The sequence below is a fragment of the Xenopus laevis genome, chromosome 3L (genome assembly GCF_017654675.1).
Source record: "Xenopus laevis strain J_2021 chromosome 3L, Xenopus_laevis_v10.1, whole genome shotgun sequence".
Lineage (NCBI taxonomy): Eukaryota > Metazoa > Chordata > Amphibia > Anura > Pipidae > Xenopus > Xenopus laevis.
The window spans coordinates 152,488,638-152,629,830 of NC_054375.1; the positions used below are offsets into that span (position 1 = coordinate 152,488,638).

Sequence of the window (141,193 nt, forward strand, 5' to 3'; positions counted from 1 at the left end):
CACGGAAACTGCCCTGACTCGACTAACTAATGACCTTTTAACCGCTAAATCCAACAATCATTTCTCACTACTAATACTGCTTGATCTCTCAGCTGCATTTGACACTGTAGATCACCCTCTCCAACTCCAGTCCCTCCATTCGCTTAGCCTTTGTGACACAGCCCTGTCCTGGTTCTCTTCTTACATCTCCAATCGTTCCTTCAGTGTCTCCTACAACGGAGTAGCATCTTCTCCCCTACCTCTTTCTGTTGGGGTTCCTCAAGGCTCTGTCCTGGGACCATTACTATTCTCCCTCTATACTTCCTCCCTCGGCAAATTAATCAACTCGTATGGTTTCCACTACCACCTCTATGCTGACGATACTCAGATCTATCTCTCATCTCCTGATCTCAACCCAGAACTCCTAACTCGCGTCTCCTCCTGTCTGTCCGCTATCTCTACCTGGATGTCCCAACGCTACCTTAAATTAAACCTCTCTAAAACTGAAATGGTTCTCTTTCCTCCAACTAACACCAGTAACATCCCGGAAGTATCCATCATAGTTAACAATTCCACTATCACCCCCTCTCCCCAGGCCCGGTGCCTTGGGGTTATCCTAGATTCTGCCCTGTCATTCACTCCTCATATCCAGTCACTTATTAAATCATGTCACTTCCACCATTACCTTTCAGAATCAAATTCAAATTAATGACACTGACTTTCAAATCACTTCATAACTCTGCCCCACCCTACATCTCTGAACTCATCTCTATATACTCACCCAACCGCTTACTACGCTCCTCTACTGACCTGCTACTCAACTCTTCTCTCATTACCTCCTCACATGCTCGCATTCAAGACTTTGCAAGGGCTGCACCCCTCCTCTGGAACTCTCTCCCATAGTCTGTCCGACTTTCTCCCAACCTTTCTGCTTTCAAGAAATCTCTTAAAACGCACTTCTTTCGAGAAGCCTCCCCTCACTCTGTTTAACTACCAAACGCAACACCACATACAATACCACATTTCTCACCCACTTAATTACTTGTGTAATACTCCCTTCCCTTTAGAGTGTATGCTCTTTTGCACATCAACATTATTCGTACGCCCATTCACTTTAACACCGGCATAAAAAGTCTTCGCCATTTTGCGAATTTTGCAGGAGATTCGACAAATTTCCGGCAAGCAAAAAAGGGATAAATTCGCCCATCACTACCCACCACTAGGATGAACTGTTACAAGAGGTTTTACACTGACTAACTATCCCTTTATCATGGGGCTCTTCTACTCAACTTAGAGTGAGTTGACAGTTCTTCAGTCTTTGGCTCTGCCAGTGTGAACCATGGCCAGAGTGGATCAGGTTTGTGGTCTCTTAGATTTAAATCCGATGTTGGGAGATATGTCTACAGACTAGATCCAAAAGAGGCATAAAGGAGAAGGCTAACATTATGTAAGCTTTACACTTCTCAACAGCTGCTCAGAGCCCACTGAGCATGTGAGTGTCACAGACACTTTCCAAGATGGTGACCCCTTGTGACAAGTGTGAAGTCCTGGATCATTGCTGCTATTGACAAGCTGAAACTTTAGCCTCGTGCAATAAGTTCACTATATAAAATAGGGCATTTTTAGCCACAGGGTTTAGTTCTCTTTTAACACCTTCCCTTTCCCCTTTTATACTTCAGCAGAAAGCCCCAACCTTCCTAAAGGGATCTACCTTCTCCAAAACTGTCCCTGCCCTGGATGAGGTTCTACGTCCGTGCATGCTATGTCCCACTCAAATGCACACTTATAGACCTTAAGGGCATGTAAAGGCAAAATAATAAAATCCCATTTTTAATTTATTTAATAAAAAAAGAAACCTATCTCCAATATACTTTAATTAAAAAAATGTGTAGAGTTTTTATAAGAAATCTGACTGTATGCAGTGAAATTCTCCCTTCATTTACTGCTGTGGATAGGAATTGTCAGACGGTCCCTAACTGCAGTGCAGGGAAACAATCATACTTATGAACAGCAGGGGGAGCCCCCGCCTTACTTCCCAGCCATTCAGAACTCAAGCAGCTTTGTTTGTTTCCCTGTAGAGCAGTCGGCGACTGTGTAGAGATTTGTATTGGATTTTATTTTTGCCTTTACATCCCCTTTACTGTTTCCAACTCCAGCTGCAGGGACAAAGATCATGGAGCCAGATTTAAACAGATAAACTGGGATTCTATTTGGAGGATTATTTTGCTGCAGCCACTGGTTCTGCAGAGTTGGAGAAAGTTTGTATTAAACAATACAAAAACTATAAAATCCACATTAGATTACATGACAACGCAGGAGCCAGTGCAGTCTGTATATTCTGATTATTAATCAGTCTTGTTGTATCGGCTTCTGGCAGATATTATTTGATCATTTATGATGATCCCTAAGCAGCCCAGACCACACTGAGCATGTGCACAGTAGTGATGTGCGGGTCGGGTTTTTCCGAACCCGCACCCGCCCACTATTCGCCTTCCCACCACCCGCGCCTGCCCGTGCCGGACTTCTGGTTTCCTTTGATAGACCTGCGCTGACAGTCCTCGCTGATGATTTCACAAAAGGGGCGGGGTGAGCAGACGCACGGCTATAAAACCAAAACCCAGAAGTCAGAAGCCACCAGTACCCGCCCGAACCTGACTGACCCCTGGGTCCTATGGATATCGGGCCGACCCGCACATCACTAGTGCACAGTCTTGGTCTTGCAATCATGTAAGTAACAAAATGAAGACCCCCTGAAACCAACTTTAAAAGCATAAATCATTTGTTTGATTAGGCTTGTGGTGCAGTAAGTTCATGTTTACGTTTAGTATACAAAATACAGCATTTCTAGCCTTATTCTGTTTAAGACTTTACTTCCCCTTTAAAGCCTTAGTTTTGTTTTTCAGTACTTTTCCACCTCTGCTAAGAAATGAAATGCAATATATCGGTCACCCATGATGCCATCTCCCATTTTGTCTTTCTTACTCACTAACAGATGTGCCTTGGAAGCTTGGAAGTCAAACTCATATCCTATCATTTGGAGCAATGGCAGAATACATGGCTCTTTATATGTACTATGTGCATGCAAAACACTCGCTGAACTTTCTTATCCCAGGAGCCCAGCTGACTTGTTTCATGGTGACCTCATTGCACATGTAACAATGTTTGCACCCCAGAATGTTCTTGATTGTACTTCATATGATAAATATATGCTTCTGCTTTACCCCTACCATACCACTATCTCACATGAGTATGTCATCTATGTGATGGAGAATCTGACCATTCTGACCACCAGTCTTAAAGGAGACTATTGTGTACAATATATGAGCATGAGATAATCTGCCAATACTTCCTTCACCTTAACAGGAGGCAGATGCTTCAGCTATGGAGATAATGTGGCACCTCCAAGAATCAAGGGTTGATTGGTCTTTTTGGGCTGAGTTCTGGAGCTTGAGCAGGAGGAAGGTTAGTGGAGCCAATCCAGTACTAGAGATGCCAAGCCTGCTAGGAGAAGTAGCTATTCATTTATCATGACCATTTTATCTATTCTACCAATGACCAGCCCACAGACTTTAGACGAGAAATCAATGTAAACAAGGGAGTAGGGTGGAGGCTACCAAAAAGGCAGAAGGCAAAAAGAATGCAGTTATGGAAGTCATTCACCCAAACCAATGGGCCCCTGGTCATCCAACATATGTACAAAATTCAAGACATATATCATACTTACCTGAGTGTAAGCTTGGCTCTAAGACAATGTTTTTAACCACTTTATTGCTAGTATATCAACCCAATACCCCATGAGCTACCGGGATGACTGTACGGGAAGTGTTCCTGCCCAAAAAGAAATGTGTTAAAGGTATGAGAACGCAGTATCATGTTAATTCATATAAAAAAGAGCAAGTCACGTATCTTTGGGGGTGTTACAATATGCATTTTAATATAAAATCAGCCTAGATTTTATTGTTAGTGTTCTTTGGGGCAGAAGAACATGAAGGTAAGACCCAGTGTGCTTTTGTATATTCTCCTTGATTCTCCTCAGCCTCCGTCTCGCCAAGGCTCCATACATTAGAGTGCAGTGAGTTTCTCTTGTCTTACCTAAGCTGCATGGAACACTATAGGATTACTGTTGTCGCTCGACAGGAACTCATTTTGCAACTGAATGAGATGAAATATATATACAGCTCTCTCTGGGCATGGTAAGGAACTTGTGGAAGCTCAGCTTGATGAACCCTACCTCTGATCAGGCAACACTGTCGCCCTTGAATGGATATATCAGCAAAGCACAGAGCAAAATACAAAAAAGGCCACCATATCGATCACAAAATATGCAAATATAGTTATTAGGTTATGGAACTTATACTATATATGTAACACTGTTGCAGTCTTCATAAATATGTGGTCTGAACATGAGTGCTTAAGCACAGAAAGTTGGAAAATAAGTGCCCATTGCCGTCCCTAATTTTTAGAAGCATCCGAATGGACAATGGCCTTGACACATGAAAAGATGAGTGAAACACTGAATAAAAACAATACTTCTATGGTGCTACAATGGTCACACAATAGCATATATTATAAAACACTGAGTATTGTTGCAGTCTTCATAAATGGTCTGAACATGATGATGGTCCCAATGCCGACCCTAATTTTTAGAAGTCTTGGAATGGACAATGGCCTTGACACATGAAAAGATGAATGAAACACTGAATAAAAACAATACTTCTATGGTGCCACAATGGTAACTCTGTAGTTTTTTATATTATGATTTTGGACCTATCAGCCGATAGGTATGGCAATAGGTTAATTATACATCTCAAATGTTCCTATCTTCAGCTGGGACATAAAATGTGCTTACGGTGGCCATAGACATAACTATTACAATCTTTCCTGGAAAAGATGTTTTCAGGAAAGATTGTTTGTTTCAATACACACGTGTAGAGATGAATCTTCAGATATACAGATAAAAACAATAGAATTCTACCTCTATCTGACGATTCAGCACTAACAATGGCCAATGTTCAGGTGCCTTCAAAGGTACCCAATCAAAAGTTTTCTGCTGATATCGGGTGACTCGACTTCCACCATACACGGACCGAATATTGTACGAGAATTTTTTCATACGATTTTATTGGTGCATCTATGGCCACCTTTAGTCTTACTGGAAAGTGGGTGGGTTTGGGACAGATGGGGGCATGGATAGGCATCTCCTCTTTGCATGGTCACGTGATACATCTGCAATGTGCAAACATATGTGTATGCCATAATAGTGTCCTCTTCAGGTTAATGGTAAAAAAAAATGTGAAAAAACAATATCTATGCTTTTTGTTACAGCAATTTTTTGATTGAACGCCTTCATAACCCTCTTAGTTAATTCCATCCAATGGAAATATGGTTGGGTTGTTTTTTTTAACTCAAATCAGTGAGGGCTCCTGACATCACTTCTAAATCTTCAAAAGGCCACAAGGCGCCAACATAGGTAATTAAAAAAGGGAGGGGGGAAAGAATTTCAGTCTTTGGGACTAGGGATGTAGCGAACGTCGGAAAAAAAGTTTGCGAACATATTCGCGAACTTGCGCAAAAACGCGAGCGGTTCGCGAACGGTTCGCGAACCCCATAGACTTCAATGGGAAGGCGAACTTTAACATCTAGAAAAGACATTTCTGGCCAGAAAAATGATTTTAAAGTTGTTTAAAGGGTGCAACGACCTGGACAGTGGCATGCCAGAGGGGGATCAAGGGCAAAAATGTATCTGAAAAATCTGCCTGTGTGTGCTTGGAAGAGATAGTGTAGGGGGAGAGCTGTTAGTGATTTCAGGGACAGATTATAGTAAGTTTGCTGGCTAGTAATCTGCTTGATACTGCTCTGTATTGGAGGGACAGAAGTCTGCAGGGATTTGAGGGACATTTTAGCTTAGGTAGCTTTGCTGGCTAGTAATCTACTGTTCTCTTTAAACAACTGCCATACGTTGACCTTGTAGACATTGTTTGCCCAGTTTTTTTGGACGCAGCCACTGAAGCACAGTTGCCAGAAAAATTATGCCATATAAATGCTGAAAATATAAATTTTTTTGGTTGCAGCCACTGAAGCACAGAGGCCAGAAAAATTATGCCATATAAATGCAGAAAATATGCATTTTTTTGGTCGCAGCCACTGAAGCACAGTTGACAGAAAAATTATGCCATATAAATGCTGAAAATATAAACTTTTTTGGTTGCAGCCACTGAAGCACAGAGGCCAGAAAAATTATGCCATATAAATGCAGAAAACATGCATTTTTTTGGTCGCAGCCACTGAAGCACAGTTGACAGAAAAATTATGCCATATAAATGCTGAAAATATAAATTTTTTTGGTTGCAGCCACTGAAGCACAGAGGCCAGAAAAATTATGCCATATAAATGCAGAAAATATGCATTTTTTTGGTCGCAGCCACTGAAGCACAGTTGCCAGAAAAAATATGCCATATAAATGCTGAAAATAGTCATTTTTTGCCATATACGTTGAGTCAACGTATGGCAAAAAATGACTATTTTCAGCATTTATATGGCATATTTTTTCTGGCCTCTGTGCTTCAGTGGCTGCGGCCAAAAAAACTGGGCAAACAATGCCTACAAGGTCAACGTCGTTGACCTTGTAGGCATTGTTTGCCCAGTTTTTTTGGCCGCAGCCACTGAAGCACAGAGGCCAGAAAAAATATGCCATATAAATGCTGAAAATAGTCATTTTTTTGGTCGCAGCCACTGAAGCACAGTTGCCAGAAAAATTATGCCATATAAATGCTGAAAATATAAATTTTTTTGGTTGCAGCCACTGAAGCACAGAGGCCAGAAAAATTATGCCATATAAATGCAGAAAATATGCATTTTTTTGGTTGCAGCCACTGAAGCACAGAGGCCAGAAAAATTATGCCATATAAATGCAGAAAATATGCATTTTTTTGGATGCAGCCACTGAAGCACAGTTGCCAGAAAAAATATGCCATATAAATGCTGAAAATAGTCATTTTTTGCCATACGTTGACCTTGTAGACATTGTTTGCCCAGTTTTTTTGGTTGCAGCCACTGAAGCACAGAGGCCAGAAAAAATTAAACCAGTAGGGTTTGCACCCTAGTTTGTAACGGTGGCGGAGGGAGGAGGAGGACGCTAAAGGACAGCTGTGTGTGGAGTCATGAGGCTTGAAGAGAAGGACAGCTGCATAGAAGTCAGAACAAGTCTTCCGGCGTGCAGTAACCCTCCGAGATCCACCCCTCATTCATTTTAATAAAGGTCAGGTAATCGACACTTTTGTGACCTAGGCGAGTTCTCTTCTCAGTTACAATCCCTCCTGCTGCACTGAAGGTCCTTTCTGAGAGCACACTTGAGGCTGGGCAAGACAAGAGGTTCATGGCAAATTGTGACAGCTCTGGCCACAGATCAAGCCTGCGCACCCAGTAGTCCAGGGGTTCATCGCTCCTCAGAGTGTTGATATCTGCAGTTAATGCCAGGTAGTCCGCTACCTGCCGGTCGAGGCGTTCTTTGAGGGTGGATCCAGAAGGGTTGTGGCGCTGCCTTGGACAGAAAAACATTTGCATGTCTGACGTTACAGACTGGCCAAAGGGCTTTGTCCTTGCAGGTGTGCTCGTGGCAGGATTACTGGCACCTCTGCCCCTGGAATGTTGATGAGTTCCTGAAGTGACATCACCCTTAAAAGCATTGTACAACATGTTTTGCAGGCTGGTTTGTAAATGCCGCATCTTTTCGGACTTGTGGTATGTTGGTAACATTTCTGACACTTTATGCTTGTACCGAGGGTCTAGTAGCGTTGCGACCCAGTACAGGTCCTTCTCCTTAAGCCTCTTGATACGGGGGTCCTTCAACAGGCATGACAGCATGAAAGACCCCATTCTCACAAGGTTGGATGCAGAGCTATCCATCTCCGCTTCCTCATTATCAAGGACTGCATCATCCACGGTCTCCTCCCCCAGCCACGTACAAGACCAGGGGTCCCCAAAAGGTCACCACTAGCCCCCTGGGAAGCCTGCTCCTGTTGGTCCTCCTCCTCCTCCTCCACAAAGCCACCTTCCTCCTCTGACTCCACTTCTGGCACCTCTCCCTGCGTTGCAGCAGGTGCCTGGGTTCGTTCTGGTGATTCCGACCAGAAATCGTGCGCTTCCAGCTCCTCGTCACGCTGGTCTACAGCTTCATCTGTCACTCGTCGCACGGCACGCTCCAGGAAGAAAGCGAAGGGTATTAGGTCGCTGATGGTGCCTTCGGTGCGACTGACCATATTTGTCACCTCTTCAAAAGGTCGCATGAGCCTGCAGGCATCGCGCATAAGCACCCAGTAACGGGGGAAAAAAATCCCCAGCTGTGCAGATCCAGTCCTACCACCCAGTTCAAAAAGGTACTCGTTGACGGCCCTTTGTTGTTGCAGCAGACGTTCCAACATAAGGAGCGTTGAATTCCAGCGAGTCTGGCTGTCAGAAATCAAACGCCTGACTGGCATGTTGTAGCGCTGCTGAATGTCAGCAAGGCGTGCCATGGCTGTGTAGGAACGTCTGAAATGGGCCGACACCTTTCTGGACTGGGTGAGAACGTCCTGGAATCCTGGGTACTTGGAGACAAAACGTTGGACTATTAAATTTAACACATGTGCCATGCAGGGCACATGTGTTAAATTGCCTAGTCTCAACGCTGCCAACAGATTGCTTCCATTGTCACACACCACTTTTCCGATCTGCAGTTGGTGTGGGGTCAGCCACCGATCGGCCTGTGACTGCAGAGATGACAGGAGTACAGATCCGGTATGGTTTTTGCTTTCCAGGCACGTCATCCCCAAGACAGCGTGACAACGGCGTACCTGGCACGTCGAATAGCCTAGGGGGAGCTGGGGGTGCACTGGTGTGGAGGAGGAGAAGGAGGACCCAGCAGCAGAGTAAGAAGAAGAAGAAGACGAGGTAGAGAGCGATGGAGGAGTAGAGGTGGTGGCAGAACCGCGTGCAATCCGTGGCGGTGACACCAACTCCACTGTTGTTGTTGAGCTACCCATTCCCTGCTTCCCAGCCATTACCAAGTTCACCCAGTGGGCAGTGTAGGTGACATACCTGCCCTGACCATGCTTGGAGGACCATGCGTCAGTAGTCATATGGACCTTTGGCCCAACACTAAGTGACAGAGATGCGGTAACTTGGCTCTGCACATGTTGGTACAGGTGTGGTATTCCCTTTTTAGAAAAAAAATTGCGGCTGGGTACCTTCCACTGCGGTGTCCCAATTGCTACAAATTTGCGGAAGGCCTCAGAGTCCACCAGCTGGTATGGTAAAAGCTGGCGGGCTAAGAGTGCAGACAAGCCAGCTGTCAGACGCCGGGCAAGGGGGTGACAGTCAGACATTGGCTTCTTACGCTCAAACATGGCCTTCACAGAAACTTGGCTGGTGGCAGATGACTGGGAATGGGAACAGGTGGTCAAGGTGGAAGGCGGAGTGGAGGGTGGTTCAGACGGGTCAAGGAGAGCAGAGGTAGAGCAGTAAGATGCTGGACCAGAAGGAGTGTGGCTTTTAGTTTGCCTGTTGCCTTTGAGGTGTTGCTCCCAAAGTGCTTTGTGCTTGCCGCTCATGTGCCTTCGCATAGAAGTTGTACCTATGTGGCTGTTGGGCTTACCAAGGCTCAGTTTCTGACTGCACTCATTGCAAATTACAATGCTTTTGTCAGAGGCACACACATTAAAAAAATCCCACACTGCTGACTTTTTGGAAGTGTGCGATCTGGCGGTAACAGTAGAAGTTGGCGGAGTTGGCGGTATTGGCGGCAATGGCGGGTGCGTTGGCCGGCTGAACACAGGTGCCGATACATGTTGTTGCCCTGCTGATCCCTGCGGGCTGTCCTCCCTGCTTCTTCTAAGTCTTATTCTCCTACTGCCTCTCTGACTCTCCGTCTCTCCATCTGAACTACCCTCCTCTTGCTCTCTTCTACTAGGCACCCACAAAACATCAATCTCCTCATCATCATTCTCCTCAGATGCATCAATTTCTTCTGACACATCACAGAAGGAAGCAGCAGCGGGGACCTCCTCCTCATCACTCATTATGTCCATCTCTATCGTGTTCTCTGCCAGAATTAAATCTGGTGTAAGGTCCTCATCTCCTTCATCTTCTTCTGGCAATAATGGTTGCGCATTACTCAGTTCAAGAAACTCATTGGAAAATAACTCCTCTGACCCCAGTGAAGAAGGGGCACCGGTGGTGGAGGAAGTGTTACGTGGGGTGGCCATAGCAGTGGAGGATGAGGAGGATGTTGTGGTAAAGTTAGAAACGGTAGAGGATGGGGTGTGCTGTGTAAGCCAGTCAACTACCTCTTCAGCATTTTGGGAGTTCAGGGTCATTGGCTTTTTAAAACTGGGCAATTTGCTAGGGCCACAGGATTGCATAGCAGCACGGCCCCTAGCACGGCCTCTGCGTGGCGGCCTGCCTTTGCCTGGCATTATTTTTAAAAAAACAACAACAACAACAAAAACTCAGTTGGTTTTTCTGGAAACGATAATACACACAGCTAGATGGCGGGTTGAAGAAAACACTGTGCAAATAATGCCTACAAGGCCAACGTATACACTACTACAGCGGTGGATACGGATTACGTAAAATATATGAATGCTGCTTGAAAAAAGTGACTCCGGTGTTTTTTCTGGAGACGGTAATATTATGGATATTTAGACAGAATGGGAACAAGGTCACACAGCTCGATGGCGGGTTGAAGAAAACAGTGTGCAAATAATGCCTACAAGGCCAACGTATACACTACTACAGCGGTGGATACGGATTACGTAAAATATATGAATGCTGCTTGAAAAAAGTGACTCCGGTGTTTTTTCTGGAGACGGTAATATTATGGATATTTAGACAGAATGGGAACAAGGTCACACAGCTCGATGGCGGGTTGAAGAAAACAGTGTGCAAATAATGCCTACAAGGTCAACGTATACACTACTACAGCGGTGGATACGGATTACGTAAAATATATGAATGCTGCTTGAAAAAAAGTAACTCAAGTGGTTTTTCTAGAGACGATAATATTATCAATATTTAGACAAAATGTGAACAAGCTCACACAGCTCGATGGCGGGTTGAAGAAAACACTGTGCAAATAATGCCTACAAGGCCAACGTATACACTACTACAGCGGTGGATACGGATTACGTAAAATATATGAATGCTGCTTGAAAAAAGTGACTCCGGTGTTTTTTCTGGAGACGGTAATATTATGGATATTTAGACAGAATGGGAACAAGGTCACACAGCTCGATGGCGGGTTGAAGAAAACAGTGTGCAAATAATGCCTACAAGGCCAACGTATACACTACTACAGCGGTGGATACGGATTACGTAAAATATATGAATGCTGCTTGAAAAAAGTGACTCCGGTGTTTTTTCTGGAGACGGTAATATTATGGATATTTAGACAGAATGGGAACAAGGTCACACAGCTCGATGGCGGGTTGAAGAAAACAGTGTGCAAATAATGCCTACAAGGTCAACGTATACACTACTACAGCGGTGGATACGGATTACGTAAAATATATGAATGCTGCTTGAAAAAAAGTAACTCAAGTGGTTTTTCTAGAGACGATAATATTATCAATATTTAGACAAAATGTGAACAAGGTCACACAGCTCGATGGCGGGTTGAAGAAAACAGTGTGCAAATAATGCCTACAAGGTCAACGTATACACTACTACAGCGGTGGATACGGATTACGTAAAATATATGAATGCTGCTTGAAAAAAAGTAACTCAAGTGGTTTTTCTAGAGACGATAATATTATCAATATTTAGACAAAATGTGAACAAGCTCACACAGCTCGATGGCGGGTTGAAGAAAACACTGTGCAAATAATGCCTACAAGGCCAACGTATACACTACTACAGCGGTGGATACGGATTACGTAAAATATATGAATGCTGCTTGAAAAAAGTGACTCCGGTGTTTTTTCTGGAGACGGTAATATTATGGATATTTAGACAGAATGGGAACAAGGTCACACAGCTCGATGGCGGGTTGAAGAAAACAGTGTGCAAATAATGCCTACAAGGCCAACGTATACACTACTACAGCGGTGGATACGGATTACGTAAAATATATTATGGCTGCTTGAAAAAAGTGACTCCGGTGTTTTTTCTGGAGACGGTAATATTATGGATATTTAGACAGAATGTGAACAAGGTCACACAGCTCGATGGCGGGTTGAAGAAAACAGTGTGCAAATAATGCCTACAGGGCAAATAATGCCTAAAAGGTCAACTTATACACTACTACAGCGGTAGTAAAATAAAAAAAAGTAAAATAAAAAAAAAATGAATATTAAAAAAAAAAATTAAAGTTGGTGCTGCTGAACTACTAGGAGCAGCAGATTAGCACACCAGTCCCACTCCCCAACACTGCTAGACTAATAGCACTGGGCTCTTATAGTAGTAGTAGTAGTAGTAGTAGTAGTAAAACAACAAAAAAATAAATAAAAGCAGTCCTTACAAGGACTACTGTTATTGCAGCAGTCAGCAGATGAGATCAGAAGCAGGACAGCTGCCCACTGCAGCTACATACAGAGCACTGCAGTAGAAGGTAGATTACTAGCCAGCAAAGCTACCTAAGCTTAAATGTCCCTCAAACCCCTGCAGACTTCTGTCCCTCCAATAACAGAGCAGTATCAAAACGATTACTAGCCAGCAAACTTTCAACTGTCCCTGAAATCACTAACAGGCAGCAGCTCTCTCCCTACACTATCTCTTCAGCACACACAGGCAGAGTGAAAAAACGCTGCAGGGCTTCGGTTTTTATAGGGAAGGGGAGTGGTCCAGGGGAGAGCTTCCTGATTGGCTGCCATGTACCTGCTGGTCTGGGGTGAGAGGGCAAAAAAAAGCGCCAACAATGGCGAACCCAAAATGGCGAACGTCGCGCGACGTTCGCGAACTTCCGGCGAGCGCGAACACCCGATGTTCGCGCGAACAAGTTCGCCGGCGAACAGTTCGCGACATCTCTATTTGGGACCACATTCATGATAGATCTTGAGAAGGTTAAGAGAAGTATGTGTTGCATGCCTCTGTTAAGTGCCTAAAAATATTACAAACTCATAAGACTGCTTTATGGTAACGATGCACAAGAGTTTGGGTTCTTTTATGGCAAATGCAATGTTTGTAAGAATTTCCTGGCTACTAACCAGGTCCTCCTTTGGGGAAGCAATAACACATTCAATGGCTGAAAATTAGCCCCAATGATGTATAAGCAGATGAGGCAGATCTTTTCCAGGGAATTTTTTCCGAGAATTTCATGAATTTCTTTTGCCAGAAAAATTAAATTCCAGGTCCCATGGGCCTTGTCAGGTATAACATTAGAAGCCCTGTGGAAAGGGTTATCTACCCTAGTGGTTTGGATGTGAATTCTCTATGGACATTTAAAGGGATACCGAAATCTTATGCAAAAAACAACTCAGAACCCAATTTCCTGGAAATGCCACTTTTTTGTTTCCAGTGGATGTATTTTGTACATGAATTCAGTGTCCCTTTAATTAGGCCCAGACTTTTACCATGAAAGAGTTGCTGTGGGGGACTTTTAGGTGCAGGTAATGCCCGCCGTTCACTGTGTATAAAGTAGGGTATATTCCATATGGGTCTCGGTGACGCCCTGAATTCACAGTATATAAAACAGTTAATCTATACTCAAAGTTTTCATGTTGACATGAGAAGTGCAAATTATTGCATATTAATACGTATCACATATATATATATATAGATACATATATATCGATATCTACTGAATATATATACTGGAAAATATGTGTGTATGTATATATACACAGTGCAATACTTTACTATCACCCGCCCTCCATAAAAAGTGCAATAAATATATAAATATATTATCACACACTCAGTTATCTCAGTGCAGAGTATAAAACCCCCAGCCCCCCATATTATTCTCCTTGTCGGCCCCCCTCTCTCTTATATAAATATATATATATACACACACACACACACTCTCTTACACACACACACAATCTTGTGTGTGTTTTAAAAACATAGACACGCACACACATACACTGTAGTGCAATGTAAGCGACGTTAGAAGAAGGGAACTCTTTCTCCTATAAGTGTACTGTGTGCACACATACACCCTATGTACAACGCAGCATTCTCTGTAGCAGAGATTACCAGCCTGCCTCTCTCCTGCTGCTACTTAACTACAACTCTCTCCCTCCACTGAGCTGCTGAGCCAGGAACAGATAGTTCAGCTTCAGCGGGAGAGACTCAGGTTGTCTGCCCCTACTCTACAGCATAGATGTAAGTGTAAGTGGTGAGTGCGGTAAATCCAGAAGAGAAAGGAAGAGAGAAAATTGTATGCTGATGATTATGCTTGGTCTGAAGGCTCAGATCTGTAGATTAAGATGTGGTTTCTAAAGGGAGGTCTCAGCTATCAGGAAAAGGTTATTAAGAGGATGAGGGCTAACTTGCCACTTGAGGTGCCCCTAATACTTGTTAGATATCAGCCTCCAGGAGATACTGCTCAGTGTATCCTTTCTCAAGGTGCAAGCCCAACACCATGGTGCAAAAATCAGCCATGGGCCTCCACAGGTTAGGAGGCAAGAAGAGCTGGCATCTCACATCCGCTGGAAGTTTGGGAACATGGGCATGAAGATGAGACAGCAGTTGCTCCTGAACGCTCTGCAGCTCAGACCCGAAGACATCAATGTTGAGGTAGAAGCAGAGCGGACCAGCAGGTACAGGGAATGGAGCTGTGCAGAGGGTCGCCACCTGCGGTTGAATCAGGTCATCTGACATCCAACGCAGCGATTTGCGTCGAAGCAGGTCTTGGTTGTCAGGCACGGCCTGAAATGGTTGCCAGTCCTGAATGATGGTTTGATTGGGCAGGAGATCCTTCAGAAGTCCCCCTCGTTCCAGGAAGACATCACGGACATCTTCAGGGGTCAGCAGAATGGGTGGAGGTGGACGAGTAGCCAGAGGAGGTAAAGGGATGGAGGAAAGACGTGAAGCAAGGTCTGGCGCATTGAAACTGACCAGGAGGATGCCCTGTTGGTGAGGAAAGGAGGACAAGGCAAGACAAAGGGGAGTTGGATGGACACAAAAGAACGACGGTCAAAGAGAGAAGAAGAGAAAAGTGTCAAAACATTTGTTTCAATGACATGCATGATCATAGAGGCATTTGGTTAACAGGATACAGTTAGAAAAAAAAGAGTTTACTTATACCTGAAGATAATGTCACATCATGTTAAAGGGGATGTAAGACCAAATCTTACATATATAAACTTATATATATATATTTGCTATACACCACCTGCTTGGCAATGACCCGGTATTTGGTTAGTTCCTTTGCACTCAGCTTGTCATCCCTCGTGAGCCTCATCACTTTCACACTTGGGTATCGATGCTTCACCAACTTGCAGCAGAATCTCTGGAGCACCCCAGCCACGCCTCTTCCACGCTCCCAAGGTGCCACACGAAGTCCTTCCAGAAGAGCCGTCTCACCACCATCCACCACAAACACAGAGAGCAGGCCAATCTATATGGTGGAAAACATACATTGTTATTCTAATAGATATTTAACATAAGCTAATGCCCTAGATTTTATAACAACAAATAACCACAAACAAATCCAATCACTTAATCCTGTAGGTATAATGTTATGAAGTAGCCCTCAGAACTGGGGTTTACCATTAAAATGGGTATATTAGCGCCTGATATTTTTTGCCCAATCGGAGGGTGGTTTCCCGAACTGGCCCAGGGATTTGTAATTGTAGTTTCTGTCCATATGTTATGTAAAGGGAGGGACCACATGGCTCTTTCTCATTGGACACCACCTGGGACCAGGGATGGAGAACCTGGAGCAGAAGTCCACATATCAATTATGTGCCCCAAGAGTCCTTAGTAAAGTAAGGGAACAGGGACCCAATCAACAAGGTAAATATAGAGGATTTCTGTTTTATCATATCAAACTCATAGAAGATATGAGTTTGAGAGGCTGAAAAGACATAGTAGGGAGTTAGTTCTCCAAGGCAACACACACATTAAAGTGTAAAGACCACAGTTTGGATTGGATTCAGGCTAACTCCTTGAAAAGCTTTCACTGGAGGGATTCAGTTCCATTGAGGAGCCCTTAAGTAGTGAGACCCTTTACATGTTCTAGCTAAGTAAGCTGAAGCTTGAAACTTTTTGTTTTTTATGGGTACAAGGCAGAGTATTAAGTAGCTGTCCATGTCGATGAAAGAAAAACTGCCTTTTAGTTCAATATATATTAAGGTTATTCCTAATTGATAACATCAGAATCAAAACAACTGGCAATTCATAGGCAGTCTACTTGTGGATGGGATCAACCAGATTTATGGGGAGCTTCTGCCATATTCATCATGTCATCTGTTGACTGCCCACCCACAGAATTGGTCTTCAACCAAGCAGTTTGGACATCTGGTTGGATCTAATGTTGTCCATTCAGAAGAAGATTTAGTAATTGTTCTAAAATGGCAGAAAAGATACAGTCTGTGGTGAACATTTGGCTCTTATCTTCCTTTCCTAGTAGTCAACATTTAGAATGTACAAAAAGACAAAGGCAAACCAAAAGATTAGTTTACAGCTAACCCATTAACAAGTTTTGGGAATAATAAAGATAGATGCATTCTATACTACAAGTATGGGATCCGTTATCCAGAAACCCCTTATCCGGAAAGCTCCAAATTATGGACCGGTCATCTCCCATAGACTCCATTTTATCCAAATAATCCACTTTTTTTGAATTATTTCCTTTTTCTCTGTAATAATAAAACAGTACCTTCTACATGATCCAAAAGAAGACATAATGAATCCTTATTGGAAGCAAAACCAGCCTATTGGGTTTATTTAAGGTTTACTTAAGAAAGATCCATTATCCAGAAAGCCTCAGGTCCCAAGCATTCTGGATAACAGGTCAGATACCTGTAGTATAAGACTGTACTTGAAAGAACAGAATAGAGGTCAAGAGCAAAGCTTTGTCATTAGTGAAATAGAAGACGTACAATCTATACTGAGTACTTACCACAGTGCCACTTTTCTTGGCCAAAACCACCATCCGGTCCTTCTCATTGATCCAGCTGTGATAACGACTTGGCAGATAATCTAGACCCCCATAGATTCCATGAGAGATGGAGATAATCTCTTCAAATTCTTTTTCTGTGGCTAGCACAAATTCAAATTCCCCATCTTGTGGGGCTCCAGGGACTGCCTCTATCTTCATGTGAGCACCTTGGAATCCGTAACACCTCTGAAGCTTAAAGACGTCCTTGAGAAAAGAGAGAGAGACAAGGTCCTGTTGGATACTGAGATGCCCCTGATGATCAAAGGAAACCAGTAATGAAATGTTCAGTTGCTGTTCATACACTAGAGGGCGGTCTTCACCAAGACCCAAGTGGTGTTGGAAATAAAGGCAGAGAGTAAACCTTTATCAAACCCTGGAGGGAGAGAACAAAGTATTAACGTTTCCTACTGTGTAAAGTTTAACCTATGCCCCGTGGGATGGATGGAGTCTCATTGGCTAAGGGGCAATAAGGATATTTCCTAATCTATGGGGATGGAGGCATCTGAAGATCCTGAGGCTGGAGGCCTCAATGAAGGATATTTATGAAGCCTAACATGTGGAGAACAATTTGTTGGGAATGGGGGGGATAGAGCTTGTAAATAAGAACTTGTAGTAAGTGGAAGGTTATTAGATGTTCCCCTGGGAGTGTGAGATAGACAGGGTCAGATAGTAAACAGTCCTATGCTCTAATGAGGAGAAGTGTAGAGTAGTTACCCAGGTGACTCCTGCCAGGCTGTAGGGACTGTAGTGGTTGGGATGTAGGGTAGTGTCTGAAATTCCTGAGATAGAGTCCTACGCGGAAGTAAATTTTTAAGACCAGGATCTGACCCGAACTAGCAGTCCGCGACCCGAACCGCAACCCGCATACTGTATTTACCCACTTTGATCTGCTACCCGACCCGGACCCGCAACTGCCTTATCTGCAAACCCGACTCGCAACCCGCCGACCACCATCAAACAGGAAGTGATGTTGCTGTAAAGTGACCATCAAAAGTGAGCGGGGACAGAAACTAGTTTTGTCAAACTTTAAAAGGAGTAAAATATAGACAATATTACATAAGATAAGAAATTTACACAAGACCCGCAACCCGATCCGGGACCGCAGACCCGCATCTATACCCGCACCTGAAAATCCTCCCCTCATTCCGCTTTTTTTTGCAGGTACCCGACCCGCTGCAGGACTCTACCCTGAGATATCCAGATCGGGGCATACATTGGATGGTTGAGAAATACCCATGTGAAACTGTGATGCTAAGTAATGATCTGCCATGAGTATCTACCATATTGCACCATATCAGGGTAATTCAAGGATGAACCTCAAGCCTTCTCCCACAATGCATTACACAAGTATAGAAGAGTGTATTTAGGGACTATGCAATGTACATGGAGTCCAACTGGATGTGAAATATGCTGCAGGGGCATTGCAAGGGCTTTACAGAGGCTTTCCAGTATTTTGCTTAGGAATCCGAGGCTGTGTGATGTACCTCAGGGGAGAGGGAATCTTGGGCAGTGCAGTGTCCTACAGGGACATTATAGATCATGTAACCTATTTCAGGCCCTTTGGGTATATACAGATGCAGCCACTTTAGTTTGTCTGTTTGACACAGAATAACTAAACACAGAAATCCCATTTATCTTATTTAACACAGAAAACTGTGTCACAACATCCCTTCTAATTAAAGCATTCACCATTGTGAACAATGGTGCTTTGGTATGCTAATGAAAAGGTTAAATGCATTAAATGAGTTAAGATGACTTTAAATAGCACAGGTTCTTCAATTAACCCTGAGTCATGACGCATTTAACTCACAAATGCAAGTGGCTTCATCTGTAACATACTGCACCACCGTGTGCAATAAACTGCAGGGCCACGTAATTCAGCTAAAGTGGGTGCTGTGTAATGTACTACAGGGACACTGGGACTTTATAACCAGGACACTCACATCAGCACGAGGAGCCATTTCAATGCATTTGCTAATCTTGTCCGCTATATATTTAGTGTCTCAGTCACTTCTCTGGTGCAGAGGTACATATGGTTACTCAGTTAGTGCGGCTGCACTGCTTCACGGGAGCAAAAATAGCTCGTCACGATCACAACCCAGTGAAAATCAGACCGGGAAGCCTATCCCCCCTCTCCCTTCCTTTCTGATCTTTTTTAAACACTGCCAGTGCATCACTCATCACTCCCTCCTCGGCCAGGCTGCTTTCATCCCTCGCATTATATTAATGGCACCCGAGGCACGACTGAGCCCAGATTACATTGTAGCCTTTAGGGATTAATATCAGTGCAAACATCACTGCCAATGCTTATGTAATAAAAACACCAGCCTTTCATGGATTCAAACCAATTGCCTTTAGCCTGATGTTATTAGAGGGGATGAACTGACACCGGCGCTGGGTGGGTGCTCTGGAGACCCATCTTTTTCTGGCCCTAAGGACAAAGACACACACAGAGATTTAAGGAGATTTAGTCACCCGGCGATAAATCACCTCTTTTTTGGGGCCCACTAATCTCCCCGAAAAGCCTTTCCATCGGCTAGAATCGAAATCACTGGCAGGATGTCACTGGGATCTCTTCGTTTTCCGAAGTCGCCCGAAGTTTCCTTGTGTGGCAACGTCGGGCGACTTCAGAAAACAAAGTACTCCGAGTGCCATCCCACCGACTAAATCTCCCCAAATCTTCGCGTGTGTCTCTGCCCTAAAGCCTGTTAAATTGAGGAATCTTTAAAGATCTTCTGCCTTTTTTAAAGGGAAGCGAAAATGAAAATATAATATAAGCTTCCTCATAATGAAATAAGAAATTTTCTAAATACAATCAATTAAAAATTCTGCATTGTTTCGGAAATTATCTTCACTATCCCTCTCTCAGCATCTGTTTCTCTTCATTCTGTCTTCATGCAGCAGTTGAGTGTCAGATATTCATTGACAGTTAGATCCAATATATCTTATAGCTCCTTTCCTAGCAGATGTATTAGAGCTCATTCAAATAACTGATTCCAGTACAAGCAAAATAACTGCCTTTTGCACAAATCCTGCATGTAGAGAGACATGATGTCTGGTGAGTTTAATAGAGTGATCTCTAATACATCTTCTAGGCAAAATGAGCCCCCCTATAAGATATATTGGATCTAACTGTCAGTGAATATCTGACACCCAACTGCTGCATGAAGACAGAATGAAGAGAAACAGATGCTGAGAGAGGGATAGTGAAGAAAACAGTACATCATTTTTAATTGATTGTATTTAGAAAGTTTATTTTATCGGTATGCTGAAGCTTATATTAAATTTTCATTTTTGTGATAGTTCCCCTTTAAATTAGGCTAAATAGTAAATTTTTCTATTTGGGGGAACAGCTGGTTCCTGACTAGCGACACTTTTACCATCTGATTCTGAGCGGGGGCTGGATGAAATAACAGTCTCACAGTCACAAGCAGCTCATGCAGGAAGAACAGCCAGTTCCCAATTCGTAAAACACTTACTGTATAGGTTTTTAGTGGGGGGGGGGTGAACTGACCTACTGAAAGTCATAGAGGGGTGATGAAGCATCTGGATCATAGCTCCTGTCTGTGCTTTAAAGCTTAGTCTGGTCCAAGGGTATTAACCCACTGCAACTTTATCAACCCCTAATACAAGGCAAAGATTTTCATTGGAGGTTGTCTCATAGAATACTAGGATCCTTTTTTCCCCAGTATATCTCAGGGTATTGGATTGAAGCTTCAGCTTAGGACTGCTGCAGACCAGAAGACAAGTAGTCCTCATTCAAGCAACTCTTAATGAACGGTGAGCACTTGTAGTTATGGTGGGATCCAGGCCAAAGAAGACTACTATTCCCGGTAGCCCCTGACAGCCTTCAACTAACAGCAAATGAAGCTTATGGAGAAATGGTAAGAAGAGTGATACTATTTTGTGTCCTAATCTTGCCTTGTTGTCTTAGTTTTGTCCTTCTTTCTCCATTTTGTCATACAGTCTCCATCTTGTCCTAATGACTCCTTGTCCTTCTATGTCCATCTGTCACCATGTGGTCCTACAAATTCCATTGTGTTATATTGCTTCTGTCTTGCCGTATAGTCTCTACCTTGCCCTACAGTCTCCATCTTGCCCTACATTCTCCATTTTGCCCTACAGTCTCCATCTTGCCCTACTGTTGGTATCTTGTCCTACAGTCCTACAATCTCCATTTGTCCTATTGTCTCCATCATACCCTACTTTTTCCATCTTGTGCTACTGTCCCCATTTTATCCTATGTCTCTATCTTGTTCTATTGTCACAATTTTGCCCTACTGTGCAATCTTATCCTGCACTGTTCATCTTGTTCACCTGTCTCCATCTATCTCCACCCTACTTTCTACATCTTACCCTTCTGTCTCCATCTTGCCAGCGCCGGATTTCTAAGACGGGTGCCCCTAGGCCGCGCGGTCTGACTAGGCGGCCGCGCGGTCCTAGCGCCCACCTCACCTCCCTTTCCCAGCGCGCCGGCGAAAAAACGCCGGCACAGCTGCTGTAATTGAATGGGGACGCACACATCCCCATAATGCGGCTGGGCGGCATGCCGCCCCTATTTTTTTGCTGCCCTAGGCCCGGGCCTATGCGGCCTTGCCGCAAATCGGGCCTGCATCTTGCCATACTGTCTTCATTTTATCTTACTGTCTCCATCCTGTCCTTCTGGTCCATCTTGTTCTATTGTTTTCATCTTGTCCTACTCTCACCACCTTGTTCTACTGTCTCCATGTAGTCTTGTTTTCTCCATTTATCCTCCTGTCTCCATCTTGTTATACTGTCTTCATCTTGCCTTTCTATCTCCATCCTAACATACAGTCTCAATCTTATCCTGCTAGCTCCATCTGTCACCATCTTGCTCTACTGTCACCATCTTGTCCTACTGTCTGCATCTAGTCTTGATGTCTCCATTTATCATATTGTCTCCATCTTGTTCTACTGTCTCCATCTACACTAGATGTCTCCATTTATCATATTGTCTCCATCTTGTCCTACTGTCTGCATCTAGTATTGATGTCTCCATTTATCATATTGTCTCCATCTTGTCCTACTGTCTGCATCCAGTCTTGATTTCTCCATTTATCATATTGTCTCCATCTTGTCCTTCTGTCTGCATCTAGTCTTGATGTCTCCATCTATCATATTGTCTCCATCTTGTCCTACTGTCTGCATCCAGTCTTGATTTCTCCATTTATCATATTGTCTCCATCTTGTCCTTCTGTCTGCATCTAGTCTTGATGTCTCCATTTATCATATTGTCTCCATCTTGTCCTTCTGTCTGCATCTAGTCTTGATGTCTCCATCTATCATATTGTCTCCATCTTGTCCTACTGTCTGCATCTAGTCTTGATGTCTCCATCTATCATATTGTCTCCATCTTGTCCTACTGTCTGCATCTAGTCTTGATGTCTCCATCTATCATATTGTCTCCATCTTGTCCTACTGTCACCACCTTGCCATTTTGCCCTATAATCATCTTGTACTACTGTACTTGTCTTGTTCTACCTCACCTGGCAACCCTAATATTACAGCTTTGGAGCAAAAAATTCAACAGCATGCAAAATTTCCGCTACTCTTGAGTTCATGATACTGCTCTGTATTCTCAGTCATGGAGGAGTTCATATTTGCATGGAAAGAATGTCCATCATTTTTGACAATACATATACATGTGCATTAAATATAAATAGTGTAGTAGATGGCCATTATTTAGCCTCTAGCTTTCTTGCTAATGTTGAAGTGGCCAAAATATCTTTGTTTTAACTGCAGTGATAATCATTGGCCACTAGGTGGAGGCTATGCTCACCAAAGTACCATCGTGTGCTACTGACTCGCTATGGGGGCTGATTTACAAAGAGAGATGATAAATTAAACCAGTGCAGTGGCTCATAGTGACCAATCAGAATTGGCTTTACCTCCTAAACTGTACAAGAGGGAATTGGTTGCTACTAGCAACTGTTAGTAAGTGAGCCCTATTACACGCAAGGCAGGGACATGCCCACGCTACCAGGTTTGGAAATGAGAGTGTTGCTGCCCAAGGAAAGCAAAGAAATGGCCCTTTTTCTAGTGTATGACCCGGAACAAGCCGGTGGGTGGTACATGTTCTGATGTTGCTAGACGAACTTTGGTGACCTCACGATATCTGGGACGTAGGGTGTCAGAAAGGTGCTTCTGAATTAAACGGACAATCCCACGGCCTCTCATCCAGGGGGCAACCCGCAGTTTTTGAACTACAGCTGCTTCACCACCATCTACCACCAAGAGCGACACAAATCCAACCTAAGAGGGAACACCTTTAGTTGGAAGTGTTTCTCTATATGAGAAGTTATTGATCTATGCCTAATCATGTTGCCCTCTTACAATAACTACAACAAGGTGACCCTTGCTTCATTTACCTTACTCACCACTTGTTTTTTAAACTTGGCCAGGAACATCCTCCTCTGAGGGTCTGCCAACCACTTATGGTATGAAACTGGTAGGTAATCCAGACCACAATAGATTCCACCAGAGATGGACATGACCTCATCATAGTCATGTGAAGTAGCAGGGACAATTTGAACATCCAGCAGGAAATCCTCAGACATGGCTTAATATATTTTATCTTCTATCTTAATCTTGTTCCTACAGCATGAAATGAGAAAATGGAAAAAAGTGAGTAATTTGTATTGACCTACTTATTCTCCACAACTGCAATGGAAACCTAAGACCTTCTTTGTGTGAATATAAGATTAGACCCCTAAAGTCTTATAACTCAAATGCATCATCAAGAAGCATCTATATGTCAAAATGAACAGGAAAGGGTATCTCAAAACCCCTCAAAAGTTCATTAGCCCATTTGTGTAGAACTATTATTTTTCATAGATTTGCAATTGCCTAAATAACTGAATAACTTTAATACTTTCTACATTCAGAAGTTTGTGTGCTGATTTTGTATGTGTGTGTAGATAAGGGGGAGACCCTTGATACAAGGTTATTTTATTATAGTAGATCGGCTTTTCAATTCTTTTTTTAATGAGATCTTTAGTGATTTGCCTTCGTGTTCTACGAACCTCCAACCTGAAATCTTGTATTTCTCCTCTCAATGTCACTAAATTCAATACGAAAAAGGTTTCATGTGAAAACGTATGGAAGAGATTCAATTTGAGATGCAATTCAGAAAAACATATCTCATTGTTTATCATGTAAAGACTTTATTGAAGTTTATGGGAAAAAACTGGAACTGAATTTGGAGAAAAGTTTTTTTTTCCTTGAATTGAATCTTGTCCATGACTTTTCACGTGATAAACCTTGAGATAACTTTTTCTCACTGAACTGAATCTGGCCCATGAGTTTCTTGATTCATACTTAGGGGCACATTTGCTAAAGTGTGAATTTTCTCCTCCTCTAATTTCATCAAACTTCACATTAATTCGCCAGGTGCATTTTCAGAACATACCTCATATTTATTGAAAATCAAAAGTACACTTTTTCAAGAGAAATGTCATGAATTTTCTCCTGATGTAAATTCTCTGTATATACAATTGTAGTGGGGAAAATTCTCTAGAGAATTATCGCCATGAGGAAATGACTTGGATGGGGTGGCTGCTCTATCTTTATAATGGTAGTTCACCAGCTTGTACCTGGACAAATATCTCTTGGTGACAATTTGTTCTTGTTCTCTTAGTAAATTGGAGAATATTCCCTGGACAAGAGAAGTAATTAATTCTCTAAATCTTGTTGCATTCTACTTTTAGTAAATTGGTGATGTCCAGGGTAACATTAATTTTTGCTGAAATTACAAATTTTCACTTTCACTCTTTAGTAAATGTACCTCTTAGACTCTCACAGACTAAGGGGCAAATTCACTAAGGCGCGAAGCGCCGAACGCTAGCGTTTGGCATTTTCGCTACTGCGCAAATTCACTAACAAACGCTGGCGTAGTTTCGCTAGTGTTACTTCGCAACCTTACGCCAGGCGAATCTTCGCTAGCGACGAAACTACGCAAATTCACTAACTTGCGCAGTGTAGTGAACGCTACCTTTTACTCTAGACTTCCTTCGCCACCTCAGACCTGGCGAAGCGCAATAGAGTAGATAGGGATTGTTTAAAAAAAAGTCAAAATTTTTTCTAAGTCCCAAAAAACGCTGGCGTGTTTTCTACATGATGGCTGATAGGCTGAAAAAGATCGAAATTTTTTTGGGGCTCCCCTTCCTCCCCCCTACATTTCCTGACTCATGGCAACTTACCTAGACAGTGGGCACATGTGTAGGGCAAAACAAAATTTTTATTTGCAGATTTGAAGGTTTTCTAGGCATTTGCAGTGCAGATACGTGTTCCTCCATTGAAATTTGAATTTCGCGCCGTATGCAAATTAGCCTTCGCTAGCGCAACTTCGATTTATATAGCGAAACAACGCTAGCGCAACTCCGCAACCTTACGCTACCCCTGTGCGCAACTTCGGATTTGAGTGAATTTGCGAAGCGCTGGCGAAACTACGCCTGGCGAAGTGTGGCGAAGTGCGGCGAAGTTGCGCCTGGCGCAACTTCGCATCTTAGTGAATTTGCCCCTAAGTGACCAATATATTTATATTTATGCAATTAATTCCACCAGTGTGTTAGGCACTGGATGAACATGGGCTCTATCATAGCTGAAGTTATGAGGTGACCTCAGACTCTTTGGTCTAAACTAGTTGTTTTGCTTTTGAGAGCCTGGACCTTCCTATGAACACCAGCTTGACTACTCTCTGGAACTCTAGTAATAGGCGCATATAAAAACCAACAAATGTTTTCTGAACACCATCCAAATGACTTACCTGTCCCTTCTTCAGGTTGAGCATTTTGGCAAATAATTCAGTGAAATTGGACTCCAGAACTTGATGTCTCCGTAGAATTTTTATATTAACGTTCAGAGCAAAAGTTTTAACTTCCTTTCTTTTTCATAACATCTGTGCACACAACATCTACAATTCTTTATCTCATTTTCAGATCAGACTTACAGGCACACTTTTCTTATCTCGGCTGCTCAGACACTCTTGGAACAGAGCCAGGCGCCATCATAATAGATCTGCAACTGCCAGTCACTTTCACTTCTCAAACATATAATCAAATATAATTTATATACATATAAAACTCAAAAGCCAGGAAGAGGCTGAAAATATCCTTTGAAATGGTTCTTTGTGATGTCACTGGTGTGACATGACTCATGCTGCTCATTTAGTGACAGGGGGGGAATTTGTGCAGTAACGAGTGACATTGAATTATTGCATTTGTTTATTCTTACTGCTGGTGGATGAAAATAACCTGATCACTGACTGGTTGCTGCGTGGAACTGCCCAGGTACAAATTTGCCCACTGATCAAATCCTTGAAGAATACAAGAAAAATATAACACAAGACACATTGGTATTTATTAACTAAAGCTGCTCAGTTTTACTCCAGCAACCAGTTTGTTAACCATAAAATATAAGGATTCAGATTTTAGTAGATCATACCTCAATTCTTTAATGGCTTCATTATTTGCATAGTAAAAACTTAATTTTATGATAGTTCAACTTTAAAGCACACTCTGTTAATGAAATGCTAGTTAGGTTTATTATTATAGCTATGATTAGCCGCAAAGCAAACTTAGGTGGCTGAAATGTGGGAGGCTGAAAAGTGTGATAGTTTCATTTCTGTACATCCTATAGATCCTCTCTAAACTCTAATTAAGAGTAAGCGATCTGGATTTGTCCTAGTCAGATGAGTTTTCTGTGGTCTTTTGTTGTGCTAGCTACACCTATGAGCCCATGAAGGTAAATTAGGATGAGATTTTGGGTAAATTTGTATTTGGTGTCCTAGATGTTCTTGGTAGCAGACTGAACAACCAATGTCTTTCTGTCAGGGGGCCTATCAGCTCCCAGCAGGAGAGTCAGGACCAAGGAGGAAGCCGGTGGAGAAGGGTGCACCGCCCGGGGCTCCGGGCCACGTTCCTGACGCTTTCAGCTCTATAACCCTGTTATTAGGTTAGAAGGCCACAAAGGTTGAAGCCCTCAGATGGGTTTGAACTGAAAAAGCCCAAAGTGGTGACACAATCATGAGATATGAGGTGAAAACTTTTGATGTCCTAGATAATTTTAGAATTATGTTAGAATAACCAATGTCTTTTAGATCTGCAACCCTGTTATTAGGTTGAGGGGTCTTGACCACAAAGGTTGAAGCTTTGAGATGGGTTTGAACTGGAAAAGCCCAAGAACCACTGGTCTATATTGTCTCTCTAGCAACTTTTGTAAAAGACCAAAAAAAGTGGTGATACAAATCCAGATGAAAAATAATTCTCGTTTTTTATTCACAATTCAATTACTTTAGTGAAATCAGTAATATGTGGGTTAGGCGAACAGTTTTAGTTGGAGCAAGGAATGCTTCCGTGCTGGTAAACTGAGACGGTAGTGTTTAGTGTCTTTTGAGATTCTGCTCTAGGACAATTTGCTCCTTCCATTGAGGAACTGGGGTTAGCCCTGGAGGAAGCAATTGCACTCCTTTTATCAGCTGCTGTAGGACATGAGTTTTTGCAGAGATAGGATCAGTTCCAAACAGATCAATGTCAAACCGGTACATACCATCTCCTAGAGGCACAGAGTAGGGTGGGGTGCCCAGGCTAAGGAACCCAGAGGAAGGGAAAATGGTACCACTGGTATCTCTGGATTTAGTGTTGCTCTCACAGTCACTTGTCTCTTCACAGTGTTCAGAATGGAACCAGACAACTCCCCTTTGTATCAATAACTCTAGGTTGGATTTGTGGGTAGAAAGAGGAAGCCAGCCTTGAATAAGAAGCCCCTTTGGAAGCAGCTCCTCTGCAGTATGGGAATTCTCAAACAAACTTAGAACCTCTTCAGGGGTAAGGGCATCAAGAGGTTTCCTTCCATATGCACTCTGCATGTGATGCTTCAGCAACTTGATTGCATGTTCTAGTTGGTCATGGGGCAGGATCACAGAGACCACCACCTTAAAGAATGTAAGTTAAAGAAGTAATCAAATACAAAAATATGAAAGAAGGCCAGCCAACAAAAAATTATTTATTTTGTTTCTACAGCAAAGTATCAGTACACACATGGACATGTATGTGAACAAAGCCTAAAGGGCTCCCTATCTATGATGAAGGCAAGCTCTTGTACCATGCTTATTCAATCAGTTATGGCAGTGATCTGCAAAAAGAGAACTTATTGCTAAAGGTGGCCATACACGGGCCGATAAAAGCTGCCGACAGACCAAGTCGGCAGCTTATTGGCCCGTGTATGGGGGCCCCCGACGGGCTTCCCCGATCGAGATCTGGCCGAAAGTCGGCCAGATCTCGATCGGATGGGGTTAAAAATCCCGTCGGATCGCGGCCGCATCTGTTCGTTGATGCGGTCCCGCGATCCGACCGCCCGTTTGGCGAACGCTAGGATCCGATCGTTGGGCCCTAGGGCCCACGATCGGATCAGCCCGATATTGCCCACCTCAAGGTGGGCATATCGGAGGGAGATCCGCTCGTTTGGCGACATCGCCAAACGAGCGGATCTATCCGTGTATGGCCACCTTAAGTCCTTCGGGCGAGGGATGGTTATGAGACAGGACAAAGCAAGGAAGTGCTGAATGGAAATTGAAAGTAATTGACTGCCCCACCTCTATGCCCACTTCTATGCATGGACGGGGCAGGTAATATTTGATTGACAGCTCAGTATTTAATTAAACACCTTTATAACAGGTATGGATGTTTTAATGAAGAAAATAATTTGTGTTTCATGTTTAATTTGCAAAGGACTTTCATTATGCAGCTTTTTATGTGTAGGTGACAGGTCCACTTTAAGGAGAACAATCAGAAACACAGAGGTTGATTCCTAACAGAACCTTACATTCTATTTGTTCAGATTTGTGTTGTTGTACCTTGCAGAACATCTCTGTTCTAATTTAATAGAAGACTAATGTTCACTCACCCCTGGCTGGAGTGTTGTCTTATGCTGAAAATTGACATGAAGAATTTGTATCATCCAGGCACAAGTTTCATATTGGGTTATATATGCGCATAACAGGAGATTATACACAAGGTCTCATACATTGAACATCAAACATGGCATGGCACCATCCTGGATTAGTGCTTCCCAAAACTGAATTAAAGGGGAAATTTACTCCCACACCACAGACCATGGCCCTAAATGGGAACCCCAGCATTGTAGGGCTTACAGATTAAGGGGGAGAATTTACTAATAAAGTAACAAAATAGTGATGTTCAAAAGAGAAACATAAGATCCCAATCATCAAGCTCCATCCCAATCTAAAGACATATTAGCACACTGCTTTCAGTTAAATATATTAATGATATATTAAATGGTTGTGCTTCCACAAATGTGTGGTTCCAAAAGTTCCAAATCGGTTCATCTTTGTCAAATGATAAAATGGAATCCACGAAGATAAAGCAGAACTGAGATCATGGAAAAGCTCATATACACATTGCTAACTATTAACTGCCATAGACTATGTAGACCAGGGATCCCCAACCTTTTTCACCCGTGAGCCACATTCAAATGTAAGAAGGGTTGGGGAGCAACACAAGCATGAAAATACTTCCTGAGGATGCCAATGAAGGGCTATGATTGACTATTTGGTAGACCCTATGGGGACGGGCAGCCTACAGAAAGCTCTATTTGGCAATACAACTGGTTTTTATGCAACCAAAAGGTTCCTACAAGTCTGGAATTCAAAAATAGACACCTGCTTTGAAACCACTGGGAGCAACATCCAAGGGGTTGGGGAGCAACATGTTGCTCACGAGCTACTGGTTGGGGATCACTGATGTAGACTCTCACCAGAAGCTTACACACTCCAACCAGATGTTCATGTCATGTTATGAAGTTACTAATGAAGAAAAGAGTTTGCCACCAGTGTATGTCACCCAACTTTTATATAATCATTTTGTACTTCTTGCCTGTGCTTCATCCTTATTCCACCTAGAGTATGTACAGTACAGAGTAAGACATTTGGTCACAAGAAGAACATTATGAGGGGTCTTCAAGTAAATACCTTAAAATTGATATTATTAAACACATGACCAAACTTTTTAAGACCCATCGACTAAATCATCAAGGGCCAATTGGACGCGGACAGCCTCGACACACCCATCATGTGGGATGGAGGTGTATAGACTCTCCACTTCGAGGGTCATTAAGATGGCATCATCAGGAACAATACCTATTTCACATATTTTCTACAAAAAAACTCTCCTGTATCTTTTATATAAAACCTGTTTTTTTCCCATTATTTTATCCACAAAAATAGAAAAATATTGAAGTATAGAATACACACAAGAAACGATGAGATGCCCTGGAGGGTGTTTAAACCTCTTATCTTAGGCAATATATAAAATATTGATTAATTGGGTTCTCTTTTTCCAAAAAACTAGCCAAGGCCCCATCAATAATTTCCTGAACTTACAGAGTCTTTCAACAGCAGAGATATTTGTCTCTTTATTTTTGGGAGAGGACTTGTGGCTATCCATGATATGCTAAATGTACAATATTATCCTTCAATAAATCTTGTAAAACAATCTGCTTCTTAAAGGATAAGCATGCAGGGCTGGACTTGTCTGAATGAAACCTGATTTGCTTTGAGATTTTAAAAAATTAACATCTTATTGGTTCCACTTTTTATGACCATTTCTCATTTATTTTTTAAGCAAGTTGATAAATCACGACAGGCGTACAATTGGAGGAAAACATTTCTAGATAGATAACTTGCTTGAATGCACTTTCACTTTACTTTTATCTGTGTCTCAGTGGGTTTTTGGTGGCACTATTTACATTTTTTTTTATTTTTTTTCTAATAATAAATTGAGCAAAATTGTGGTAAAAATGGCTGATTATTGATATTTCACAAAGGCAAAAAGACAAATTTATTCACTCAATTGATAGGAAAGCCATTGAAATTCTTTTTTTTTTTTATTAATATAGAATAATGAATAAGGAAAAGTTGGAAACCTAATTGACACCAGAACAAAGTCAGCAGTTCTCTAATCCCAATTCAGCATCAAAATATAAATTGCATCTTATCTTTGTGTTTTATTCTCTTTATTCCTCTTCTCTTTTGAGTTCCTTATTGAAAAAAACAGCCATTTGTTGGCAACAGGGCAACACTCAATTCCACTTGTCACCACTTGTGTCTGCTGTCGGCAATGTTTCCTATTCTTTTTCATGGGTGATGAAGGGCATTATGACTGATGCAGTTTTCCCTAACAGCACCAAGTGCTATGGGTGGCATGGGTCAATCCATTTTGTTAGGGTGTGGACTATTTCTAGATGTCAAGCATTGTTGGGTTACCTAATTGCTAGGGGCCTAAATGAGGCACACAACATGCTTTAACATGCTTTTGTTTGGGTTTTTTCTTTTGCAATGTCTCTTTTTCTCCATCCTTCTGACCCTTACCCATCTCCTAGCTTGCTTATCATTTAGATTTGTTATCTAGCATGAGGTGCAGAATTCAGTCATTCACCAAGGAGAAGCCCTCTGTGTATGAACACTTTATCTTCTGGTGACCCAAATTTAGTTTGGGAGTCAGCTCAAGAAATGGTTTAGAATCAATAATAACGCACCTCATATGAATTACAGAACAGTTTATCTGCAATCATGGAGACCCAATCACAACAGCTAGAAGCCTTTAACAAAAGTTCTCCACATTGTTCACAGTACCCCTAATATACAATATGTCATCAGCAATGGCACCAAAAAGACATGCCTAGTTTTACTGTGCATTTCTGTCATAGATTGAGGGCCCATACCTCTGAGGAAAAAAATAGGTATTTGATTGTGTTCTACTGGGGCTCTCCAGCTCATTGGTAGACATGTAAAAAGACAATGGGGAAAAAAGAGCAAAAAATATATAGTGGGGTATTGAAACACTAATGCAGACACCTGTGATCACACTGAGCTAAATGAAGGATTTTAAAGGATAGAAATCAATACAAAGGCTGACAGCAACCAACCACGCACAGTTGTAAAGTAATCAGATAATTAGACAGCAGATAATCCCTTAGAATGCAACAGCTGAGACTTGCTCAACAAAGAGGGTGGAAGGTTTTCGTCTACTGTTTCACATATGTTGGTGACCTCAGGGTGATCAGTGTGCAGGGTGTCAAAACAAAACTTCAGGATTCTCCTTGCAAACCCACGGCCCCTCATCCACGGGGCAACACGAAGACCTTGCAACACAACTGTAACACCCCCATCCGCCAACAAGAAGGAAGCGAAGTGACCTATGGAAGCAGAGAGAATATGCATTATTAGCACTGGGATTCTGAATATGATGCTGGCATAAAAATCATTGTCATACTCACCCAAGAGGCAATGCTTCAGGAAAAATGTTTATTCAAATAAGTGCCAAATTTAAAAGCTCAGCCTCAATTTTAGGTCCAGATTCATCTAAGCCCGCAACAGTCCTGGATGGTCCCTATAAAGATATTATTATTATTATTATTATTATTATTATTATTATTATTATTATTATTATTATTATTATTATTATTATTATTATTATTATAATAATAATAATAATAATGAGAAACAAATTAATGCAGACTAATATAAATCAGGGCAGCACCAGCCTTTAGCAAAGTCTAAACTGTCTACCTGGAGTGCCTAAAACCACAACTTGAAAATATTTGTGCAAAATGGTAAAACACACTTAAATCTACTATTTCTACACTGAGTAATTCTGTTGCTTCCATTCTTACTCTGCTATGGTTGCTTGAGATTCCTGAGTTCCCCAACTCACCACTGGCTACAAACATCCTCCGCTGAGGCTCTGCCAACAACTCATGGTACCTGAATGGCAGATAATCCACTCCATCATGTGTTCCACCTAAAATAGACATAATCTCATTGTAGTCACTGGCAGTGGCAGGGAGAAACTGTAAATCCAGAAGATAGAAGTCACACATGGTCATAACACTGTGTCCACTAATTCAAATGAAGAGATACTCATCATTTATCCTGCATAAAAGGAACATAGCCAGCAATAAATCTGTCACTTCCTAGTTACACAATTCCCAAGGCAAACAAAGTACAAGCAAAATCAAATACAGGCAGTGGTGGAGTTACAAACATCAAACATACAATTTGTACTTACAAATGGAGGCTATTACAGTAATATACTGTGGTTTGCTTGGCATTTATTAGCATTTACCCTACTGTGGAGCTCCCTAACCCTCTCTTGCTGCCATGTATCTTCACTCAAAATGCATAGAAAGGTAAAATAAATACAAGTCTCACTGACCAGGTAGGGACTAAGATGAAAGTTGACAGATTAAGCAAAAGTTCAACTTAATAATAAGGGGAAAACTGTAACATAGTCACAGTTCAGGCAAAGGTTGGGGCAGTCCCAAACAGGAGTCATTAAACTCAAATTCGAGACAATAAAAGTGCACCCCGGAACTGTTTAAGAAATATAGTCCAGGTTTTAAACTGGGTCTTACAGGTGTCAACTTTTCATTCCAATCATAGTGCACACTTACAGTAATTCCTTTCCAAGGGGTTGGAGGAGAGGACAGCAAGGTCTCTGTGGAACTCTTCTACCAAATAAAGGGCATGGACATCATCAATGCCTTGTCAATGCCTTGTCCCTCCAGTCGCTTAGCCTTCGTGAAAAAGCCCTGTCCTGGTTCTCTTCTTACATCACCAATCATTCCTTCAGTGTCTCCTACAATGGAGTATCATCTTCTCCCCTACCTCTTTCTGTTGGAGTTCCTCAAGGCTCTGTCCTGGGACCATTACTATTCTCCCTCTATACTTCCTCCCTCGGCAAATTAATAAATTTGTATGGTTTCCACTACCACCTCTATGCTGACGATACTCAGATCTATCTCTCATCTCCTGATCTCAACCCAGAACTCCTAACTCGCGTCTCCTCCTGCCTGTCCGCTATCTCTACCTGGATGTCCCAACGCTACCTTATATTAAACCTCTCTAAAACTGAAATGGTTCTCTTTCCTCCAACTAACACCAGTAACATCCCAGAAGTATCCATCATAGTTAACAATTCCACTATCACCCCCTCTCCCCAGGCCCGGTGCCTTGGGGTTATCCCAGATTCTGCCCTGTCATTCACTCCTCATATCCAGTCACTTATTAAATCATGTCACTTCCACCTAAGGAACATATCCAAAATACGATCATTTATCACCCAAGACGCTGCCAAAATTCTTATTCACTCTCTCATCATATCACATCTAGACTACTGTAACTCTCTTTTAATTGGCCTCCCCCTCCAGAGACTGTCACCTCTCCAGTCCATAATGAACACTGCTGCGAGGCTCATACACCTCAGCAACCGCTCCCCCTCTGCCTCGCCATTCGGTCAATCTCTGCACTGGCTTCCGTTACCTTTCAGAATCAAATTCAAATTAATGACACTGACTTTCAAAGCACTTCATAACTCTGCCCCACCCTACATCTCTGAACTCATCTCTATATACTCACGCAACCGCTTACTATGCTCCTCTACTGACCTGCTCCTCAACTCTTCCCTCATTACCTCCTCACATGCTCGCATTCAAGACTTTGCAAGGGCTGCACCCCTCCTCTGGAACTCCCACGGTCTGTCCGACTTTCTCCCAACCTTTCTGCTTTCAAGAAATCTCTGAAAACGCACTTCTTTCGAGAAGCCTACCCTCACTCTGCTTAACTACCAAACGCAACACTACATACAGTACCACATTTCTCACCCACTTACTTCGATCTTGCCCACTCCCACACCTTGTGTATTACTCCCTTCCCTTTAGAGTGTATGCCTATGCATAGGGCCTTCCTCACCTTTTTGTACCTGTATTGATTGTGATGTTTGTTACTCCATATGTTCTATGTATATAATTCATGTGATTTAGTTGTATAATCACATTTACTTTACAGTGCTACGCAATATGTTGGCGCTATAAAAATACATGTTAATAATAAATAATAATAATAATAGTATTTTACCAGGAGTCTTCTTCAGGACAAACCCCTTCCAGTTGATGAGACACTACAAAGAAAATCTGTAAAAGTCTTGAAGCAACCATCCTCTCATGATAGGGTGGGTGGTTGCTGCTCAGAGAAGTTATGGTTAGCTATCATTGGACTGAAAACAGACAAATGGAAAGCATTAGAGATGTCTATGGGGTATATTTATCAAAGAGTGAAGTTAATAGTGAATTTCCGCCACTAGAGTGAAATTCCGCCACTCTCCATTCATTTCTATGGGATTTTTATAGACGAATTTATCAAAGGGTGAACTTTCACTTTCACTCATTGATAAATACACCTTTCAAAATCCCATAGAAATGAATTGAGTGGCGGAATTTCACTCTAGTGGCGGAACTTCACTCTTTGATAAATTTACCCCATTGTTACTAGGGAGTTTTAAGAATGGTTTTAAGAGACCACACAGAAAACAAAGAGGGGCTTTAGATGAGACATAGGAAAAACAGCAAAATTAGCCTTTGTATCTACATTAAACCTTGTAAAATGTTATTCCAACAATGACCTACCCATCCAAGCAATGAGCAAGAGTGTTTTTCAATTGACCCTCTAATTCCTCGTTCCTCAAACGTCTTATTGAGATGGCATGTCATGATGACTAGCTACATGAAGACTGTCCGTGAGATAAATGAAAAGAAGGTCAATAAAAATGACCAAACTGGAACCCCAATTTGCATATTCAAATTCCAGATGAATTAAAAAATTGCATCAATTATGAACTAAAAATTGTTCCATTTGGAGCACATGGCTTTAAGGTTTTGGCTTAGGTTCAGCTGCATCTTTAGGGTTTTGTTAAACCTGCTAAAAGGGCTGAGATTCAGACTTTGTTTTCTCGGTAGTCCTCAATATCTCAGGCTACTTTCTCCAAAATATAGCCTAGAGACAAACTGGAAATCTACTTAATGTGATTCTCAACCTTATGCTTAGACTCTTCTACCATGTCCAACATGAGCCTTCAGGGGACACCATGGGGCTAGCATTTCATTCTAGCAGGAAACCAGGGGAGATTAATTATAAAGCTAGATTTATTATTAATATTATTATAATTATTATGTTTTTGTACTTTATTTATTCAGATCCTTTTCTTTTAATGGTTCGTTCTGGCCTTTAAGCAAAAGCCTGTTTGCTAGGATCTCTGAATGTAGAAATCAGATACAAAAAAAATGATATCTCAACAACATATGTTGGTTGAGCCACCAAATTCTGTTCTCACAATGCAACCGTTTCAGGGTTAATGCCTATATTGAGTATCTCCATAAAAAATGCTGGTTATTCATGTGCAAACAGCAACTCACTAATACTCCTCTCATTGGTAAATATTAAGCTAAATCTCAAATAAACAGGTGACCATATATCACAGGCGCATATTTACATGACTTACAGGTTTACTGCATTTCTTCATTTCATTTCATCCTGGCTCCTATGCAAAAGCTGTGCCTGAGGCAAGGTCCTCGCCTTACCCCAAGGCAGAAACACTAATGACTTTGGTAACAGTGAATGGGTCAGTCAATTTATTAGAAGTGCATGAGAATGTAACAGAACTATATAAGTGAGAAATGTGTTAAATGAAGAACCATAATATTTGGGATGAGGAGTAAAAGGGATAGAGGAATAATCTTAGCAATTGTATTGTGTGTGTATTGTATTGTGAGCAGTTTTGTAGAGAGATAAAGTATTGGGAATGTAATAGCCAAGGAATTATTACAGTCATAAATCAGATGCTATGGATCCAGAGGGTGGGCATATAATCCCCACTGACTGGTCATGGAATGGTGGCAGTTTATAGGCACACTTAATCCCTCTGTGTTCTGTAAAGATATGTCGATTTTAAGATAATAGTAGCCTTGGATATTATGTTTGATCATCTGAGCCCCTCTTAAAGGAGTTAAAGGAGAAAAAAACGCAAAAACCCTCCCCCCTCCCGTGTGTTGCCCACGCTCCCTCCTCCCCCCCCTGGCCTACCTTTCCTGCTGGGCAAATGCCCCTAACTTATAACTTACCCTTCTGCGCAGGTCCAGTCTACGGAGTTCACCGACGCCATCTTCTTCCAAGTGATCTTCTTCCTGCTTTGACCGGAGCATGTGCAGTAGGAGCATTTCGCCGGTACGATCTACTGCGCATGCGCCATAAGTCACGAAGTGAAATCAGAAAACTTCATGACTTTTGGCTCATGCGCAGTAGATCCGTACCAGCGAAATGCTCCTACTGCGCATGCGCCAAAACGCCGGTCAAAGCAGGAAGAAGATCGCGTGGAAGAAGATGGTGCCTGTGAACTCCGTGGACTGGACCTGCGCAGAGGGGTAAGTAACAAGTTAGGGGCATTTGCCCAGCGGGACAGGTAGGCCAGGGGGGAGGAGGGAGGTTGGGCAACACACGGAAGGGGGGGAGGGTTTTTGCGCCGACTGGGTTTCCTTCTCCTTTAATAGAATTTGCCCTCACGTGACATTCCCCAACCTCATTGTCTTCACCGTGAGGAACGCCCTATGCTGCTTCAAATGAAAGTTCTGTTCCTCTAGTCTAAAGATGTGGCCTTTAATGTGGTGATACGTTTTATGGGAAAAAATATCTCCCACCATCTGCCTATAATGTCCTCTAATGTAAAGAGTAATTATGTGTCCTCACAAGTGTCTTTTCTCTAGAGCAGGGGTCCCCAACCTTTTTTACCCTAAAACCACATTCAAATGTTAAAAGAGTTGGGGAGCAACACAAGCATGAAAAAGTCCTTTGGGGTGCCAAATAAGTGCTGTTATTGGCCATTTGGTAACCCCGATGTGGACTGACAGCCTACAAGAGGCTCTACTTGGCACTATACTTTTTCTATACGATTTTATGCAAATAAAACTTTCTTTCAAGCTTGGAATTTGAAACTAAGCACCTGCTTTGAGGACCCTGAGAGCAATATCCAAGGGGTTGGAGAGCAACATGTTACTCACAAGGTACTGGTTGGGGATCACTGCTCTAGAGGAAACAACCCCAACTATGAGTCTATCCTTATATTTTCAATCCTCCATCCCTTTTCCAGTTTAGTCGCTCAGCTCTGCACTCTGTCCAGCTCATTAATATCCTTATTATACAGCTTGGTATCTACAAAATCCCCACATTCTTCTCAAATATGCATACCCTCAATACACTGTCATTTAGTGTATAGCTAGCATTTATGTTGTTTCTATCTTGCATTCATCAACATTGAACCTCATTCTCCAGTTTGCTGCCCAGTTTTCCAACTTAGACAAATCACTGTGCAAAGTGGCTGCATCCTGCATGGAACCTATAGTTCTGCACAATTTAGTATCATCTGCAAAAATAGAAACAGTACTTTCAATGGCCACCTCCAGGTCATTAATAAACAAGTTGAAAAGCAAGGGACCTAGTACAGAGCCCTGTGGTACTCCACTAACAACACTGGTCCACTCTGTGTAATTAATCTTTCAGCCAGTTCTCTATCCAAATACAAATATTCTGTTCCAGTTCTCTATTCCTTAATTTAACCAGTAACTTTCTGTGTGGTACTGTATCCAATGCTTTAGCAAAGTCTGAGCAGATCACATCCACTGCCATCCCAGAGTCTAGGTTACTGTTCACCTCCTCATAGAAGGCAATTAAAATAGTCTGGCAAGATCTATTACACATGAAACATGCCAGCACAACTCAATGTATTGAGGTATATTATCCCTTATTACCCCTTCTGTGTTTAATCCTGTGAAAAGCATTTCCCAATTAATATTCTGGCAAAGTTTGTATATCTAAAATTAAGTGTTTTAGTTACTCCCTTATAGAGTAGCCTCTGCAACATAATCTCAAAAGAGACCATGTTATGATCACTATTCCCAAAATGCTATAGGTTAATTCTGTACAATTACCAAAAGAGAATCATTCCTAGAAGGTTCTTGAACAAACTGAAATAAAAATGTGTCATTTAACATATTTGCAAACCTGCCATCTTTTTCTAACTTGGCAACCCCATTACCTTAGTCAATGTCTGGATAATTAAAGTCAACCATAGTAATAATGTGACCTAGTTGTGAAGTCTCTTCCATTTGGGATTCAGTGTCTTTGCTTATTCTGGACAGTTTGTAGAATACACCATTGAAAGTTTCTCACCCTCCCCAGTGCTATTCTTGCCCTTTTCTTTAGTAAATGTCTTATATTGGCTTCACATAAAGACAAACTCCTCGCTACCCTTTTTTAATTTCTCTGTCCATCCTAAAAAATGTGAACCAAGTCTCTGCGATACCAATTAAATCATCATTTTGTGTATATGCAATTATCTCCAGCCTTCTCATTTTACCTGTCAAGCTTTGTCCATTAACTGCTTTTCCCTCTGATATTTATATTTTGCAATAGAGACCATTAGATAGTTAGGAAATTAATAACTTCGTCATACCTGTTGATGGTACTGTTAGTACTTTTAAGAGCCCTGTTTGTTTGGAATGATTAAGGTGACCTCTGGTCCAATTAAAGCAATGTGCTTAACCTCACAGAGATGTCACTGATCATGCTAGGTGCTTGTATGGTATGATAATACAGTGATTAAGCTGGATATCAGGTCAGCTGAACCCTTTAAGAAAACTACACAATTATTAAATGTGCAAAACAGTCAAATATTATAGTGTAGGAGCATAATGGTTTTGTAATACGTTACTTTAAATAGCACTCTGAAGGTGTAATCCAGCCAAGGGCTGGGCCTGTTTCTGGTTGAGAGTGGAGAAGTTGCCCTTTCCAAGTATGTTTCCCTGGCAATTGTGTAGTTGGCCCGAGGTATCTGGTTTCCCTAGTCTAGGGAGTCACCAGGTGCTCTGCCTGTTTGGACTTCCACTTCAGGAGAGGGTTGGATGCTGCTGGAATACCTGAGACAGGAGGCCACAGTAACAGACTACATTGGTGAAAGACTGAAGAATTACATTGGTTAGTTAAGCCTAAGGTAGTCAAAGTCTTAGAAAAGTTGGGTATGGAGGGAACCCATGAATAAGGACCAGTTCATTTTAGTATATCCCAGGGGTGTAAGACAGTCAGGATTACTGAACCAGAGCAGTTCTGTGCTCCACCAAAATGCAGTGGGGATTCAGATTTTTAGAGGATAGGGACTCCAGTGTGGTAGGGCTCAAGGTAGTGTGTATTCCCTTGGAGCACCACCAGATCCAGTATATTAGGACTGATTACTATGGTGAGATTAACCATAAATATGCCGTATCGTGTCTTGCATAAACTATTGTCTCATCTGTTACTATACCAATGAAGTACCATGTTTAATAAACATTAAATTCATGGATTAGTTCCAATGACACCCTTTATCTGTAATGTCACAGCACCTAAGGTTTTTGTTCAACAGCTACATTTGAGTAGAAACCAAGACCTGGGAGATGGTGAGACTATAAAGCAGAGTTCAGGTGTACTTCTCACTCTATTCCTGGATATATTCATTGTAGGCCTGCAAAAGTCTATTGAGAAGGCCTTGTTTGTGTGGGAAAGGCCATGACTAAGACCTGTGCCACGTGGTCGGTATTTTACTAGCTTGGTGTCGGGATCAGCCTGGGATTCAAACTCCTTGAATTTCTGTTGTGCTGTTCTGGACACTTGCAGCATTTACCTCATGAGCCACTGGGGACTCGTGGGGCTGATCCTGAACTCTTGTGTTTGATGCTTCTGTTTATTTGCCTGTTCACAGTATTTTTCCACCCACCTCCTTTACCCTCATGTGTCTCCCATTCCTAATCACCTTCCCCTTATAAACCCTGCCCTGAGCTTTGCTCAGGGCAGGGTTGAATGTAAGGGTTGAATGTCATTGAATGTAATTTGTTTGTTCCTGACCTGCTTACCTGAATCTTGTTCCTGAATCTTGTTCCTGAATCTTGTTCCTGAATCTTGTTCCTGAATCCTGGTATCTGAATCCTGGTATCTGAATCCTGTTATCTGAAACCTGGAAACCTGCATTCTTTGAAACCTTGTCTTTGAATACCTTGTACTTTGTTCCTGAGTGAGTACCTTTTGTTCCTGTGTTCCCCATTTTTTCCCTCACCTTGTGGATACCCTGATTAGCCTTTTTTGCTTGTTCCTGCCTTTTTGTTTTCTGTGTTCTGGCTGCCATTAAATCTACAATTTACTTTCATCATGTCGTTGCCTCCAATCATCTATGGCTACACCCCTGGGTTTCCATCATATCCTCTCACCATGGAGTGGTTATCCTCGGTTACATTGGTTCCCCGTTGTAAACCTTACACTTGGCTGGTGAAAATGATCCTTGATCCCAATATTATTTATAGGGAAGAAGAATAAAAATTTAGTAAAGCTGCTATTTTCCATGGGCTGTGGTCATTTTATTTCTAGGTTTTGACTAATATTTGGTGGATTTACATATGTGCATCTGGCACACTGTTAGTGTTGGGAGTGTCCATGATTTAAGCCCCTCCACAACCCACCACTGATCAATCCGTTCTTCCTTCTTGCTCATGTCTTACGTGGGCTTTTACAACAGTTTGTTCCAACAGATTTTCGGTCAATGGCTTGTGAGGCACACTCTCAGGGACTTGTTATAAAAAATTGCCTTCCATTTATCCTGATTTGCCTGATAATTGAATTTAGCAGCACTTGAAATGGTCCCTTTCAATGCAGTTCTAGTGAGCTTTCAAGTGTATGATGCTTGTAGAGAATCCAGTCATCAGGTTGTAGGCAATGAGTGACCTTCACCTATAAATTAAGAATATATAAGCCTATTAAAGCAGCATTTACTACAAAACTACACCATTACTGGACATGTATCACAAAAGAGAAAAAACTGACCCATATAACTGCACCCTCCCATCCATTACATCCAAAGACTCATGTGTGTTCATGAATAAAACGTAACTTTCAATAAAGCATTAAAACAATGTCAAATATATATAGATTAAAATTATTTATAGGTTCTATTGGTTACATAAATATATGGCTATGTTCTAATCATATTCACAAAACGCAGAACAAATTCACTGCCTTGCATACTCCGTATGCCCTGATAGTAAATTGCAATCCACAATGAGATTACCCAAAGAATTCCACTTCCAGTGCCAACCCCTCCACCCACTCAAAGATCCCTCCCGTGGAATAGTTAGGTAGATGCACCCATATTGGGTATATCAGTGATACAATGCCGTTATAAGAACTGCCTATCATATAGAATGTAATGTGTCTCAGGGACAACTCAACTTATTCATGAACACACATGAGTCTTTGGATGGAATGGATGGAAGGGTGCAGTTATATGGGTCAGTTCTTTCTCTTTTGTGATACATATTCAATACATACTTGACCCTGCACACCTTCCTCTTTGATTGATGGTTGGTGCTCCCCAACCTCTTATCTTTACACCGTTACTGGAAATCCTGCAGGGATGGCAATATTTTAATGAGTGGTCATTAGATGTTTTAGATATTGTTGAAACTTTGTCCGAATGGCAGATATAGCAGGTTTACTATATCAAAGTGCTAAGAGGGGGCCTGAGCAAAGGTCTAAGTCTCAGAGACTTAGAGCAGTGATCCCCAACCAGTAGCTCGTGAGCAATATGTTGCTCTCCAACCCTTTGGATGTTGCTCCCAGTGGTTTCAAAGCAGGAGCTTATTTTTGAATTCCAGGCTGGGAGGCAAATTTTAGTTGTATAAAAACCAGATGTACTGCCAAACAGAGTCTCAATGTAGGTTGACAATCCACATAGGGGCTACTAAATGGCCAATCACCGCACTTATTTGGCACCCAAAGAACATTTTTCATGCTAGAGTTGCTCCCCAACTCCTTTTACTTCTGAATGTTGCTCACAGGTTCAAAAGGTTGGGGATCCCTGACTTAGAGCATCATGTCAATGGCTAACTGCCCCCATGTATCAAAGTCCAGTCAACTAAGGAGTTCCTCAATCTAAACGTTAGTAATGGGAAGAAAAAACTCATTTTCCACCAATGCTACAATTAAAAATGGTGGAACAAATATATACTACATCTCTGAATTGGAAGACTATGGGTACATCTAGTCAGCCACCCCCGAATTAAATGCTGTACCCCTTTTTGCCTATGATATGGGATTGCCAAAGAATAGCTGAGTATTGGGTGGATGTAAGTCAGCATCTAAATGAGCAAACGTCATACTCAGGGGGTACATTATTACCAGGTGTAAAAACACCCCAAGGTATATATTTTAAGATGATTTATGACATTCAACAGAACCTGAATTTTAATGGGACTAATCACTACTCACTACTCGTGTTTAAAAATGATTAAACTGGATGGGCCCACACCCCCTTCTTTCCCTTCATTAAGATTCACTCTAAAATTTAAACAAAAAATGGGGACCTTGGCGAAATGCCAACCCTTCAAAAAATTTTCCAAGAGTGCTTGTATGCTAAGTAAATATTTGGGGTTTTCTTAACCTCTGGTCCAAATATTCCTGTTTGTGCAGCAAGGGGTGTAGTACACAACACAATGACAGGGACCAGCTGAAAGGAGGGTCTTAATGTAACCTTCTTCTACCTAAGGAGTAGTAAAAATCTAATATCCTTATCATTTACAGTAGGGGGTACATTATCCCTTATAATACATGAGTGATACTCAGAGTTCCCTGTATAACTCAGCCTGCAGCCTTGTGCCTTTATATGGTCACAGAACAACCCCTCAGTGACTTCTAATATCCTTATCATTTACAGTAGGGGGTACATTATCCCTTATAATACATGAGTGATACTCAGAGTTCCCTGTATAACTCAGCCTGCAGCCTTGTGCCTTTATATGGTCACAGAACAACCCCTCAGTGACTTCTAATATCCTTATCATTTACAGTAGGGGGTACATTATCCCTTATAATACATGAGTGATACTCAGAGTTCCCTGTATAACTCAGCCTGCAGCCTTGTGTCTTTATATGGTCACAGAACAACCCCTCAGTGACGTCTAATATCCTTATCATTTACAGTAGGGGGTACATTATCCCTTATAATACATGAGTGATACTCAGAGTTCCCTGTATAACTCAGCCTGCAGCCTTGTGCCTTTATATGGTCACAGAACAACCCCTCAGTGACTTCTAATATCCTTATCGTTTACAGTAGGGGGTACATTATCCCTTATTATTATATATTGTGGGTATACCCCCATGTGAGCCAGGTCGGATCATTTAGATCACTGCCCAACTATGAATTTGAGCAACTTCCAGTTACAATGTTCCAACATTTAATGGGAAATGTCCCAGAAGAGTAGGGGCTATAATATCAGAAAAGGTAGGGGCAACTTTATATTAATCTGCTGGATTTAGGAGTGAAATACTGGGGAGCAGGAGTTCCCATACTTTTATGGTGGCACTGCAATTATAACTGAGCCCTATGGCTGTTATATATTATAATGAGAAATATTTACAATAACTCACTATGGGAGGCGCCGGGAGGTTCTGGAGGGACTATAAATCCCGTTACTCTGACAGGGTGGAATATTTATGGGCTGCTTATTGGATAACAGCCTGAGGCTTATTTGCACTGATACTGCACTGAAACCCAGATGTTTTGCATTTGATAAATATCAACAACCAAAGGAACATGTTACAGTAAACAATATTGATTAATAAATTGCAATCTAGACGACACAGAAGCTAAACTGAAGTTAAACATACAGGGCAGCATGCTGGGGAACATGAAGGTTCTTTTATCCATAAATCGTGCACACGCAGCCTCCAGATTGAGAAATGACATTTCACCGTATGGCAGTTTGAGGGACATGTCTGGGTTTGGCAGATGCCTCAAAGCACAATGTCAACAGACAGTAAAGTTTGGTGGAGGAGGAATAATGGTCTGAGGCTGTTGCCATGGTTTGGGTTAGGGCCCGTGGTTTGCACGATGATTTGGACAAAAAGCCCTGTGCCAATAAACTAAGGGGTGTCCTGAATGCCTTCCTTATAGTTCCTCAGGCATCCCATCCCTTACTTGTATTGGGGAGCCGGCTCCTGTCTGCACTATCCACACTATGGGGAGTCCCTTTGCCACACTGCCCTCTAGTGACCAAACTTAGAAACAGTCACTGTCAGTGTTTAACTCAGCTCCAACTCACTACATTTACCAAGAGCAAATGATTAAATCAGCAGTAAAGCCTACTTGTTTTCTGATACTTACATTCATAAACTGCATATCATGTGCAACAGATACTCCCTTCTGAAAAAATCCCTCTCTTGATCCCTCCAATCTTGACAACCTCCGACCTATCTCTCTGCTACCTTTCATCTCTAAACTACTTGAGCGCCTAGTCTACAACCGACTTACCTCATTCCTCTCTGACAATAACCTGCTGGACCCCCTACAATCTGGTTTTAAGCCACAACACTCCACGGAAACTGCCCTGACTCGACTAACTAATGACCTTTTAACCGCTAAATCCAACAATCACTTCTCACTACTAATACTGCTTGATCTCTCAGCTGCATTTGACACTGTAGATCACCCTCTCCAACTCCAGTCCCTCCATTCGCTTAGCCTTTGTGACACAGCCCTGTCCTGGTTCTCTTCTTACATCTCCAATCGTTCCTTCAGTGTCTCCTACAATGGAGTAGCATCTTCTCCCCTACCTCTTTCTGTTGGGGTTCCTCAAGGCTCTGTCCTGGGACCATTACTATTCTCCCTCTATACTTCCTCCCTCGGCAAATTAATCAACTCGTATGGTTTCCACTACCACCTCTATGCTGACGATACTCAGATCTATCTCTCATCTCCTGATCTCAACCCAGAACTCCTAACTCGCGTCTCCTCCTGTCTGTCCGCTATCTCTACCTGGATGTCCCAACGCTACCTTATATTAAACCTCTCTAAAACTGAAATGGTTCTCTTTCCTCCAACTAACACCAGTAACATCCCGGAAGTATCCATCATAGTTAACAATTCCACTATCACCCCCTCTCCCCAGGCCCGGTGCCTTGGGGTTATCCTAGATTCTGCCCTGTCATTCACTCCTCATATCCAGTCACTTATTAAATCATGTCACTTCCACCATTACCTTTCAGAATCAAATTCAAATTAATGACACTGACTTTCAAATCACTTCATAACTCTGCCCCACCCTACATCTCTGAACTCATCTCTATATACTCAACCACTTACTACGCTCCTCTACTGACCTGCTACTCAACTCTTCTCTCATTACCTCCTCACATGCTCGCATTCAAGACTTTGCAAGGGCTGCACCCCTCCTCTGGAACTCTCTCCCACAGTCTGTCCGACTTTCTCCCAACCTTTCTGCTTTCAAGAAATCTCTTAAAACGCACTTCTTTCGAGAAGCCTCCCCTCACTCTGTTTAACTACCAAACGCAACACCACATACAGTAACACATTTCTCACCCACTTAATTACTTGTGTAATACTCCCTTCCCTTTAGAGTGTATGCTCTTTTGCACATCAACATTATTCGTACGCCCATTCACTTTAACACCGGCATAAAAAGTCTTCGCCATTTTGCGAATTTCGCAGGAGATTCGACAAATTTCCGGCAAGCAAAAAAGGGATAAATTCGCCCATCACTACCCACCACTAGGATGAACTGTTACAAGAGGTTTTACACTGACTAACTATCCCTTTATCATGGGGCTCTTCTACTCAACTTAGAGTGAGTTGGCAGTTCTTCAGTCTTTGGCTCTGCCAGTGTGAACCATGGCCAGAGTGGATCAGGTTTGTGGTCTCTTAGATTTAAATCCGATGTTGGGAGATATGTCTACAGACTAGATCCAAAAGAGGCATAAAGGAGAAGGCTAACATTATGTAAGCTTTACACTTCTCAACAGCTGCTCAGAGCCCACTGAGCATGTGAGTGTCAGACACTTTCCAAGATGGTGACCCCCTGTGACAAGTGTGAAGTCCTGGATCATTGCTGCTATTGATAAGCTGAAACTTTAGCCTCGTGCAATAAGTTCACTATATAAAATATGGCATTTTTAGCCACAGGGTTTAGTTCTCTTTTAACTCCTTCCCTTTCCCCTTTTATACTTCAGCAGAAAGCCCCAACCATCCTAAAGGGATCTACCTTCTCCAAAACTGTCCCTGCCCTGGATGAGGTTCTACGTCCGTGCATGCTATGTCCCACTCAAATGCACACTTATAGACCTTAAGGGCATGTAAAGGCAAAATAATAAAATCCCATTTTTAATTTATTTAATAAAAAAAGAAACCTATCTCCAATATACTTTAATTAAAAAAATGTGTAGAGTTTTTATAAGAAATCTGACTGTATGCAGTGAAATTCTCCCTTCATTTACTGCTGTGGATAGGAATTGTCAGACGGTCCCTAACTGCTCTGCAGGGAAACAATCATACTTATGAACAGCAGGGGGAGCCCCCGCCTTACTTCCCAGCCATTCAGAACTCAAGCAGCTTTGTTTGTTTCCCTGTAGAGCAGTCGGCGACTGTGTAGAGATTTGTTTTGGATTTTATTTTTGCCTTTACATCCCCTTTACTGTTTCCAACTCAAGCTGCAGGGACAAAGATCATGGAGCCAGATTTAAACAGATAAACTGGGATTCTATTTGGAGGATTATTTTGCTGCAGCCACTGGTTCTGCAGAGTTGGAGAAAGTTTGTATTAAACAATACAAAAACTATAAAATCCACATTAGATTACATGACAACACAGGACCCAGTGCAGTCTGTATATTCTGATTATTAATCAGTCTTGTTGTATCGGCTTCTGGCAGATATTATTTGATCATTTATGATGATCCCTAAGCAGCCCAGACCACACTGAGCATGTGCACAGTAGTGATGTGCGGGTCGGGTTTTTCCGAACCCGCACCCGCCCACTATTCGCCTTCCCACCACCCGCGCCTGCCCGTGCCGGACTTCTGGTTTCCTTTGATAGACCTGCGCTGACAGTCCTCGCTGATGATTTCACAAAAGGGACGGGGTGAGCAGACGCACGGCTATAAAACCAAAACCCAGAAGTCAGAAGCCACCAGTACCCGCCCGAACCTGACTGACCCCTGGGTCCTATGGATATCGGGCCGACCCGCACATCACTAGTGCACAGTCTTGGTCTTGCAATCATGTTTAACAAGTAACAAAATGAAGACCCCCTGAAACCAACTTTAAAAGCATAAATCATTTGTTTGATTAGGCTTGTGGTGCAGTAAGTTCATGTTTACGTTTAGTATACAAAATACAGCATTTCTAGCCTTATTCTGTTTAAGACTTTACTTCCCCTTTAAACCCTTAGTTTTGTTTTTCAGTACTTTTCCACCTCTGCTAAGAAATGAAATGCAATATATCGGTCACCCATGATGCCATCTCCCATTTTGTCTTTCTTACTCACTAACAAATGTGCCTTGGAAGCTTGGAAGTCAAACTCATATCCTATCATTTGGAGCAATGGCAGAATACATGGCTCTTTATATGTACTATGTGCATGCAAAACACTCGCTGAACTTTCTTATCCCAGGAGCCCAGCTGACTTGTTTCATGGTGACCTCATTGCACATGTAACAATGTTTGCACCCCAGAATGTTCTTGATTGTACTTCATATGATAAAGACTTGAGTTTTGGAAGCCAATATATGCTTCTGCTTTACCCCTACCATACCACTATCTCACATGAGTATGTCATCTATGTGATGGAGAATCTGACCATTCTGACCACCAGTCTTAAAGGAGACTATTGTGTACAATATATAAGCATGAGATAATCTGCCTATACTTCCTTCACCTTAACAGGAGGCAGATGCTTCAGCTATGGAGATAATGTGGCACCTCCAAGAATCAAGGGTTGTGGAGCTTGAGCAGGAGGAAGGTTAGTGGAGCCAATCCAGTACTAGAGATGCCAAGCCTGCTAGGAGAAGTAGCTATTCATTTATCATGACCATTTTATCTATTCTACCAATGACCAGCCCACAGACTTTAGACGAGAAATCAATGTAACCAAGGGAGTAGGGTGGAGGCTGCCAAAAAAGGCAGAAGGCAAAAAGACTACAGTTATGGAAGTCATTCACCCAAACCAATGGGCCCCTGGTCATCCAACATATGTACAAAATTCAAGACATATATCATACTTACCTGAGTGTAAGCTTGGCTCTAAGACAATGTTTTTAACCACTTTATTGCTAGTATATCAACCCAATACCCCATGAGCTACCGGATGACTGTACGGGAAGTGTTCCTGCCCAAAAAGAAATGTGTTAAAGGTATGAGAACGCAGTATCATGTTAATTCATATAAAAAAGAGCAAGTCACGTATCTTTGGGGGTGTTACAATATGCATTTTAATATAAAATCAGCCTAGATTTTATTGTTAGTGTTCTTTGGGGCAGAAGAACATGAAGGTAAGACCCAGTGTGCTTTTGTATATTCTCCTTGATTCTCCTCAGCCTCCGTCTCGCCAAGGCTCCATACATTAGAGTGCAGTGAGTTTCTCTTGTCTTACCTAAGCTGCATGGAACACTATAGGATTACGGTTGTCGCTCGACAGGAACTCATTTTGCAACTGAATGAGATGAAATATATATACAGCTCTCTCTGGGCATGGTAAGGAACTTGTGGAAGCTCAGCTTGATGAACCCTACCTCTGTTCAGGCAACACTGTTGCCCTTGAATGGATATATCAGCAAAGCATGGAGCAAAATACAAAAAAGGCCACCATATCGATCACAAAATATGCAAATATAGTTATCAGGTTATGGAACTTATACTATATATGTAACACTGTTGCAGTCTTCATAAATATGTGGTCTGAACATGAGTGCTTAAGCACAGAAAGTTGGAAAATAAGTGCCCATTGACGTCCCTAATTTTTAGAAGCATCCGAGTGGACAATGGCCTTGACACATGAAAAGATGAGTGAAACACTGAATAAAAACAATACTTCTATGGTGCTACAATGGTCACACAATAGCATATATTATAAAACACTGAGTATTGTTGCAGTCTTCATAAATGGTCTGAACATGATGATGGTCCCAATGCCGTCCCTAATTTTTAGAAGTCTTGGAATGGACAATGGCCTTGACACATGAAAAGATGAGTGAAACACTGAATAAAAACAATACTTCTATGGTGCCACAATGGTAACTCTGTAGTTTTTTATATTATGATTTTGGACCTATCAGCCGATAGGAATGGCAATAGGTTAATTATACATCTCAAATGTTCCTATCTTCAGCTGGGACATAAAATGTGCTTACGGTGGCCATAGACATAACTATTACAATCTTTCCTGGAAAAGATGTTTTCAGGAAAGATTGTTTGTTTCAATACACACGTGTAGAGCTGAATCTTCAGATATACAGATAGAAACAATAGAATTCTACCTCTATCTGACGATTCAGCACTAACAATGGCCGATGTTCAGGTGCCTTCAAAGGTACCCAATCAAAAGTTTTCTGCTGATATCGGGTGACTCGACTTCCACCATACACGGACCGAATATTGTACGAGAATTTTTTCATACGATTTTATTGGTGCATCTATGGCCACCTTTAGTCATACTGGAAAGTGGGTGGGTTTGGGACAGATGGGGGCATGCATAGGCATCTCCTCTTTGCATGGTCACGTGATACATCTGCAATGTGGAAACATATGTGTATGCCATAATAGTGTCCTCTTCAGGTTAATGGTAAAAAAAAATGTGAAAAAACAATATCTATGCTTTTTGTTACAGCAATTTTTTGATTGAACGCCTTCATAACCCTCTTAGTTAATTCCATCCAATGGAAATATGGTTGGGTTGTTTTTTTTAACTCAAATCAGTGAGGGCTCCTGACATCACTTCTAAATCTTCAAAAGGCCACAAGGCGCCAACATAGGTAATTAAAAAAGGGAGGTGGGCAAGAATTTCAGTCTTTGGGACCACATTCATGATAGATCTTGAGAAGGTTAAGAGAAGTATGTGTTGCATGCCTCTGTTAAGTGCCTAAAAATATTACAAACTCATAAGACTGCTTTATGGTAACGATGCACAAGAGTGAGTTTGGGTTCTTTTATGGCAAATGCATATTTCAAGGGGGGAGGGGGTTGAAAGATTCAAGGTGTGTATATTGTTTGTAAGAATTTCCTGGCTACTAACCAGGTCCTCCTTTGGGGAAGCAATAACACATTCAATGGCTGAAAATTAGCCCCAATGATGTATAAGCAGATGAGGCAGATCTTTTCCAGGGAATTTTTTTCCGAGAATTTCATGAATTTCTTTTGCCAGAAAAATTAAATTCCAGGTCCCATGGGCCTTGTCAGGTATAACATTAGAAGCCCTGTGGAAAGGGTTATCTACCCTAGTGGTTTGGATGTGAATTCTCTATGGACATTTAAAGGGATACCGAAATCTTATGCAAAAAACAACTCAGAACCCAATTTCCTGGAAATGCCACTTTTTTGTTTCCAGTGGATGTATTTTGTACATGAATTCAGTGTCCCTTTAATTAGGCCCAGACTTTTACCATGAAAGAGTTGCTGTGGGGGACTTTTAGGTGCAGGTAATGCCCGCCGTTCACTGTGTATAAAGTAGGGTATATTCCATATGGGTCTCGGTGACGCCCTGAATTCACAGTATATAAAACAGTTAATCTATACTCAAAGTTTTCATGTTGACATGAGAAGTGCAAATTATTGCATATTAATACGTATCACATATATATATATATAGATACATATATATCGATATCTACTGAATATATATACTGGAAAATATGTGTGTATGTATATATACACAGTGCAATACTTTACTATCACCCGCCCTCCATAAAAAGTGCAATAAATATATAAATATATTATCACACACTCGGTTATCTCAGTGCAGAGTATAAAACCCCCAGCCCCCCATATTATTCTCCTTGTCGGCCCCCCTCTCTCTTATATAAATATATATATATACACACACACACTCTCTCTTACACACACACACAATCTTGTGTGTGTTTTAAAAACATAGACACGCACACACATACACTGTAGTGCAATGTAAGCGACGTTAGAAGAAGGGAACTCTTTCTCCTATAAGTGTACTGTGTGCACACATACACCCTATGTACAACGCAGCATTCTCTGTAGCAGAGATTACCAGCCTGCCTCTCTCCTGCTGCTACTTAACTACAACTCTCTCCCTCCACTGAGCTGCTGAGCCAGGAACAGATAGTTCAGCTTCAGCGGGAGAGACTCAGGTTGTCTGCCCCTACTCTACAGCATAGATGTAAGTGTAAGTGGTGAGTGCGGTAAGTCCAGAAGAGAAAGGAAGAGAGAAAATTGTATGCTGATGATTATGCTTGGTCTGGAGGCTCAGATCTGTAGATTAAGATGTGGTTTCTAAAGGGAGGTCTCAGCTATCAGGAAAAGGTTATTAAGAGGATGAAGGCTAACTTGCCACTTGAGGTGCCCCTAATACTTGTTAGATATCAGCCTCCAGGAGATACTGCTCAGTGTATCCTTTCTCAAGGTGCAAGCCCAACACCATGGTGCAAAAATCAGCCATGGGCCTCCACAGGTTAGGAGGCAAGAAGAGCTGGCATCTCACATCCGCTGGAAGTTTGGGAACATGGGCATGAAGATGAGACAGCAGTTGCTCCTGAACGCTCTGCAGCTCAGACCCGAAGACATCAATGTTGAGGTAGAAGCAGAGCGGACCAGCAGGTACAGGGAATGGAGCTGTGCAGAGGGTCGCCACCTGCGGCTGAATCAGGTCATCTGACATCCAACGCAGCGATTTGCGTCGAAGCAGGTCTTGGTTGTCAGGCACGGCCTGAAATGGTTGCCAGTCCTGAATGATGGTTTGATTTGGCAGGAGATCCTTCAGAAGTCCCCCTTGTTCCAGGAAGACATCACAGACATCTTCGGGGGTCAGCAGAATGGGTGGAGGTGGACGAGTAGCCAGAGGAGGTAAAGGGATGGAGGAAAGACGTGAAGCAAGGTCTGGTGCATTGAAACTGACCAGCAGGATGCCCTGTTGGTGAGGAAAGGAGGACAAGGCAAGACAAAGGGGAGTTGGATGGACACAAAAGAACGACGGTCAAAGAGAGAAGAAGAGAAAAGTGTCAAAACATTTGTTTCAATGACATGCATGGTCATAGAGGCATTTGGTTAACAGGATACAGTTAGAATAAAAAAAGTTTACTTATACCTGAAGATAATGTCACATCATGCTAAAGGGAATGTAAGACCAAATCTTACATATATAAACTTATATATATATATTTGCTATACACCACCTGCTTGGCAATGACCCGGTATTTGGTTAGTTCCTTTGCACTCAGCTTGTCATCCCTCGTGAGCCTCATCACTTTCACACTTGGGTATCGATGCTTCACCAACTTGCAGCAGAATCTCTGGAGCACCCCAGCCACGCCTCTTCCACGCTCCCAAGGTGCCACACGAAGTCCTTCCAGAAGAGCCGTCTCACCACCATCCACCACAAACACAGAGAGCAGGCCAATCTATATGGTGGAAAACATACATTGTTATTCTAATAGATATTTAACATAAGCTAATGCCCTAGATTTTATAACAACAAATAACCACAAACAAATCCAAATCACTTAATCCTGTAGGTATAATGTTATGAAGTAGCCCTCAGAACTGGGGTTTACCATTAAAATGGGTATATTAGCGCCTGATATTTTTTGCCCAGTCGGAGGGTGGTTTCCCGAACTGGCCCAGGGATTTGTGATTGTAGTTTCTGTCCATATGTTATGTAAAGGGAGGGACCACATGGCTCTTTCTCTTTGGACACCACCTGGGACCAGGGATGGAGAACCTGGAGCAGAAGTCCACATATCAATTATGTGCCCCAAGAGTCTGGGAACAGGGACCCAATTAACAAGGTAAATATAGAGGATTTCTGTTTTATCATAGCAAACTCATAGAAGATATGAGTTTGAGAGGCTGAGAAGACATAGTAGGGAGTTAGTTCTCCAAGGCAACACACACATTAAAGTGTAAAGACCACAGTTTGGATTGGATTCAGGCTAACTCCTTGAGAAGCTTTCACTGGAGGGAATCAGTTCCATTGAGGAGCCCTTAAGTAGTGAGACCCTTTACATGTTCTAGCTAAGTAAGCTGAAGCTTGAAACTTTTTGTTTTTTATGGGTACAAGGCAGAGTATTAAGTAGCTGTCCATGTCGATGAAAGAAAAACTGCCTTTTAGTTCAATATATATTAAGGTTATTCCTAATTGATAACATCAGAATCAAAACAACTGGCAATTCATAGGCAGTCTACTTGTGGATGGGATCAACCAGATTTATGGGGAGCTTCTGCCATATTCATCATGTCATCTGTTGACTGCCCACCCACAGAATTGGTCTTCAACCAAGCAGTTTGGACATCTGGTTGGATCTAATGTTGTCCATTCAGAAGAAGATTTAGTAATTGTTCTAAAATGGCAGAAAAGATACAGTCTGTGGTGAACATTTGGCTCTTATTTTCCTTTCCTAGTAGTCAACATTTAGAACGTACAAAAAGACAAAGGCAAACCAAAAGATTAGTTTACAGCTAACCCATTAACAAGTTTTGGGAATAATAAAGATAGATGCATTCTATACTACAAGTATGGGATCCGTTATCCAGAAACCCCTTATCCGGAAAGCTCCAAATTATGGACCGGTCATCTCCCATAGACTATTTTATCCAAATAATCCAAATTTTTTTTAATTAATTCCTTTTTCTCTGTAATAATAAAACAGTACCTTCTACATGATCCAAAAGAAGACATAATGCATCCTTATTGGAAGCAAAACCAGCCTATTGGGTTTATTTAAGGTTTACTTAAGAAAGATCCATTATCCAGAAAGCCTCAGGTCCCAAGCATTCTGGATAACAGGTCAGATACCTGTAGTATAAGACTGTACTTGAAAGAACAGAATAGAGGTCAAGAGCAAAGCTTTGTCATTAGTGAAATAGAAGACGTACAATCTATACTGAGTACTTACCACAGTGCCACTTTTCTTGGCCAAAACCACCATCCGGTCCTTCTCATTGATCCAGCTGTGATAACGACTTGGCAGATAATCTAGACCCCCATAGATTCCATGAGAGATGGAGATAATCTCTTCAAATTCTTTTTCTGTGGCTAGCACAAATTCAAATTCCCCATCTTGTGGGGCTCCAGGGACTGCCTCTATCTTCATGTGAGCACCTTGGAATCCGTAACACCTCTGAAGCTTAAAGACGTCCTTGAGAAAAGAGAGAGAGACAAGGTCCTGTTGGATACTGAGATGCCCCTGATGATCAAAGGAAACCAGTAATGAAATGTTCAGTTGCTGTTCATACACTAGAGGGCGGTCTTCACCAAGACCCAAGTGGTGTTGGAAATAAAGGCAGAGAGTAAACCTTTTTCAAACCCTGGAGGGAGAGAACAAAGTATTAACGTTTCCTACTGTGTAAAGTTTAACCTATGCCCCGTGGGATGGATGGATTCTCATTGGCTAAGGGGCAATAAGGATATTTCCTAATCTATGGGGATGGAGGCATCTGGAGATCCTGAGGCTGGAGGCCTCAATGAAGGAGATTTATGAAGCCTAACATGTGGAGAACACTTTGTTGGGAATGGGGGGGGGATAGAGCTTGTAAATAAGAACTTGTAGTAAGTGGAAGGTTACTAGATGTTCCCCTGGGAGTGTGAGATAGACAGGGTCAGATAGTAAACAGTCCTATGCTCTAATGAGGAGAAGTGTAGAGTAGTTACCCAGGTGACTCCTGCCAGGCTGTAGGGACTGTAGTGGTTGGGATATAGGGTAGTGTCTGAAATTCCTGAGATAGAGTCCTACGCGGAAGTAAATTTTTAAGACCAGGATCTGACCCGAACTAGCAGTCCGCGACCCGAACCGCAACCTGCATACTGTATTTACCCACTTTGATCTGCTACCCGACCCGGACCCGCAACTGCCTTATCTGCAAACTCGACTCACAACCCGCCGACCATCATCAAACAGGAAGTGATGTTGCTGTAAAGTGACCATCAAAAGTGAGCGGGGACAGAAACTAGTTTTGTCAAACTTTAAAAGTAGTAAAATATAGACAATATTACATAAGATAAGAAATTTACACAAGACCCGCAACCCGATCCGGGACCGCAGACCCGCATCTATACGCGCACCTGAAAATCCTCCCCTCATTCCGCTTTTTTTGCAGGTACCCGACCCGCTGCAGGACTCTACCCTGAGATATCCAGATCGGGGCATACATTGGATGGTTGAGAAATACCCATGTGAAACTTTGATGCTAAGTAATGATCTGCCATGAGTATCTACCATATTGCACCATATCAGGGTAATTCAAGGATGAACCTCAAGCCTTCTCCCACAATGCATTACACAAGTATAGAAGAGTGTATTTAGGGACTATGCAATGTACATGGAGTCCTACTGGATGTGAAATATGCTGCAGGGGCATTGCAAGGGCTTTACAGAGGCTTTCCAGTATTTTGCTTAGGAATCCGAGGCTGTGTGATGTACCTCAGGGGAGAGGGATACTTGGGCAGTGCAGTGTCCTACAGGGACATTATAGATCATGTAACCTATTTCAGGCCCTTTGGGTATATAACATACTGCACCACCGTGTGCAATAAACTGCGGGGCCACGTAATTCAGCTAAAGTGGGTGCTGTGTAATGTACTACAGGGACACTGGGACTTTACAACCAGGACACTCACATCAGCACGAGGAGCCATTTCAATGCATTTGCTAATCTTGTCCGCTATATATTTAGTGTCTCAGTCACTTGTCTGGTGCAGAGGTACATATGGTTACTCAGTTAGTGCGGCTGCACTGCTTCACGGGAGCAAAAATAGCTCGTCACGATCACAACCCAGTGAAAATCAGACCGGGAAGCCTATCCCCCCTCTCCCTTCCTTTCTGATCTTTTTTAAACACTGCCAGTGCATCACTCATCACTCCCTCCTCGGCCAGGCTGCTTTCATCCCTCGCATTATATTAATGGCACCCGAGGCACGACTGAGCCCAGATTACATTGTAGCCTTTAGGGATTAATATCAGTGCAAACATCACTGCCAATGCTTATGTAATAAAAACACCAGCCTTTCATGGATTCAAACCAATTGCCTTTAGCCTGATGTTATTAGAGGGGATGAACTGACACCGGCGCTGGGTGGGTGCTCTGGAGACCCATCTTTTTCTGGCCCTCAGGACAAAGACACACACAGAGATTTAAGGAGATTTAGTCACCCGGCAATAAATCACCTCTTTTTTGGGGCTAATAAACTCCCCAAAAAGCCTTTCCATCGGCTAGAATCGAAATTGCTGGCAGGATGTCACTGGGATCTCTTCGTTTTCCGAAGTCGCCCGAAGTTTCCTCGTGTGGCAACTTCGAGCGACTTCAGAAAACGAAGCACTCCGAGTGCCATCCCGCCGGTGATTTACATTCTAGCCAACGGGAAGGCAGTTCAAGGAGATTAGTCGCCCGAAGAAGAGGCGATTTGTCGCTGGGCGACTAAATCTCCCCAAATCTTCTCGTGTGTCTCTGCCCTAAAGCCTGTTAAATTGAGGAATCTTTAAAGATCTTCTGCCTTTTTTAAAAGGGAAGCTATCGCGAAAATGAAAATATAATATAAGCTTCCTCATAATGAAATAAGAATTTTTCTAAATACAATCAATTAAAAATTCTGCATTGTTTCGGAAATTATCTTCACTATCCCTCTCTCAGCATCTGTTTCTCTTCATTCTCTCTTCATTCAGCAGTTGAGTGTCAGATATTCATTGACAGTTAGATCCAATATATCTTATAGCTCCTTTCCTAGCAGATGTATTAGAGTTCATTCAAATAACTGATTCCAGTACAAGCAAAATAACTGCCTTTTGCACAAATCCTGCATGTAGAGAGACATGATGTCTGGTGAGTTTAATAGAGTGATCTCTAATATATCTTCTAGGCAAAATGAGCCCCCCTATAAGATATATTGGATCTAACTGTCAATGAATATCTGACACCCAACTGCTGCATGAAGACAGAATGAAGAGAAACAGATGCTGAGAGAGGGATAGTGAAGAAAACAGTACATCATTTTTAATTGATTGTATTTAGAAAGTTTATTTTATCTGTATGCTGAAGCTTATATTAAATTTTCATTTTTGTGATAGTTCCCCTTTAAATTAGGCTAAATAGTAAATTTTTCTATTTGGGGGAACAGCGGGTTCCTGACTAGCGACACTTTTACCATCTGATTCTGAGCGGGGGCTGGATGAAATAACAGTCTCACAGTCACAAGCAGCTCATGCAGGAAGAACAGCCAGTTCCCAATTCGTAAAACACTTACTGTATAGGTTTTTAGTGGGGGGGGGGGTGAACTGACCTACTGAAAGTCATAGAGGGGTGATGAAGCATCTGGATCATAGCTCCTGTCTGTGCTTTAAAGCTTAGTCTGGTCCAAGGGTATTAACCCACTGCAACTTTATCAACCCCTAATACAAGGCAAAGATTTTCATTGGAGGTTGTCTCATAGAATACTAGGATCCTTTTTTCCCCAGTATATCTCAGGGTATTGGATTGAAGCTTCAGCTTAGGACTGCTGCAGACCAGAAGACAAGTAGTCCTCATTCAAGCAACTCTTAATGAACGGTGAGCACTTGTAGTTATGGTGGGATCCAGGCCAAAGAAGACTACTATTCCCGGTAGCCCCTGACAGCCTTCAACTAACAGCAAATGAAGCTTATGGAGAAATGGTAAGAAGAGTGATACTATTTTGTGTCCTAATCTTGCCTTGTTGTCTTAGTTTTGTCCTTCTTTCTCCATTTTGTCATACAGTCTCCATCTTGTCCTAATGACTCCTTGTCCTTCTATGTCCATCTGTCACCATGTGGTCCTACAAATTCCATTGTGTTATATTGCTTCTGTCTTGCCGTATAGTCTCTACCTTGCCCTACAGTCTCCATCTTGCCCTACATTCTCCATTTTGCCCTACAGTCTCCATCTTGCCCTACTGTTGGTATCTTGTCCTACAGTCCTACAATCTCCATTTGTCCTATTGTCTCCATCATACCCTACTTTTTCCATCTTGTGCTACTGTCCCCATTTTATCCTATGTCTCTATCTTGTTCTATTGTCACAATTTTGCCCTACTGTGCAATCTTATCCTACACTGTTCATCTTGTTCACCTGTCTCCATCTATCTCCACCCTACTTTCTACATCTTACCCTTCTGTCTCCATCTTGCCAGCGCCGGATTTCTAAGACGGGTGCCCCTAGGCCGCGCGGTCTGACTAGGCGGCTGCGCGGTCCTAGCGCCCACCTCACCTCCCTTTCCCAGCGCACCGGCGAAAAAACGCCGGCACAGCTGCTGTAATTGAATGGGGACGCACACATCCCCATAATGCGGCTGGGCGGCATGCCGCCCCTATTTTTTTGCTGCCCTAGGCCCGGGCCTATGCGGCCTTGCCGCAAATCGGGCCTGCATCTTGCCATAGTCTTCATTTTATCTAACTGTATCCATCCTGTCCTTCTGGTCCATCTTGTTCTATTGTTTTCATCTTGTCCTACTCTCACCACCTTGTTCTACTGTCTCCATGTAGTCTTGTTTTCTCCATTTATCCTCTTGTCTCCATCTTGTTATACTGTCTTCATCTTGCCTTTCTATCTCCATCCTAACATACAGTCTCAATCTTATCCTGCTAGCTCCATCTGTCACCATCTTGCTCTACTGTCACCATCTTGTCCTACTGTCTGCATCTAGTCTTGATGTCTCCATTTATCATATTGTCTCCATCTTGTTCTACTGTCTCCATCTAGACTAGATGTCTCATTTATCATATTGTCTCCATCTTGTCCTACTGTCTGCATCCAGTCTTGATTTCTCCATTTATCATATTGTCTCCATCTTGTCCTTCTGTCTGCATCTAGTCTTGATGTCTCCATTTATCATATTGTCTCCATCTTGTCCTTCTGTCTGCATCTAGTCTTGATGTCTCCATCTATCATATTGTCTCCATCTTGTCCTACTGTCACCACCTTGCCATTTTGCCCTATAATCATCTTGTACTACTGTACTTGTCTTGTTCTACCTCACCTGGTAACCCTAATATTACAGCTTTGGAGCAAAAAATTCAACAGCATGCAAAATTTCCGCTACTCTTGAGTTCATGATACTGCTCTGTATTCTCAGTCATGGAGGAGTTCATATTTGCATGGAAAGAATGTCCATCATTTTTGACAATACGTATACATGTGCATTAAATATAAATAGTGTAGTAGATGGCCATTATTTAGCCTCTAGCTTTCTTGCTAATGTTGAAGTGGCCAAAATATCTTTGTTTTAACTGCAGTGATTATCATTGGCCACTAGGTGGAGGCTATGCTCACCAAAGTACCATCGTGTGCTACTGACTCGCTATGGGGGCTGATTTACAAAGAGAGATGATAAATTAAACCAGTGCAGTGGCTCATAGTGACCAATCAGAATTGGCTTTACCTCCTAAACTGTACAAGAGGGAATTGGTTGCTACTAGCAACTGTTAGTAAGTGAGCCCTATTACACGCAAGGCAGGGACATGCCCACGCTACCAGGTTTGGAAATGAGAGTGTTGCTGCCCAAGGAAAGCAAAGAAATGGCCCTTTTTCTACTTACATCATGATTATGCCCATAGTCTACCAGCAGGGGGCACCCTATAGAAACCTATCCAGCAACTAGCAGGTTTCTCTTCTAGATGTGAAACAGGGTGGACTTACTCTACTGTGATTTATTTCATTATCTCACCCTCACTGGGCAGTGCTGGACCTTTGCAATCTGTTTGGCCCGAAGAGCTCACAATCGTGCAGGTGTCAAAACACTCTCAGTCGTCCAGTGTGGAGTTACCCAATTCTTGTATAGTGGGGTGCTCCTGTTATGTGACTAAAAGGGACTAGAAGCTACAAGTGGGGGGTCCTTTTCAACAACTCCCAGCATCCCCTTCAGAGGATAGTGGGAGTTGCAGTTGAGCAGAAGATATAATGCCTCACAGCTGTCGTTTCTGCAATAAAACAGTGGCTCTGTGTCCTTGAAGTATGAGTGGAAACCCCGAATTAATCTCATGAGCCTGAGATCTTACTGTTTGTGACCCTCTCAGAATAGAGATGCCCCCGTAATAACAACCTTAACGTTATGTAAAGCAGCTGCCCCCATGCCTGCGATATTTACCCCCAGAACAACTACATACGGTACACTTAGTTCTCTGACCTTCATCAAACATCTCATATTCAACCACCTACCTCTCATCCTTAAACTATATAAAGCAACCACCTACCTCTCACCCCTTAACTATAGAGAGCAACCACCTACCTCTCACCCCTTAACTATAGAGAGCAACCACCTATCACTCACCCCTTAACTATAGAGAGCAACCACCTACCTCTAGAGATATAGTTAGCATGAGAGGGAGGTGATTGCTTTCTATAGTTAAAGGGGGAGCGGTAAGTGGTTGATGTCTGTAGTTAAGAGATGAGAGGTAGGTGGTAGCTCTCTATAGTTAAAGGGTGAGAGGTAGGTGGTTGTTTTTTATAGTTAAAGGGGGAGAGGTAGGTGGTTGCTCTCTATAGTTAAGAGGTGAGAGGAAGGCGGTTGCTCTTACCCCTTAACCATAGAGAGCAACCACCTGCCTCTCACCTCTTAACTATATAGAGTAACCACTTACCTCTTAACTATAGAGTCAATGACCTACCTCTAACCTCTTAATTATAAATAGCAACTACCTACCTCTTAACTTTAGAGTAACCACCTACCTCTCACCCCTTAACTACAGAGAGCAACCACCTACCTCTTACCCCTTAACTACAGAGAGTAACCACCTACCTATTACCCCTTATCTACACAGAGCAACCACCTACCTTTTACCCCTTGACTACAGAGTAACGACTTACCTCTCACCCCTTAACTACTGAGAGCAATCACCTACCTCTCACCCCTTAACTACAGAGAGCCACCACCTACTTCTTACCCTTTAACTACAGAGAGCAACCACCTACCTCTCACCTCTTTTCTACAGAGAGCAGGAACTTACCTCTCGCCTCTTATCATACAAAGAGCCAACACTTAGCTCATATCCCTACCTATGTCTCAGATACTAAATTACAGAGAGTAGACACCTACTGCTCACTGACAAACATGCAGAGGACAGGCACCTACCTCTCACTTACCGACATACAGAGAGCAGACACCTGCCTGTTACTCACTAATATACAGAATACAGTAGACCTACCCTTTCCCCTATGGTGTAATAGAGCGAGTTACTTATGTCTCTCCCTGTAAGAGCTGCATTAATTTAACAGATCTCTCCCCTATAACATGTACAATAATAATACAGGGTACCTACCTCTCACCGTATAAAATATAAAGGAATTAAACAGAATTCCTCTCTCTCTCCCCTTGAACATATGCAGTAATAAAAGCATGGCTATATACAGTAATAAAACAGGGTGCCTTGACCTGCTGTACCATTGCCAGTAATAAAAGCAGGTACCTACCTCTCACCCCATAGGAGACAGAGTAATAACGGCAGGTACCTACCTCTCACCCTATAGGAGTAATAAAAGCAGGTGCCGCAGACACTAATGAATGGGGGCAGTAGGGAATGGCTTACCGTTAGGATGCTGCTCTTCTCTTCCTCAGCCCAGTGTGTGTCTCTATTCCTCTCTCGTCTGTGCATCTGTCTCCCTTTATCATCCCTCTCTGCCCTCCCCAAGCTGAAATCCTTTTCTCTGCTCCCCTCCCCCTCTATGGAAGAAAGAACAGCCAGACCCCCCTCCCCTGTGTGCTCCCTCCATCTTTCTCTCCCCCTCTCTCTGCTGCATCCATTCCCCCCGCCATTCCCAACATCACATTCCTGGGGATGGATAGAATAGGGGCACAGGGGTGTTGGGAGGCATTAGAGGGGTGAGTCCATGTTACTATTGGGGGGTAAGAAGTCATTGATCTGTATCTAGTCCAGCGGGGGACGGCACGTGTCTGGCCCCCACCACTTTGCCAGTAGACAATAAAAAGAGCATGTGAGAGTCAGTACCAGGCGTTGGGGAGAGGGCAGTGTGCCATGGGGTGGGCAGGATTGCGCCCCCGCTTTCATCAGCAGCAGCAGCACCCCCTGATTATGTATGCACAGTGCCCACTCTGACAGTAGCGTGAGGGGCAGAGAGGTGGGGGACAGACAGCCCCTGGATTGTTAATTAGCTACAAAGACATAAAGTGCTGCATTAAAGGAAAGTCACCCACATAGAAAAGGGGGTACATGACATACACACACACAAACACAGGCAGCAGCGCAGGGACAAGGAGCTTTAACACCCAAGTAAGGGGGGTGATCTGTCCCCTCCCCCATTGCTCTGTCTGTAAGAATTAGCGGTGGGTGCAGAGCAGCTGACATGGGAAGGGTGAGGGGCTCCTGAAATGGTTTGCTACCCTGCATACCCCAATAAACAGATTTTTCTGGATTTGTTCCCTTTTTCCAAATTAGTTGCGCCCTTGGCAGGTGCCTCTGATGTCTGACAGGGACACGTACACTGACACACGGAGAGAAACACGGGAGCAGACACATCTGCATAGAGGAACAGTGTGACATAGATGCACAGAGACGCAAGGATATGGGGGGGGGGAGTAGTTCTTCTTATGCCTCCCAGGCTGTGTAATATACTGAGAAACAGTTCTGTGTGCAAAGAAGAATCTGTGGATTTGCAACACAGATGCAGCTGCGCAATCATAGAGGTGCAACTACACTTTATATTCCATCCTGCCAGGCAAATTAATCATAGAGGTGCAACTACACTGTATATTCCATCCTGCCAGGCAAATTAATCATAGAGGTGCAGCTACACTGTATATTCCATCCTGTTAGTCAAATTAATCATAGAGGTGCAGCTACACTGTATATTCCATCCTGTTAGTCAAATTAATCATAGAGGTGCAGCTACACTGTATATTCCATCCTGTTAGTCAAATTAATCATAGAGGTGCAGCTACACTGTATATTCCATCCTGTTAGTCAAATTAATCATAGAGGTGCAGCTACACTGTATATTCCATCCTGTTATTCAAGTAAATCATAGAGGTGCAGCTACACTGTATATTCCATCCTGTTAGTCAAGTAAATCATAGAGGTGCAACTACACTGTATATTCCATCCTCTTAGTCAAATTAATCATAGAGGTGCAGCTACACTGTATATTCCATCCTGTTACATACATACATTCATATAGAACTATAATAGAATGACTTCTCTTGTAGCCCCTCCCCCCAACAAAAATGTCACCTCGTCCTCTAACAGACAGAGTAAAAAACATCATTTCCAATTTTGTCAAACACAAATAAGAATTAAGACTCAAACCCTGGGTCTCCCAAAAAAACATTGGGGTAAAGTGCAGTATTTTTATATTTCGTGTTTTTATCTTACTAATTGTTTTATCTTCCCTTTTATGTTTCAGACGTTGATTGGTTGAGCTTTGTTAGCGGGGGAGGGGACTCCTTTAAGTTGAACTTAAAATTTTGGCGACAGATGGAGCGGGGTCAGTTGCCCTTTGCAGCTGTCTCAAGGTCAAGCAAATGTTAATGATAATATCTTTTTACTTAACTGAAATAAGGGAAGGATTTTTAATAATTTAAAGGGGAAGTACACCCCTAAATACGCTTGCATATTTAAAGCAAATGCAATTTTGGGTGTATATCCCCTTTATGTGAATCTTTCTGACTGAGGATTGATAAATAAGAGGTTGGGTGAGAGCAGGAGGGGAACGTGTGAGCAGAGAGGGGAATAATGGGAGAGTGGGAAGCTTCATGCTGATAAGGAGGCTGAAATAGCAAAACTGGGCCAGAAATAGTCCTGAGCTGTAACGAGGCAGGAGGTCTGAATCCCACGTGCTCACGGGAGCAGTGCAAAGAATGAAACCCAGATACCACATGAATATTATATTTCACTTGCTTCCATTAATGTCTAATGAATTGAGTTGCAGTTTCAGCCCTGCACATAAATCCATTGTTCCTTCCCATAACTCTTGTTATATAATAGAATTCTCATACATGGGAGGGGCGTGGCCTGCTACACAATGGGGGGGGGGCACAGACTTGTGTATTAACATTCAATGTGCCCAAACTGATGCCAAGCAGAAACATACTGGGGATTAATTACTGTTAATTGCTTTCTTCTGCCGCCCTCGAGGTCTAATTGTGACCCTGATATTATTCACTTGTGTCTGAATACAACTCCACAGTGTTATAATTAGTCTGTCTGTCTGTCTGTCTGTGCAACTGTCACTGTTAATTCATCCACGTGCCACATTGTTACTCTGTCTCCTCCTGTGTCTCAGTCCGTGTGTTTAACCAGCTCTCCGGCCATATGTCCCAGGCACAGCCACACTGAGAGGTATCACACTACTCACTGGCTCACTTTCCCCTTCTTAATAATGAATTGGCAAAGTTTCCGTCTTATTAAAAAATCATGTCCTGTCCCTTAATCCTCCCGTGCCCTGTCACTTTATATATACAGGATAACTTCAACTCTCACTGCCCTCTCTTATGTACCCAGCTCTCTGGAATCCTCATTAATATCCCCACAACTATAGGCACCATCTCTCCCTACTATACCTGCTATCCCACAGTCACACTCCCTTCCCAGAGACTATTATCCACTGTTACTATAGGCACCATCTCTCCCTACTATACCTGCTATCCCACAGTCACACTCCCTTCCCAGAGACTATTATCCCACTGTTACTATAGGTACCATCTCTCCCTACTATACCTGCTGTCCCACAGTCACACTCCCTTCCCAGAGACTATTATCCCACTGTTACTATAGGTACCATCTCTCCCTACTATACCTGCTATCCCACAGTCACACTCCCTTCCCAGAGACTATTATCCACTGTTACTATAGACACCATCTCTCCCTACTATACCTGCTATCCCACAGTCACACACCCTTTCCAGAGACTATTATCCACTGTTACTATAGACACCATCTCTCCCTACTATACCTGCTATCCCACAGTCACACTCCCTTCCCAGAGACTATTATCCACTGTTACTATAGGCACCATCTCTCCCTACTATACCTGCTATCCCACAGTCACACTCCCTTCCCAGAGACTATTATCCACTGTTACTATAGACACATCTCTCCCTACTATACCTGCTATCCCACAGTCACGCTCCCTTCCCAGAGACTATTATCCCACTGTTACTATAGGCACCATCTCTCCCTACTATACCTGCTATCCCACAGTCACACTCCCTTCCCAGAGACTATTATCCCACTGTTACTATAGGCACCATCTCTCCCTACTATACCTGCTATCCCACAGTCACACTCCCTTCCCAGAGACTATTATCCACTGTTACTATAGGCACCATCTCTCCCTACTATACCTGCTATCCCACAGTCACACTCCCTTCCCAGAGACTATTATCCACTGTTACTATAGACACCATCTCTCCCTACTATACCTGCTATCCCACAGTCACACACCCTTTCCAGAGACTATTATCCACTGTTACTATAGACACCATCTCTCCCTACTATACCTGCTATCCCACAGTCACACTCCCTTCCCAGAGACTATTATCCACTGTTACTATAGACACATCTCTCCCTACTATACCTGCTATCCCACAGTCACACTCCCTTCCCAGAGACTATTATCCCACTGTTACTATAGGCACCATCTCTCCCTACTATACCTGCTATCCCACAGTCACACTCCCTTCCCAGAGACTATTATCCCACTGTTACTATAGGCACCATCTCTCCCTACTATACCTGCTATCCCACAGTCACACTCCCTTCCCAGAGACTATTATCCCACTGTTACTATAGGCACAATCTCTTTAAATAAAAGGTAACATGCAAATTAGAGAACATTATGCATTTTATTGATATTATAGGAGTTGTGCTTTCCTCTGAATCAATGGAAGAAGAATTAAACAGTTTTTAAAATAAGAATAAGAGGTTATTATTATTTAGTTTTTTTCTGTGGAATTACCTGGTGATTTGTTTTCTATAAACCTATGTGGCAGAGATATTACATATATTATTATATGCGTGTAGTGGTCCCAGAGTAGTCAGTTAGTCCCTGATAATAAAGTAGGCAATGGACATGTACATATCAATACAACCCTGGTGCCGTCCATATATTGTGCTTGTGATTGTTTGAGAAGGCCCAATGGGTTGAGCAGGAGGAGACTCCGTACATTAGGCCTTTTTGTCCTTGTCTCCAAGTGATGAGCAGTGTTGCTGCTTAAAGGGGTTGTTCGCCTTTAAATGAGCTGTCAGTATGGTGTAGAGAGGGATATTCTGAGTCAATATGCAATTGGTTTTTATTTTTTTATTATTTGTGGTTTTTGAGTTATTTAGCTTTTTATTCAGCAGCTCTCCAGTTTGCAGTTTCAGCCATCAGGTTGCTAGGGTCCAAATTCCCCTAGCAACCATGAATTGATTTGAATAAGAGATTAGGATATGAATAGGAGAGGCCTGAATAATAAGAGGAGTAATAAAAAGTAGCAATAACAGTAAATGTGTAGCCTTACAGAGCATTTGTTTTTAGGTGGGGTCAGTGACCCCTATTTGAAAGCTGGAAAGCCTTGGAAGAAGAAGGCAAATAACTCAAAAACTATAAAAAAAAAGGAAGAAATTAGGGCCAATTGAAAAGTTGCCATTCTATAACATAGTAAAGGTTAAATTAAAGGTGAACCACCCCTTTAACCCTTGACAGGTCATGTGATGATCATTTGAAAGCAAGCCACTGATAGGCTCTGGAGCAATATTTCCGCAATGTTCTGTCTCTGTTAAGTCTCTCCTTGTGAAAAGAAAATATTTATTAATCATTCCTTGCCGGAATCCAGGCTTGTTTTGTTATTTGTCTTCCAGATGGATAATATCAGCATTGAGTGTTGGAATGAATGTCCGGTGCAGTAAAATACAAGCCATGTGGCAGCCCCCGCCGGTATTCCTAATAAAGATCAATGCACAAGGGTTCAGAGAACCTCCAATGTGTCGCTTGCAGTGAGTCCGCAGGAGGTTTTATACTCATCAAAAATCTCCTTTAGGCCCTGAATATAGAGAGAGTGATAGTGATCCACTTCCTCCTCCGAGGGCACCGGGCTGTGAGCTACACGGATCGGCCGTCCCACTGTAAGTAGTAAAAGGGTTAATAGAACAGATTTAATAAAAGGAGCCTCATGGGCAGATGTCGTTGGCTTCCCTGCACTGCTGGTCCTGACTACGTGTATTATTCACGCAATGGAGCAGTAGTCCAGCCAAGACTTAATTTCCCACAATGCCCGTCCCCCTTACTTAAAGGCAAATTAAAACCTAAAAACTAGCTAGAAATGCTGTATTTTATATAGAGAACTTACTGTATTAGCCCAGAGGTTCAGCAACCCTATAAGAGCAACGATCCAGCCCTTCAAAGTTGCAGCTCTCCATTTTGGACCTCGTTCGGCATCTTTTGTGAGTCAGTGGCCCTGCACATGCTCAGTGTGCTCTGAGTTGCTAAGATTAGGGATTGGGGAAATTAACAAACCATTGGGAGAACATGAGCTGCTACAAGATGTTTATTAATTCTGATGCAGACTGCACTGATTTCAATGCTGCCATGTGATGCCTGCATTAATTACTAATCAGCCTTATATTGGGAATATTATATTGTATATACACTGCATACCTCCCAACTGTCCCTTTTTCGGAGGGACAGTCCCTCTTTTCACAGCTCAACCTGCAGTCCCTCATTTGTACTGGAAAGTCCCTCTTTTCTCTGCACTGAACAGCCAGAAAAAGAAATAAAGTTTCTCACTTAATTGGCTTTTAGCAGAGAGCTCAGAACAGCTAGCAGGTGCAAATGAGATACTTTGTAACAATTTTGAGACACAAAAAACAGTTTAGATAAGGAGAAATATTTTTAAATGTTCATAACCTGCCAAATTTTGTAAAATGAACATGGTAATTAGGGGGTGTGGCCACAGAAAGGGGCATGGTCATACATTTTCACTGTTCTACATGTGGGGAAAAAATGTTATCCCTCTTTTTACTTCCAAAATGTTGGGAGGTATGATACTGTATACAGTGAGTGGGTCTCTAAGCTCAGGTAAGTGACAGCAGCCCAGGGGATTAGTAGGAAAGAAGATGGGGGACTACTGGGGTAGGGTTGCCACCTTTCAGTCCAGCATGATCGGGATGGGGGTAGCGATGTTAAGGGACAGTACCAATGACATCAGGGGGGTATCAATGACTTTGGGGGGAGTGACTATTAAAGGAGAAGGAAAGCTATGGAGGCAATTTATTGCCAACAGATTAGCCACAATAGTGCAAGCTATAACACTATATTTATTCTGCAGAATGCTTTACCATACCTGAGTAAACAGCTCTAGAAACTCTCTATTTGTTTAGGATAGCAGCTGCCATATTAGCTTGGTGTGACATCACTTCCTGCCTGAGTCTCTCCCTGCTCACTCATAGCTCTGGGCTCAGATTACAGCAGGGAGGGAGGGGAGAGGAGCAAACTGAGCATGCTCAAGCCCTGCCCTGGAGGTTTAAGCTGAAAACAGTAAGTCTGATAGAGAAGCCCATGAGTACACAATAGAAGGAAAGAAATGTGCTGTTACTTTTGACAGAGGACTCAGAGCAGCGTTACTTTGAGGGTTTATTTGTGTATTAAATATAGACCTTTCTGATAAAGCTTACTTCGTTTTAACCTTTACTTCTCCTTTAATGTTTAGGGTGGGCAGACATGGCAGGCAGGCTGTGGTTGGCCGCATTTGGCGTCAATCAAGTGGCGGTTTTTCAGACTTTTCAAATTTGGGCAGGCAGGTATGAAGTTGTATATCAGAAAGGTGACAGCCCTATACTGAGATGTGCACTGCTACAGGCCCTTGGGCTGCTGAAATATAAGTCCTACTATTTGTAGCTGAATTTTTAATTTTAATATCCCAATAACTCAGGTGTTTTCTTTGTTCTTCCATTACAATATTTTATTTCTCCCCCCTCCCCTATGTGTCCTGTCCATCCCCCTCTCCATCTGACGCCTCCTCTCTTCCTCCGTCTCACGTTCCCTCCCTCCCTCCCTCTCTCCCTCCCTCCCTCCCTCCCTCTCTCCCTCCCTCCCTCCCTCCCTCCCTCCCTCTCTCCGACACTTTGTCCCTCTATAAATATCCGCCGCCTTTGCTATCTCTGCAGCCCCATGACACCCAATCTGCAGCTTCTGTTACAATAAGTTGGAGTGTGTGTGAGACTCCCCGTTCCCCGCAGCCCATTCCTCCCCTTTATTTCCACTGCTCGACATCTGCGTCAGGAACTCAATACCTGCAGCTCGTCTCTCTGTGACCTACTTACCTACTGCTGAATCACCTGCAATGTCTCACAGATACCTGCCCACTCCTGCCTGTCACTGATAAGCCCCACAATGCACCTCACTCTGACCCACTTTGTGTATAGAAACCTGCACCTTATACCCGGCTGCTCAAGGTGAGTCAAGGTGAGAGCGAAAAGTCGCATTTGACTCTTCTAGTGCAGAAAAAACAATTGTAAAGCACCCACCCCACCCCCTGAACCACTGAACAGCTCCCTAAGTTTGCTCATAGTCTGTACAGAGAGATCCCATAAAACTATGGCAGCATAGGTATTCCCTGTACTAAGCACAATTCAGCAGGAACAGTCCCTAAGTTTGCTCATAGTCTGTACAGAGAGATCCCATAAAACTATGGCAGCATAGGTATTCCCCTGTACTAAGCACAATTCAGCAGGAACAGTCCCTAAGTTTGCTCATAGTCTGTACAGAGAGATCCCATAAAACTATGGCAGCATAGGTATTCCCTGTACTAAGCACAATTCAGCAGGAACAGTCCCTAAGTTTGCTCATAGTCTGTACAGAGAGATACCATAAAACTATGACAGCATAGGTATTCCCCTGTACTTAGCACAATTCAGCAGGAACAGTCCCTAAGTTTGCTCATAGTCTGTACAGAGAGATCCCATAAAACTATGGCAGCATAGGTATTCCCTGTACTAAGCACAATTCAGCAGGAACAGTCCCTAAGTTTGCTCATAGTCTGTACAGAGAGATCCCATAAAACTATGGCAGCATAGGTATTCCCTGTACTAAGCACAATTCAGCAGGAACAGTCCCTAAGTTTGCTCATAGTCTGTACAGAGAGATCCCATAAAACTATGGCAGCATAGGTATTCCCTGTACTAAGCACAATTCAGCAGGAACAGTCCCTAAGTTTGCTCATAGTCTGTACAGAGAGATACCATAAAACTATGACAGCATAGGTATTCCCCTGTACTTAGCACAATTCAGCAGGAACAGTCCCTAAGTTTGCTCATAGTCTGTACAGAGAGATCCCATAAAACTATGGCAGCATAGGTATTCCCCTGTACTAAGCACAATTCAGCAGGAACAGTCCCTAAGTTTGCTCATAGTCTGTACAGAGATATACCATAAAACTATGACAGCATAGGTATTCCCTGTACTAAGCACAATTCAGCAGGAACAGTCCCTAAGTTTGCTCATAGTCTGTACAGAGAGATCCCATAAAACTATGGCAGCATAGGTATTCCCTGTACTAAGCACAATTCAGCAGGAACAGTCCCCTAAGTTTGCTCACAGTCTGTACAGAGAGATCCCATAAAACTATGGCAGCATAGGTATTCCCTGTACTAAGCACAATTCAGCAGGAACAGTCCCTAAGTTTGCTCATAGTCTGTACAGAGAGATCCCATAAAACTATGGCAGCATAGGTATTCCTCTGTACTAAGCACAATTCAGCAGGAACAGTCCCCTAAGTTTGCTCATAGTCTGTACAGAGAGATCCCATAAAACTATGGCAGCATAGGTATTCCCTGTACTAAGCACAATTCAGCAGGAACAGTCCCCTAAGTTTGCCCATAGTCTGTACAGAGAGATCCCATAAAACTATGGAAGCATAGGTATTCCCTGTACTAAGCACAATTCAGCAGGAACAGTCCCTAAGTTTGCTCATAGTCTGTACAGAGAGATCCCATAAAACTATGGAAGCATAGGTATTCCCTGTACTAAGCACAATTCAGCAGGAACAGTCCCCTAAGTTTGCTCATAGTCTGTACAGAGAGATCCCATAAAACTATGGCAGCATAGGTATTCCCTGTACTAAGCACAATTCAGCAGGAACAGTCCCCTAAGTTTGCCCATAGTCTGTACAGAGAGATCCCATAAAACTATGGAAGCATAGGTATTCCCTGTACTAAGCACAATTCAGCAGGAACAGTCCCTAAGTTTGCTCATAGTCTGTACAGAGAGATCCCATAAAACTATGGAAGCATAGGTATTCCCTGTACTAAGCACAATTCAGCAGGAACAGTACAGTACAGAGAGATACTGCACCATAGAACTATGGCATCATAGGTATTTCTCTTGGAGGGTTATACAAGGGTTAAACAACCAAAGATCACCCTGTTTGTCCTGCTGTTCTGTCGCTACTGGTTGATTAATACAGGTTTTGGGATGGGACAAACTTTGCCTGTGATTTTTTGCATAATCATCTAATTTGCAGCTGTCAGACATTCTACATCCCTGACTTAAAGGCACGGCCATTTGTTCTGTGTCTTATTTGGGATAAAAATATCAGCTGTAACCTACTTACAAGTGCCCAAGCCCTGTATTGGTCCTGCCGTGCCGTATTTCACCCAAATATGCCGCCTGCCCATCCTGTCTCTGTTGTTCTAATTTAGAACACAATCTATCACTCCGAGGGGAGCGGAGTCCCTGAATTGGAAACAAGGGCATGTAAGGAATGAAAAAGGGAAAGCTAACCTTCAGATGAACTTTTAGTGTAATCTAAGACAGTTTGCAGTTGGTCAATATTTTGATTTTTTTTTGTAGCACCCCAGCTGCTTAGATACAGCTGTTGCATTATTAGTATTAAAAATGAAACTCTCTCTATTGTAGACTTACCCACAGTGGTGATTGGGCGTGGGAAGGGGTTGAGTCCCCAGCCGCTCTCGCTAAACACCGCCTTTCCTTTGAAGAGGCAAGGGGCGAATCCCACGTGTTTCTGGAAGAGCTTCTGTAGCCTCCATCCCCAGGAGTCCGCTGAAAAGCAGACTTGTTCAAATAATTCATTTTCCCCAAAAGAATATACCGGCAGCAGATCCGCCCTATGGATGGGGGGGTCGGAAAAGAAAGTCGGAAATAACAAATCCCTTCCAAGACATGAAATAAACTGATCATAAAGAAGAGCATCTATAGATGACATACAACACCCCCAACTGTCTCTATTTTTGTTTGACACCCATTAGCCACAGACACCAAGAATGGGTGGGGCCTCTTGGAAATTAGTTGGAGAAGAGCAATGACCAGGTATGATCATGGTCATCTAAGCTGTATCTAAGATGGGTTTATACTGGAAGATCAGCTAAGTGAGGTCACCATACAAGCAGGTCTTTGAATGATATGGCCTCCATGTTCTAAACCAAATCAGATTGGTCCAATCTGATTGTCTGATGGGATTTTCTAACCTGTCAGATTTAACTTGAGCAGGACATTTTACTAAAGGTCCATATGGCTCCTCAAATGCTAAACATTTTTATCTGAAATGACCATAGAATATGGCATCTCCCAGAAGAACCATCCATCTTCAATTAGCTTTTATTAGAAAATAAAAGCCCATGTCATCTAATAAAGGTCAGCTATTACTTACCCATTTTGCAGAGCCAGCCTCACAAAACCCTTCCGTTCACTCAGTGTCACCGAGTGCTTTCCTGGTATGCTCTGCAGGGACTCAGCCGCTCCACCAACTACTATGAAAACAGCATTCCCCGAACCGCAGCGGGTTAGAAGATACTGTAGGCTGTCCTTGCTTACAGGTACCATACCTGATGATATTGGGAAGAAGAATGTAGGAAAGGCTTGTTTTGGGGAAGATGTGCAGAGAGTCTCAATGGATCGAGAACAGAAATCAAACAAGAAAATATGAAGAGAAGAATGAGAGCTAAAAGGGAAGATAGAGAAGTAGAAAAAGGATTGAATGAAGAAAAAGGATGAGTGTCCAAGAATAACATAAGCTGAAACATCTACTAAAAACTTCACCCACCTGCGGACATTAGATAATCCCGGTACACAGGCAGCCTGAAGAGTCCTGCAAGAACGGCCAACCATGGCCTTACCCCCGGAAATAACAGAGAGAACCCGCCAGCCTCAGTTGCAAAATTACAAAATGAAGAAGATGCCATGATCCCATGTGGGTGGCAGCCAACAATGTAATTTCTGTCGGGACTGAGTGGGGCAGATGACACCAGCTGTGGTAACAGGAAATCAAAGGGTCAAATGAAAGAGAGTTTTCGTGTGGCAAGAAAAAAGGTTTGAGGTATTAGCATGGTTGACTGAAGAGTAAGAGGGTTAAGAGAGTTAAGTATGAGTTGAGTAAGATGAGGAATCAAGGAGAGAAGAGAGATGGTGGCCTAACAGTGGCGTAACTAGTTGTTACTGGGCCCCATAGCAAATCCAATTTAGGGCCCCAAAATATTTATAAGTTGGCCTATTTTACCAAGATATATTAAAATTGCTAATTAATTAGGGTCTCACTGGGCCCTCTACACTCCTGGGCCCCCCTGCAACTGCAGGGTCTGCTTCTTCTATAGTTACGCCCCTGCGGCCTAACATTATTTCCATTTTCAAGAATCAACTATTGGGTTGAAGGTTTTGCCTTCATCTTGTTCATATGGAAACTAAGTAAGATTTATTTAAGCAAAGGCTTGAAATAGACTCACTGGGGTCTATTTTATCCTTAGAAGCTACTCAACTATGTATGGCCAAAAGTATGTGGCATCTCTTCTCAAACATCTAATTCTAAATCCATGGGTGGGTTTTCTGGGAATGGTTTCCACTAGCATTGGAGCAATTTTGTTGGGATTTGCTCCTTTTGACACATAAGAGGTTGGACAATAATGTTTTGGCAATCAGGCTGATCCCACAGAAAGTTCAGATGAGAAATGGATAAAGGGATGGCAGGTACTGTATAAGTGCTAAGTTCAAAGCTGAAGTACAGAAGAGTCACCTTTATAGGAAAATAATCTCTGAAATGCAACCACACGGTCCATCTTCTCACCCACTCTGTCCTGCGACCACCTACAGAGAACATGAGCAGAAGATTCAATTGAAGAATAAGGAGATAAAATTCAGCACCCTAGGGGTTGTGGGGCAAGGTGGCATGATAAATGCTTTAGAGAAAAATAGCCAATGAAGAAATAGCCATCGTACCTTTTTCAGGAGTTTCCCAGTCAAGCAGTAACCAAGTAAAGTAGACCACAGGGATCAACCACAATGAGGTGAACATCATATATATGAGTAAGATGGTAAAACAAATTCCTAAGCAGAAGTAGGAAAATTAAATAAGTTCATTGTAAGGTCATATAGGATCCACCATGTGTCTCACTCTCACAAGACTATTTACAATTCTATTTTTACCTTTATTTCCCGATAATACTACTTCTCCCTTTCTTTACTAACCTCCATACTCAGGTTCTACTGCTTCTTACCTTCTTTATTAACCTCCACTTCCAGGTTCTACTGCTTCTCCTCTCTTCTTATTTAACCTCAATTTTCAGGTTCATCTACATCTTACGTCCCCTCTATTTATTAACCTCTATTTGCAGGTTCTTCTGCCTCTCCCCTTCTACCAACTGCTTCTGTCAAATGGAATATGATTCTTCTTACTAAAAAAACTAATACCCATTGATTATTATTTCCACTGCCAATCTGCCTTTCTTGTAGCCTTCTCAAATTATCCCATTGCTACTTACCCATCAGTAGAAATGTTAGCACCCACTGGAAAACACTTATAGACTGAATGTGTTTCCTCATGGTGTCTTCCATGTTGTCTCTGATCCAAACAATAAAGGAGATAGTGGTCACCTGCAAATGTAGCCAGTGTTACTTGTGCATAGAAATGGGTTATGAACTCACACAAGTCACTTGGCTTCTCTATTTAACTATGGGCACCTCAGTCAAAAGAATGGTCAGTAGATAAATGTACTGTCTTGCTCATGTAATCCTCACCTCTGTCATTGTAATAGCCAAAAGGCTTTTTTTATAGACTATCCCCACCTTCCCTTTCTCCTGTTATTAAAGGTTCTGCTGGTATATATCCATCTATATGGTCATAGTGTATTTCAATTAACATGCATGTGACATGATGGAAGCTATACATAAGTTGTGTCCTTCAATGAAAATACCTTCCGTATTGTTAAAGTCACCTTGACTTTGCACATCCCTGGGCATGAAGCCATGAGCATTCCCTCATGGAATAACTCCCCAGTGCAACCAATATTAATTGGTTCTACTTTTTGGGGAGGACTTGCCTCAACAGGGAAACAGGAAATCCTTAGTGGGTTCATGACATCAAGGTTAAGGCTAAGTCTAGTGGGCCACCAACTCCACAGTCCAGCACTATGGTTCTTCCATGTGCAGGGCCGGAACTAGGGGTAGGCAGAGTAGGCACGTGCCTAGGGCGCAAAGCTGAGGGGGCGCCAATCATGTACCTGCTTTGTCGCCTTCCCCTTGTCCGGTCCCGTCTCTCCCCGACTGCCGCTGGTGTCTTTGCGTAAATGCGCTTCTGCGCATGCACACACGACATTTTGTGCATGCGCGCTGGAGCAAAGTTCCGCGCATGCACGCTGAATCGAAGTTTCGCCCATGCGCAGTGGAGCACGCACTGAGCCGGCTCCGTGGCCCGCCAGGTTGCCTAGGGCGCCTGGCCAGGTTGGCCTGGCTCTGTCCATGTGTGAGTGTGCAACCACACAAATCATATGTCGGAACACATTTGAACATCACACAGCATCCATAAGAGTAGGTATTCAATGATACTTGATCTCAGGCCCGGACTGGCAATCTGTGGGTTCTGGCAAATGCCAGAGGGGTTGCCATAAGATGCAATAGAAAGTCCACTATTTAGTGGGCTGGTGGGGAGCTGATTGGGCCTCTCTATACTCTGAATACCAGGGCCTATTTTGACTCCCAGTCCAGACCTGCTTGCTCTTCAAAGGAGGAGAGCAGTATGGCCTCCCGCTTCTAGGTAACAGTTTGAGGTTTGGTCTGGATGGTTTTTGGGTGCACTGAAATCAAAAGTGCCTTAAGAGAATCGAAGGGGTGAAGTGACTTCCCTTGGACGCACTGTTTCCGGCATCCTAGAGAGCGTTATTTATATTTAGAAGACAAGTAAACAAGTTGCACCGCACACATCAGATTTTAGGAGATGCAACAGGGCTGTCCCATATGTGGCCTCCAGCTGTTGGTTTATGAATCATAGATCTCCACACAAGGTCATTCGTACCAGGTGCCTCCATGCCTGTCTATATGGTGCACACAAATATGCAGAGGGAGAATATTCAGTTGACATAATAAGCTATCCCCTTGTGCTTTACTGAGGACATATCAAATGAAGATAAACCCTGCTTAGAAATTGCGTATTTTCCCCATTTATAACAGTGATTAGCTTCTGAACACAAATCTGCAAGTTGACAACAGCTATCAGTTATTTCTGTAACCGTGCCCGCTTCTCCCAGTCCCAACGATGAGGTCAGGTAATCTGCCGACTACTTTCACAATAAAGAATTGGCACAGAGTCAAAGTCCATTGTGGTCAAATGGTCCTACAGGATTAATGAATGCCTCTGAAATAAAGGATCTGGACAAGAGGGCAATCGCTCAATCCAAAAACCTCAGTCATTTCCATAGCTGGCGTGACACCAGCCCATGGGAGACCTTCCAAATAAAACAAAGAATTTGGCGCACGTGAAAAGGCGAATTATGCTGAAAGGATTGTTTGTTCTTCCTGTCAGGTAGCATGTGATCCTCCTGAAATTGGGTGGCTTTGGGCAACTTTAGAGGAAAGAGTAATATGGCTTCATCATCAGCCAGTTTTCCATTTATTTATATTAACCTCTTTCAACAGGCTATGTTTCTGATGAATTGTGAATGTAATTTATGGTTTCTAGCTGTAGACCATAAAAACAAGCTTAGGTGCCTGTTCCTGCTGATGCTATGCCTGGCCTGGAAAAATGAAGAGCACCTAGAATACAAATATTCAAATCCATTCGAAAGGTTAGTAAAGAACCCTTCGGTGATGTTGTCAACCAAAACCCAGAGGACCCTTGAGTTAATCCACACGTTGGGCGGGTTGGGTGACAAACCATCACTAGCAGGGTCACAGGCAGGTTGTGGGTTCAGTTTCATGCATGACCTTCTCCTGCTGGTGTTCCAGTTCCCTTCAGTAGATACATTATATCCACTGTTAATCCATCTGCCTCTGAAATCTATACATTTTTTATAAAGTTTAGGCTGGGTTAAGTGTATTTTGGGATGGCCCATAAGTTGCATCCAACACCTCATCGTCTTATATTTTTTTCAGTTTCTGAAGATCAGCTTGAACCGGAATCAATAACCTATGGCCATTATTAATACCTTGTGCCAAGCTCCTGAAAAGGGTATGTGTAAATGCCCCACCGATGTGCTGTCCCTTTCCTCTCCAGGTGCAAGTTGCACCTCCGGTGCAAAGTTTTAGGTAAATCAGCCCTTATCTGTGTGGCATTTGTGTCCAGTGAAAGCTCCACCACCCCCACTTACACCCATTATTGCACCGCTGTATAAAGAATAAACATGTATTCTCTCACCTTGTTGCAGATCTTGTCGATTCCACCTCTTCTCGTGTATAATAGTGCAAGTGTTTGTGTGCTGTGCTGGGATCTCAGTGTAGAAGTCAGTGTGTGTATGTGACTATGGGGTCACATGTTGGGAGCCTTGGGGGAGATAATATATATATCAATGTGTATGTGTGTTTTGCCTCTTTCAGTGCATGTGTGTTGTAGTATTTCTTCCTCTGCCTTTGTGTTAGTTCTTGTGTCTCCCGTCCCTCCAGTACAAATCCATGTCTCTTCCTATTTGCACTCGTCTGCCTTTCCCTGGACTTTGTCCATCTCGGTGATGTGGACTGAGTGAACTGTGACCCACAGGTACAAATAAGCTTAACTCCTGTGTTGCCTGACGTAGTCAAGGTATTTCCCAATTAGGCTACTTCATCGTATCCTTTTTACTGACAGGACAAATTTCTGGGTCAGGCAAGGTCAGGGACTATTTGCTCGGGTTTGTGTACAGGCCCTGAAGAGAAGAAAAGCCAACTGAAGTAACATGTGTGTAGAATATCAGACCCTTCATCAACCTTCAGTCTAAAGCTGGCCATATATTGCATTATCCACTTGTTTGGGACAGGGCCAGAACTAGGGGTAGGCAGAAAAGGCACCTGCCTTGGGTGTAATGATGGAGGGGCACTGGTCAGGAACTTTTTAAGGAGTCTTCTATCTACCCATAGTCTGGGTTCTCTTGCTCCTGCTGCCTCTGCCCCATGTGATGTCACTGAACATGCGTTGAGGGATGAGGTAGCCAGTTGGGTTGCCTAAGGTGTCCAGTCTGCTTGGTCCTCCTATGGTTTGGGGGGGGGGTCTCCAAACAAGCAGATATGGGCCTGATTTGGCCACTCATGTTGGAGGGGCCTACAGATATGTTAGATGAAGACCTAATCAAAGTGCCAATCAGGTCCTCGTTGGATGGGAAAATCAAACCTTCCCAACAGATATCTGATATAGATATTTTCAGCCAACAATTGAAAATTGGCAATTGGTCAGGCAGACCCCATCTGTGGCCCCCATACACAGGCTTATAAGATGCCAATTTAGTCTAGAAGAACAGAATCTGCAGTTGGGTATGGTCACCTTTAGATTGTCCCTACTGCATTCATTCATGTTGTATGACCTGGGCCCATGTTGAACAAAGCTCTTCCCAGTTTGGTGGTGGGCAAAATCAGATTAATCCAGTTGCTTGGACTCCAAGTCTAATATCAGATTATAATGGGAGCCATGCAGATATCTTGATATCTGGTTGATCCCCATCTACATATCGATCAGATCCTTGTTTTTGCTCCATACAAAAGCCAATAAGATCTTGCTTTGGAGTGGCCTAGTCAACAGCAAATATCAGCCCCTGTAGGACCACTTTTGAAAAGAATGTTGGCATCCAGAAACATTCCATGCATGGAGAACTCAGCAAAAATTTGGTTTTAGAGCTTGCTTTTTGTCCTTTAGGCTGCCAACCAATAAGACTGCCTCATTCATCATATCACTTTGGGTGGTATGGAAAGAACAGGACTGGGAACCCACCGTGGGTTTGCAGGTTCATGGCACACACAGCATTTTCTCTGCTGGCGAATTGGCCAACTGTCCAAAATGCCACTTCTGCTTCCAGTTCTCTAGTGGGACAGAAAAGGGACAATTAGATCCATAGTCAGGTTGCTCATAGTGTCATCATCTTTATGTAATCCCTGTTTGGAATGAGAAGTCCAATGGATAGGGACATGGGCTCTATGTTTGGTGGGGGTTATCCAAGACAGATGGAAGGATTTATTGAGTATTGAAGTCTAGGAGGTGCAAGTTTTTCTTCCTATATTCCTGGGACAGCTGTTTACATTCTGCTTGTGCTACAGAGCCCACAACCACTTCTCCCTGGTGTCCTTATGCCAGGAAGGTGGAGCAGATAGCAGCCTGCTCTTATCCAATAAGCTAATTTGCCTGATATGTTGGGCCAAAGGTCAGGCTTAGAGACCCGTATCTCAGGGCTGCTGCCTAGTGCAAGGCTATGCTATTGACTGGGCTAATCCTATTATCTGCACTGAGCTATAGCGCATGCATAATCTGTCAGTATGATACATACATGATCACACAGGGAAGCGGTAAGGCAGCACCTTTGGGCTGGACTACAAAGAACTTTCTAGCTTTGTTGGCAGGAAGAACTGATAATTGTTATCCTTATTGTGAATGTTCTGTCAGGTAACGCACAACTGTACAAGGAATCAAAGACTTTGTCCCTCATCATACACACCATGCTGCACACGCGTGACATAGTCATCCATGTAAATGGTGTGAGTGACCAGAGTCATAATGACCCAAGAGCATGATAGCACAGTAAATCTGATATACAAAGACACAGGGCCCCCAGTATATAATGGCATACTGATGCCCGGTATATACAGTTATTACAAAATATAATTGCATGGTGGCCCCCGGTATATAAAGTTGACATGACCCCTAAAGTGTCCACCAGTATATAAAAGCAGAGTGACCCCAGCATATAATGACACAGTGAATACCAGCATTTAATGACACAGTGAATACCAGCATTTAATGACACAGTGACCCCAGCATATAATGGTACAGTGACCCCAGCATATAATGACACCGTGAATCCCAGGAAATAATGTTACAGTGACCCCAGCATATAATGACACAGTGAATTCTAACATATAATGGTACAGTGACCCCAGCATATAATAACACTGTGACCCCAGCATATAATTAGACAGTGAATCCCAACATAAAATAACACAGTGAATCCCAGCAAATAATGGTACAGTGAATCCCAGCATTTAATGGTACAGTGACCCCAGCATATAATAACACTATGACCCCAGTATATAATGAGACAGTGAATCCCAGCATATAATGACACCGTGAATCCCAGGAAATAATGTTACAGTGACCCCAGAATATAATGGTACAGTGAATCCCAGCATATAATGGTACAGTGACCCCAGCATATAATAACACTGTGACCCCAGTATATAAGGAGACAGTGAATCCCAGCATATAATGACACAGTGACCCCAGCATAAAATGACACAGTGAATCCCAGCAAATAATGGTACAGTGACCCCAGCATATAATGAGACAGTGAATCCCAGCATAAAATGACACAGTGAATCCCAGCAAATAATGGTACAGTGAATCCCAGCATTTAATGGTACAGTGACCCCAGCATATCATAACACTGTGACCCCAGTATATAATGAGACAGTGAATCCCAGCATATAATGGTACAGTGACCCCAGTATATAATGGTACAGTGACCCCAGCATATAATGACACAGTGAATCCCAGCATATAATGGCACACTGATTCCCAGTATATAACAACATATAACAACTCCATATCAACTCAATATATTAGGTAAATAATGGCATATTGACCCCCACTTATAGTGATAGAATCACAGTCATTATAGATTGTCATACTGACTCAATAATATTTAATGGAACAGTGCCATCAGTGTATAGCAGCAGAGTTATTATAGCTTAACGTTGCACAGTGATACCAGTATGTATCAGCACTCTAATTATAGCATATCATGGGCAACAAATACAAATGTGGTCTCCTGGGGTTACACATAATGAAAAAAAATCATCTTCTCTAGTGCATTAGTTTTAATTTCCTGCAAGAATATTAAGGTTGGGTCATATTACTGTGACCCCTCCCTTATCTGCAGTCTTCCCTATTCTACTAGAGTCTAAAGCTGTTTCTTTAATTGCTTTCCATTCACATGTCGGCTCATTGATAAATCCACTGGCCAGACCGATTATTTTTGCTATTGGTTCTATTCTGCAGCCTATTGCATGCAATGTGTGGGTACGGTTACATCCACACAATCTTATATAAAATACTTTTTTGACATCCTTAAAGGGATACTGTCTTGGGAAAACATGTTTTTGTTTTCAAAACACATCAGTTAATAGTGCTGCTCCAGCAGACTTCTGCACTGAAATCCATTTTTAAAAAGAGCAAACAGATTTTTTTATATTCAATTTTGAAATCTAACATGGGGCTAGACATATTGTCAGTTTCCCAGCTGCCCCCAGTCATGTGACTTGTGCTCTCATAAACTTCAGTCACTCTTTACTGCTGCACTGCAAGTTGGAGTGATATCACCCCCCTCCCTCCTCCCTCCCCCTCCAGCAGCCCATCAGCAGAACAATGGGAAGGTAACCAGATAACAGCTGCCTGGCAGATCTAAGAACAGCACTCAATAGTAAAACCCCAGGTCCCACTGTGACACATTCAGTTACATTGAGTAGAAGAAACAATAGCCTGCCAGAAAGCAGTTCCATAGTGCAGCACTGGCTCTTTCTGAAAGCACATGACCAGGCAATTGGGTTAGGAATGAAATTTTATATGGTAGAGTGAATCATTTGCAGTGTAAACAGTGTAATTTAGAAATAAAAATAACGGAATCCCTTTAAGGAGCTTCAAGAAGTCAAAATAATGGATATCATGAGTAACTAACATCGCCCATAAACTAGGCAAAATTTTTTTGTAGAGGGAATTAACTGCTCCAAACATGGGCCTCTTGAATGACCTATTGAATTTCATATTCAATTGTTTTCATTTTGAGGGTAAGATTTATCTCCAAAAACAGGGCACGGCAATGGGCAGCAACGTAGCTCCAACCAACGCAATGCTTTTTATGGCATGTTTATTCAGTTGCCATATTTTGCTCATGTCCATTATTTTTATTATATTGATGATTTATTACATGTTGTGGCAGGGAGGAGAAAGTATTTAAATTCCTGGATTGTCCCATTTCCATACAACTGCCCGTCAGATTTCCAGTGCCATGGAGTTATACATCATTGTCCTTTTTTTGGATGCTCAGGTCATTTGGGAGACTAAATTCCAACATGTGTATATAGAAAACCTACAGGTCACAATACTTTGCTGCATGCGGAACATTCTCATCCACCTCATTAATGAAAGCTTTGCCTATCTCCAGGTTTTGCTCTATTGAATCTAGAGAACAATGAGTTTCCTTTACCTTCTAAGTTAAAACGTATATCCCATGAAAGGAAGACACTGACAACTTTGTTTTGGGCTTCTGACAAGAAAGTTTTATTTAATTATAGGCTACAGAAAGAGTCCCCCTCATTTACAGATACCCTGTCTTACATGAAGCAGCTTAGTTAGCAGGAAGCTTTAAAAGCAAAATCAAATGGGAGGAGATCTAAAGAATTCTTTAAACATATATGGTCTCCTTATTTTGAGACCTGTGATTCCAATACCAAAGATCAAATCTAAATTGGATGGTAACTGGGTAATCCAACATTCCCAAAACAATGGGCTTTTTCTTTGTTTTCTTTTTATTTGTCCTTACATCCACTGGTTTAGTTAACTTTTTGTTAGTTTTTCTATGTTTTATCTATTAGTCTGCATGATAAATACTGTCATACAGATTTTTCCTTGTTTATGTGAAAATCAAATAAATATTTTAAACTAAAAGCTTTGCTTGACTCCCAAATGACCAGAATTGAACGTATTAACTTGGAACCAAGAGATCTAGATACTTCCTATGGGGCATGGCACAGAGATTTGTGGAAAAGGGGGTACCCTTCTGAGATAGGAATGTGATATAAAGAGTAGCAAGTATTACATGTGATACATCAGACCCAGTTATTCTGACTGCCCAAAATTTCCAAGTCATCGATCAATCCACCAACTGGTTCTTTTCTACAACCAACTGCACAATGAGTGGATGTTTTTGAAGCCTTTGGTTACACCAAGTGACGGACAAACTTGTCCAGTTTCGCATCGCCCGTGTCAATTCTGACGCTCACGTCAATTTTGATGCCGGCGTTAAAGTCAATACGCGTCCGAATAATGTTGACGCGCGAGGTTTTGACATGAGCGACTTTTCAGACGCACGTCCATTCACTACAGTTCCGTGAATTTATTTGCCCGCAATGAAATGTGGAAATTTGCCGTGAATTTGCACCTGCCGAATTTATTCGCCCATCACTAGTTACACCCACACCTTCCCATATCAAAAACTCTTTTGACTTCCTTAAAGGGATACTGTCATGGGAAAAAATTTTTTTTCAAAATGCATCAGTTAATAGTGCTGCTCCAGCGCAATTCTGCACTGAAATCCATTTCTCAAAAGAGCAAACAGATTTTTTTATATTCAATTTTGAAATCTGACATGGGGCTAGATATATTGTCAGTTTCCCAGCTGTCCCAAGTCATGTGACTTGTGCTCTGATAAACTTCAATCACTCTTTACTGCTGTACTGCAAGTTGGAGTGATATCACCCCTCCCTCCCCCCCCCCTAGCAGCCAAACATAAGAACAATGGGAAGGTAACCAGATAACAGCTCCCTAACACAAGATAACAGCTGCCTGGTAGATCTAAGAACAACACTCAATAGTAAAAACCCATGTCCCACTGAGACACATTCAGTTACATTGAGAAGGAAAAACAGCAGCCTGCCAGAAAGCATTTCTCTCCTAAAGTGCAGGCACAAGTCACATGACCAGGGGCAGCTGGGAAATTGACAAAATGTCTAGCCCCATGTCAGATTTCAAAATTGAATATAAAATAATCTGTTTGCTCTTTTGAGAAATGGATTTCAGTGCAGAATTCTGCTGGAGCAGCACTATTAACTGATTCATTTTGAAAAAATTTTTTTTCCCATGACAGTATCCCTTTAAGAAGCTGTATAAATATTGTCTCCCCTTTAATACTTTTGTCTCCTTTTATTTCTACCGTATTGATTTGTACAATGATTGTATTCGCAGTAGGGCTGCTTGTACTTATCTGGGCTTTGCATGTTTTTTTCTTGGTGACTATAAAAAAAACAAATATATATAAATAAATTATGTAATTGCATCGTGACCCACAACATATAAATTTGACGTGACCCCCTAAAATGTATATAATGGCGTAGTGACCCCAGTATAAAATGGCTCAGTGGCCCCAGCATAAAACTGAACAGTGACCCCAGCATATAATGCTACACTACAGGCCAGTATATGATGGCTCTATATTAGTTAGGGATGCACCAAATCCAGGATACAGTTTGGAATTGAACCAGGATTCGGCCTTTTCAGCACGATTTAGATTTGGCCAAATCTTTCATGCCCGGCCGAACCAAATCCTAATTTGCATATGTAAATTAGGGGTGGGAAGGGAAATCTTCACAAAACAAGGGAGTAAAAAAATGTTTCCACCTTTTCCTTTACTGCCCCTAATTTGCAAAATTTTGCAATCCTTCCCGAAGGATTTGGGGATTTGGCCGCATCCCAAAAAGTGGTTTAGGTGCATCCCTTATATTAGTGAGACACTGATGGCTGAGCTGTAGGGGTATGCTTATTCTCCTGTCCTTTTTTTATGGTTAATATTTTTTATTTATTTTCTATTTCCTACTTTTAATCAATAAAGAGAGTGATTGTGGACCTTGCAAATGGATAAGTAGAATCCATTGACCTCTGGTTATATTTATTGGAACAGAAAGTCAATAACCAATTCCAATCAAGGATTCCCAGTTTAGAAGAGGGCTCCGGTCATTGTGCCGGTCACCCCGGGGCTGTGCGGCTGGTGAGCTGTAACTGACTGTACATATATGTGACATTGGATTTATTCGGGGAGCAGGAGGGAGTCAGGGGCTGATAGACAAGGTCTGTTGGTGTCTCAGCACACACAGACCAATAGGCTGGAAAAGGACAAAGTAGACAATAAAGACTAAATGATGAGCGGTTGCTGTTGGGGAACAGAAGATGGCGACAGCTATAACATCTAACTGGCTGCTGTAATAGACCTAGCACAAACATTGCATATCTTATTACCCCATTTGTATTATAAATTCTCTATGTGCCGTGTAAGTATTTAGCAAAAAGCAGAAAGTAAATGCTGCCCCTCACCTATAAAAATCCTGCAACCTAATTTTATTGAGCATATAAATATCATGTAGCATGTAATTATTCATTGGTGCTATCCAATGCTTGTGATTAGTTGCTCCCTGTAGAACAGCGCCCCCTGCAGGGTCCATTGCAATGGAAATACGTTTTAGCAGAGAATCCTCTCTCCTCAGATGTAGTTGAACTAAGCAGGATCTATACATGGGAATGGTGGTGGTTGCAACCAATTTACAGAGAGGCAGTGGCTGAGTTACTTAAACAGGTGCTAAATTGCACTAGAGCAGTTGCCGGGTCACAAGGTCTGCACCTTGACTCCCTCCCAAGATTTAAATCTGTCAGGTGCAACACTTTGCCCCCATGGCATGAAGCAGCACATTTGGCTCCACTTGTGCCAACCATTTAACCCTTTGCACCGGTGCAAATGAAGGAGGAGGGAAGTACGAGGAGGTGGTGCTTATGGGTGGGTAGGGGAAGCAATTCAAGGTTGGATATTGGGAGAACCCTTCAGTTTCAATGGAGGACCCTTGAAGTCCCAGTCTCAGTGGGCCTCAGTCTGTCCTGGGGGGGGGGGTATCTCCCAAACATGCCCCAGACGTGTCGTGACTTTGTTTATCATTTATGATATTATAGAAGTGCCTGCGGGGCAAGGTTCATTTAGAGCCCTGTACTGGTGCCAAATGGCATGGAGGTGCTCAGCACCCGAGGAAGGTGTATTCGTGGCACAATTTAGCACCCATATATATATAAATGCAGTGCCCATCTTCTCTACTCCAACCAGAAGCTAGCTTTCCCCCACCTAGAATAATGAAAGCATTTGATTGGTTGCTGTGAAACAAACTCAGGCCCAATCCTTTATAAGTACTATGAAAGAGCTCTAGGGCCCCTCACAAACACATAGACTTTCCCAGATCTCTCAAAGCCCATAAGGTGCAGCTTTCTCATATTTCCCGGACACTTGAGAGGTTAATTGATACAGTGGATTCGATTCCTGGGGGGATAAAAACAGAAGCCTCCGCTGGTGCTTACGCTTTGCATTCTGCCCGAAAGCTGAGGATACATTTTTATTATTTCAGCCTATGCCTGTATATATGAGCGGCCCCCACCCCCAGGCAGATTAGCCCATGCCTCCATGGAATGCTCCAACTTGCAGCTGCCATCACTTTCCTTAAATAATTTTCCTTAAATATTCCATATGTACCAGCAGATGCCGGGCACAGATCTGATCTTGTCAGCTGAGGGTTATGGGTCAAGTTTTGCGAGCCTGGTAGCCAGGGTGACCACTGTTTAAACAAGTCAGTCTGGAAGAAACTGACAATATACATTAACAGTTTAACAGTTAAAGGATGGATCTCTTGTGCTACATTGTTTCAGGAGTCAGAACTTAAAATGCAGAAACTGTTACTGTATTAGGAAAGGGAAGCAGGTGGCTCCGCATGTCCTGGGAAGGGACTTAAATATTTCATGAAATACTTTTTCCTTCGCAACGTATATAAATAACAACCAAAAAGAAATAGAAAGGGGACGGAGTGCATGACTGTCTCCCCCTGCTGGTGCTGCTAGGGATATATATAAATATATATATATATATATATATATATAAATATATATATATATATATATATATATATATATATATATATATATATATAGCTATATATATATATATATATATATATATATATAGGGAATAAAGTACCCCCTTTTGTAAAATATAAGGATATTATAAGTTACCGAGGAGTTTCATGACCATATAAAAGTACGAGGCCGAAGGCCGAGTGTTTTTATACAGGGCATTAAACTCCGAGGTAACTTCTAATATCCTTATATATTGCAACAGGGGGTACTTTATTTATTATAATACACAAGTTTTAGTGAGTCATGTGACAGAAATGACATCAGAACTCACCGTTTATAACTGATGACATCAGAACTCACCGTTTATAAGGATATAATTTACAAGATATTCATTGCTTTTGTGTATTATATATATATATAAAAATAACAGGAGATTCTACCTCTGTACATTTAACTGTTACTGTTAGCTATTAAAGTTCAATGGAGATGGCAGTGATCTCTATTTTTGGATCAGCAACTGCAACTCAAGTATAAGCAAGGCCTGGTTGCTATTTTATAATAGGGGTGGAAGAAAAGAAACAGGTGCAAAGCTCCATGTTTTTAGTGTACGATGCACCAGTGCCCCTGTAGCTGTGCCGGCTGCTGGAAGTTGTTTGTGCCTTCATTTGGGTGGGAACTGGGAACCCTGTCTCAATGTCCTAAATATATTGATAGTAGGTTGAGTGCAGAGGACTTCTTGTATTTGTCTAACTGGACACCCTGACTCATGGCGCTTCATCGTCATTCATGAAATGTATAGGAAACCATGTAGGTGTTTGTTTCTTTGCTACCCAATATAATGATTTCTTACACACAGCAACCTCCACCCCAAAACACCGGCCACATCCAAAAGCCTGAACTCCCCCAAGACGTTTGTCTGTCTCCTGCCTTATAAAGCTCTGCTGCCTTAGTCTTTGCTCTTTGCCCCTTCCACTAGTCCAGCATTTTACCTTGGACCTCAAGAAACTAAAAAGGGCAGCATTTGTTTTATACCCTACAAATAAGACTTACTCAGTTCAAGTCCACTTTGACGCCCAACATGTAACCAAGGCCCACCATATGTGGTTGTAACCAGATGAAAACACTGCTAAATTCAGAAGTGTTCACCACTAATCTTGCTCTAATTGATCTCCAAGATGGGCTTCCTGGAGTATCAAGGGATTAAAAATAGTTATTCTCCCCAAATCTGTCCCTAAATAGCCTTCAGCCTTAGGCCAACCAACCAAGGCTCTGAGTTCCTCAAGAGGTGTCATTTCTGTAGTTTGGTAACCCGGCTATAGATGAAAACAAGAGAGACACGGCTTGGTGAGAAATGTTTATTACCTCAGAGTAAGAAAAAAACAAGAAAGAAGAATCCACACAATTTGTGAAGACTAGCATGATTGGTCAGCAAGCCAAGGAATATTTACAAGACAAGAGGAGATAGAGTCCATTAGTCAGGCTTAATGACAGTCTCCCCACCACTTCCATGCAGTCTCAGCACAGCACCAGACTTCGGTCTCTGGGAATTCCATAGTTACCTTTGTGCGTCGTATAGAGTTCCCTCAGCTTGGCAACGTAAAGGGCGTGAAGAGAAGAGATTTGCTCCTGCGTGGGACATGGGGTTTTGGCCACAGGGATTGGAGACCCCACTATAGATGGAGAATATTGACATATGAAAGGTAGAAGGGGCTGGTATAACAAAGGTGAGACAGTTGGGTCTTGAAAATAGACACAAACAAGAAAAGATATGGCATCTTACCCACTGTATAGATTGGTCTGCGATGAGGGAGGAGACCCCAACTGTACTGGAAGACACCACGACCATGAAAGAGGGGCAGGGCTATTCCTAAAACTTTCTGCAGCTTCTCCTGGGTCGTTCTGAGCAGAGATCCCCGTGGGTTATTAACCTGATTGTACAAGTCGTTCTCCCCAAATGACAGTACTGGAACCAAGTGAGCTCTGCAAGAGAAGGGCAATGAATAGGAGGATTACAAATGGCAGCTGGAAGGGAAGGAATGATAGTCAAGACACAATAACAGAAAGAATTGTGTAGATTGTGAGAAAGGACAGAAGGTAAAAAGAGTTTAGTGGAGTAAAAAGATCGTTCCCCCCTTTAATAGTGGGGATTATAGTCTTTGGGAAGGGAGTGTGACTGTGGGATAACAGGTATAGTAGGGAGAGATGGTGTCTATAGTAACAGTGGGATAATAGTCTCTGGGAAGGGAGTGTGACTGTGGGATAGCAGGTATAGTAGGGAGAGATGGTGTCTATAGTAACAGTGGGATAATAGTCTCTGGGAAGGGAGTGTGACTGTGGGATAGCAGGTATAGTAGGGAGAGATGGTGTCTATAGTAACAGTGGATAATAGTCTCTGGGAAGGGAGTGTGACTGTGGGATAGCAGGTATAGTAGGGAGAGATGGTGTCTATAGTAACAGTGGGATAATAGTCTCTGGGAAGGGAGTGTGACTGGGGGATAGCAGGTATAGTAGGGAGAGATGGTGCCTATAGTAACAGTGGATAATAGTCTCTGGGAAGGGAGTGTGACTGTGGGATAGCAGGTATAGTAGGGAGAGATGGTGTCTATAGTAACAGTGGATAATAGTCTCTGGGAAGGGAGTGTGACTGTGGGATAGCAGGTATAGTAGGGAGAGATGGTGTCTATAGTAACAGTGGATAATAGTCTCTGGGAAGGGAGTGTGACTGTGGGATAGCAGGTATAGTAGGGAGAGATGGTGCCTATAGTAACAGTGGATAATAGTCTCTGGGAAGGGAGTGTGACTGTGGCGATAGCAGGTATAGTAGGGAGAGATGGTGTCTATAGTAACAGTGGATAATAGTCTCTGGGAAGGGAGTGTGACTGTGGGATAGCAGGTATAGTAGGGAGAGATGGTGTCTATAGTAACAGTGGGATTATAGTCTCTGGGAAGGGAGTGTGACTGTGGGATAGCAGGTATAGTAGGGAGAGATGGTGCCTATAGTAACAGTGGATAATAGTCTCTGGGAAGGGAGTGTGACTGTGGGATAGCAGGTATAGTAGGGAGAGATGGTGTCTATAGTAACAGTGGGATACTAGTTTCTGGGAAGGGAGTGTGACTGTGGTATAGCAGGTATAGTAGGGAGAGATGGTGCCTATAGTAACAATGGATAATAGTCTCTGGGAAGGGAGTGTGACTGTGGTATAGCAGGTATAGTAGGGAGAGATGGTGTCTATAGTAACATTGGATAATAGTCTCTGGGAAGGGAGTGTGACTGTGGGATAGCAGGTATAGTAGGGAGAGATGGTGCCTATAGTAACAATGGATAATAGTCTCTGGGAAGGGAGTGTGACTGTGGTATAGCAGGTATAGTAGGGAGAGATGGTGTCTATAGTAACATTGGATAATAGTCTCTGGGAAGGGAGTGTGACTGTGGGATAGCAGGTATAGTAGGGAGAGATGGTGTCTATAGTAACAGTGGATAATAGTCTCTGGGAAGGGAGTGTGACTGTGGGATAGCAGGTATAGTAGGGAGAGATGGTGCCTATAGTAACAGTGGGATAATAGTCTCTGGGAAGGGAGTGTGACTGTGGGATAGCAGGTATAGTAGGGAGAGATGGTGCCTATAGTAACAGTGGGATAATAGTCTCTGGGTAGGGAGTGTGACTGTGGGATAACAGGTATAGTAGGGAGAGATGGTGTCTATAGTAACAGTGGGATAACAGTCTCTGGGAAGGGAGTGTGACTGTGGGGTAGCAGGTATAGTAGGGAGAGATGGTGCCTATAGTAACAGTGGATAATAGTCTCTGGGAAGGGAGTGTGACTGTGGATAGCAGGTATAGTAGGGAGAGATGGTGTTATAAGTGGAAATATTCTGGAAGAGTGGCTGGATACAAATATAAGGGAGAGATGGTGCCTATAGTAACAGTGGGATAATAGTCTCTGGAAGGGAGTTTGATGTGGATGCAGGTATAGTAGGGAGAGTGGTGTCTATAGTAACAGTGGATAATAGTCTCTGGAAGGGAGTGTGACTGTGGGATAGCAGGTATAGTAGGGAGAGATGGTGTCTATAGTAACAGTGGGATAATAGTCTCTGGGAAGGGAGTGTGACTGTGGGATAGCAGGTATAGTAGGGAGAGATGGTGCCTATAGTAACAGTGGATAATAGTCTCTGGGAAGGGAGTGTGACTGTGGGATAGCAGGTATAGTAGGGAGAGATGGTGTCGTATAGTAACAGTGGATAATAGTCTCTGGGAAGGGAGTGTGACTGTGGGATAGCAGGTATAGTAGGGAGAGATGGTGTCTATAGTAACAGTGGATAATAGTCTCTGGGAAGGGGTGTGACTGTGGGATAGCAGGTATAGTAGGAGAGATGTGCCTTAGTAATAGTGGGATTAAGTTTGACTGTGGATAGCAGTATAGTAGGGGAGATGGTGTTATAGACAGTGGATAATAGTCTCTGGAAGGGAGTGTGACTGTGGGATAGCAGGTATAGTAGGGAGAGATGGTCTATAGTAACAGTGGTAATAGTCTCTGGAAGGGAGTGTGACTGTGGGTAGCAGGTATAGTAGGGGAGATGGTGCCTATAGTAAAGTGGATAATAGTCTCTGGGAAGGGAGTGTGACTGTGATAGCAGGTATAGTAGGGAAGATGGTGCATAGTAAAGTGGATAATATCTCTGGGAAGGGGAGTGTGCTGTGGGATAACAATATATAGGGAGAGATGGTGCTATAGTAACAGTGGATAATAGTCTCTGGGAAGGGAGTTGATGTGGGTAGCAGGTATAGTAGGGGAGAATGGTGCCTATAGTAACATGATAATAGTCTCTGGGAAGGGAGTTGACTGTGGGATAGCAGGTATAGTGGGAATGGTGCTATAGTAACAGTGGATAATAGTCTTGGGAAGGGAGTGTGACTGGGTAGCAGGTATAGTAGGAGAGATGGTGCTATAGTAAAGTGGATAATAGTCTTGGAAGGGGTGTGACTGTGGGATAGCAGGTATAGTAGGAGAGATGGTGCTATAGTAACAGTGGATAATAGTCTCTGGAAGGGAGTGTGACTGTGGATAGCAGGTATAGTGGGAGAGATGGTGCTATAGTACAGTGGATAATAGTCTCTGGGAAGGAGTGTGACTGTGATAGCAGGTAAGTGGAGAGATGGTGCCTATATAAAGTGGGATATAGTCTTGGAAGGGAGTGTGACTGTGGGTAGCAGGTAAGTAGGAGAGATGGTGCCTATAGTAAAGTGGATAATATCTCTGGAAGGGAGTGTGATGTGGGATACAGTATAGTAGGAGAGATGGTGCCTATAGTAACAGTGGATAATAGTCTCTGGGAAGGGAGTGTGACGTGGGATAGCAGGTATAGTAGGGAGAGATGGTGCCTATATAACAGTGGGATAATAGTCTCTGGGAAGGGGTGACTGTGGGATAGCAGGTATATAGGGAGATGGTGCTATAGTAACAGTGGGATAATAGTCTTGGAAGGGAGTGACTGTGGGATAGCAGGTATAGTAGGGAGAGATGGTGCTATAGTAACAGTGGATAATAGTCTCTGGGAAGGGAGTGTGACTGTGGATAGCAGTATAGTAGGGAGAGATGGTGCTATAGTAACAGTGGTGACTGTGGGATAGCAGGTATAGTAGGGAGAGATGGTGTCTATAGTAACAGTGGATAATAGTCTCTGGGAAGGGAGTGTGACTGTGGGATAGCAGGTATAGTAGGGAGAGATGGTGCCTATAGTAACAGTGGGATAATAGTCTCTGGGAAGGGAGTGTGACTGTGGGATAGCAGGTATAGTAGGGAGAGATGGTGCCTATAGTAACAGTGGATAATAGTCTCTGGGAAGGGAGTGTGACTGTGGGATAGCAGGTATAGTAGGGAGAGATGGTGCCTATAGTAACAGTGGATAATAGTCTCTGGGAAGGGAGTGTGGCTGTGGGATAACAAATATAATAGGGAGAGATGGTGCCTATAGTAACAGTGGGATAATAGTCTCTGGGAAGGGAGTTTGACTGTGGGATAGCAGGTATAGTAGGGAGAGATGGTGTCTATAGTAACAGTGGATAATAGTCTCTGGGAAGGGAGTGTGACTGTGGGATAGCAGGTATAGTAGGGAGAGATGGTGTCTATAGTAACAGTGGGATAATAGTCTCTGGGAAGGGAGTGTGACTGGGTGATAGCAGGTATAGTAGGGAGAGATGGTGCCTATAGTAACAGTGGATAATAGTCTCTGGGAAGGGAGTGTGACTGTGGGATAGCAGGTATAGTAGGGAGAGATGGTGTCTATAGTAACAGTGGATAATAGTCTCTGGGAAGGGAGTGTGACTGTGGGATAGCAGGTATAGTAGGGAGAGATGGTGTCTATAGTAACAGTGGATAATAGTCTCTTGGAAGGGAGTGTGACTGTGGGATAGCAGGTATAGTAGGGAGAGATGGTGCCTATAGTAATAGTGGGATTATAGTCTCTGGGAAGGGAGTGTGACTGTGGGATAGCAGGTATAGTAGGGAGAGATGGTGCCTATAGTAATAGTGGGATAATAATCTCTGGGAAGGGAGTGTGACTGTGGGATAACAGGTATAGTAGGGAGAGATGGTGTCTATAGTAACAGTGGATAATAGTCTCTGGGAAGGGAGTGTGACTGTGGGATAGCAGGTATAGTAGGGAGAGATGGTGCCTATAGTAACAGTGGGATAATAGTCTCTGGGAAGGGAGTGTGACTGTGGGATAGCAGGTATAGTAGGGAGAGATGGTGTCTATAGTAACAGTGGGATAATAGTCTGTGGGAAGGGAGTGTGACTGTGGGATAGCAGGTATAGTAGGGAGAGATGGTGCCTATAGTAACAGTGGATAATAGTCTCTGGGAAGGGAGTGTGACTGTGGGATAGCAGGTATAGTAGGGAGAGATGGTGCCTATAGTAACAGTGGATAATAGTCTCTAGGAAGGGAGTGTGACTGTGGGATAGCAGGTATAGTAGGGAGAGATGGTGCCTATAGTAACAGTGGATAATAGTCTCTGGGAAGGGAGTGTGACTGTGGGATAGCAGGTATAGTAGGGAGAGATGGTGTCTATAGTAACAGTGGGATAATAGTCTGTGGGAAGGGAGTGTGACTGTGGGATAGCAGGTATAGTAGGGAGAGATGGTGCCTATAGTAACAGTGGATAATAGTCTCTAGGAAGGGAGTGTGACTGTGGATAGCAGGTATAGTAGGGAGAGATGGTGCCTATAGTAACAGTGGATAATAGTCTCTGGGAAGGGAGTGTGACTGTGGGATAGCAGGTATAGTAGGGAGAGATGGTGCCTATAGTAACAGTGGGATAATAGTCTCTGGGAAGGGAGTGTGACTGTGGGATAGCAGGTATAGTAGGGAGAGATGGTGCCTATAGTAACAGTGGGATAATAGTCTCTGGGAAGGGAGAGTGACTGTGGGATAGCAGGTATAGTAGGGAGAGATGGTGTCTATAGTAACAGTGGATAATAGTCTCTGGAAGGGAGTGTGACTGTGGGATAGCAGGTATAGTAGGGAGAGATGGTGTCTATAGTAACAGTGGGATAATAGTCTGTGGGAAGGGAGTGTGACTGTGGGATAGCAGGTATAGTAGGGAGAGATGGTGTCTATAGTAACAGTGGATAATAGTCTCTGGGAAGGGAGTGTGACGTGGGATAGCAGGTATAGTAGGGAGAGATGGTGCCTATAGTAACAGTGGATAATAGTCTCTGGGAAGGGAGTGTGACTGTGGGATAGCAGGTATAGTAGGGAGAGATGGTGCCTATAGTCAGGGCCGCCATCAGAAATCAGGGGGGCCCCGTACAGCAAAATTTTCTGGGCCCCTGGCCCGCCCACCCCAGAACCCACCAACCCCACACCACATTAAAAAGTCCACACAGACACCAGCGCTAAAAACATCATCTTTCTATTCAGGTCCTCCCTTATTCATATTCCAGTCTCTTATTTAAATCAGTGCATGGTTGCTAAGGGAATTTAGACCCTGGCAACCAGATTACAGAAATGGCAAACTGGAGAGCTGCTGAATAAAAAGCTAAGTAACTCAAAAAAAAATAAAAAATAAAAACCCAATTACAAATTGTCTCAGAATATCCCTCTCTGCATCATACTAACAGATAATGTAAAGGTGAACAACCCCTTTAACTAACCTTCAAGCTAGGCTTTTTATTTCTTTAGTAATGCTGCTTATGGTTCTATTAGAAAAATTAAACTTTTTTTTAACTGATAGAATAAGCCAGCAACATGATCACTAGAAAGATCTGCCAAATAATAAGTACAACAGGATAGAATGGCAGCAACACTAGGCTGGTGCTAAAATAATTACACAAATACAGGCTGGAAAGAGAGGCTTCCAGTGCCAATGTTATAATACCTGACTCTTGCTCAGTCTGGAGTTGCAGGGTTAAACGCTTCTGCTCCTTTCCCCCTCCCTCCTTCTCTCCACGCCCACATCAGCCTGTCAGCAGCAGCAGTACCGGAAGAGCAGGGGAGTGTACTTGCCGCACGCACGGAGCTTAGTGAGTGACAATTCAGCAGCGTGAGCAGCAGCAGGTCTTAGCGGCTTTGAATCTTCAGCTGCACCGTGACCTTCGGCGCTGTTAAGGGGGGCCCGGCTAATTTGAAAAGTGTAACACAGCCGAGCCGGGCCCCCCTTCAGGCCCGGGCCCGGTACAGCTGTACCCCCAGTGCCCCCCTGATGGCGGCCCTGCCTATAGTAACAGTGGATAATAGTCTCTGGGAAGGGAGTGTGACTGTGGGATAGCAGGTATAGTAGGGAGAGATGGTGCCTATAGTAACAGTGGATAATAGTCTCTGGGAAGGGAGTGTGACTGTGGGATAGCAGGTATAGTAGGGAGAGATGGTGTCTATAGTAACAGTGGATAATAGTCTCTGGGAAGGGAGTGTGACTGTGGGATAGCAGGTATAGTAGGGAGAGATGGTGTCTATAGTAACAGTGGATAATAGTCTCTGGGAAGGGAGTGTGACTGTGGGATAGCAGGTATAGTAGGGAGAGATGGTGTCTATAGTAACAGTGGATAATAGTCTCTGGGAAGGGAGTGTGACTTTGGGATAGCAGGTATAGTAGGGAGAGATGGTGCCTATAGTAACAGTGGATAATAGTCTCTGGGAAGGGAGTGTGACTGTGGGATAGCAGGTATAGTAGGGAGAGATGGTGTCTATAGTAACAGTGGGATAATAGTCTCTGGGAAGGGAGTGTGACTGTGGGATAGCAGGTATAGTAGGGAGAGATGGTGCCTATAGTAACAGTGGGGAAAATAAATCAGAAAACAGTAAATTAATTTTACAGATACAAAAAGTATTTACCATTTTCTGGCTTTCAGGTACATTTTTTTTCTCTTACCCATGAGTCAGTGCCATTTTAATGAATCCCGTCCTGTTAAGGAGCTGAAGAGTAAGCTCTCCAGGTTTTGCATCTAGTGCTTCTGGAGGCCCCCCGACTGCTATCACGAGAGCCTGCCCCCCACTTTTTTGGGAGAGGAGATAATGAGCACTGCTCCTGTCTGAAGATACAAGACCTGCGAGTGGAAAAATGGGCACAAGGAGTTAAAATATGAAGGAATGAGTCAGAAATGAGTTATCACATTGCAAGTCAGATAATTTATAGAGATAAAGAGAAGGTCAGGCAGAAGGAGTGGGAGCTCCCAGAGGAGGAGACATTATGGTGACTATATGTCAGCTGTATTTTTTTGGAGCTTAAGCAAAAATAAATCTCTTAGACTTAAATAAAGTAGCTGAGATTGAAAACATATGGGGCACATGCCCAGTATTGCTTGGCCCTCTATGCCCAGTACAGTGGATTATCAAACTATAAAATCACACTCAGGCTGCCATGAGCTCCATTGGGAAGAGCAAGAAGTTCTAATGAAGTCAGATGCCTCCTTACTGCCGCTCATAATGTACTCTCTAAAGAACGGGACCCGAAACCAGGCTGGCAGCATCAGAAGATGTGGTGTTAGACCCGGGAAGAGACGGGAAAATCCGGTTCCCTCAGTGCAGAAATTTCCAAAGGCCCCAACCACCAGCACACCGTGAGGATGGAATCCCATGATGTAGTTGTATTTCGGATCCAAGGGGGCTGTGCACAAAAGCTGCAGATAAATGAAAATGAATAAATCAGCCTTTCTCCAGTCTGTAGCCTGTAACCCACCAACACTTCTCCAGTCTGTAGCCTGTAACCCACCAACAATTCTCCAGTATGTAGCCTGCAACCCACCAACATCATCCAGTATGTAGCCTGCAACTCACCAACAATTCTCCAGTCTGTAGCCTGTAACCCACCAACAATTCTCCAGTATGTAGCCTGCAACCCACCAACATCATCCAGTATGTAGCCTGCAACCCACCAACAATTCTCCAGTCTGTAGCCTGTAACCCACCAACAATTCTCCAGTCTGTAGCCTGTAACCCACCAACAATTCTCCAGTCTGTAGCCTGTAACCCACCAACAATTCTCCAGTCTGTAGCCTGCAACCCACCAACATCATCCAGTATGTAGCCTGCAACCCACCAACAATTCTCCAGTCTGTAGCCTGTAACCCACCAACATCATCCAGTCTGTAGCCTGCAACCCACCAACAATTCTCCAGTCTGTAGCCTGCAACCCACCAACATCATCCAGTCTGTAGCCTGCAACCCACCAACAATTCTCCAGTCTGTAGCCTGTAACCCACCAACAATTCTCCAGTCTGTAGCCTGTAACCCACCAACAATTCTCCAGTCTGTAGCCTGTAACCCACCAACAATTCTCCAGTCTGTAGCCTGCAACCCACCAACATCATCCAGTATGTAGCCTGCAACCCACCAACAATTCTCCAGTCTGTAGCCTGTAACCCACCAACATCATCCAGTCTGTAGCCTGCAACCCACCAACAATTCTCCAGTCTGTAGCCTGCAACCCACCAACATCATCCAGTATGTAGCCTGCAACCCACCAACAATTCTCCAGTCTGTAGCCTGTAACCCACCAACAATTCTCCAGTCTGTAGCCTGTAACCCACCAACAATTCTCCAGTCTGTAGCCTGTAACCCACCAACAATTCTCCAGTCTGTAGCCTGTAACCCATCAACAATTCTCCAGTCTGTAGCCTGTAACCCACCAACAATTCTCCAGTCTGTAGCCTGTAACCCACCAACAATTCTCCAGTCTGTAGCCTGCAACCCACCAACATCATCCAGTATCTAGCCTGCAACCCACCAACAATTCTCCAGTCTGTAGCCTGTAACCCACCAACATCATCCAGTCTGTAGCCTGCAACCCACCAACATTCCATGAATATGTAGCCTGCAACTCACCAACATCATCCAGTATGTAGCCTGCAACCCACCAACATCATCCAGTCTATAGCCTGCAACCCACCAACATTCCATGAATATGTAGCCTGCAACCCACCAACATCATCCAGTCTGTAGCCTGCAACCCACCAACATTCCTTGAATATGTAGCCTGCAACTCACCAAAATCATCCAGTCTGTAGCCTGCAACCCTCCAACATTCCTCCAATATGTAACAAGCAACCCACTAACCTTTATCCAGTGTGTGACCAGCAACTCACCATCTGTAACCAGCAACCCACCAACGTTCCTCCAATATGTAACAAGCAACCCACCATTCTCCAGTCTGTAACAGCAACCCATCCCCCAATCTCCAGTCTGTTACCTGCAACCTTCAACCACGAGTCCCACACCTCACCCCTAACAACCTGGAACACCAGGAACCCAATAATTTCTCCTCAGCTAGGAACTAACCCTTCTCAAACCCACTTAAATTATACTTTCCCTTAAGAAGCCACCAACCTTGTAAGAGGTTACTGAAGAACCCAATCTATGTTTCCCTAATCTCTATCATGAAAACCATCTTCCATTATTCAATGACTCCATACCCCCTAAACCTATCTTCTTCTGTTTCTTGTATGAAGGCATTATGATCAACAGAGCCTCTGTGACTTACCTTGATGGGGAAGTATTCAGCAAAGTATTTCCACACAATCCAGCTGCGCACCCAGTTTGATCTACGACCTCCTTTGGATGGAGTGTCCCAGTCTAAATACAGCCATACCCCATAGAGGAGAGCCAGGAACCAATAGCGAGAGAAGAGCAGGAGGATGTAGAGGGCAATGCAGCACTGAGCTGGAAGAAAGTGGTACAGTTGTTATACATACAGTATGTAGGTAGGTAGGTAGGGGAGTGCTTGTCAGTATTTGTGCAGAGATATTAATCTGCAGGACTCACCCATTGCAAGAAATGAGACAGCCCACTGTAGGACTGCAACAGTTTGCAGCCTCCTTGAAAATGGGATTCTGAGGGGGGCAAAGTGTATCCACATGATTTAGAAAGTAACAGACAAGACGGGAAGAGAAGAAATAAATAAGTAGCAGTGGAGTAAAGGCTGAATAGAAGGGAACAGAGAGTAGTATGAGACACAATGGACACAAAAAGTAGATAGAAAAGTAGAAATGAGTGAGACAAAGACACAACAGGGAGACACAGAGTGGAAAGGAAGGGTGACAGGGAGTTGGGATACAAGGGAAGACTCAGAGGCAGTGAGAATTTCCCATTGAACTCACTTTCTTATATAAGAAATGTTTCTGCTGTGCTGGAATTCCGTCTGGTTGGTCAATCAGGCCAGTGGCCAGAGCAGCCACCACCACCTCTCACATACAGCTTCTCATTGGCTGGCTTTGTTTTGGGTGCTGTCTCCTGGATTTTGGGCAACCCTGTACAAACTTTCACTGCACCGAGGCGAGGGTCAAGGAGTGGAGGGTGGGAAGAGAACAGGATTAAAAATACATGAGAGAGGGAATAAACATGAGAGAAAGAAATGGGGGATAAAGGAACAGAGCTGTTTTTGGGGGCTAGGGGCTGCCACTGCACCAAACATGAAGCTGAAGGTGGAAAGAGTAATACAAAGTTTAAAAACACACCAACAATTAAACTTATGACTGTGCAGGCAGTTTAGCAGTCCCATAGATATGGGAGACATGGTATATTCAGACAATATGGTGACTGTAGGGCAAGATCACAACAGGAGGACAAGATGGAGATTGTAGGGAAAAAAAGGACACAATAGGAGAAGATGAAGTAGGACAAGATAAAGTAAGGTGGCAGGAGGCAAAATGAAAAGATCTGAGCAAGATGGAGGAGATGGTAAAGTAACATGGAGGCAGTATTGCATGATGGAAACAACAGATGGCAAAAGACGGGAAAGATGGAAAGAGTAGGAGAATGTGGGGACAGTAGGGCAAGATGGAGAGAGTAGGGCAAGATGGAGACAGTAGAGCATGATGGATACAGGAGGGCAAGATGGAGACAGTAGGGCAAGATGGAGACAGTAGGGCAAGATGGAGACAGTAGGGCAAGATGGAGACAGCAGGAAAGGATGGAGACAGTAGGGCAAGATGGAAACTGTAGGACAAGATGGAGACAGTAAGATAGAATGGATACAGTAGGACAAGATGGAGACAGCAGGACAGGATAGAGACAGTAGGGCAAGATGGAGACAGTAGGGCAAGATGGAGAGAGAAGGGCAGGATGGAGACAGTAGGATAAGATGGAGACAGTAGGGCAAGATGGAGACAGTAGGACAAGATGGAGACAGTAGGGCAAGATGGAGACAGTAGGGCAAGATGGAGAGAGAAGGGCAGCATGGAGACAGTAGGATAAGATGGAGACAGTAGGGCAAGATGGAGACAGTAGGACAAGATGGAGAGAGTAGGACAGGATGGAGACAGTAGGACAAGATGGAGAGGGTAGGACAGGATGGAGACAGTAGGACAAGATGGAGAGAGTAGGACAGGATGGATACAGTAGGATAAGATGGAGACAGCAGGACAGGTTTGAGACAGTAGGACAAGATGGAAACAACAGGACCAGGTTGGCAAATGACTTTGGAAACAATAGAACAAGATGAAAACAGTAGGACAAGACAAGGGAGACATGATAGGGATGTTTGGGCAACTTAAAGATAGTTGGGTATATAGGGGGTGAAGTTGGGGGGTTGCTTGGAGGAAGAGGGGGCTCAGAAAAGTCTCATGACTATCACCAGCTTAATCCCACCCAAATACATCTGCAAACTTAAAATATCCCACACATGGCCCATGACCACACACAGGTATATAGCGGGGCCCAGAAATATAATTTTCTGGGGGGACCAAGGGATGCGACCTTACACCCCTGCCTAAAATACACACATAGCTGGGCATTTATTGTATTTAGAGTTGGCATCTGACCAGTGTTTTTTACCCATAAGAAAATGACAGATCCAGGAAGGTCACTATTTATGGAAAAGGCCAGTCCTATAAAATACCTTCTATATTCTGGGGCATTTATTAATTACCTGCATTTCTTACCTGCTCCGTGCTCCGGCGGCTGCTCATACAGGTGGCTCCTCCCCTCTCTGGACACAAGTACACGACAATGCGGTGCAGGTAACACATACACACAGCAACACACTTCGCTGTACAATCCTCATGCCTCCCAATGTGAAATGGTTACAATGGTTTCTTGGCATGAAACTACCTGCTGTGACTTATCCCTATGCAGGATTTGCTTTCTGCTCTACAGAGTGCCTAAGGGATGGGACTTATTCTCCAACAAAGGCTGAGAACATTCTATCAAGATTTATTGGAGTTTATTACTCCAGTGCAACATTCATTTAAACACCTAGAAGACCGAGAGGCTGTTAACCAATCAGAACTGGGATCTCTTAGATGATTAAAACAAGCACTAAATGCATGAAATGCGTTATCTGCCAGACTGAATAAATCTTCCCTGCTCTTTATTTTGGAGGAGGGATCCTGAAACCCAACCCCGCCAGATATTCAACCAATGAGATCTTTGCCCGCAAACCCTGCCCAATCATCACCATCTATGGCAAAACATGGAAGTGATGTCACCATAACACAGCAGTGATATCACAATAAGCGCAAAAGCACAAGAAGCAGACATTTAAAAAAAGCCAATAGCAGCAAAGCAAATTAAGCAAAAGAAAATGAAAATAACCACATAGAATAACTATGGAATAATAATTATCTTTATGAAAAATCAAAATATTGGTCAATATTGGTCAAAAAAACTAGCAGACAAATTATATTTTCCACCAAACTCTAACGCAATGTAATACAAGCTGCATATTTGCACCAGGTCTAATAACCTATAACAACCAATCAGATCATTCCTCCTTGTGATTGGTTGTTATAGATTACAAGATCTGGCGCACACATTGCAGTTTATATTACACAGCCCCCTAGTGGCACAGTTGAGACATTACATGGAATCTGTGGACTGGGGGATAATCTTATACTGATAATACAACCTGCACCCTATACAGATACACGAGACCAGCACCACAAAGACAACAAAAAGGAGGGTGCAGAAGGAAATGGGGAGCAAAGAGAATGGAGTTTGACAACGTCTATTGGCCTCATAGCAAGACACAGTGGGGAGTGGAGAGGGGAGGTTGGTTTTATTATCATGGGGGGTTGTTTGTACAGCTAATGAGAAAAAGAAACAAAAATATAACTTGGCCTCTATCATTTACAGTAGATTATCCCTTATAATACATGAGTGATACTCAGAGTTCCCTGTATAACTCAGCCTGCAGCCTTGTGTCTTTATATGGTCACAGAACAACCCCTCAGTGACTTCTAATATCCTTATCATTTACAGTAGGGGGTACATTATCCCTTATAATACATGAGTGATACTCAGAGTTCCCTGTATAACTCAGCCTGCAGCCTTGTGCCTTTATATGGTCACAGAACAACCCCTCAGTGACTTCTAATATCCTTATCATTTACAGTAGGGGGTACATTATCCCTTATAATACATGAGTGATACTCAGAGTTCCCTGTATAACTCAGCCTGCAGCCTTGTGTCTTTATATGGTCACAGAACAACCCCTCAGTGACTTCTAATATCCTTATCATTTACAGTAGGGGGTACATTTTCCCTTATAATACATGAGTGATACTCAGAGTTCCCTGTATAACTCAGCCTGCAGCCTTGTGCCTTTATATGGTCACAGAACAACCCCTCAGTGACTTCTAATATCCTTATCATTTACAGTAGGGGGTACATTATCCCTTATAATACAGAAGGTGACAGAAGGCCTCAGTACTAAACATGGGATATTTATGTGTTTAATACTCACATCTCCTCTGCTGGGCAGTTACAATAACACGTGTCCCTTTGCCCTGGCGGTTGATAATAGGGAGGGGACTGTGTATTGTGACTTTACACAGATAGAGGGCGCTGTCAGTGGTCACTACATCCCTAATGTAGAGAGAGCTGGACCCTGAGCGGTTGGATTGTATTTGCACCCGGGGGTCCCCCAGATGAGACACGTTCTCCTGAGGCCGGTGTGAGACAAACTCATAGACAGTGATGTGGTTCCAGGACCAGGTGAAGGTGACGGCGGTGGGGGGAGGGTTGCGCTTTCCAAAAGAGCAGAAGAGTTGGAAATTGCCCCCCTCTGTGACATTGAGAGTGGGAGGATCCTGCGAGACAGACAATGAAGTCACTGAACCTGCGGGAAGAAATAAATTGTCACCTCCTACATTTACTGACCCCATCCCTGATACCCCCAGGGCAACTCTGTCTAGAGAAAGCCCCAAAGAGATATCAATAGGTTGTAATGTGATAAATAACTGCAGTTACTATAATCCAACTATCAGTCAACTCAAGAGTAATCTACACTTAGTATTCAGGATCTACAAGTGGAACTGAGGTGGTCTGTACGCTGGATCCCTACTCTACACCCAGCACTATAATTCCTCAAAAGTCTCCTCATTAGAGCTTCAGGCTGCTCACTAACTACCCTACTCCCCTGTACTGACCTATTACTAAACTATCCTGACACTAGCTTCACTTACTGGCCCTACCTCCACCCAGGCCCTAACTTGTACCCACCTTCTAGGAAGCTGGAATACCAAGAAAAAGGCAGAAAACACATCAACCTTTTTATAGAACAGAACAGTGACCCCTCCTGGTCGGTTATTGAACTGCCAGGAAAATGCTTTAAAGGGGTTGTTCACCTTTAAATTAACTGTTAGTATGATGTAGAGACTGATATTCTGAGACAATTTGCAATTGGTTTTCATTTTATATTGTTTGTGGGTTTTTTTTAGTTTTTTAGCTTTTTATTCAGCAGATCTCCAGTTTGTAATTTCAGCCATCTGGTTGCTATGGAGCAAATTACCCTAGCAACCATGCATTGATTTGAATAAGAGACTGGAATATGAATAGGAGAGGCCTGAATAGAAAGATGAGCAATAACAATATCTTTGTAGCCTTACAGAGCATTTGTTTCTTAGATGGGGTCCATTCCTCACAACATTTTGGAAATAGAGGGACAAAAAAATTGGCACACGTAGTGCGGCAAATCTGTTTTCACCATGACCATTTCATTTTACAAAATGTGGCTGATTATGAAAGTTTCAACATATTTCTGTGTTTTTTTCAGTTGTTACAGTTTTGCTAATGAAGGTGAATTGCCCTTTAAGCTGTGAGTCTAACTTCTCCCCAAGGACCTGTTATCTTATATTGTTACAATGACTTATTTGCTTATCTCGAAATTGTTACAAAAGTATCTTATCTGCAGCTGTGGCTGTTCTGGGCTCTCTGCCAAAAGCCAATAAAGTTCTGGCTGTTAAGTGCAGAGAAAAACTGGACTTTCCAGTACAAACGAGGGACTGCGGGTTGAGCTGTCGAAAGAGGGACTGTCCCTCTAAAAACGGGACAGTTGGGAGGTATGGCCCGGGTCAGTGACTCCCATTTGAAAGCTGGAAAGAGTCAGAAGCAGAAGGCAAATAATTCAAAAACTATAAAAAAGAAAAAAATGAAGACCAGTTGAAAAGATGTTTAGGAGTCACTCTATAACATACTAAAAGTTAACTTAAAGGTGTACCACCCCTTTAGCACAGGTTACAGCTTCCCAGCTATAACTAAGGGCCCACTGAAAAGGGTGGTTCACTTTTACATTAACTTTTTATCGGTTATAATTTTAAGAAACTTTTCAACTGGCCTTCATTTTTTCTTTGTTATAGTTTTTAAATTATTCGCCTTCTTCTTCTGACACTTTCAAGCTTTCAAATGGGGGGTCACTGACCCCATCTAAAAAAAAACAAATGGTCTGTAAGGCTACAAATGTATTGTTATTGTTACTTTTTATTGCTCCTCTTTCTATTGCAGCCCTGCCCTATTCATATTCCAGTCTCTTATTCAACTCAATGCATGGTTGCTAGGGTCATTTGGACCGTAGCGACCAAACTGCTAAAACGGCAAACTGCAGAGCTGCTGCATAAAAAGCTAAATAACTCAAAAACCACAAATAATAAAAAATGAAGACCAATTGCAAATGGTCTCATAATATACTAAAAGGTCATTCAAAGGTGAACAACCACTTTAAGTGTCCAAAATTCTAGGTGATTGCCTGAATAAAGTCTACTACAGGGTTTGCAGGGTTTGTGCCCAATATACAGGCCAATTAGCTGCCACTTTAATTGTATATGGGAGAATAAGGTGCTGGTGAGGTCCCTTTGTCACAGGAAGCAACAGAGGAAGAAACAATCTTGAATGCTCTATATATTTATTTATATATACTTATTTATATATATATATATATTTATTTCTTTATTGTTCCATATTGCAGCGCTGTGTTCCCCCTGTGCTCTATATATCTCTATATTACTATACAGATCTGCTTATATATAACAATGTCCATACACACACACATATATATATATATACACACACATGTCCATGTATAGAGACATTCTAGATACAAAGCATCGCTGCCGCTAATTTAACCCCCCGTGCCATGACATAGCCATGATGGTAGTAAGGCAACAGCCAAAATGAGCCTGATTAATAAAAGGGTCCCCCTATTGATTGGCTCCTTTGCTCTGTTCCAATGTTTAACCCATGGTCTGCCGGATGCCTTTGCTCTTGCTGCCCCTCAAGTTGGCACAGATAAAGGAGCAACGGGCAAGTAGAGAATGAATGGTGTGGCAGTCGGTGCCAGTGGGCAAGGAGCTAGGGGAACAATAAATGCCGGTTTTTCTACAGACTGACAGCAAGGAATACAGGTAGGAGACTTTCTGTAATTGGGGTCCCTTTTCTTACTGCTACTAATGATAGGATGGTTCTGCCACCAACATTAAGTCAAAGCCACCAGTTTACAGCGCACAAACCCTCTCCCTGGGCTACTGGCACCTACCCAATCATTCAGATATCCTACTTACCTCTATTAGTCTCTGGGATTGACAATTTGGGAATTTATAGGGAATATAGGGTTATTCTAATCTATCAGCAATGGGCTATTGGCCGACGGGCAGTGGCCAGTGTTGCACCACTTCCTCTGTCTCTGATTGGCTGATTCCCACCTCCCCTTGCACTTACCTCTCATCAGCAGAAGGAGCCAAACTTGCAACATGTCTGTGCTGTGGGGGGATGAGACTAACAAGTCTGTGCTCACTATAACCACGAGGTAAAACAGTGTCAGCACCCTCCCTCCCCTGAACATTATATTCACTGCCATTGGCTATTCAGCCTACATCTAACCCTTATACGCTGCTGATATACCTGGGGGCTCTGGATATTTCTAGCCTCTGCACTGCTGGTTCTGACTCCGGAAACAATGTAGCAGGAGTGAGTTCACCTTATTCAGTTGGCTTCTTCTACATTGTTCCAGGAGTAAGAACCAGTGCATTGTCCTCGGCATCAATTCTCATGATATTGTTTCATACATGAGATTTAATGATATACCTACACACAAAAATAATTGATAAACCTCTTTAGTAGATGAGGTTCAAATAGGACACACGGTAATCAAGTTCAGGTCAAATGAAACCTACTGGATCCAGAGGAAGGAGACATGACCCCAAATAATTCCTTCTTCAGTTTGTCTCAAAGTGGAAAAAATTCCATCCTGATTCCAAAAGAGCAATTGGATCAGGCCCAGTATAATTAGCCTTGTAATTACTCCTCCAGCCCTTTCTATAAACTCTCTAATATAGGGCTGACCAACTAGAGGGCTATAGGCGAGGTCCGACTGGGCCAACGGAACACCGGGAAAAAACCTCACCCCCAGTTCCCCTTTAAATCTTGTCATGCAATGTGGGTTTGCCCAGTGAATAACAATAAAGCCCACGTTTAGCCAAAATCAGGTCATGGTTTGACATCATTACAGGGCCAATGTGCCCAGACGTAATGTAGAGCAGTAAATCTCTATATAGTGCAAAGAAGAGCTTCTGAAATTTACTTGGAAGGAAATAAGAATTGGTAACTTATATAAAGGGTAACTGTACAAAAGAATAGAAACATAATTTAGACTAACATGTCAGCCAATGACATTACACTCAGAACCAACAATTCCCCTCCCCCAGTCCACTGGCCAAATGTCCTGATGGATAGAATGACAATAGGACAAAGACAGTCTCAGTGTTATGAAGAGTCTGTGCTCTTGCCGTGGATTCCCAGGGGGAACAATGAAGAGACAGAACTATATACAGCCAGTCAGGGCCGCCATCAGGGGGTCACAGGGGGTACAAGTGTACTGGGCCTGAAGGGGGGCCTGGCTAGTGCTGCAGTTTTCGAAAGAGCCAGTCCCCCCTTGACAGCGTTGACGCCGTGCCACCCTTCCAAAATCCCCAACTGCTGAACAGCCAAAGTCCTGAAGCGGCGAAAAGACCCAAAGTCATGAAAACAACTGAAATTAAAATCCAGAAGCAGTGAAAAGACCCAAAGCCATTATCAAAAAATATTCAAAATTTAAGTCCTGAAGCGGCAAAAAGACCTGAAGCCACGAAAATCACGAAAACAGCCGAAATGTAAGTCTTGAAGCAATGAAAAGACCCGACGCTGCGGAAATAGACGAAATTGAAGTCCCAAAGCGGCAAAAAGACCAAAAACCATGAAAAAAATCGAAGCTGAAGTCCTGAAGAGGCGAAGCTGAAGTCCTGAAGCCGTGAGTTCAATTCCTCTGAACACCAATGTGTGTTTTTTTTGTTTTTTTAATCCCCTGGCCACCAATGTATTATTTTAATAATCTATAGTCCCGTGCCACCAATGTTTTTTTTTTACTTATAGGGGAGCCCTGGTCACCAATTTTTTTCGAACTTGTACGGGGGCCCAGATAACCAATTTTAAAAAAAAAACTTTTATGGGGGGCCCTGGCGAGAGTTTTTTTTTATCTTATAAGGGGTTCTTGACCATCAATAGCTTTTTATAACTTGTGTGTGGGGGGGGTTACCTTTTTTAGCACTGATGTCTGTGTGGTCTTTTAACTGTGTTGTTGGCAGGATCTGGGGTGGGGGCAGGCGGGGCCTAGGGGGCTCCGAAAATGTTGTTATACAGGGCCTTGTGATTTCTAATGGTGGCCCTGCAGCCAGTTGGGGCTCTGGTGACCAGAAGGAGTGAAATCCAATGCGTTGAGTTTGGTGTATCTCAGTCCCAAGTAAGAACAAAGTTAAAACTCCTTGAAAGCCTGGTAGGAGCACAATGGTATCTGGGCAATGCCTCATTGGTAGTGAGCCAAACTGAGGCCAAGAATAACTGTCATATAAGCCACAAGCAAAATAAGATGTGGCAAATGTATGCTCTGTAATCATGGTACTGGAATATGAAGCTTGGTCAGCTCACTTACAATTGCCCTTACTATACTGTCTATGGAAAGATGTAGATGACCCATAGTTTGCTTGAATCAGAATTGCCAAAGAAAGTACTTAAACACCAACACAATGAGGTAGGTATGGTCAGCACTGGAGACAGAGTTGTCTAGGACTCCACAGGCCAGGTGAGAATATCCAGCCACCTTCAGAGAAGAAAAGTGCAACACTGTAGCTAAGGAACATCTAATGGCTTTAGACACTGGGCAATGAACCAAAAAATGGCTTTGAGTCTCCTCAACGGCACATCCCCATGGGCACTCCGTGTCCTGTGTAGGAAGTAGGTGGTAATTCCCTCTCACCTTGAGCTTCCCATGCAGAGAGAGCCACTGAATGCCAAACAGTTTGACAGGTAAAGCTTTGCTTGGCGAAGAGACTTTTCTGCAGTGTCACCTATACAGTCACTGAGCACAGGGGCAGTAACAAGATAATCTTGTACAATATCAGTGTATAGGGCCTTTCTGGGGACTGTATGGAGCACTGCCCATTTCCTTAGCCAGACCAGAGCAGTGGCCACATAGTCAGGGGTAAATTTCCTTTACTCCCTCCGGTTGTGGTTTCAATTCCCAACTTGACTTTGTTCCTATAGGTTGGTTCCCGTACCCCGTCCAAGGTACATGATATGGTCAATATATGTAAGTTGAGTGGAGACAGACCAGGAAAAACACAGCACTTTCCTGCCAAATATCCTTTAATCGACAATATGTTTCGAGCAAAAATGTCCTTTGTCAAGTGTCCGTCACACCATTAACAGACGCTATTTAAAGTAATACAGTGGGTGGAGTGGAGGGGTATAAGTCTCTCCTACTTGTGCAACAAACATAACACAGTATTTTAGCACTATTATATGTACATACATAAGTCCATTACTAATTCCCACCCCACGGTGATCTGTGGTCTGTGTCAAAGTTCACATTTAGTCCATTGATATCCAAGTAGAAATATAAAAATTCAATAACCACCGTTGAGGGTTTTATATCAACCTGGTTAAATAAAAACATTATATACATGAATAAATACACTTAAAAAGCCGAGAAATGCAATTTATTTGCCTACTGGGGCAATGCATTGACACATAAGTAACCAACTTCTTTCGCATTTTATGTTTATACACAAAGTATCTAATTGCGCTTGCGTAAAAACTTCCTCTGCCCATAAGTTGACACACTATCAAAGAATGAAATACTTTGTTTTTTAGCGACTATGAGGTTAGGTTTGGGCAGGATTGACTTGTATCTGTGGAATGAAAAAGAGCAAGTATTAGATTAACCGTTACATAAAGCATCTTACACTCCATTAGTCATTTAGACTATTCAGTTACATTCTATCTAATTTCTTAATCCACAAGGCTTCTCTCTGTAGTAATGCTTTTTTCCTATCCCCTCCTCTTGTCTGTAGCTTTACTACTTCTACTACTAGTCATCTCAGCTGGGATGAATTATGATGGTTATCAGCAAAATGCCGGGATTCTACTGTGTCTGTATTTGTACTGGGGACAAAGTTCCTCATGTTTCCCCTTGTGTTCTTTTATTCTTCCTTTCACGCACCTTGATGTTTGCCCTATGTAAATCTTGTTAAAAAAACATAGCGTATCCTTAATAGATTTCCATGTCTTAGAACAAAACATAAGGATTTGCTTACAGACGTTAAATAGCACCTTCTCTGTGTCTCATATTGGCCAATATTTTTTAACGATAGTTTCAATTTTCCTACTCTGCTGACCGTATTGGCTCACAAAAGGAAATCTATCCTGTTTTGTCTTATTTGATTTTTCCTTCAAAAGGATCAATTGAGCCGGGATGCCATACTCACAGGTACGGATGTTGCACCCGGTCAAATGCTTTTGATTGGCCAAGCCCCAAAAGGTTTTTTTCACAGTTTTACTCAATTGTTTTCCTTATTATGGCTGCTTCCTGAAGGACCCCTCTCCCCTTCGTGGCACAATATTGATCTTCAGATCAAAAACAGAGTACAGCCTATTGAACGGGACCATAGCCAGGATTTTACGATCTGTGTTGAGCAAAGCTATGGGCCTCCAGTTAACACTTTGCCTGTGGTCATTGTCCTTAGACAATAAAATGAGGGCAGATTCCCTGGCAGCCTCCCTGTCTTTAGGCACTGGGTAAACATGTTCTGAAGGATTGGCGAGAGCTCCTCAGAAAAGACTTTATAAAATTCTGAGGTCAGCCCGTCAGGACCAGGGGATTTTTTGAGAGGAAGAGAGGTCTCACCCTCGTCTATCTCCTTGTGAGTGATGAGAAGTCTACGTTGGCCACAGGGTGCTCTGCAGAGACCAGAAACCCTTCAATAACAGAGTGATCAATTGCCTTATCTTTGAACAGTTCCTTATAAAATTTAGCAACTACTGTCAAGATATCTGTTTTTGACTTTTGTAGCTGATCTTGTCAAAGAAACCAGTTACCATTTTGGCATTCTCTTTCTCTCTACACTGCAAGTAGGGGTCAGGTGTTAAGAACTTGCCATAGTCTTTCTCAAAGATGAGTGACTCATATCGGGAGAACTGGAGCTCTTTGAGCTGTATCTTACGGTGTGTTATATCCTGTGGGGACAATTTGTTTGAGATGACATATTCTAGCTTACTTCTGACAGCCAGATAGGCCTGATATCATCTAACCGAAGACTTAAAGTGTTTCTTAAAGAAATATTTGGCTTGCTCCCACCATTTACCATAGGAGTCATAGAAAGAGACTCTTTGCAATTGTAAATATAATAATTCTTGAAAACCTTGTAAGGTGACAGTGTCTATAAGAGCGTTTGGCCCCAGCAAACAAACCTTTACCCCTTGTGGGCACAGAGGACACACCAAGAGTGACTGAGGTAGCCTGGAGAGGGCCAACTTGGGGCCTAGCTAGATAAGAATGAGATGGAGATGCCAGAGTACTACTACTGGGGTCCAGGGCCATATTTATATATATAGGCCCACAAGGGCCTGTGCCTAGGGCAGCATTGTTTTGGGGTGGCCCTCAGGGTGCCTAATTTTTTCCATAGGAAAATCCTGTAACAGCTGCTGGGTGAGGGGGTCACGTGCACAATGTAGGGCTTAGGGTGGCATTGGACCTAATTACAACCCTGCTTGGGTCTACATGTGGTTTGGAACTGCAGAACCCGGAACCTCCTCAACCTCTGCTCTTTCTCTTTAACCCTGTCCTCCCTTTCCTTTCTCTCCAAGATCAGACTCCTTGGAGTAAGCCTCCCTCTCTTCTCTGCATTTCCTAGATGTCTCATCCTCTCTCCTCCATATCTGGTGGGAAGTAGTCATCATTACACTCTAATACCAGCTCATCAACCACCACCTCTGTTTGGGGTGGGCCATTCACCTCAGTGGAGTTCCCTCCCTCTGCCATAGGAAAAGCACATACATTGTCTTCAGTATTGGTCAAGTCAATATCCGTTGAAAAAACATTGTCTATCAGACCATCCTGATTTTCTGGAGGTTTCTCCTCAACTGGACAGTGTTGCAAAGAGCTAGCAACAGGGGATAAAAGCTCTGTACACAAATGAGCTGCTGGGGTACGTTGGTCTGTGGTTTCTGGGGCACGCTGGTCTACTCCCTGAGCTGTGTCCGACAACAGATGAGCTGCTGGGGGTGCGCAGTTCTACATGTCCCTTGTCTAATTCAGACATTGATGTCTTACCACTCAGTGAAGCAGGGTCCACAGAGGAAGAATCTGCATTAGGGGTCACTTGCAGCACTTGTTGTAAAGCAGTAGTCAATTTACATCCTTGATTACACTTGTGGTTAGTGAATGGCCATTTTGTTGGTTGGCACACCAGACTGCTGCTGGGATTCAAATGTAAACTGCACAGAAGTGTCTGAGACTTGCTCAAGAGCCCCTCTAGATCCCCCACAGTTGGGATCCGGCTCTTGCTGATCTCCTCTGGTTCCTGATACATTCCCACACGTTTGTGCCAAAATTGGAGATCCTCCTGGGTCCGGAGATCCCTTAGTCTCTACTTCATCCAGGAGCAAACCTCCCAACATTTTTAAAACAGAAAGAGGGACAAAAGGATTTGCCTCACGTAGCGTAGCGATTTTTTTGGCCATGCCTATTTTAGCCACACCCCCTAATTACCATGTTAATTTTACAAAATTTGGCAGCTTATGAAAGTCTGGACACATTTCTGTGGTTTTTATGTGTTATTACAGTTTTGCTAATGAAGGTGAATTGCCCTTTAAGCTGTAAGTCACAGTTTCCCCAATAAACCTGCTTATCTTAAATTGTTACAATTATTTCTTTGCATATATTTCTATGAAATAAAGATTGGTAGCACTAGATAGGTACCTAATATATAGGGACAGAGACAAGAGGTGATGAATAAAGGAGAGGCCTAATAGTGAGAGTCCAGTTAAAGTTGAGTTGCGGTTTATGGTGCAGAGAGAGTTACAGGGGGTATCATTTCTCTAACACAGGAATTCACTTGCATAACTAGAGAAGAGGGATTGGGGAGGCTGATGGGGAAACTTTAAGCTACAGAAATTGGCAAAGGATTTGGCAGAAGATTTGATGAGATCTGATTTTTCCCATGTTGAGCCAAACACTGGTGCCTCCGTTTCTGGGCAAGGCAGGGCTGCTGGGTGTACAGGGGTAATAAGGAAAGTATTGGGGGGAGTAAGGGAGAAGGTACCGGCCAGTGATAGTCGTTATGTCCTATGGACCCCTTTGCACCAGATGCTGACGGCTGTAATGATGTAAAACCTGTCTCTGGGTAGTGTCGGGGGTGGGGATGCTGCACAATGGAGTGTAGTGACGCACTGGGGCTTCTGGATTCTGTCAGATGGAGCAGCTGAAATAAAACTGGAGCAGACACCGGCGTGAGCTCATTTACATACACACTGTTTTAACTACCCCCTTATTTATATTCATGGAGATAAGTACAGCCCTACTACTAGTCCCATTTACTAGAGCTGCCCCTATTTTTCACATAATTGAGTCAAGGCTGGTGGCACACGGTAAGATTCGGGGGAGATTAGCCACCCAGCGACAAATCTCCTCTTCTTCTGGCGACTAATCTCCCAGAAATGTCTTCCCACCGTTAAGAATGTCAATCGCTGGCAGGATGGCATACGTAGCACTTCGTTTTCTGAAGTTGCCCAAAGTTGAGTCGGCTGCAAATCCAAAAACAGGACTTGGTCTTTACATCCTGCAAAGAAATAAAAACCTGGAAATTGCCCCCCGTAAAGTTAGTATGGTCCAATCCATGACAATGTTCTCCTGGAAATGTACTCTTAGGGGTATGTATTTACTAACATTGGAGATAAATAGCTCCAGAGATCTTGGGAGATGTTGCCCATAGCAACCAATCAGATCTTTGCTTTTGTTTTTTTTAGGTGAGTCTCATTGCTTATTGCTTGCCATGAACAACATTTCTGGAGATCACTGGAGACCTCCAGTGTTAGTAAACATACCCCTTAGATCCATAGGGACGTAAGGGTAGATAGGGCATGTAAAACTAAATAAGAGGATTACTGTTAAAACAAAAAAAGCTGTTATCCCTCCACACATTCCTCATAGAAATGGTATGGTCCAAACCATGGAAATGTGCTCTTAGATATTGTCCTTGTTTTCATTGGGAGGTCTAGGCACATTGGGTCCTGTGTTTTGATGCAGGGAATGTAATGGTACATGCAGGACAGAAGAAGGAGAAGGCTACTATTAGCCAATCCCCCAACCCCCTATTCCTTATGGATATGGTCCAAATGTGTTCCTAGACATTGCCCTTGAGCTGATAAGCACACAGTCCTACTGCATTTTACTCACAAAAATCCCCAGTGTTGGTGTGGGCTTCATCCGTTCTTATATACAGCTCAACCACAAGGCCAAGAATGTTGTGTAGAGACATGAAGCTCAACAGTCTCATCAATCAATGTATTTAGGCCATTGCCCAGGTGCAATAGAACCACTTAAAGGAAAACTATACCCCCCAAACAATGTAGGTCTCTATTAAAAGATACTGAGTAAAACAGCTCATGTGTAAAACCCTGCTTCATGTCAATGAACCATTATCATAATAATATACTTTTTTAGTAGTATGTGCCATTGGGTAATCATAAATAGAAAATTGCCATTTTAAAAAATAAGGGCCGCCCCCTGAGATCGTACGATTCACTGTGCACACATACAAACCACATGTAAGGTCACATGAGCCAATTAACAGACAGAGTTCTGCGTTTTGCTTCCTCACTTCTTCCTGTTACAGTTAGTGTTGTAGTATTTCTGGTCAGGTGATCTCTGAGGCAGCACAGATAGAGTCACAAAATGGTGGTTCAAGGCAACAGATGTAAAAGGGCAATATTTATGTAAATATATATTCCAGTTTGGTAAGATTCTTTAATATGTCATTCAATTTGATATAAACTATCTGTTGCTTAAGTATTCGTTTTGGGGCTATAGTTTTCCTTTAATTGTTGTAAACAATTGGGCCTCTTTGGTCTCTACTCAAGGGAGCTTATAATTATTATTATTATTATGTTTCCATGCAGTATCAAACAGTTTGGGATCCCTGATCATTTCAGTGGTTTGGTGACTTCCAAATCAATGTACATTTAGCTCACATAGGAGAGAAGTTCCTTCCTGAAACCATGGAGACAAGATTCCTTCATTTACTGCTGATTATATACAAGTGATCAATGTTCAAGTGCCTAATTGGATGGAAATGTGCCCTGTCTGTTCTGAATCTCTCCAAAGGATCACTCTTGACTTCCATAAAATAACTGACATTAAGCAGTCCTTCCTATGCTGATGGTGAAATCTCCTTCCACCAGTCTGAATGGATGTCCTATGCCCCATGGACCTCTGGTTGCTAAATAATAGCTGCTGTCCCTGTCTCTCTCTCCAGGCCTTGAGCCCCGCTAAGTCCTCTGTCCCACCCTAGTAGCCAAGCATTGGTGCAACACTGATATTATTACTATAAAGCAGAACAGCAGCAGTGCAGACAGTCTAGAGAGGGGCCACATATATCCTCATAAACTGTCACCCCTTGCACTCCCCTGTCCCCAAGGTCTTTCCATCACTGTCTGTCTTGCAATTATGAAATGCCCTGAATGTCTGTGTGTCTATGTGTGTCCCCCAGGGAGAGGGGGGGTCAGGGTGTCTGGGGGTGACAGTGAGGGGAAGAGAATGAAGGGCAAGGGAAATATGTGATTAGGGGTCAGGAAAAAGCATTGCAAAAGCACAAGCCAAGAGACAGAGAGGTGACTAAGGGGTTAATGGAAAAAGGCAAAAATAGAGCAAAGGCGTAGGAGACAATTAGAGAGATCTAGTTCCATACTGAGAGCACGTGCCGCTCTGCTCTGCCAACGTAGATACCCTGTACTGCCCCAGAGACTGCACGAGACAGACATGTACAGAAAGAGAGCGACAGTGTATAGAAAGGGTCAGACACACAGCGAGAGAAGAGAAAGAGGCAGAGGCAGGAAGAGAGACAGAGGTACAAAGAGAGAAGAGAAAGAGACAGAGGCAGGTGAAGAGACAGACAGGGAGAGAAGAAACAGAGGTACAAAGAGAGAAGAGAACGAGCCAGAGGGACAAATTGAGAAGAGAAAGACAGAGGGACAAGGAGAGAAGAGAGACAGACGGACAGGAGGAGAAAGAGACAGACAGAGAGAGAGACAGAGGGACAGGGAGAGAAGAGACAGAGGGACAGGGAGAGAAGCGAAAGAGACAGGGGGACAAAGAGAAAAGAGACAGAGGGACAAGGAGAGAAGAGAACGAGACAGACGGACTGGAAAGGAAGAGAAAGAGACAGAGGGAGAGAAGAGAAAAAGACAGAGGGACAAGGAGAGAAGAGACAGAGGGACAACGAGAAAAGAGAAAGAGACAGAGGGACAAGGAGAGAAGAGAAAGAGACAGACGGACAGGGAAGGAAGAAAAAGAGACAGAGGGAGAGAAGAGAAAAAGACAGAGGGACAAGGAGAGAAGAGAGAGACAGAAGGACAGGCAGAGAAGAAAAAGAGACAGGGGGACAGGGGAGAAGAGAAAAAGACAGAGGGACAAGGAGAGAAGAGAGACAGAGGAACAGGGAGAGAAGAAAAAAAGGGACAAGGAGAGAAGGGAAAGAGACAGACGGGGAAGGAAGAGAAAGAGATAGAGGGATAAAGAGAGAAGAGAGACAGAGGGATAGGGAGAGAAGGAAGAGACAGAGGGACAGAGAGAAGAGAGATGCAGACTGACAGCGAGAGAAGAGAAAGAGACAAGGAGAGAAGAGAAAGAGACAGAGGGACAAGGAAAGAAGAGAGACAGAGGGACAAGGAGAGGAGAGAAAGTGACAGACGGACAGGAAAAGGAGAGACAGAGGAACGGGGTAAGAGAAAGAGGCGGAGGGACAGGGAGGAATGAGAAAGATATAGAGGAGACAGGAAGAGAAGATAAACAGACAGAGGTAAATACAGAGAAGAGAAAGAGACAGAGGGACAGAAGTGAAATCAGAAACCAGGAACTCATCTGGTGCAGAGACCTACCAATAGGCACCCCATGAGATCAATACATCTCTTTGCGACCCGCAAAACGAAGCACCCCAATAAAGCATGAGACATGTTGGATTGAAAATCACATATTTGGCTCCACAATAGCATCAAAACATCTTATCAATCATGGATTATAAGGGATAATGTACCCCCTACTGTAAATGATAAGGATATTAGAAGTCACTGAGGGGTTATGTGACCATATAAAGGCACAAGGCTGCAGGCTGAGTCATACAGGGAACTCTGAGTATCACTCGTGTATTATAAGGGATAATGTACCCCCTACTGTAAATGATAAGGATATTAGAAGTCACTGAGGGGTTGTTCTGTGACCATATAAAGGCACAAGGCTGCAGGCTGAGTTATACAGGGAACTCTGAGTATCACTCATGTATTATAAGGGATAATGTACCCCCTACTGTAAATGATAAGGATATTAGAAGTCACTGAGGGGTTGTTCTGTGACCATATAAAGGCACAAGGCTGCAGGCTGAGTTATACAGGGAACTCTGAGTATCACTCATGTATTATAAGGGATAATGTACCCCCTACTGTAAATGATAAGGATATTAGAAGTCACTGAGGGGTTGTTCTGTGACCATATAAAGGCACAAGGCTGCAGGCTGAGTCATACAGGGAACTCTGAGTATCACTCGTGTATTATAAGGGATAATGTACCCCCTACTGTAAATGATAAGGATATTAGAAGTCACTGAGGGGTTGTTCTGTGACCATATAAAGGCACAAGGCTGAGTTATACAGGGAACTCTGAGTATCACTCATGTATTATAAGGGATAATGTACCCCCTACTGTAAATGATAAGGATATTAGAAGTCACTGAGGGGTTGTTCTGTGACCATATAAAGGCACAAGGCTGCAGGCTGAGTTATACAGGGAACGACCATTTGAACGGTCAAATGATTCACTAACTTGAAAAAAATAATATAGCCCCTGGTGTAGAATTTGAGGATATAAGAAGTCATCTAAGGTTGTATGACCTTTATAAAAGCACAAGGCCACTGGTGACCTCTAATATCCTTATATTGTTTAGTGGGGGGTACATTGTTTTTTATATAATCATCCGCACACTGGAGCTTGTATCATTGTGGTCAGCGCAGGGACAGTAGAGGAAGGGGCAGGATTTGGGTCACAGGAAGGAGGCAGAGAAGGTAACAGAGTAAATGGGACTTTGTGTTTCCTGTTGAGAATTGTGGTTGAGACTTGTGGTTACTTCCGTGACACTGAGCATCCGGTCATCAAAACAACACTATATACTGTATATGTTTTACATTTCTTTTATTTATCATATAACAAAAAAAGTCCGGTGTACAAGATAGAAATAAATATACATATTGTTTTTACACCATTAGCAACACAACCGCTATCCGGTGGAAGAGTCCCCTATAGATCATTTACACACTTTATCCAGAGATTTCGGCAAACACATTCTTGCTTCAGTTACCGGAGGGCTCGATCTACCCCAGGCGCACATAGAATAACATTATTTTACAAACATCGTTATTTAAAGCTTATTTACCAATTTTTTTACCTCCCTGAGTTCTTCGTTGACACCTAAAAGCTCATTGTTGAGGTAATCAATGTCCATCCAACATCAACATCAAGCACCATCAAGTGCATGCTAGAATTTACCATGGAGCTTACACTGGGTCCCTATAAGATCACCCCCAAATAATGCCTTTTATGGATTAGCCCGAGGCTCATTCTGAGATTGACCCCAGGTTGCCACACTGTTATACATTGGGTTAATAGTGATTTGGGGGGAATCTGTTGAGCTCTGGAGATTGGATCTGTGAGGCCACAATGGGGTGACATCTTCAGGAGTAAAGGACAATGACCTAGTTGACCACAAGTCAGTCCTAGATGTAATTCCATAAGGGGAAATAGCCCTCTGTAAATCCCAGGAGGTTCTGGCCATCAACCTCATACTTCTCCGAGGAGAAGACTCTGTAGAAATATGTGTGTTATGAAGCCCAGCCTTGTTTTGCCTTTTCAGTGGGATTTTGAGGGGCTGCCTTTTAACATTACTATATATGGCATTTGGATCTGGAATAGACTCATGTGACAAATGATTGGCCACAGGACTATCCTTGCAAGGAACTGAACCCCAAATAGAGCAATTGTCAAATGTCTTTTGTGTTTCGGGGGAAACAGAACAATCCTCAGAAGATCTGCTGTTTATGTGGGTCAAGTAAGAATCCTCAGAAGGTCTGTGGTTTGTTGGTACCAGGGAAGAATCCTTAGGAAACCTTTTGTTTATGGGAGGTGGGAAACAGTCAGAAGGTCTTTGGTTCCTGGGGGGAGGCAGAACATCTTCAGACTTTCTTTGGTTTCTAGATAGCAGGAGGCCCTCATCAAAAGCATTTTGGTTCCTCAAGGGTTGAGGACAGTCATTAGAAGGTCTTTGCTTCCTCTGGTATGGAGGGCCATCATTAAGGGGCCTTTGATTCTTAAGAAGGGCACAATTTTCAGAAGGTCTTTGCATCGTTGAGCTCTGCTGCTCATGAACAAATCGGGTTCTCGATGGTGGAATTGGTGGAGGTGCCGAATGTCGTGGAGGCTTAGGATTTTGTTGCAAGACTTGGGTTTGAGGTAGAATCCCATTATGCAACAAATTGCTTTCAGTTGTACATTCATAAGCTAGATTTCTCTGAGCTGCACCACACGGCCCGTGTCCCCTCTGGAGATTGACCTCTCTTAAGCTGCATTGTTTTCTAGAAAGAAGATAATTAATAATAATAAATAACTGCTTTACAGACTGGAAAGTTACTAAAAAATGTTTTCCCGTCTCCCCATTTTTCTTATATAAACAAATCGTTATGCTAGAATCACAGCACAATCAATCACAGCCTGGTGTGCTTCTGGACATGGCACCTCCAGTCTAGAACCTTCTACAAGTAGGACATCATTCCACCTTGTACCCTATGCAACCTTATGTTGGCTCCTCTCATAGGTGAATGGGTCCAAAGGTAATGAGAGAAAGGAAAAATGGCAAAAAGAAACCAGAAATATTGAGGGGAGAAGAGGTAAAATGTGGAGAGTAAGAGAAGCATGTGAATGACCAAGAGAGAAGCATGTGAATGACAAAGAAAGGATAAATAGAATGAAATAAGGAGAATAGAAAGAGAGAAAATTAACGAAGGATTGTCCATGATCTGGATCTTCAGACTTACTGGTTCCTTGTTCTGCAAATTAGACAGAGAATAACAATGGACCCCACTGTGAAGGCGGCTGCAACGAGAAGAGTCCCCAGCAGGTCTGGGCGGAAGCGAAAGGTTTCTACAAGGGGAAGAAAATCAAACCTATTTGAAGTTCCTTCTGCTTAGTAATTCTGTCTAGAAGGCTAGACTAACTGGTATCCAATCAGAGTAGTAAAACATTCAAAGCTTAACCAACCTATAGCCCATTAGCACATACATTGGTAGCTCTAATAAGGTCTCAATAAAGACAGCAGCTAATTTAGGCACTGGAAGATGCTTCAGCTGTCAACGGTATGGTTGCTAGGGCTTGTCCTTCAACAAGATGTGAAGGCAACAAGTTGAGCAGCCCTGATATAAAGTGTTAAAAGGAGAATACTATCATCAAGATCTAGCATCACCAACATAAAAACAGATAATTGCCAATGACCCATGACTTTTCTGCCCAAATTCTGCCACACAGTAGGTTCCTCTTGTTTTACCTTCTTCCTCCTCCACCTGTGGTTCTCCCACTGAGACACAGGTCTCCGGGGTCTGACCAAAAGGATAAGTGACAATGTCGCAGCAAATCACCATACCCTCCGTCTGGATCTCCAAGATAAACGTTGTGTTCCCGTTCTGAAGACTTAGTACCACGTTCAAGTCCTTGTAGGCAGGATATATGTAATCCCCAAACTTGATGCTCTGCACCCCAATACCACTATAGGTTCCATTGGCATGCTTCTCCTTCCAGTGCAACTGGGTCACTGCCTCCCTTGGTGGAGAGTGGGCACAGGAAAAAGTGTAGATGTCTGGGCGGGTGAAACTGGAGTTAAGGACAGGTGATGAGGGTGGTTCTCCTACACAAAGAGAGAAGGTACAGTACAGTTCCAGTTGTCTACTTTCAGCACATTTATATATATATATATATATATATATATATATATATATATATATATATATATATATATATATATATATATATATATATATATATATATATATATATATATATATATATATATATATATATAGGATATGGGTAGTTTCATCACAAACCTCTATATTATGGTCTGAGGGAGGACACCAGAGAATCCATTGGACTTTGCACGTAGCACCATAAATGAGCCTCTATATTTTGGTTAAACCTATAATCTTCTGCCAGCACTTTGGTGGTGGCAGTTACAGTCACAAGATTGCTGTAAATGGGGCACATGATGAGGGAGTCGGAGGTGGAGAAGAGTGGTTTTGCTTACTAAGGGAAAGGTATTTTGGGGAATATGCTGACACAGCTGAATGTCCTGTCCTACAGAAGACAAAGGTAGTGCAGAACAGCCACAAAACTGTTATAATATAAGATATATATATATATGGGTTTGGGTTGTCGATGACTTTTAGAAAGTGAAAGGACTTTCTCGGTTTATGAAGAGTTCCATTTACTCTGCAGACCTCCCACAGGTCCAGGTTTCTGCAGGACAATTAAAAACCATGGGCCTCAAAATAATATGGGGCTTGATGGAATGTTGGTGGGGTTTCGACTGGAGCAAGGACACGACCTGGACATAATTGCGCGTGTCCTGGGGCAGATAAGGTGCATAACTAAAATTGTCCTATTTTTAAACATCAGTTTTTGGGAGGTATAGTTCTGTTTGATTGATCACACTCTGCTGATATCATACCCCATTTCTACGAGGCGGGGCCAAGGCCCTTGTAAGGGATTCTTAAAGAAACAGGAACAGCAGAAACTGAAAGTGTATCAAAGTCATTAAAGGAAAACTAACCCCCCAATAAGAAAAGCCCCATCGACTACCCTAGATAGTCCCCTCTCCCTGCTTCCTATCCACATTATTCCAGAAAGTGTCCCTGGACAGCATGCTCACTTATTTATTCAGAGTAGCGCAGTGGAGCTCATGGGCATCATTTTCCAGTCTTCTTCTGTAAGGGAACGCCATATTTGGCACACGTGCAGTTGAAGCAGTCCCGTATTCATACCAATTGCGCATTCGCCAAAAAAATCCAGAATTGCTAAAGGGAAGGAAGAGGCGCCAAAAAAGACCGAAGACGGGGTTGATGCTGGCCATGAGCTCCGCTGCACTATTCTGTATAAATAAGTCAGGTCTAATTTTCAAAACCAGCCAAAGTCAGCTATAAAAAGAGCCCAAAACTAGCCAAGAGGCACTTCAAAAGTAGCCTATAAATAGCACAATATGAGGAGAGAGAAAAAAAAAATCTAAAAAATAAAGGAATATATATGAAAATACACCTTTTTCAAATTTTCACTGTTTCGCAAATGTTTCCATAAAGTAAAATGGGACAGATTCGCCCGTCACCAGGAGGGTAACTACAGAGGGGGGGCCCAGGAGGTAAAGGGGCCCCATATAAATAGTTTCAATAAATATTGGTAAAACAGCTCAACCACTAGACATTTGGCGGCCAGCAGATTTTTGCCCTAAAATTGTCTGAAATTGAGGAAAGTCACCGGAAAATGTGAAAATGTTTAAGAGGGACGGGAGATTGGGGTACAGAGCCCAAAATCTGGTAACTCCCGACTTCTACACAAGTCAGTCCCATTGCATGCTGGGTATTGTAGTCTTACATTAAACTTGGCAGTTGGCAAATTGTTTAACAAAAACTACATTACCCAACATGCATTGGGAGACGCAGGCTTGGTGCATTAGGGCAAGAAAGAAAAAAAAAAAACTTTGGCTGGTTTCCAAATCGTAAAACAGCTAAAGGCCCAAAAAGTAGCCCGTACCTGGGCTAGTTTGTATTTTCAAAAACCGCCTGGGCTATAAATTAGTAGCCCGATTTGGCTGGAAACACGAGTCTTGGACACGCAGGGCATTCTGGGAAATGGAGGCAGAAGGAGAGCCGGTTGCTGCTACATTGTTTCATTAGCGAGCCCTGCAGAATAAAATGCTGCTTTCAATTGCAGTCACATTTAGAAATTTGTTTAACTTTTATGAAAGTAGATTGGAGAGCTGATCAGAATGGCATTTTTTCAGTATGCAAAATTGTGGGGTTTTTTTCCACGAGCTTTAGGGGAAATTCCCCTTTATACTGAGCCCAAGCACTTGCTGCAGTAGCCAACAATAGCCACTAGGTGGGACGTAGGTGGGAACCAACAGGTTTATTTGATATAATGCAAGAGAACACAGATATGGGGAAAAACCTTATAATTTCACTCTCCCCACCACATCATGATTCCACTATTTGGAGGAAACACTGTCACCCCCAAGCCCACCAGCATATTCGTTATTCAGTGAAGACCAGCACAATTAAAGGCCCAGTATGAACCCAGAGTTCAGAACCCCATTGATCGCTACATAGTAGACACACACACACAAAGTATGAAAACCAATTGGACTCGGTTCCCCGTGGCCCGTAAATTCTTTTAAAAAGCCTTCATTTCAGAGGTGCAAATATAGAAATCCACTCCGCACTTCAAAACTTAAAATAATACAAAAATCTTTATTTACTTGACCTTTAAAGAGGTAGTTCACCTTTAGGGTCTGGCCACACGAGCAGATTCGGGGATATTAGATATTACAATGAAAATCTGCAAATGCGTCGCTTCGTTTTCCTCACGAGGAAACTTTGGGCGACTTCGGAAATCGAAGCACAGCGAGTGCATTGCCGTAGGCGATTTTCATTTTAGTCGGCGGAGGCAGTTCGGGGAGATTGTCGCCCCAAAGAAGAGGAGATTTGTTGCTGGGTGACTTAATATCCCCGAATCTGCTGGTGTGGCCTGACCCTTAGGTTAACTTTTAGTATGTTATATAGAATGCCCCATTCTTAGCAGCCTTTCAATTGGTCTTCATTTTTTTTTATTTCTTGTGGTTTCTGAATTATTTCCCTTCCTATTTTATCTCTTTTAATCTTTCTAAAGGGGTTTATTGCCCCCAGCTGCCACTACCGCTCTGTAAGGGAACAATAGGACTGTGATTCGGTTCAGGATTCGGCCAGGATTCGCCTTTTTCAGCAGGATTCAGATTAGGCTGAATCCTTCTGCCCGGCCGAACCAAATCCAAACCCTAATTTGCATATGGTTGCTAGGGTCTTTTTTTTACCTAGCAACAAAGCAGTTCTTTACAGGTACAGGAATATTAATAGGCGAGGGCTCTAATGGAGACATACCGAACCGAATATGAATCCTAATTTGCATATGCAAATTAGGGGCAAGAGGGAAATTGCATGACTTTTTGTCACAAAACAAGGAAGTAAAAAATATTTTCCCCTTCCCACCCCTAATTTGCATATGCAAATTAGGATTCAGATTCGGTTCAGTATGTCTCCATTAGAGCTCTCGCCTATTAATATTCCTGTACCTGTTAAGAACTGCTTGGTTGCTAGGTAAAAAAAGACCCTAGCAACCATATGCAAATTAGGGTTTGGATTTGGTTCGGCCGGGCAGAAGGATTCAGCCTAATCCGCCTGTAAAGAACTGCTTGGTTGCTATGTAAAAAAATGGACCCTAGCAACCAGGTAGCTGCTGAAATTCCAAACTGGAGAGCAGCTGAACAAACAGCGAAATAATGCAAAAAAAAAAACAAAAAAAACAAAATGAAGACCAATTGCAAATTATATCAGTTCACCTTTCAGTTAAGTTTTCGTATGTTATAGAATGGCTAATTCTAAGCAACCTGTCAATTGGTCTTCATTATTTATTTTTTATAGTTTTTAAATTATTTGCCTTCTTCTTCTGACTCTGTCCAGCTTTCAAAAGGGGGTCACTGACCCCATTTAAAATCAAATGCTCTGTAAGGCTACACATTTATTGTTATTGTTACTTTTTATTCCTCGTCTTTCTATTCAGGCCTCTCCTATTCATATTCCAGTCTCTTATTCAAATCAGTGCATGGTTGCTAGGGGAATTTGGACCCTAGCAACCATACAGCTGAAATTACAAACTGGAGAGCTGCTGAATAAAAAGCTAAACAACTCAAAAAACACAAATAATAATAAATGAAAACCAATTGCAAATTGTCTCAGAATATCCCTCTCTACATCATACTAACCATTAATTTAAAGGTGAACAACCCCTTTAAATGAGATTTATTGCGAAAATGAAAATTTAATTTAAGCTTCATCATAGTGAAATAAGAAACTTCTAAATACAATAAAATATTAAATATTCTGCATTGTTTCTGAAATAATCAAGTTTATATTCTTTAATTTCTTATTTAGTATTCTGAAGGTTGTATTAAATTTTCATTTTCACAAGATTTCCCCTTTGAAGATGAACTACTTCCTTAAATACATGGGGGGGAGCTAACCAAAGTACAAATAGAGCAATATACAGAACAATATTTCCATTGCTGATTCAGTACTTGTTGCTGCAGCCGACCCTCTCCCACTCCAACTCACCTGGACAGGCTCCCCCCAGCAAGAGGATAATAATGACCCAAAGTCTTCCCATCGTGTGTCGGAGCAGCTCATAAGCAGAGTGAGCCGGGGGCGGAAGTGGTGTGTGAGAAGTTAGTAGGACAGGAAAGAGGGGGAGACAGACAGACAGAGAGAGTGATGGGGAGGAAACAATAGACTTGCAGAGATACAGAGGAATCAGTAGGAGGGACAGAAACAGTAGGGTTTGAGGAGATGGAGAGGAAGGGAGAAGGAGAGAGGAAGGGAGAAGGCAAGAGGAAGGGAGAATGAGAGAGGAAGGGAGAAGGAGAGAGGAAGGGAGAAGGCAAGAGGAAGGGAGAATGAGAGAGGAAGGGAGAAGGCAAGAGGAAGGGAGAAGGCAAGAGGAAGGGAGAAGGCAAGAGGAAGGGAGAAGGTGAGAGGAAGGGAGAAGGCGAGAGGAAGGGAGAAGGCAAGAGGAAGGGAGAAGGAGAGAGGAAGGGAGAAGGCAAGAGGAAGGGAGAAGGAGAGAGGAAGGGAGAAGGCAAGAGGAAGGGAGAAGGAGAGAGGAAGGAAGAAGGAGAGAGGAAGGGAGAAAGCAAGAGGAAGGGAGAAGGGGAGAGGGGTGACCCAGTGGGACAGAGAAGGAGAAGCTTGGAGTTAGTCACAGAGAAGTCAGCTCAGCACATGTTGTGGCCTCTATGAGGATATATCCTGAGGATGATCCATCCTTTCTCTGTAGTCTCAGCACATGGGTCTGATTGGATTCCCCAACAGGACAGGGGACTGAGACTCTGCCAATGAGAGTGTCCCTCAGAAAATGCACCTGCCACACCTGGGAAAGGCAAAAACAGGTATATTGAGGCTGATCCACCAAAGATGGCCTCCATAACTAGATTAGGGCAATGGGCAATGGGCAATGGGCAATGGGCAATGGGCAATGGGCAATGGGCAACCCCCCCCCCCCCCGAAACAGAGACTTTAAGATCACACACACATATACAGGAGACTCAGACATGGGGCAGAGGAGCTGGACTCACCTGAATGAGGAGCGACCGGCCCTTTCTTTTCCGGTAGAAAACTCCTTTCAAGTCAAACTCAGGGTTTTGGTTCTTTACACTCCTGGATCTCACTTTCTCCCCCTCACAATGAACTGTCACATAGAATGAAGGATCTGTCGAAGGAAAAGAGGAATCAGTAGCCCCTCATCTCTTGTTCTACCGCTTCCACCCCAAAAAATCATCACATGCCAAGAAACCAGTACTTACCTCTGCCACCCCCAGGGACCGACAGCCCTGAAGCTGAATGTACAGTGATGGAGGTGATCAGACGGGGGGCCCCCAGGCAGAATGAGAAGCAAGAGGGCTCAGGGACATCTCGAGTCAGTTCCCTTTGTGTAGAGTAAACAAAACATAAGTACACACAATAGGGGGTACATTATCCCTTATAATACATGAGTGATACTCAGAGTTCCCTGTATAACTCAGCCTGCAGCCTTGTGCCTTTATATGGTCACAGAACAACCCCTCAGTGACTTCTAATATCCTTATCATTTACAGTAGGGGGTACATTATCCCTTATAATACATGAGTGATACTCAGAGTTCCCTGTATAAACTCAGCCTGCAGCCTTGTGCCTTTTATATGGTCACAGAACAACCCCTCAGTGACTTCTAATATCCTTATCATTTACAGTAGGGGGTACATTATCCCTTATAATACATGAGTGATACTCAGAGTTCCCTGTATAACTCAGCCTGCAGCCTTGTGCCTTTATATGGTCACAGAACAACCCCTCAGTGACTTCTAATATCCTTATCATTTACAGTAGGGGGTACATTATCCCTTATAATACATGAGTGATACTCAGAGTTCCCTGTATAACTCAGCCTGCAGCCTTGTGCCTTTATATGGTCACAGAACAACCCCTCAGTGACTTCTAATATCCTTATCATCTACAGTAGGGGGTACATTATCCCTTATAATACATGAGTGATACTCAGAGTTCCCTGTATAACTCAGCCTGCAGCCTTGTGCCTTTATATGGTCACAGAACAACCCCTCAGTGACTTCTAATATCCTTATCATTTACAGTAGGGGGTACATTATCCCTTATAATACATGAGTGATACTCAGAGTTCCCTGTATAACTCAGCCTGCAGCCTTGTGCCTTTATATGGTCACAGAACAAACCCTCAGTGACTTCTAATATCCTTATCATTTACAGTAGGGGGTACATTATCCCTTATAATACATGAGTGATACTCAGAGTTCCCTGTATAACTCAGCCTGCAGCCTTGTGCCTTTATATGGTCACAGAACAACCCCTCAGTGACTTCTAATATCCTTATCATTTACAGTAGGGGGTACATTATCCCTTATAATACATGAGTGATACTCAGAGTTCCCCAGTTGGAGAGTGTGGCCCTTTACCTGAGATGACTGGTTCGGTCAGTATATAGGCGCAGGAGGAAGGATCCGGTTAGGCCGGGGGTGAATGTGGTCGGTAAGATGACATATCGGCCGTGTTGGAGCTCGGTGCGCAGGAAGACACTACGGGAGTTAATGTAGGTGGAAGAGGAAACCTTTGTTGCAGTGCGGTGTAGGCGGAATTTACGGTTCACTTCAACCTGCAATGGAAGAAAGATGAATAAATTTGCTGATCAGAAAATACAAAGTAAGAGAAAAGCAATTATTTCAGCCCCGTCCCTCACCTTAAACACAAAGAAGCCAATGGGCAAATTCTCTCCTCCCTCGCTGCGTTGGGTCCTACGATCCTCTTGTTCCAGAGAAATGAGAGCAACATCCTGATCCAATGTCACATCGAAGGTGAACTGTATCAGGAGGGACGGAGGGTTAAATGGGTACATACTGGGCCCCACAGCAGAGACTTAGAGACATCTCCTCTCACAAACCCTTGACCTGTTCTACTAATATTTCTTGATATCGCTCACTTGAGAAGATTAAGAGGATTCTGGGGCAGAAGATGAAACACACTCTGTTCTGTAAGAAGATTATGGGTTTGCTCTGGGGTTCAGGTCTCCCTGTGATGGTGCCGGTAGATACCTGAGGATTGTGCAGGTAGGTCTCCCTATTGTTGGGGCAACCACCACTCCTGTTCTTCAGGGGATCTGCATCTGTTCTCCACAACGACAGGGCAGACTCCTCAGTCCAGGTTTTGTGAGGGCTCAGGAAGCTGGTGTTAACCCGCCGGCACAAAGTGAGGTCAGTGAAGTGACTGCAGAAGTCTTCCCAACTCATCCTGAGCCAGAGAGACACAAGGAATGAGATGGAGAAGAGAGAGCAATGTATTGAGGAAGAAGGGGCTGTAAGCAGATAGGCAGGTTACCGAGGGCAGAAAGGGAGAAGTATGAGAGACAGAAGGAATGAGATGGAGAAGAGAGAGATGTGTATTGAGGAAGATGGGGCTGTAGGCAGGTAAGAGAGTACAGAAATGGAGAAGTAGGAGAGACATAGAGAATGAGATGGAGAAGAGAGAGAAAAGTGTATTGAGGAAGAAGGTGCTGTAGGCAGGTTACAGAGGACAGAAAGGGAGAAGTAGGAGAGACATAAGGAATGAGATGGAGAAGAGAGGGAAGTGCATTGAGGAAGATGGGGCTGTAGGTAGTTTAGAGAGGACAGAAAGGGAGAAGTAGGAGAGACATAAGGAATGAGATGGGGCTGTAGGCAGGTTAGAGAGAAAGGGAGAAGTAGGAGAGACCACAGAGATGGCAGACAAAAGACAAGCAATTATTAATTTATAGAGGGTCTGCCTACCAGAAATCCCCATCATCACTCACAGTGACACCCATCTTCTCTCTCTCTGACCAGCTTATTCGCTTCCATTCCTCTGACCTGTGAGCAAAAGAGAAGTTCACCCTGTAGGTGGCAGGACAGACCCATAACTTAGTTTTTTCTACCGTACTGCCCTGCAGGGGTGGAGCAGACCTTTAGCTCCTCCTATGTGTCTCTGGGTCACCCAGCAGGGGAGGGGCAGACTCAAAAGCCCCTCCTCTCCGCAACACTCACCCATCACTCCAGGCTCCATTCCATTCTCCACTCCCCCAGGGATTTTGCAGACGGATGAGGCGCAGTTTGTGGGTGCGGAACAGAGACAGGAGCCCCGAGCGTAGAGTGATGCTCCGCACAGACGTAACACTGTATGCATGGCCAATCACAAGGCCTGAAGACAGGACCTGCTCCAGAGACTGACCAGAAGACGGCTGGTGGACAAACATACGGTACAAACAAAAGACATAAAACTGATGCTCAATCTGTTGACATCTTATATCAGGGAGGTCAGCCTGTGGCCCTAGAGGCTGTTGCCAAACTACAAATCCCAGCAACCTGCAGACAGCCAAAGGCTGGGAATTGTAGTTCAATAACCCTTATGTTGCAGAATAAAGTGTCATGGAAGAAGTAGTATAGCAGAAGACAATTACCCTGATAGCAGCACTAATGAGAGACGCCCGGCTATGGGCTTTCAGCAGAGCTTTGAACAGCTTCTTCTTCTCTTCTTCAGATGCAAAATTCTCCCCCAGGAGGTCGATGGGCTCGGAGATCCCCCCAGTAAAGTCAATGAGCGCCTCTGCAGTACTGCCTCCATCCAAGGCCTCGTAACTGCCATTGAGTCTGAGGGAAAGGGAAGATAATGGGGTTGGGTTTAGGTTCGGAGAAGCACAATGTCAGACTGGGGCTCCTAGGGTCCACAAGAGAACCTGACATCAAGGGCCCCACTCAATAATTATATGTAGACAGCACTAACATAGGCCGATGTTTGATGGGAATTGTCCTCAGCTGGGCCCAGGAAGGACAGGATGAACTATAGCCAGGAGATTCTCTGGTCCATGACTCTGGTTTTGGAATCAAGTCAATGGACCGATAGTTATATGGCAGGAGTAATGTAAGTAACTCACAGCAACCACAGTAACCCAAATCAGATGTTTGCATGAGGTCTAGTAACACATGGCAACCAATAAAGTTGCAGCATGTCCTTGTCATCTGTCTGAATGTGAATATCTGATTGGTTGCTCTAGGTTAGTAGACCTGGTGGAAAGACTATGCCAGTATCTGAGTGTCCCACCATATCCTCGGATTGGTACTTTCATTCACAACCTCCCGTCACATTTCCTCTGATGAACCAGGAAGCTGGAAAATGAAAGTCCTTTCAGTTTCACGGTTTGCTCTTTTTTGGGCAAGAAATGAACATATTATGAGAAGAAGACAATGAGTACAAGAAGGGTCTCACTTGGCGTAGGCTTTCTCCAGCAGAGCACACCAGAAGGCCCCTCTTGGGCCGGGTCGACAGAAGAGCAGCTCCCCCCGGACTGTGGGCAAACGGTCGTCAATGACTATTTCTATCCACCTGCCGAATCGCCAGAGCCGGAATCTGAAGATACCCACGTGGGGAGGAGCCCCGGGGTGTGGCCAGTCCTGCTCCTTGGGGGACGGTATAACCTGAGTTGGGGGTGGGGAGAAGTGTTAAAGGAGCAGTAACGTGTATCTGTGATATAACAGATGTGCAGGGCAGAAGATACCACTTTTATAGGGTCTTGGGCTGCCGTTGTCTGGGGGTCCACATTCATGCACTGGACTGGGGTATCATGTGAATTCATAGTTATCGAGGCAATACTTACCCTTTTCCATACAGAGGGGTCCCCGGCCAAACAAGCAGCTGCAGCTACAAACCAGCAATTACCCAGACTGCCTTGCTGCAGGTCATGGGCACTGATACCCCCTTCAGTGAAGAGATGAGGATTCTGCACCAACTCCTGGAGACAAGAGAGGATTGGTCAGTGACTGGGGGGAGGTGGCACAGGGAAAGCAGAAGCAAAGTACCTACCTGTGGGCGCTTCCACTCTAACCCCTCAGGGGGCGTCCGACTGTAGTACAGGGATCGATTATCCGCTGGGAACGTTGGGTCTTCAAAGAGGTGGCTCTCCAGTCGGCATCCATCTTTTAACTGCCCATAATTCTGATCCCGGTAATTAACAACCATGTTTTACCCAAAGTGCCGCCTGTCTTTCCCCGCTGTCAGCTGCAAAGGTGTTTCCAGTCTCAGGTATGCCAAGCTCCCCTGCCTTGTGCCAACCCCTTTATCTTGTGCAGAATAACTCGCTTATCCAGTCTCACACTCGGCCGACGCCCTGAGGAGGAGGAGAGAGTTAATCACAGATTGGAACCACAGATCTGACAGTTGCACAGGACAAGGGGGCAATGGGGTGAGAGGGGCAGGAAGGCTGTTGCCACTTTGGTGCTTTTGGCAGATTGTACCAACTGGTAGATAGGGGGCAAAACCAGCGGTGTCACTGGATGTTACTGGGCCCCACACCTAATTCATTTTTATATATATATATATATATATATATATATATATATATATATATATATATATATATATATATATATATATATATATATATATTGCTCATTAATTGGGTCCCTTAGTAACCCCTAATACAGGTCATACATAGAGGAAAGCAGCTGCTAATACTTACAGTAGGGAGTTGAGGGGGACACACAGTATTTGGGGTGCTGTTCAGGGAAGTGAAATTCTGGGGAGCTGCAGGGAGGGGGTGCAGAGAGAGCAGAGGGACAGGCAGGTACAGTAACACAGGGAGGTCAAACCTGAAATTCACATGTTGGAGACACAAACACACGCCTGGGAAACAGGGTCACACCCAGAATTGCACCACTGCCCTGCGCACTAACACTCACCTCTATGGGACTGGGCTCTCTCCGGCAACCACTCATCTCCAGCCACTGCTGCTAGACTACAGGCCCCAGCATCCCCAGCAGACAAAGGGTTAAGATACAGGTGAATGTAGGACAGGTAACGCAGCGTGGGGTGGAGCCGAGTGAACAGGGACTCAGAGTGGGAGGAGACTGCTGGGTTTTTTTTTCTTAAGAGAAGGGGAGTTAGACATAGAAATCAGTGCAGCCTGCAGCTTACATGTCCATTTCTCATGAGCCACAAAGGATCATGGACTTGATATGTGTGTGTGAGTTGGCTGCACCTCTGAGTGTAAATGGGGAATTATAAGCCAATCAGACTGTAGATTTCATGTGTGTCCAGCTCTGCAAGTGGAGGTGACGAGTGTCTGTTTGTCTCTTGCTGCAAGTTGCAGGTGTGGCCCTTGAAGGACTAATTTGGCAAATTCAGTGATTTAATTGTTTGTATGAGACTAAGATTTGTGCTATACAGGTATGGGACCTGTTATCCAGAATGCTCGGGACCTGGAGTTTTCCGGATAATGGATCTTAATGTAATTTGGATCTTAAAACCTTAAGTCTACTAGAAAATCATGTAAATATGAAATAAAGCCAATAGGCTGGTTTTGCCTCCAATAAGGATTAATTATATCTTAGTTGAGATCAAGTACAAGCGACTGTTTTATTATTACACCGAAAAAGGAAATTATTTTTTAAAAAGTTGGATTATTTGGATAAAATGGAGTCTATGGGAGATGGCCTGTTGGAGCTTTTTTGGATAATGGATCTTATACCTGTACTAAAACTTACACATAATTCAGGGATTTCCCTGTTGTAAGACACTGGTATCCCTACAGCCAGTAGAGGGGAGTTTGTATCAGGTAAGGAACTACAACTCCCAGCATCACTCACTGGCCAAGAAGTCAGGGTAGTGACCCCATAGCAATCACAAATATGTTCTTAGTCTCCAGGCCTGTTCAACTGAGACCAGATGTGGCCCTGCAGGGGATTCTAAGGGGCCCAGATTGCTCCGCAGCTCCACTACTACTTTGAATGACATCATGTTGTTATAATCCAGCCCTGGATAACTATATTGTGCCCAATTGAGCATACTTCCCATACTTATTTCGAAATAAAAAGAGGGACGTAAAAGTTGGTGCGTGTAGCGCGGCAATTTTTTTAGACCACGCCTGTTTTTGTGGCCACACCCCCTAATTACCATGTTCATTTTACAAAAATTGCCCTTTAAGCTGTGAGTGTAACTTCTCCCAAGGGACCTGTTATCTTATATTGTTACAATTACTTATTTGCTTATCTAGAAATTGTTCCAAAAGTATCTTATCTGCAGCTGTGGCTGTTCTGGGCTCTCTGCCAAAAGCCAATTAAGTTAGAAACTTTGTTTCTTTTTCTGGCTGTTCAGTGCGGGGTTGAGCTGTCAAAAGAGGGACTGTCCCTCTAAAAACGGGACAGTTGGGAGATATGCAACTGGTGCTGCCCTAGGTAAATAAAGGCAAAGCAGGGAATACCCACCCCTGTATAACTGGCCAGGAGGATTGTGCAACAAGTGATGTGCCAACGAGGAAAGGGCAAGGGCCACTCTTATCTTCCCATACACTGGAGATAAGGGAACCTGAATATGGGAAACTCAATATTAGAACAATCCTTGCCAAGAAATATTGTTACAGCAGTGGTTACAGCTCCCCCCTCCCCTCCCCTCTTAATATGTAGGGACCCGTAGGATTAATGTGCCCCTATGGCTTTAATTCCTGATCTCCCTAGTTGCTGGGCAGATGCCCATGTAGCTAGTTGTAATTTGCATAGTTGTATTATTGGTCAAGAGCTGCTGTGACCACTTCCTGTCACACTTTGGTATAGTGAGTAAGAAGGGGAGGAGCTTCATCTTTGGCTCCTGGTGTCTGACCCATCCGGATGTCTCCATTCAGCCTGGGTACAACAAGGCCCAGTAAAGCCAGTTTGCCCTAATGGGACCTGAACCTCTAGTGTGGAAGTCGGGGAGCAGGGACCCCGTGAATGAGGCCAGTGAATATAATGTTATAGAGTCTCTAGGAGAGTTAGACAGTGAGGGAACAGAGAAATCTCAAGGAGGTGTGACAGAGAGGAGCTTAGGGTTGCCACCGGCCAGTGGTGGGGCTGGAACAAAAGGGGTGGACTGTGATGTCAAAGGGGGCGGATCAGGACTTCAAAGGGGGTGGAGCCACAACACGATGGGCAGAAGGCATTGAAAAGAGTAAGTTTTGATCGGATTGGGGGCGGGCAAAGGGCCTTTTTTAGGGGTATTACAAATTTACCGGCAGCTACATTGCTGATACATTAGTAATACCGGCCCCAGCAGGTGTTTTACTGGCTGGGCCGGCAAAATACCGTCAGTTTGGCAACCCTAGACACAGTGGAACAGGCTTCTCCTCCCTGACCCCTCCACTGGGTGAGATCCAGACCACGTGTGAGCTATTTCTGCCTGGAGGTGCTGCACTGTCTTCACTACATCTTTATGGGATTGTAAGTAACCCTGTGGGTCATTTGTCTTGGACAAATAAACCGTTACTCTTTGTTTTCACTGCAAGAACCTCCTGGAGTCCATTCTTTCTATTTCTATTGCACCGTAGCCTGTGGGAGTTGTAGTTAAACCACACCTTTATTCTAACCTGCCTTAAGTGTTAGAGTTACATGTAACCCAAGCTCTAATCACTAGCTGGACATTAACCCCGTTTGGTCTGCGTAGCCCATGTTAGCGTTACAAATACAATACGTCACATATACGGGTCCTATCCACATACATGGGCTCAGCATAGGGCCACAAATCAGTTTAGTCGGCTGCATGCACTTAAAGGGGTTGTTCACCTTTCAGTTAACTTTTTTAGTATGTTCAAAAGTTTTAGAAAGGTTAAAAGCAACTTTTCAATTGGTCTTCGGTATTTTTTTTCTTATAGTTTTTTTTAAATGATTTGCTCTTTCCAGCTTTTAAATGGGGGTCACTGACCCCCATCTAAAAAACAAAACTCTGTAAGGCTAGTGATGGGCACATTTTTTTCTTAACCTTTTAGTTAATATTTGGTACGTTATAAAATGGCTAATTCTAAGCAACTTTTCAATTGGTCTTCATTATTTATTTATTGTTTTGAATTATTTGCCTTCTTCTTCTGACTCTTTCCAGCTTTCAAATAGGGGGTCACTGACCCCATCTAAAAAAAACAAATGCTCTGTAAGGCTACACATTTATTGTTATTGCTACTTTGTATTACTCATCTTTCTATTCAGGCCTCTCCTATTCATATTCCAGTCTTTTATTTAAATCAGTGCATGGTTGCTAGGGTGATTTGAACCCTAGCAACCAGTAACTGACCTTGCAAACTGGAGAGCTGCTGAATAAAAAGCTAAATTAGTAAAAAAAAACGAAAAAAATGAAAACCAATTGCAAATTGTCTCAGAATATGACTCTCTCATTTCATACTACAAGTTGATCTAAAGGTGAATACCCCCTTTAAAAGCCTTCGACTGTATAGTCATAAAATGATTGGGCTGTCATTTAGGGGGGAGGGATGATCCTAGTTATTGGCTCCTAAATATTTAAAGGAGAACTAAGCCCTTAGAAAACAGTATAGTTAGAAATGCCATATTAGATCGTGATGTGGGGGCAGGGCCAATAGGGGGATGGCTGTGATGTAAAGGGGGTGGAGTTGTGGCATAAAGGGGCGGGCCAGGGGGAGACTGGATGAGTAGGCAGGGTTATGTATCAATTGGGGCGGGAGCAGAAAGCTCTGTAGACATTCTTCCTTCAGCAAGGGGTCATAAAAGCACAGGGGGGTCAGATTCCTTGAGAAGGAGGGGTTGGGAAAATCTATTCTCCTGGTTCTCGTTCTTAACCACAATAAGCATTTACTCTGAATGTCACTGATTTGTTAATGTCAAAGTTCCCCTTTATTGCGGAGACATAAGCAGAGCCAGAATCACAACCACAGGAAATAACTGGAAGGCTGGCAGTTGGGTTCTAGCTGTCGTACCTGTTGGTGAGTGAAGCAGAGACACAGTCAAGTGCCGGCACAGAGACAAGGAAAAAACCCTTGAGTGTCAGCTGGGAAGGTACAAGAAGATCTAATGACCTGCGGTAATACCCAGAATTACTTACACAATCGCACGGAAATATGGGTTGGGCTTAGGATCATATGCCGTGGGACTCACACTCTTTAGGTTTCTCTTTTCTCTGTTTATTTAGAGCAAAAAAACCCCAAAAATAGACTTGGTGGTTTTCATATATTCTCACTTCCCAACAGCATGCTCAGCTAAGTGGTTTGGCCTTCAAAGTTGACTCCAGCAGCTCCCCATCTTAGAGCTTGTTAGGTCTCTTTCATGAGTCAGTGGCACTGCACGTGCTCAGTGTGCTCTGGGCCGCTGCTGAGAATCTGAGCTAAGGCATCATGGGAAATTATCAAAGCATGATACAGACAATTGTGAATTGTAAATTTTAGTTGGTGCCTCAGCTCAGGGGACAGCAGCTCAGAACATGTGAATCAGCAGAAGAGAAGATGGGGAGCTACTGGTTGACCTCTTCAGAGGCTCGGATGTTACCTGCTAAAGGTGGGCGGGTCTTCGACTGGAACAAGAAGCTTAGGACAAATGTAAGTTCTCCTTTAATGTGTGCCCACTGTCCATCATAGATAGAATGCTACTGCAGTAAAAAAAAAGATCCACCAAACCATACATTTTTACATTTAATCTTTAAGATTTTTGTTTTTGAGCTCTCTCAACCTAACTTTTCATGCTGCCAAGAATTTACACTTGCTGTGAGTCCCAGACTTGTATATTGCTCTTTATTTGTTCTTCCTATTCCCTGGATTCTCAGTTTGTCCGTTGAGGTCAGACAGACCCTTGAGCAACAGAGACCTCCCTACCCCAATTGTTCCATATCTTGTAGACCTCTACAAGGGGCGGGGCTTGCTGGAAGGTGTTATGGCTGATGAAGGTGTGGCTGTGGATATTAGGGCACCGCTAAGCTGGATAAGGGTGTGGCAAAGGTGTTTGGATCCATAAAACTGGGCACTATAACCATTTACTGCTTTTTGGATAAATCAACAGCCTTTCTTTTTTTTTTTTTAAATGTGCCAACCTTATAGCAGTAGAGCTTACAATTTAATACTATATAACAGACACATGTGTGATATTTTATTAGGGCATGCAGCCATTGGCTAAGTACAGATGTGATTTGCATGTCAACTGTGATTCACCAAGAGGATTGCTCATATAATTTGAAATGAGGGATATGATAGAATCCAACTGTAGCTCATGACTGCCCCCTGCTGCGCCAATGGTATGAATAGTGACCTTCAGCAAACAGCTGGCCCAGATTAATAGCCTTGCAGAGCAGCTGCACTGAGCAGCCCATACGTGGGGGGGATGAGAGGGTAAAGCTGGTGCCTGAGTCACAGATACTTAACACATAAAATGTTATTATAGTGGCAAAAATGTCCCAGGGATTAAACTGCAGCATCTGCCCAAAGTGGGTCAGTCCTACTAGTGGCCAGTGCTAGCCGGCAACATTGTGTTAAAGGGGAAAAAACCCTTATTTATTCAGTAGATTGATTTTATATTTATTTGTATACTCAATATTATTCTTTGCCGTGACAGAGGGGAAGATGAGGGGCACATACAGAATGAGGAACCACAGATGGACCCTGCCCAGATAGAGTGAAGGTGAGGGGTACATACAGAATGAGGAACCACAGATGGACCCTGCCCAGACAGAGGGAAGGTGAGGGGCACATACAGAATGAAGAACCACAGATGGACCCTGCCCAGATAGAGTGAAGGTGAGGGGTACATACAGAATGAGGAACCACAGATGGACCCTGCCCAGACAGAGGGAAGGTGAGGGGCACATACAGAATGAGGAACCACAGATGGACCCTGCCCAGATAGAGTGAAGATGAGGGGTACATACAGAATGAGGAACCACAGATGGACCCTGCCCAGATAGAGTGAAGATGAGGGGTACATACAGAATGAGGAACCACAGATGGACCCTGCCCAGACAGAGGGAAGGTGAGGGGCACATACAGAATGAGGAACCACAGATGGACCCTGCCCAGACAGAGGGGAAGATGAGGGGCACATACAGAATGAGGAACCACAGATGGACCCTGCCCAGACAGAGGGGAAGATGAGGGGTACATACAGAATGAGGAACCACAGATGGACCCTGCCCAGACAGAGGGGAAGATGAGGGGCATATACAGAATGAGGAACCACAGATGCTGAGTCACATGACCCCAACCCATTATTAATTTGTAGAAATAAATGAGCAGATAATGCTGGGATAGAAAGAAGTGCTATTGCACCCGGGTGTGAGACAGTGACAGGTGCCATACACTTTTCCATTCTAGTTTCTAAGAATTAATTTAATACTGTGCCGAATGGCTCTCCCAAATCCCATCAGTTCCAACTCCAGGTCACGATATTGTAATTGGAAATGTCCTTATCTCCTGCTGAACAATTGCCCTGCAGCTCACGCTCTGTATTGTGTCATGTTATAGCGAAAAGAGGGACTGAGGCTTTCACCCCGAATCTAACGCAACGCTAACGTCTCCATTAGTCACTTACAGAATTGCTCGAGGGTCTCAGAGGGAATTCCAGGAACAGAAACATCCTGCAAGTAACATGGACCTCCTGGGAACCACAGCTGGAGCTTTCATTCAGGCCAGTTTGTGGGGAGATTTGGTGCCCTGGGTACCCCTGGAACTATAGCAGGGTGACACCCCAATGTTTCTATATATCTGTAACCTTGTTATGAGCTAAGGGGGCCCAGTCTGAAGGCCAGTTAGGGGGAGATTTGGGGTGAGTGCTTATTTGTACCCTGGGTACCCCTGGAACTATAGCAGGGTGACTGTTACCCCAATGTTTCTATATATCTGTAACCTTGTTATGAGCTAAGGGGGCCCAGTCTGAAGGTCAGTTAGGGGGAGATTTGGGGTGAGTGTTTATTTGTACCCTGGGTACCCCTGGAACTATAGCAGGGTGACTGTTACCCCAATGTTTCTATATATCTGTAACCTTGTTATGAGCTAAGGGGCCCAGTCTGAAGGTCAGTTAGGGGGAGATTTGGGGTGAGTGTTTATTTGTACCCTGGGTACCCCTGGAACTATAGCAGGGTGACACCCCAATGTTTCTATATATCTGTAACCTTGTTATGAGCTAAGGGGCCCCAGCCTGAAGGCCAGTTAGGGGGAGATTTGGGGTGAGTGCTTATTTGTACCCTGGGTACCCCTGGAACTATAGCAGGGTGACACCCCAATGTTTCTATATATCTGTAACCTTGTTATGAGCTAAGGGGCCCCAGCCTGAAGGCCAGTTAGGGGGAGATTTGGGGTGAGTGCTTATTTGTACCCTGGGTACCCCTGGAACTATAGCAGGGTGACACCCCAATGTTTCTATATATCTGTAACCTTGTTATGAGCTAAGGGGCCCAGTCTGAAGGTCAGTTAGGGGGAGATTTGGGGTGAGTGTTTATTTGTGCCCTGGGTACCCCTGGAACTATAGCAGGGTGACTGTTACCCCCAATGTTTCTATATATCTGTAACCTTGTTATGAGCTAAGGGGGCCCAGTCTGAAGGTCAGTTAGGGGGAGATTTGGGGTGAGTGATTATTTGTACCCTGGGTACCCCTGGAACTATAGCAGGGTGACACCCCAATGTTT

General features: G+C 43.2%; 8 protein-coding genes and 1 long non-coding RNA gene across 13 annotated transcripts; all 9 read right to left on the bottom strand.

Annotated features, from left to right (window-relative positions):
* Positions 1-12,981: 12,981 nt before the first annotated feature.
* LOC121393059 (histidine N-acetyltransferase-like) lies at positions 12,982-25,936 on the bottom strand. 2 transcript variants are annotated; one of them, XM_041587330.1, is made up of 5 exons: positions 25,842-25,936; positions 23,446-23,671; positions 17,018-17,260; positions 15,287-15,511; positions 12,982-15,021 (listed from the first exon to the last, which is right to left on the bottom strand). In XM_041587330.1, the coding sequence occupies exons 2-5, from the start codon at positions 23,632-23,634 to the stop codon at positions 14,470-14,472; spliced, it is 1,209 nt and encodes a 402-aa protein (XP_041443264.1). In that variant the 5' UTR covers positions 23,635-23,671; positions 25,842-25,936; the 3' UTR covers positions 12,982-14,469. The 2 variants fall into 2 exon arrangements, with proteins under 2 accessions (XP_041443264.1, XP_041443265.1); XM_041587331.1 differs by having other exon boundaries at positions 23,455-23,671; positions 25,842-25,935.
* A 137-nt stretch (positions 25,937-26,073) lies between these two features.
* Positions 26,074-28,022, bottom strand: LOC121401654 (histidine N-acetyltransferase-like; the record flags this gene model as incomplete). Its single annotated transcript, XM_041587334.1, has 1 exon — positions 26,074-28,022. A coding segment is annotated over one exon (567 nt), but the record flags the coding sequence as incomplete, so codon positions are not given.
* A 2,531-nt stretch (positions 28,023-30,553) lies between these two features.
* On the bottom strand, positions 30,554-33,744 carry LOC121401655. The gene is made up of 3 exons (XR_005966419.1): positions 32,806-33,744; positions 32,369-32,481; positions 30,554-32,287 (listed from the first exon to the last, which is right to left on the bottom strand). It is a non-coding gene; the product is annotated as an uncharacterized LOC121401655 (long non-coding RNA).
* Positions 33,745-49,255: 15,511 nt separating this feature from the next.
* On the bottom strand, positions 49,256-62,661 carry nat16.S (N-acetyltransferase 16 (GCN5-related, putative) S homeolog). 2 transcript variants are annotated; one of them, XM_041584808.1, is made up of 4 exons: positions 62,558-62,661; positions 54,926-55,168; positions 53,207-53,431; positions 49,256-52,941 (listed from the first exon to the last, which is right to left on the bottom strand). In XM_041584808.1, exons 1-4 carry the CDS (start codon positions 62,621-62,623, stop codon positions 52,390-52,392), a joined length of 1,086 nt encoding a protein of 361 aa, XP_041440742.1. In that variant the 5' UTR covers positions 62,624-62,661; the 3' UTR covers positions 49,256-52,389.
* Positions 62,662-67,590: 4,929 nt separating this feature from the next.
* Positions 67,591-78,732, bottom strand: mogat3.L (monoacylglycerol O-acyltransferase 3 L homeolog). The gene is made up of 8 exons (XM_041587335.1): positions 78,598-78,732; positions 75,731-75,842; positions 75,189-75,296; positions 74,986-75,056; positions 74,023-74,227; positions 73,630-73,804; positions 72,885-73,087; positions 67,591-68,087 (listed from the first exon to the last, which is right to left on the bottom strand). Exons 2-8 carry the CDS (start codon positions 75,801-75,803, stop codon positions 67,933-67,935), a joined length of 990 nt encoding a protein of 329 aa, XP_041443269.1. The 5' UTR covers positions 75,804-75,842; positions 78,598-78,732; the 3' UTR covers positions 67,591-67,932.
* A 10,677-nt stretch (positions 78,733-89,409) lies between these two features.
* mogat2.1.L (monoacylglycerol O-acyltransferase 2, gene 1 L homeolog) lies at positions 89,410-100,600 on the bottom strand. The gene is given in 6 exon segments (NM_001095402.1): positions 89,410-89,738; positions 89,849-90,048; positions 97,434-97,608; positions 97,977-98,181; positions 100,041-100,219; positions 100,322-100,600. Coding segments are annotated over 6 exon segments (1,008 nt in total). The 5' UTR covers positions 100,416-100,600; the 3' UTR covers positions 89,410-89,583.
* A 1,621-nt stretch (positions 100,601-102,221) lies between these two features.
* On the bottom strand, positions 102,222-107,539 carry LOC121401187. The gene is made up of 3 exons (XM_041585522.1): positions 107,489-107,539; positions 104,241-104,615; positions 102,222-103,581 (listed from the first exon to the last, which is right to left on the bottom strand). Exons 1-3 carry the CDS (start codon positions 107,520-107,522, stop codon positions 103,355-103,357), a joined length of 636 nt encoding a protein of 211 aa, XP_041441456.1. The 5' UTR covers positions 107,523-107,539; the 3' UTR covers positions 102,222-103,354.
* An 11,981-nt stretch (positions 107,540-119,520) lies between these two features.
* LOC108711744 lies at positions 119,521-127,203 on the bottom strand. Of its 2 annotated transcripts, none has more exons than XM_018253750.1 (4): positions 126,803-127,203; positions 121,939-122,295; positions 121,433-121,538; positions 119,521-120,973 (listed from the first exon to the last, which is right to left on the bottom strand). In XM_018253750.1, exons 1-4 carry the CDS (start codon positions 126,852-126,854, stop codon positions 119,941-119,943), a joined length of 1,548 nt encoding a protein of 515 aa, XP_018109239.1. In that variant the 5' UTR covers positions 126,855-127,203; the 3' UTR covers positions 119,521-119,940. The 2 variants fall into 2 exon arrangements, with proteins under 2 accessions (XP_018109239.1, XP_041443271.1); XM_041587337.1 differs by lacking the exon at positions 126,803-127,203 and adding an exon at positions 122,469-123,578 and having other exon boundaries at positions 121,939-122,352.
* A 92-nt stretch (positions 127,204-127,295) lies between these two features.
* LOC108711743 (calpain-5) lies at positions 127,296-134,030 on the bottom strand. 2 transcript variants are annotated; one of them, XM_018253749.2, is made up of 13 exons: positions 133,495-134,030; positions 132,620-132,923; positions 132,414-132,548; positions 132,026-132,234; positions 131,220-131,409; positions 130,807-131,000; positions 130,555-130,632; positions 129,844-130,039; positions 129,492-129,611; positions 129,211-129,407; positions 128,047-128,168; positions 127,819-127,952; positions 127,296-127,613 (listed from the first exon to the last, which is right to left on the bottom strand). In XM_018253749.2, the coding sequence occupies exons 2-13, from the start codon at positions 132,773-132,775 to the stop codon at positions 127,443-127,445; spliced, it is 1,902 nt and encodes a 633-aa protein (XP_018109238.1). In that variant the 5' UTR covers positions 132,776-132,923; positions 133,495-134,030; the 3' UTR covers positions 127,296-127,442. The 2 variants fall into 2 exon arrangements, with proteins under 2 accessions (XP_018109238.1, XP_041443270.1); XM_041587336.1 differs by lacking the exon at positions 133,495-134,030 and adding an exon at positions 133,275-133,416.
* Between the last annotated feature and the right edge of the window lie 7,163 nt (positions 134,031-141,193).

Excerpts from the sequence above, each read along its gene's own strand:
- LOC121393059 (XM_041587330.1), bottom strand. The coding sequence starts at position 23,634 with ATGTCTGAGGATTTCCTGCTGGATGTTCAAATTGTCCCTGCTACTTCA. Across the intron at positions 17,261-23,445 it reads AAAAACAAGTGGTGAGTAAG|GACGTCTTTAAGCTTCAGAG; the intron begins GTAAATGAAGCA and ends TCTTTTCTCAAG. Across the intron at positions 15,022-15,286 it reads ACCGGGTCATTGCCAAGCAG|GGCATCCTCCTGGTCAGTTT; the intron begins GTGGTGTATAGC and ends CCTCACCAACAG.
- nat16.S (XM_041584808.1), bottom strand. The coding sequence starts at position 62,623 with ATGCACAGACGAGAGAGGAATAGAGACACACACTGGGCTGAGGAAGAG. Across the intron at positions 55,169-62,557 it reads AGAAGAGCAGCATCCTAACG|GACGTCTTTAAGCTTCAGAG; the intron begins GTAAGCCATTCC and ends TCTTTTCTCAAG. Across the intron at positions 53,432-54,925 it reads CCAAGAAAAGTGGCACTGTG|ATTGGCCTGCTCTCTGTGTT; the intron begins GTAAGTACTCAG and ends TCCACCATATAG.
- mogat3.L (XM_041587335.1), bottom strand. The coding sequence starts at position 75,803 with ATGGAAGACACCATGAGGAAACACATTCAGTCTATAAGTGTTTTCCAG. Across the intron at positions 73,088-73,629 it reads AGGCTGGCTCTGCAAAATGG|GGCGGATCTGCTGCCGGTAT; the intron begins GTAAGTAATAGC and ends CCCCATCCATAG. Across the intron at positions 68,088-72,884 it reads ACGCCCAATCACCACTGTGG|TGGGACGGCCGATCCGTGTA; the intron begins GTAAGTCTACAA and ends TACTACTTACAG.
- LOC121401187 (XM_041585522.1), bottom strand. The coding sequence starts at position 107,522 with ATGTTGCAAGTTTGGCTCCTTCTGCTGATGAGAG. Across the intron at positions 104,616-107,488 it reads GCTCCTTCTGCTGATGAGAG|GTTCAGTGACTTCATTGTCT; the intron begins GTAAGTGCAAGG and ends TTCTTCCCGCAG. Across the intron at positions 103,582-104,240 it reads AACTGCCCAGCAGAGGAGAT|CTGTACAAACAACCCCCCAT; the intron begins GTGAGTATTAAA and ends TTTTCTCATTAG.
- LOC108711744 (XM_041587337.1), bottom strand. Across the intron at positions 121,539-121,938 it reads ACAGGTGGAGGAGGAAGAAG|AAACCTTTCGCTTCCGCCCA; the intron begins GTAAAACAAGAG and ends TTCCCCTTGTAG. Across the intron at positions 120,974-121,432 it reads ATTTGCAGAACAAGGAACCA|AAAACAATGCAGCTTAAGAG; the intron begins GTAAGTCTGAAG and ends TCTTCTTTCTAG.
- LOC108711743 (XM_018253749.2), bottom strand. The coding sequence starts at position 132,775 with ATGGTTGTTAATTACCGGGATCAGAATTATGGGCAGTTAAAAGATGGA. Across the intron at positions 128,169-129,210 it reads GACCGAACCAGTCATCTCAG|GGAACTGACTCGAGATGTCC; the intron begins GTAAAGGGCCAC and ends CTCTACACAAAG. Across the intron at positions 127,614-127,818 it reads GCCGGTCGCTCCTCATTCAG|GTGTGGCAGGTGCATTTTCT; the intron begins GTGAGTCCAGCT and ends TGCCTTTCCCAG.